Source organism: Neodiprion virginianus, chromosome 1 (genome assembly GCF_021901495.1).
Source record: "Neodiprion virginianus isolate iyNeoVirg1 chromosome 1, iyNeoVirg1.1, whole genome shotgun sequence".
Taxonomy (NCBI): Eukaryota; Metazoa; Arthropoda; class Insecta; order Hymenoptera; family Diprionidae; genus Neodiprion; species Neodiprion virginianus.
In genome coordinates, this window is record NC_060877.1 from 36,755,865 (window position 1) to 36,857,073 (window position 101,209).

Here is a 101,209-nt window from a genome sequence, read left to right on the forward strand (position 1 = left end):
TTATAAATAGAAATTTCCATCTCCTTGATTCGGGTATAATAATACCCACCTACGACAAATTCGCGGACACAAAGACGGCTTTCACACGCTTCCGATATTGATCGAGAACCAAAAATTTTACAAATGAAAGCAAATCGGCGACTCCCAATCTTCTCAGGACGCTAACGACGTCTCTCTTCCCGAAGTTGTATAACACCTATAAATGTCTTCAAATTTAATTTTTTCCCTAAAGATCGGCAAATGTATTACATAACATATGTTATTACCACAAGCAATACAAAATTCAAAATAATTCATGTAAACTTTCGATCGGATTTTGCATGTATGTAGTATGCATGTATACGATTATATTATATATACCGTTGAATTTTATACTGCGGTATATGCAAGTATCTGAAAATTTTTATTCGGGCCAGTCTGCAGCCTCCGTAAGGGGGGTAAAACGTAAAACGTCCGAGTTGCGTGGGTAGAACAATTCATCAGATTCTGCGGGGGATGAACCATATACGAGAGTAGAATATATTTCGTGACGAGTTATACGCGAAGGGTACTAGAGGTTTGAAAATAGTGGATTTTGTTCGTGTTTTACTATTTTTTGTCTTTTTTTTTTTATACTTTTTATCTTTTTACTTTTTACAATTCATTTTTAACTTCCCGTTTCTCTGGTTTCAGAGAAAAAAGGAAGTTATTGTAATCACCCTGAAAATGAAAAGTTGAATTTTCACTAGATGTCCACGTTTTGAAGTTCAGAAAATCATTTCCAATCGTTTTTACAATTAGATACGTGTGTATGTATTTGATCAATTTTTATTTGTCGGATGATGTCTCGAGAACAAGTTACCGGATTTCAATGATTTTCGTCTCAATTGTCGCGGTTTTTCAGACTTAGAACTGATTAGAGTTTGGATTTAGTCGATTCAGTATTTTTCGATTTATTTTAATAATACGATCTTAAAAAATCAAATAAAAATCATGGTATCTTGGGATCGGATCAATGGATTTTGATAAACCTTGATACCCCGAAGTTTTTCCAATTGCTGATGACGAATGCGAGGTTAGATTACGGATATTCCAAAATGGCGAATCCAATACGGTTGACCAAAATCCAAAGTAAATCGATTTGGCCGAAACTCGGTATTTCGAAGTTTTCGGGATCACTGATCACGAATATGATATTGAATCTTCAAAATTTAAGATGGTAGATCCAACATGGCGGTCAAAAAACCAAAAACATGCTCTTTGGGTTTGAAATTTTATGCCACTAAAGAATTTTCAGGGTGTTGATCAAGAATCCGATACCCAGTTTTGTCGTTCCGTGAACTTGGAACCTGCGGTGTGAAAACGTGAAGTTCGAAGGCTGATGGCTCACGGTCAGCCCAAAGCCGCTTGTTGTACTTTCGAGCGAACTTGCAGGGCAACATGCCGTAATAACCCTGCCGAATATTGCACGGCGAGCAACAGTCCGTGGAAAATTGCTAACTCACACACGGAGAGGGCGAAAACGCGGCGCGAGTGACGCTGAGGACGCTTGCGCCCCGGCCGCAGGGGGTGTCGAAGACGTCGAGCCCCTATATAAGGGCGCGAAACCCGCGAAACCGCTACTCGCAACGGACACCGCGTTCCAGTTTAAAGCCCTATAAGTCTCGAACGAGTCGGGAGGAGTTCTTCCAGTTATTAACAAAGAAAACATCGGCGAGCCGCTCCAGGGAAACCAGGACGCCATGGCATCCTCCGCCAGGAGCTATCTCATCACTCTGCTTCTCTACGTCTCGGTCGTAAACGAGATCAGCCTGCCTCTGGTGAGTTCGATATCATATTTTGTCCCCCGATAATCGCCCCTTTTAATAATTTGATCGAGAGTTTTTTTTTTGATCTTTTCTTTCTTTCCTTAAATTTATCTTGCCAACTTTTTGTACGGTATTGATGCACGAGAAAAGTAAATATAACAATTGTTGGTACGTACCTTGGGGAAAAGAAATTAACGGCGAATTTATTTTGGTTCCGGAATTGGCGATACATAAATTGGCCGCGGGAAAAAAACAAGGAAAAGGTCTTTTTCCGTTCCTCCAGTGTAATTAAAACCGTAATTTTGTCGCAGTACACCATTTATAATGCCTAATTTGGAGTTTTGTAATAACGGTTTTTTTTTTTTATTGATATAACTTTATACGTTGTAAATTTAACGCGCGGTAAAAAAAAAAAACTTCCCTGCAGGACTCAATTATTATTTTTTACCACAACTGCGATCGGGTGTATCGTGATTTATGTCTAAAATAATATCCGTCTCATTAATTTTTGTTTTTGCAATATCACTTTTTTTTCCGCGAAGAAATGTTCTACTACGGCGGATTCGCGTGAAAACTTAAGACTACATCAACGTTACGGAAAAACAATAAGAACTTGGACCGGTAAGTCCTGACGTCGCACTCAATTTTTCACTATAAACCCTTGCGTTTTGATCCCTCGTATTCGCGGAATAATAACCTGGCCATGCACGGATCAGCGTGTGGAATAAATCGCAAGCTCAGCCGTTTGCAGCAGTGAAGCTGGGATCTCGATTCAAAATCCCTGAAACCGAATCTATAACCGCGCGCATTTTTACTCCGCGAAAGCTTTGCAGGAAATATTCGCGAAAGTTGCGTTATAATTCAACGTCTTGACCTGCGGATAATAATTGACCAACAAATGACGCGAAATTGCAAAAATAAAAGTCACTCGCTTATTAAAATGATGGCAGGCGGTTCGCGCTGCGGCCAAGTGCAGTCAATGGCAAACAACCATTGAAAACTGCGTCGCGAAATTCAGATCCGCTCTATTCGCCCCCGCAAATGTCGGACTCACGTGCTGTCGTAAATTACACCTACATATGTGTGAAATTCCGCTCCGAATAATTAATTACACACTGTTATGATTGTCGTTGTAGCTACGAAGACCGCTCCACCTAATGTTCGTCGCATTATTATACAATCAGCGTAAAACTGTGATATTTCATGTAATTTCGTCAACCAAGCCATATAAGAGTCTAACTTTGAGTTGCGCGATTTTTTCGCATGTGTAATTATAAAACGCTTTTTTCCTGGCTCGTCAGGAGCAGAAAACATAGTTCCTGGAATGCGAAATGCAAGAAAAAATAAATCAAAATTACAATGAAATTCGAGGCGAACGAAAAAACTAACGTACAACTGTTTTCTTTTTTTTGTTTTTAATTTTAATATTCTCGGTAACGAAAATTTGTGCACACTTTCTCAAGCTAATATGACATAAACTAGAAAATAAAGGAAGCAATAATATTTTCAGATTCTGATGGTAATACACTGAGAGAAATTTTTAGTTCCGGTTACCGCTCAGTTCTTAACTATTTTCATTTTTTATGACAATCGAAAAATATAGTTCTAGGTAGAAAATGAAAATGACTTTTCTATCCGTTACTGTTCTTTCTCATTACGATCGCTGTTGCTATATTTTCTTGCAACTGTTGCGAAATTTTAATGCTTGTGCAACAATAAATTGACGTTAAATCCTTGTTTAGCTAAAAAAGTAGAGTAAACCTTACAAACTGATTTTGCGTTGCAATAACCAAAAAAGAATCGACAATAACGCAAAATGTTTACGCGTACCTCGTTTTTCGTAATTCCAACAATGTTCAGTTTTTTCAACGATACCTGTTTCACTGAATCTTTCTAGTTACTGTAAGAAATGAAATTTTTCTCAGAGTATAAAATTGAATAAGTTCACCCTGATCAACAAGTATTTCGAGAATTTAATTATTATATGATTAATAATAACAACAACACAGTGACGGATGAAAATAGAAAGATTTTGCGAAAATATGTTGAAGAATAAAATGAGATGGAAAAATTTGAAGAATATTGCGTCTTATACAGTTATTATTTGTTCACTCGACGAAGGACCGTCGGCTAAGTCCTGCTGATTGGCAGGTCGGTGAAAGCTTTACGCGTACTTTGATTTTGGTTTAGTGGAGTCCAATTAGAGGAGACTTTTCGGGGGGAATTCTAAAAGTAGACACAGAAATAGGTATGCATACATAGGTCAGCGTGAAAATATCAATCACCCGAAACGTGAAACGTGGGATCGTTTATACAACTTTCCGCAAACTTTTACCCTTAACAAGATGATCAATTAAAATCCTGTCGTTACCCGTTCGAACGGTTTCGGGATTTGCCATTCGGATTATACGTCAAACCGATAAGAACCTGTAGCTTTGAATAAATGGGAAAAATCTGCCAACGAATGCCGAGCGAATAAACGAGGGGAGAAACGAGTGATAAAAAAAAACATTGAAGGGGTGAATAAAAGTCAGCTAAACGTTTGCAGATTATACACAAAAATCCGGAACCTTTGCGGTAAAAACGTGCAGGATTTAATATTGCTTGTATTCAATTTATCCGACAGAAGTTTTGATTGATGATCGTAAAATATAACGTTCGCTCCGCTGCGGAGGACTTTTTATCTTTCAAATTGAATCGATCTGTCTTTCAGAATAATTGTTAGTAACTGTGTAATTTTGCAAGTTTGTTAAATAAGTACAGAAAAAGGTTTAAATCGATATTGATCGATTTCTTTATTTCCTTCCCTGCAACGGACGCTTTTCTTCAACTTGTAAAATTTTCGATCGTACACAGTCGTCAGAAATGGGATGCCGATAAAATGAGGAAAATGCTGAGAATCCAGCGAAATTTAAGCCCGCAAATTGGCTGCAATCGCAACGATGCTTAGACCTACTTACGGTTCTGCGTATACCGTATAACAAATACACGCTTCACTCTGATCCCGGTTAATTACGGGCATTAAGGATTACAGCGAAAAGCTCTGCGAGGCCAAGGCTCGAGCTTTGACATTCTAACGGGGAAATAAAGGCGCGTAATTGTCCCGGACTGTATAAACAGTTGATCGTTTGATTCCCTTCCAATTTGCCTGTTTATGCACAGTGTGTTTGGATAATTGCGCAAATAGAGCGAATTGCTTCTATCGTAGTTTTCCATGGCAAAGCGATTTCCATTCGGACCATAAAATCCAAACTCACATATTGCGGACGAATTAGGCAAAGAAAATTTTCCGCAATATCAAATCGATATTAATTGCAAAATGAATATACACAGGCACTTAATGTGTTTTTTTTTTGTATATCCGAGATTCCTTCTTTCCTATGAGTTTGCTATTATTAAAAACTGTTGAAATTGTGTATCGATATTTTAACCAGACTCTCTGATTTTCTTTCAACCGATCAATTATCAGAAAGTCGGCTACGAATTTTCAAAAATTTTCTTCACCTTACGTTAAAAAGAAAACTTTCAATTTCGCTAATTTTGTCTAGTTTTTTTTTTCGGTATTTAATTCAATAAATAACAACCCTCGGAGAAAAAATTCGAACGTTTATTTTTAATTTAGCGCCGGCTGTACTTTAATGAAGAGAAATTTTGTCGCGACATTCCTTTCGCTCAGCGAGCGTGCAGAAAAATTATGCGAAAATTTCTTTGGAGCGGTTTTGGAAAGAGGAATTTTAGCAAAAAATTTCAACCCTCCGAAATCTGACCATCTCTAAATTACGCGTTATTTCTTTACGCAACACGTCTGTTTCGCATCTCGCGTCGTTGGATCTTTGCAACGGTTTGCAAATATTCGAGACGAGCAGCTTTTGCCTGCAGCCGCCTACCGCAAAGAAGAATTCCAGTGTCGGGTTTAACATTCTCTGGACGGAATATCCTCCGTGGCTTCTTTGACACGGGATCGCCTTACCCAAGACTCAAGTTTGGACTTTAATTATCGCAGGTTTTTTTCAACGGTTTATTTATTTATTTATTATTTTTTTTTCTCGCCGCGGTGTTTTGCAAAAAACGAAACTGCGGACAGAAGCACAAGAAATATGAGAAAATGTTGAAATTAAAACGAAAAAGACTGAACGACTCGAAATGTTTTGTCTCAGTTGAGAAATTTAAATTTAAAGATTGAAAAATTCATTTCAAACTGGCATTCAAACATCTCACGAGATTTGAATCAAACGCTGGAGGAAAAGAATATATTGCACCCAGACACAAACCAAAAAAAAAAAAAAAGAAGTATTTACCAAACATCAAATAGAAAAAAAATAAATAAATAAATGTGATTTCATTCACGATCAGTATCTCGATTAAATTATTGTTTCGGTTGTTCTCTGTTAAATCAAATGATATTTATTATATTCGAAAAATCGATTTTAAATATCCACAGCTGATATTATATTACGCTCCTGCCGATTCCGTCTGCGTCGAGTTTTTATTCCATTCGTGTTTCCGACGTTTCACATACAATTTGATTTACCTGGAGATAAAAATGAACGACTAAGAATTTCAGTGGTATATGTAACACACGTGTGGTACAAAATATGAGGATACATTCGGTCACTGTTTTCTCGATTCCCATTTTTGAAAATTGGGTAAAACAAAAACAACTAATAAAATGAATTAACCGTCAATTTTAAGATCCGGTCTAGACTGTAGTTACACGTATGTTTTTTTCAGAGTAATTCCTCTTATTAAAATCCCGTGTTTCACGGTCCTCGCCGATGAATTTGTTCGTTTATTAGTTTCCACGCGGCAGGAGTGCAGCTGAGAGAAGTGAAAAGTTTGAATTTCCAAGGAGCGTGAGGAGAGCGACGATAACGTTAATCAGCAGCCTGCACAGAATTTCTAGTCTCTCTCTCTCTCTCTCTAACTCTCAGGTGATGGATTAAGTCTATCGATTCGCGAACACAGACGAGCATGCAGAGGTCCCGTATCGTATATGTCGGGTCATCAAGCGAGAGAGAGAAAGAGCGGAGTTAATTAGTTTGATAAGTATATTTTCAACTCGCCATAGACTTGCCGCAATATCAAACACGGAGGTGTGTACACACCGGGATAAGCCTAAATCCGAAGCGATTATCCTCGGCAACGAAATTATGCTAACCGCGAGGTCAAAGTTAATAAAGCTGCGGAGGGGCGGCAAAAAGCTCGGGACGTAAGAGCCCCGAGAGGCAAGATTCGAACTGGAAAAACGTGCCCCACCCCTGATAAATCGGTAGAAATTTTAAACTTGAGACATTCCGACGCGTGTTTTTCCCCGTCCCGAGGACTTTCGCTGCTTCGCTTTATGTCGAAAGCTTTTTAGCTTTTTCCCTGTCTTCGATAAAAGCCTGTGCACGATGTACCCTCAGGGCTATAATCGATTTTAACGAGCCACGGTGCGGAGTTTATACCTACGGTATTCTTTATCAGCGTTTTCACTTTCCGACCTCGAGTGCTTGTCGATTTATTTTTACACTTTTCCCCCTGCGCCTTACACGCGGTATTTCCGAACAATAAACATGAGCCTGAAATCCTGAAGATCGTGACAATTTTTTGAATCTCCATGTCTTTGAATCATTTCACGTATTAGGTATGGAAGCGAAAAACGAAATTCTTTTTTTATAACTCTCACGCCGTGTTATAAAATTATACTTTTCAATGGGAAACGATGTCGCGCTGAGAAAAATTTCATTTGTTACAGTAACTGGAAAAATTCAGTAAAACTGGTATCGTTGAACAAACTGTTTGAATATCGTTGGAATTAGGAAAAACGAGGTACGCCTAACCATTTTGCGCTATCGTCGATCCTTTTTTGGTTATTGCAACGCAAAATCAGTTTCATAGGTTTACTCTACTTTTTTAGTTAAACAAGGCTTTAACGTCAATTTATTTTTGCACAAGCATTAAATTTTCGCAACAGTTGCAAGAAAATATAGCAACAGCGATTGTAATGAGAAAGAACAGTAACGGATACCAGACTTTCCGGTAACAGTTAGAAAACTAATTTTCATTTTCTACCCAGAACTATAACAGAAAATAGTCAAAGACTGAGCGGTAACTGGAACTAAAAATTTCTCTCAGTGCGATACATATTTTATTACTCTGCTATCCCTGCCCATTGAAACACAATCGTACAGAATTCTATAAACAAAAATACAATTGACAACATAGTGAACAAAAAAGAAAATTCATTCCAACGAGTTTGCAAAGAACAGTCTTTGGAATATGTAAAATGCATCATCTTACAGTAAAATCCCAAGAACCTGTTGAATATTCAATCATTTCAAAGCGATATAAAATGAAAATCCGATACCGATAACTTTTTTTCGTAATTGTATTTATTTTTTTCCCTCTCATAATGTAAAAAAAATTCAAATTACCGAAAAGTATTCATAAATTTCGATCCACCAATCTAATCTTAAAGTATTAATCGATATTAAATGTATGTCTATATACGTTTTCACGAATATACAAACACCTCTCTCTCTCTCTCTCTCTCTCTCTCTCTCTCTCTCGCTCTCTCTCGCTCCGAATTCAACTTTGCAATCAGGTAAATAATCTCGTTCCCGAAATTATCGAGAGCGAGAAAGGAGAGAAGAAGTTCTCTGTCATCCTCGTCCCCCTTTTTTCCACTTCATGTTTCTCTTCGTTCTTGATGTCATATGATTATATTTAGTCGGTCGGGTTTCATCTCGCATCCTTACATATACATATATATATATATTATTATATATATGTACACACACACACACACACACACACACACACACACACACACACACACACACACACACACACACACACACACACACACACACACACACACACACACACACACACACACACACACACACACACACACACACACACACACACACACACACACACACACACACACACACACACACACACACACACACACACACACACACACACACACACACACACACACACACACACACACACACACACACACACACCCACACGCACACGCACACACACCCACACGCACACGCACACACACACACACACACACACACACACACACACCCACACACACACACACAATAAAAGGGTTGCGCGTCAAAGAGAATCAAACTTTAAACTCATAGAAATTCGAAGAATTTTCTCCGGCGTTGAACGAAGAAGTTTTAATTGCACAAGATCTTCGGTTTCCGGGATCCTGCGAAAACCGATTACGCGAGAAGTTGAAATCAGTGTAGTAAAAATTTCTCTCAGATTCGTCGATCGATTATAATTAGCAAAATTGTCAACGATAATTCTACAGGTGTGAAAAATTGTCACGGAAATTTATTTCGCTGACGATGAGTACGGATTATTTTACAGCGAGTGGGAAACTTGAACGAACGCTGTAAAATCTGAAGTGAATTATGTGTAATTTAACCCGTTTTGAAAGTCGAAATTACGCGGCGTACTTTCCGTGACAAAATCGCCCTTCTGCTGACTTCAGATGCGATTTTCCTGCCCAACTTGCGGAATTTAATAACAATATTTATTTAAATTTTGCGTTTATCATTGCGTGGAATTTTGATCAAGGATTCATTTTTTCGGTTGTATTATATAATTTACACAACTCGGTCTCTCTTTTATACGGTCTTCTTATAATTTTGCGAGTGCCGAAGACGGCGAGGCGTCACTTACAATTAATTTACCCAAATCGTCGTCGGGCTTCCTGCTAAAAAGCGACAGTATTTTAAGGGCTTTTCTACTTCGTGCAGCGTTTAATCAACTTACGACCCTTTCTTACGGCATTTTAATTGAAAAGATCGTTTTCTGTGCCAGAAGCGAATTCCGCGATGTGAAAGTCGTTGGTGAAATTCTTCGTTCAACGGTGCACCAAATTTAGGTATAATTTTTTGAAATTCTCGTAATACAAACTCTTGCGTGAAAAAGTTTTCTCTCGTCGTCGAGCTTTTTCCGCGTTATAAACTCTGCACGTATTTTATTTTCAAACAAAATTGATGCGTTCTATTTACAGAGCGAACTTTAACGTTTGCCGGGTGAGCTTTTTTTTTCTTTCGAAATAGAACTTTTCCGTGACATGGTCATTTTTCGTTCAGTTGTCGTTTTAGAAAAAATTAATTTCCGTCGGAGAGAATTCTGTTTTTGAGAAAATATTCGCAATGTTTGTTTAACGATCGTTAAAATCAATTTGTTCAATCCTTTCGGTACTTGAAAGAATATTAATAATCGATCGAGAATTCAGTGATTCGTTGGTCGTTTTACTTGACTACAAATTGTGGAAAGCGAAAGCCAGAATCAAGTTTCCAAGAACGAAAGTCATCCACAGATGATTTAACATTCCACAATTTTTAGCTGCCACCAAAGCTTAACGGAAGCTCAGAGTTATATTGTAGGCATGTAAATGTTTCAAGCGCAAACAAAATTCAGCAAAAATCCGTTGTTTCCATGATTCTGCAAGCGTGTAAGCGCTTCTACGTTACACAAAAGCAGCTGGGTTCGTGCAGTTGCATATAAATTAGAGCTTTTTTTTTTAAGAATTCTGGTTGTCCTGCAGGATGCAAAGCCGTCCAGCAATATTTAAAACTTTCTTCTTTTACAAACCATTAATATCTTTCAACGTTATATATAATACAAGCATACATGTATATGGGGCATTCCATGCCAAATAAAAAACACATCTTACTTCTTTCGATCATTTATCGATTTTCTTTAAATTTTTTCAGTTAGTCAGTCAAATTTCGATACCCGACGAAGGATTTTTTTGATCTATTCCAAATTTTTAAATTGTGTTCATCAATATGTTCGTTATTAAAAATTTTAGATAGCTCGAATCGATTCGCAATATCTTGAAGAAAACATTGAAAAATATTTAATGCCGTTCGAGAGTCAAAACAATCGTGTAAAAAATCGTTAGCCAAATCAGAGAGTTGGCACGGAATGCCCTATACGTATACGCTATGCGTGGCGACAAGCGAGGAGAATACAAATTTCTCCTCTCATCTATCTTGCAATTCCGTGTTTCCGCGGTTTCATCCCTTTTATTTTTGCGATATATTGTAAATTATTATTGTTAGAAATAAATTGATTGAAAAAAATCGTGAAAATTAAAGGATTAATTCATTTCCGAAAAAGTTACCAATCCACACATATGCTTTTTTTACATAACTTATAATTGTTTGGGGTCGCTGATTACGAATCTGAACTCAGATTTCAAAAATTTCGAGATAACGGATCCAATATGGCGGATAAAAATGCCAAATACGATCGAATTCTTAGAAAAAACTCCGTCCAGAGGTTATTGGAGTCGCTGATCACGAATCTGAAATTAGATTTTAAAAATTCAGTTTGGCGAGTTCAATCAGCGAGCCCGAAAGTCTCTGCACAGAGTTTTTTGACCGGATTCGATCAAATTTGAGATTTTCGTTCGCCATATCGGTTCCGCCACATCGGATGCGCCATCTTGAACTTTTGAAATTCGATTACAGATTCATCAGAAAATCTTGTTAGAAAAATCGACTCGGCGCAATAACGTGTCACTGAGTGAAAGGGTTGCCACCGTTCGCCGAGCTTTTGTGATGCGAACATGACGCGTGCCAGGCAGCTTCCGGTATCGGGTAGCGCACGCAGCTTTTGTTCGCGTTTCTCACCAGAGCAGAGTGCATACACCTCTATGCATGCACGTAGACTCGATCAATTTAAGGACAATGGGACGCAGGAACAAGGTGCATTATACCTTACATGTGACCCCCGTTATACCCATGCAATGGGAAACCGATTTGCAAGCAGTTTGAACCCGATGCGATACTCTCTGAACAATTGTTCGGCCATGGATCAATATCGGATCTGAATTGCCCCCGTTTCGTTACCTCAATTGGTACGCGTGCGGAATTAAGGCGAAATAGGAGAAAATTAACACAGTTGAAAACGGATTTATTTCTTAATCAAAATTCGTTTCACGTTCGGGAAATAATTGGAATAAAAAATTGTGTCGCAAGGATTTTCTCACACCGATAAACCCGATTCATATTTTCGATGCCTTGTATCCTATACTGTAAACCATTTCTTAACTTACGAAGATGGAGAATTGGAAAGCAAAATATTTTAACCAAGTCATTTTTCACAAGTTAAGGAATTTTCGTTGATGAAAATTTGGTCAATTTGTTATGACTAATGACGTGATTTTTTATTTTTGAAATTATACGTTCAAACTATGAGGAATGGTTCATTAAAGGATATCAGACATCGAAAGGATGAATTGGACATCCGTGTGGGAAAATCCTTGTAACGAAATTATTTTTTTCCAAACATTATTTTGATGTGAAATAAATTTTGGTCGAGTAATAAGGCGATTTTTTTACTGTGTTAATTTTTTTTTGAAAGAAGTTCTGCCGGTTCTCTCAATAAGAGAAACTCACCCTTATACCCTGCGGGCGAAATAATTTGATTAAAAAAACCGTTGAAAAGTTCCAAAAAGTTTTTGCTATTTCATAATTCAAATAATGACCAACAATTTCTGGAGATCGTTGAAATGAAAAAAAAAAAAAACAAATAACAATTCTACAGGATTGCAGTAGAGTTTCACGAAAGCAAAGTTAAATATTACAAAATTACAGCAGGAATGAAAGAAAACTACAATACTGAGAATTTCTTGAGACTAGAAATATTTCACATTAGGTATAAATTCGTAAAAGTTTTTACTATAGAATTTACGAAAGGATGTGTCTGTCAATTATTTCACCTACGATTGTCACAAAAAATCTCAGTGTTTGGTTTGTTTTTAATGCCAAACCATAGTTTTAATATTTTATGTCGATATCGGATTGACAGTTGCTCGCAGCAGCTGATTTTCCAAGAGATTCGCTAATTCCTTAGAAAATTTATTCCGTCAACGGTATGTCCTATGTTTTTTTTTTTTTTTCGTGATGAAATTTAACGAGATCATTAAGCGATTGCACGGTATAATAACCTAACCAAAGAAAAAAAAAATATCCTGACCGAAAACTTAATTCTATGTAAATTATCCTTGGAACAATATCCATCCTTAGACTAGCTTAAGGGCACGAAATATAATTTGTTGAAACATTCGTAGGGATGAAATTTGTATAAGAACTGAATTGGAGGTCGGTTGTTGGGACTTAATCTTGACGATGAGATCAAGTCCTTGATAATATGATGGAGCGAGGATTTCTCCAGTCTACTCAACCACGAGGCTTCTCGCTCTCTCTCTCTCTTCTTATTTCTCTGTCTTGTATCTCCGATCAGTAATTTCCTACTCCCGGTAGAGCCGCGTCTGTGTAAGGAACATACCGAGAAATTTTATCTCGAGGATTGGCAGCTGGGGCTTTTTGTGAAAAGCTGCACAGCGGGCTGGGTGAAAACACCTCGAGCTATTCGAAGAACGGAACCGAACAGAACGGAACGTTAATGTATATCTAATCGGGCTTGTAAGAGAGTCGGAGGAAGTGAAGAAGGAATTAAGCACATCTGTAAAAACAGAAAAACATTATCATTCTATGTAAAAATAATTCTGACCTTCTCTCAAACGTCTTTCAAACAATTGTTCTACATTTTTTTTTATTTTGTTCAATATCTCGGCGACATTTTCCGATTATCTACATTTTTATAATTATTGGAGGCTTAGAGATAAGTTTCACAGAAATCGCCGAGTTATTATCGACAGGGCGATTTTTCGTGAAGATAATTACCCAGTTACTGAATAAATCCGCGCGTCCCGAATTTGTCAATACTTTATACAAGCGCTTTTCAGGTTCCCTCGGAACTTTCCGCTAATGGAATTCTTCGCGAGCTTGGAAATACTTTTCTCCTTTTTTATTCTCGAAGTGAACATGCAGCCTCAGTCGAAGGATCGGGCCTGTCAAGCGGAGAACGGACAACGGCGGGTGATAATCCGGAGTTTAGAGAAAGTTTCTGTCAAGGATCGGGACTCGGGTATTTCTCGAAATAAAAATTCTTCCCCCGTCTCCGACTCGACGTATTATGTCAACCCCTGGGTGGATTTGCCTGCTGTTCCAAATTAATTCGAGCCCATGTAATCAGATCAGAAATGCAATCGCGGTTGAATAAGGAGATTCAAAGGACTCGGTATCCACGCGCCAAGTTCTCGCGTATTGTTAATTACGATCCTGTGCTGAGCGATAAGCCGTGTATTTTGGAAAGAAATTTTTCATCCAGATTTAGTCTGCGGCGATGGAGCGTCCGGGTTGAGTAGTCCAGTCAAAGTAGTAAAAACGTTCAGGATGTGGCTGCATTTTTGTGCAGACGAGTTTTTGACAATCAGGAATTCAAATCTGACGTCATTTTTTGGCTGCGTAGCCGGCGTTTTGAGAAAACAGCAAAAATATGACGTTTTTTACGTTTTCCTTAAAAACCGCCATCGATAGATGAAAAATGACTCGTCCATCGTGTGGAGCGGAAAATTCTACATGGAATTGTATCCTCGTATGTCGGAAACGGAGTCGGATTAACGAATTATGAAAAAAGAAATTGCATCACCAAAATTCCCCAGATGCCGTCGATAAGTAGAATTCCTCTTTTCTAAATTTGTTAATACGACTCCGTTTCCGACATATGAGGTTATAATTCGATGTAGAATTTTCCGCACTACACGATGGTCAAGTCATTTTTCATCTATCGATAGCGGTTTTTAAGAAAAACGCAAAAAACGTCAAGTTTTTGCTGTTTTCTCGCAACGCCGGCTACACAGCTCAAAAATTACTTCAGACTTGAGTTCCTCAGGGTCGAAAATTCCTCTGCACAAATATGCAGCCGTATCCCGAATATTTTTAATTCAGAAATATTTCAACTGGATTAAAAGTAAAAGAGAATGAATCGAGTTAAAACAGAGTCATTTCAATATGTCTGCCAGTCCAAAAAACTCACTCAGAAAAATCATTTTATGGTACGAAAATCAATTAAAATTATTCATTCCATTGCTTTATATGTGTGTTTAAGAAAATTCAAGTACTTTCCACTTTGTTATGTTTGAATTGCAAGGCTATTTATTAGTTTCTGTGTTCATTTCCATTCGATTCTTCTGTACAAATTTGAATTTATCTCGAACGAAGTTCAATGCGTCGTAAAAATTAGCGACTTCATTGTTTTTCAGCGGGCTCCTTTATTTCTAAATCTAGTTTAATCCGTGACGAAAACTTCCGAATATTTTCACATCATGCAATACAGATTGACAGACACAAAAAATGTATCTTTACGTTTCCTTTCGATAAACTTTTTCCCCGCTACGTCAAAGAAGCGCAGATTCAACGAAATCTCAAATACCCAGCGATTTTTTCGAGCGGTTATAAGGCGCTTGGTGTATCACAGAATCAGATTTTTGTATACTGTGCATACAATGAATAACATTGTGATAGGCTGAAATTTAAGCACGGATATTCGGATCCGGACGTCTTATATTTGCAACAAACTCCGGAGATTTTGCGTGACTTGTTGTCAGAGGAAAAAAAATTCACACTCGGACGAAAGAGAGAAAGGAGAAAGTGAAAATCTGTCCGCTTATCTGACGCGAAAAAAACCTGACTCTTGCTGCTCGAATTCGAATCGCAATTTCGTACAAGTCGAAGCAACGTGTGTTACAAAAGAAAGTCTTCTTCCTTACTCCAGATAATTTTTTTCCATATGAAATAAAATTAACCTTCATTTTATCGTGTTATTCAATTTTAAGTTTGACCGTAAGTAAGTCATAATTTTATGAAATATGTACGTAAGGTTTAAATTAGCTAGATTAGTAATATTAATTATTCTTACTCAACTCGTAGTTTCTACTAATTTCGACCGGTTCGAGTAGGTACAATTTTCACAGACTCGAAACGAGACGTTAAGATTGCACTCGAATATATTATATACATATATTTTGTTCATCTCTCGTTTGCGAGAAACCGATTCAACAAAATCTCTTTTACAATGAATATGTTCGTGAGGTTTTCTCTGATTATTCGCTGATGCGCTCAACCGATCAGATGGAACGGTATTGAACATCTATTCATCAGATGCTGGGATAAGGCGAGGAGAATATCCCGATTATTCCGGCTTTCCAGTTTCAATGAACCCCTCACGTGGATTCTATACGCTGTGATTATTCTCAGAAACAGAATTGTTGTCTGCCGAATAAGTTGAAACTTGAATGAGTAAAATAATTAGGAGCAATTTGAAACTTTGTAAATTTAATCCCGCGGAGAAATCTTGCAGTGTTAATACCACGTGTATTGTACACCATGAGAAACATGTTTGAGGGGTAAATTTGCGGATATATTGTCTCTAGTTTCGAACCCTTGAAACCGAAGGAATATCACACTCAAATAACACCCGTTGGATCTATTTAGTTCGAGGATTTTCAAAGGGAAAAGTTTTCATTTGTTTTTTCTCTTCACGTATTTTTACCGTTCCTTTTCGATTGAATTTCTGGCACCTTTATCACTGTTTTTTTTTTCTTGATTCGATCGAACAACTTCTCAGCCCTCAGGACTGATTCGAATTTCCCGATTTCCAAAGCCGCGAGGGATGAAATTCCTCGCGAAAAGTAATAATCAAGTTCAATAATTTCGTGGAAATATTTCAGATATTCGACGAGACTTAATTTTTTCGAGAGAAAAACAATATTACAAACCCAATTTTCCGAGACTATAATTCCACGATGAATTCCTTCGGCTGCATCCAAACGTCGAAGGTCATTCGAACCTCCGTCTATGCGAGGTAAATTTAATTATGATCGCGCAGCCCCGATTAATTGTAAAGTTCATTACAACACTGAGTGGTTTCCGATCATGTTAATAGAAACAAACCAAAACCTTGTTATAACGTCAGATATTCGTGCGATGCTCGCAGAAATAAACTAATTTGAACCAATTAAAATTTTAGGTACGAAAAATAGCTCCGGTGTTTTACTCGATTTGTAAATATTTACGATTTAAACTTCGGGTTCAATCCTCAAAATCCAATTTTTCAATTGTCCGCTTTCCCAATTTTTGCGAAACGGTGAAATTGACTTTGCAAAAATTAAATTGTTTCGGTAGAATTGAATGAATTCTGTTAAAAAAAAAAATAAAATAAAACTCAACCGTATCGAAATTTCTGCGATTGAAAGTTCGAATGGAAATCCTAGGAGCTTATTCAAACTTGAGACTTCATAGACTCCGAGAATTTCCGCACATCTTCAAAATTTTATCCTTTCCGTAACTATGATTCTTAAATAGAAATAAACCGCTAAGCTTTGTTTCCTGCTTCGTTAAAACGTATAACTTTAACGTTTCGTGTGAATCAATATTCCGTAATTGAATTTCGAATATCATCGCCGTAGACAATCTTAAAAATACTCTTGTTGCGACACAAATTGGCTTCCCATTTTCAAACTGCAGTTATTCCATAAAATTAAATCACTCACGCGATCGATTCGAGGAAACTCTCCTGCATTTTCCGATATTATTTCAGGCTGTATCTCTTTTTCAACAGTATTGCAAACTCTAGTCATTGTCTGTACGTGACGGGTTGTCCAGTTTTTCGCGTGACGATTAATTCAACCATCACTCAAATCCACATCAGGAAAAATTTTTCAATTACCAACAAGTACCCACATCTGAATTTTATCCACGTTCTGCAGGGTAGTGGAAATATAATCAGTCGGGGGCTGAAGCTCGTCGTATTTATACGCGAACACCCGTACACCGGGAAATCTGATTTATTACCCGGATCTACTTTAAAGACCTCAGAAAATTCCTACTGCGGTTCGAATCCCGCGAAATCCATTCGCGTAGATTTTCTACACGCATGTGTATAACGCGTGTTTGCTCAGGCACGTCGCATTGGGGGAAAATTTATTCGTCTCACCGACCACGTGATTTCGTAATGCTGACGGGTTTCGATCGAAGAGCTTGCGAGTTTAAGCGCTTGTAACACGTGTCATTCGTTTCTTGATCTGCCCGGTAAATAGAAAACAAATAAAAACAAAAGGACGCGGAGGAAGAAACGCAAGTAATCCTGTCGTCAGGGTGTGGATATCAGATTTTTCCTACCTGTATGAAATCGCGTATTTGGCCGGAAAATCCGGAAGCTTTGTCGCGTGATCTTACATCCCGGTCCCGTGAGACGCGTGGGATTGAAAACATGTTCCCAAGTTTCTTTCGTTTTCCGTCACGCGGAAAATCGATGGACGGGAAATTTGGCATGTATCGGAGTGTGTATTTATACACGTACCTTGGAGGAGAAACTACAGTGCGAAGAGAGGATTTCGCGGCTTTTGTTATAGGCAGCGACACGAAAAGGGAGAGTCTCATCCTCCCACGCAAACCGCGAACAACAAGTTCTCCGGATGTCTTTCTTCGTCCGATGCTTTCCCGCTTTTCATTCACGCCTCGTTTCCGAAACCCGCTATTTCGATAATTGACCCAGAGTTCCGGAAACCAGAGTTACCCTCGAACTTAACCGGGAGAATCGGTTTTCGGAAATTAGTAATTCGAAGGTTGTGATAGGGGTGAAGGTGAAGAGACTAGAATTTACTTTAGACTTTTCCGGAAATTCGATCGTATCGTTGTACAGTTATCGTAGCAAATTACCTTTGCGTAAAAAATCCGTCGTCGTAATTTGGGATGCGGTTGAAATTTGAAATTTAAAAAGCTCTGACAGCGCCCAATTCGGAATTATTTTGGTGGCAAATCCTAAAGTCAAGAAATCAAACTGTGACGAAACATCAAAGTTTCGAAAGGTTCGAAATCCGACGTTCAAAGTTCCGAAAGTGAATTTGATGAAATTTCACCACCTTGATGTTTCTTTGTTTTGGATTTTCGATAGTTTTACGTTCGGAATTCTGGTAATCCTGATTTTCGATTTTATCTGATTTTCCACAGCCACTCGTTCAGTAAACTGTGCTCTGTGAGTAAATTTTAATTTTCGTAATTTTACTCCATCGAAACCTTATTTTTCAGAACTTTGCTCTATCGTGACCTGAATTTTGGAACTTTGAGCCGTCTGGTTTCCAAGCATTCGAAACTTTGTCGCATCGTAAAATTTTGATTTCTTAACTTGAACCCCGCCCCCATAATTGACATAAAAAATTGTCTTCAGCGACTAAAAATAAAAGTATTCACACCGTCTAGAACATCGAATAAAAATTCACAACTCTTGTAAAATGCGGAGCTCGTTAAAGTTCACGAAACAGAGACGAAGTAGAAATAATTTTCACGTTGCACTCGCGAAGTAGATCAATAATTGCCATCCATGGGTGAAAGAGCCCGGTAATTTTCTCCCAGAGAATCGAGAGCCGAGCGATATGACAATGGGAATTTGATTTTCTGCGGAGCGGGTAAAATGATCATTTTTATCAATAGACTAAGCGAGCTTTGTGCAATGCTGGCAGGACCAGCTTTTGCGATCACCGTTCGAGGGGTGGAGATCGGGTGAAATCGGAAGTAAAAATATTGGTAAGTAGCTTCCGCCTTTATTCCCCGCCCTCATTCTGCTTCGGCGTTTTGTCGGAACGAGCTCTTTTACATTATATAACCATACCTATTATAGACGTGACGCGAATCGAGTAATAATACCATGATCGTCGTTGCCTCTGCACGGAGCTTTTGTACAACCGTCTAAATTCGTTCGTCGTGCTTTCAACTCTTCGCCGCACAGACAAAAGCTCTCATCTTTCTCTCTACGTTTGTATTTTCGTTCTCATTGTCCGGAGGTCGGTTCTCCGGCTAGGTATATTCTCAGATATCACAAACACGAGCTCTTTGTGCCCCGCAAATGTGAAGCTATAACATCAACGCTCCTCTCACGCCTTCGATTTTCTCAGCTCTTGTCGTCTTATTCTTCTACTCCGATTCCCGTTTATTGACCGTTACTTAATCATTTTGGTCGAAACCAAAAATCGAAACTCTCTGTTATTTCTTAATCACTAGATTATAGTCGTACGTTGTATTTAGATATCTGAATTATTGTATTCGTAGATCGCAAAAACAAAAAAAAAAAACATCGAAATTATAATTCGTACCGGATAATTTGTAGAAAATGGTCCTCCGAGTAAAACAAACCCTTGTAGACTAAAAGCGTACAAATCCATCATACTTTTAACCATTTCGATGTGATTTGAAATTAAAAACATCGATTTCTAAGCTTTCTTTAGTAATTAGAATATTTCGAACAGCTCATGGACTGTACAAAATGTACGATTCTCTCAGTATAAAATTAATAAAAAGTATGTTTTTTCACGCTGATAAAAAGTTTTGTTTTTCGCAACAATTGAGCCAAAAAATGTATTACTGCAATTGAATTACAATTTATTGCGGGAATACTGAATATTCTGATTTTATTCTCGCAACGTAAGAAATAATTTGTCTGAAATATTTGTTCGGCATTGAATGTAGAACGTCACTATATTCGGAATATTTCTTTTTCGTCAGCGATGCTTAAGCGTGGCTAATCGTAAAAATGAGCGAAATTTTACTCGGTCGGTAACGAGGAACTATAGCATCCTCTTAAGGACCTGCGGTTGGCGTTTGGGACACGAACATGGAAGCGGTGGAGTACAGCAGCTGTTGCCCGGGAAACATGGGCCCTTCTCCCTTCGCAAAGCGGCGTCAATCGGCGATTTAATTAGCCCCCATCCTCTGATTGTGACTGAGTTCAGAATTTTAGGGAGGGAGATTTTCGGACCGTATTGTATCGTCGATGTGCTTAAGCTGACTTTTAAACGAAACGTCACGTTTCGTCAGGCTGATTCTCATCTCGTTGATCGTTTCCCTGCATCATCGGGATTATATAACCAAACATCAATCAGGTTAAGCTTTTGCGCCGCTTCGGTATTATTATTATTATTTTTTTTTAATTTTTATTGCTGTGCTATTTAATGTAACTACTTAATCGTTATTCAATTTCCTCGTTTCTACCGCCATATCCGGTGAATTGTTCACTTTCCAAGTTTAGTCTCTAGATAAAAAATATTACCAACCGAGTATTACGTCACTATCGGACTTGGAATGAGATACAACTTTTTTAGCGAGAGGGGAAAGCTTGGTTTCGTTAGACGCGTTGCGATTATTTTCTTCGGAATGGGATTTTTCGTATTATATATTCCGTGAATGATGAAGAGGAATCGGTGAATCGGAATGGGCGCAATTCGAAGTTACTATTTTCTGAATAACTATTTTCATTTTTTATGACAATCGAAAAATATAGTTCTAGGTAGAAAATGAGAATTAGTTTTCTAGCTGTTACTGGAAAGTCTAGTATCCGTTACTGTTCTTTCTCATTACGATCACTGTTGCTATATTTTCTTGCAATTGTTGCGAATATTTAACGCTTGTGCAGCGATAAATTGACGTTAAATCCTTGTTTAACTAAAAAAGTAGAGTAAACCTCAGAAACTGATTTTGCGTTGCCATTGCCAAAAAAGGATCGACGACAGCGCAAAATGGTTAGGCGTACCTCGTTTTTCGTAATTCCAACGATATTTAAACAGTTTTTTCAACGATACCTGTTTCACTGAATTTTTCTAGCTACTGTAACAAATGAAATTTTTCTCAGTGCTTGAACAAACAATGGGCAATCTCGATCTATACAAACACTGCGAACGCGAATAGCATTTGGCAAACTGCAGACGTTGGACAAACGCGTGCGAAAAGTAAATCTAAGGGTCTTTCAGAGCATGTGGGCTACTTTTGTTCTTTTGCGGGGATCACTCTTTTCGCTGTTTGATCAGTGGCTCGGTTTGGTTCCCCGACCATGTCTGCAAATAACTCATGTCGAGGGTTTGCTGACCCGAGAGTGCACTGATAGAGAAATTAATTTTTTTACAAACAAATCTATTCACTTGTGTTCTCTGATTTGCAACATTCGATGAGTAATTTGTGTGGTTCGAATGAAACGCACTTAAATTCGCCAAAATTTCTCAGGATCAAGGTGTTTACTGTTTAATTAAATTTTTTTTTTCTCCTAACAGCAACAAGTAAATATCGACTGAGAACTATTCAAATCGATTAAGGCTCTTCGAATCACCTGGAAACTGTTCGCTTGATTCGAGGAACGTTTAATCAAGTGATGTAAAATATATCCAGATGGAGAAAATATAAGTCGAATTAGGCAAAGTTGAGTATCCTCGCGGACGAAGGTGAATCAAAACGCTGTCTTTCAGAATGTCCTTTAGCGCAGGGTTAACTGGTCACAGTAGATTTGTCGGAGACCGTTTCGAGGTATGCTGGGAACCAGTTGCTCGACGGAAAATTGAACCCGTGTATGTTGGCGTCAAATCGTGCAGAATCCCGAATGGAATCTGAACCCGACAGAAAGTGGAGCCTGAAAGACAGCGGAGGGAGAGAGAGAGAGAGAGAGAGAGAGAGAGAGAAGAAATGGGAAAGTGGAGGCCTCGGGTTAAACTGACAGTTGCACTCTTCACCTGAATCACGATTTATTCACGCTACTTTGACTCCTTGATCCACAGTTTATATCTCAACGAACGGAACGTTTGACGGTGTAGGAAAAATAGAAACCATGAGCCGTGATCGAGGAAATCTGCGAGTAAAATATCGAGGGTCAAAAATTTCGAGCAAATCACGTAATGTGAGAAATTTACGTCAGACGATGATTAAATTGACCTTAAATTCAGGCGATTTGACTGATTTCAATTTCTGGATCGAGGAGATATAGTTTTTAGTTTAACGATTTTCATCGCCATCTTGAACTTTGTTATATAAGGTGGGATCGAAACTCGTAAATAATACGCGACGCTCGTATAATGTATAAACGTAATGCGAACTTTGCTAACGTTTAGTTTTAAAGCCCGACGCTATTTACAACTTTCCAGATTTACGAGGCTTATTTCCGCGGAACAAACGCTTTATCGGCTTTAACAACTCGCAACTCGCGTCTCTGTTTTGGTTGAGAATTCCGCAGTCGATCTCACGTTTTGGTAATGGCTCACTGGCTCAAGCGGTAAACACCGTCAATTTCCGGGTGTAGGAATTTAATGCACATGACACTTCGTACTCAGACTGCAACGAAATTATATAATCTAACTGTTCAACAAATTTGATCGTAAAATATTACGGGATTTTCATCTATAGCAGATTCAAATTCAATGCAGCAACTGTTTTATCGTTGTTTTTAAACTAAAACGCCAATTAAGCTTCCAATTATTTTTACAAAAAACTTGCCTTCTTAAAATGAAAAACATTGTGACGTACAAAGTAAAAAAAGCTTACAAAATGCACAGTTACGTATAGTTAGGCGACGATACAATTTGTGAAAGGCCATATTGTCTATCTATGTTGGTCTAACTCTATTTTAATAAAAATATATTTTTGAATCCTGGAAGAAAAATTAGAATTAAATTCACCGATCTCGAAATTTTCTTCTCAAAGGTTCTCGAACTTGGCGAACAACTTCGATGAACAATTTCTGATATGCGGCACTGTCTAACTGTATCAGTGTAACTCTATTTCAATAAAAATTCATTTTCGAATCCTTGAAAATCAGAATCGAATCGGTCGATCTTGAAATTCTTTTTCATTCCAAAAATTCGAACAAGGCAAAAATTTTTTTATTTCAATGCTTAAAAGAATATTTACGAATGGTGAATTCGATTTCGAAGAGTATTTTTTTTTTTTTTAAATAGATTTTGAATCTTTTGTCAAATACAATATCCTTCGAAACACGTCAGTGGCATTTTGGGGCAATTTGAGGATTTCGAGGAAAGCTGCGATAAGGCATAGGGGAGGGGGGTTGGGGCGGATGGACGGATGGTCTGGCAAACAGATATTCGGTAAACGAGGCACGTCACGTCCGTTATACTTGACTGAATCACCGACGCGGAGCAACACTGTATGGGTGGCATGGGACATCCCAGCAAATGAAATTCCCCCTGAATGTGTGCGTGTGTGGATGGGTTTGCTGTATGAGACGTGAGCGAAACGCAAGGACGAGAAAGGACCTTCAAATTAATTCCGGTCTAGGTGAAACCGAGTATTCGTGCATGTCGAACAAACTTTTAGACCCATTCGCCGTGTGAAAAATTTCCGAATTGAAACGGCCGGTGTAAAATTGAGTTTTATCTTTTTGTTTCGAGGCAACTTTTCGATTTTTTTTTCTCACCCCGTGGTCGTGAAATAGATATTGAAATTCGTAACGTACTGCAAAAACTGAGCAGCGCTATCGAGAGCGAAAATATTTCAGCTCGAGTAATGAATTAATAACGCAATGACCGAGAGGGTGGAAAAAAAAAAAAAAAATGAAAAGACTTCGCCGACAAGATAACCGAGTAGATAATTTATTCGACGTGGTTTACCGACATTAATTTACGATTCACGTCATGACCGTTAGACGATTTTTCTTTCTTGTTTCTCGGTTCTCAAAGCTTTCGTTTCTTGTATACTTTTTGCTGTCCTTCGCTTTTACTCCTAGTTTTTTCGACCCGCCAGCGTAAATTGTTCAAACTTTTTCTCCAAGGTGTGCAAAATGAGCCGCGATCATAAAGACGGACGAGAACAAGAGCTCAGTTTCTTTGTTAGATCGTGCGATGAAAAAGTTGACACCAAAAATCGATGGATTAATTCAGCTCTGAAGATGTTTGAAAATTTTTTTTTCAAAACATCAAATTACTAAGAAAACGCAGAAAATTCTCTTGCACTATATTTAATTGAATATTTACAATATCTGCGTTATTTACCGTTTGAAATTTTTGTTTCTCACGGAAACGTGATAAAATTTTTGTCACGTATCGCGATTCAACGAAACGCAAATTCGCTACAGATATTGAATGTTAGGAGAAATGGGCTGCAGGGTAAAACTTGCGTTACTAGAGTGTCGTCGCATTATCATCTCGTCAAACGTTGTTTTATCTTCTTTTTGTCGCTCTTCTTGCGCGGCGATTGTGGACAATTGTTTCTGTGTTTTTCTTTCTTCCTGTTAAAGTACCGTACAAGTTGCAAAGCAAGGTTGGCAGTGGCTGCTGCAGTTTGAAATTTCATTGCGACGCAGTCCCGTTTATACATATATACCTATACATATATATACCTTGGTAGCATACATGCATATTAGAATAACTTCTCTTGCGGAAATTTCAGGGCCACTGTAATGTTCACCTTATCCAGAAGTTTCCACCCATTTGAAGTTAATGAACTGCAGGGGTAGTAAAACGGGGAATTCGCGACTCTACACTGGGCTTCGTTTATGATCGTCGAAGGTTTTCGGAAAATATTCAACGAAAGTGTCGAAGAATGTAGCGAGTTTCGCGTGCGGTTCTCTAATTTAGTTTGGTCAAATTGACGGATGACGCGGCCTCGCTTGTCCTGCAGAAATTATCCCGCCTATCTGCATGTAACTAAATTTGGCGAACGCGAAATCGCGTTTCTCGTGATATAACGCGTTCGCGTAATTTGCGTTCGAGTCAATTCGCCCCGTCAGACGTTGTAGCGCGTGTGGCTTTCAGGGTTTTCACAGTAATTGAGACGGAGCTTCGCGGCGGCAAATTCGGGGGGAATTATGGCGAATAATACGAAGAGTTGATAATAAATTGGGAAAAATACCCTGGGAAGAATTTTTACCTCGAAATCAAGCGTCGTCGCTTCTCCTATTATGTAAAAAATATACACTTTCCGCCTTCTTTTTCCAACAGCTTTCAATTTACTCTCCGACGTTTCAGTTCTTTTTAATCTCTCTCGCTACTTCGCTTACGACTTTTCGCTCTTTGACTTCGTCGAGAATTTCAAAGGATTCCTTTTTCCTGAAGAAGAAGAGATAGAACGTCGAACGCCCAGCTTCTTAGGTATACCTAGGGGAATTACCATAAGATGGGTATTACGTTTACATGGGTAAACGTATTCGCGTTATACATCCTTGGTTAGGTATTAAAATACTCAAACAAACTCACAGCCTCTAGAAATTGCCGGGATTTCTCGAGAGACGGTAATGTCAGTTGATTAAAACCATTCAACAGGTCTGCTGCTTTAATACACGTTATTTTTTCTGCACGGTCGGTTATTGCCAAAGATCGTTTTTCACTAACCGGAAAAAATTACACGCTGCTCATGTTCAAACTGGTGAAATGTCCGTTTATTTAATTCTTCTCCAATTCATACACGCCTAAACACTTTGCATTTCATATCTTTCTGGCTCGCGCCATGTGTACTTTACGCAAACATACCAAATATCTGAATAATTATCAACATATGGGGCGTTCCATGGTCGCAATTGATCGGTCACCGATAATGTGATAGTATCAAATTTGAGAGAAAAGATATTTTCGACGTTGATTCACATTGGTGGTTTGAAAATTTCAAACTCTACTTACTTCGTAAAGATTCAATTGTAGGTGAAGATATTGAGAAAATGAAGTTTTCAATTTTACGTATTATTATTCTGCGAGAAGACATGTTAGACAAAATATTTTATACACCCTGATAAAAATGTGTTAGGAATTTTGTTGATGAAACTTGAAAGTCATCAAAAATTAGGTATACACTTTTTGAACAAGAATAGATATAATTTTGCAGAAATTCCATTATGTTATCTAGGGAAACATTTATTGAACCAAGATCTGTTTCTCTTTTGACGAAAGATTACTTGCTTCATTTTTCTTAAAAATAGAAATCCTGGAATAGCCTATACATAGAGAGAACCGCATATGGGAATAATGTGCGCGTGTTCTGGCCCGCAAAAGTATCTATATATCTAATTCAGGTGGTCCTGATCGAGCGTTAACGCAACTCCGATGACATTTCAAAACGTGTTTCCACATTACTTTTCAAGTTACAACGTCCTGCATTTTGGACCTTACAATAAAATGAGTTGTAAAATTTTCGCGATATGACAATACATGAATCGTTTGAATTTTTTATTTGCGGATCAGTTTGCCGTTGTTTCGTTTATTTGTTCAGTAGTCGAACATTCAATGTCCATGTAATGAGCCCCTTACGATAGGCAATCCATCTGGGTGCGATCGATTCAATTTCATAAACGTAATTTTCCAGTTTTAGAAACTGACGAACGGTGGATTTGCTCTTACAATATTCTTGCCATTACTTAACTTCGCGTGAAACAACGTTTGATGCCTGCTGAATGCCACGACTAATCTAACAGCCGAAAGAAAATGGCAAGTGATTCAGCGAAGGTGGCCATATTGAATTTGTTTGTTAGATATCGAAGAAATCCGTCCTTCGTATAAACTTCATCAAATCTAGTGGCTGTTCCGTAGGTACGTTCTTCTAGATAAGACATTTCGATATATGAAGAATCATTTCTGTCCTATCGGGACCAAACTTTATTTCACGTAACGAATTGAATATAATTTATAATCTAAAACATCGACGTCACGTGGAATTGATTTCATACGCTAGGCGGCAGAAAGAGGGTTGAAATTTTTTGAATTCGCATATCTGTATCCGACGTATCCTGTCATGAGAAAGTTTCGTCATACAAAAATCGATGTTCCTGGACGTTCCATCAGTTCGATGACGCGTCGATGCCACGTGGGCACGTGAGGTGCACACTCCTCGAGCTCCGTTAATTCCCCACAATATAATAACCCGGCCGTCACGCGGTATAACCGAACCGCGAAATCGGTAGCACGCATGACACCGTGTACGGTTATCCTCGTCTAAATTGCACCTGTCGTTTACCGGACGTTCGTCAAAACCGGGCGTAAATTTCATGCGACGGAACGTCCAATTTAACGCCGAGTAGGTAGGTAAATGCGATGCAGGATCAGAAGCATATCGCTGCCGATACCGGTACCGATGATTCGCTGATTCGCTTCCTCCTGAATAATTCCGCTGCTAGAAAAATATTAATTTTCTTTCGCTTTCAGGTGACGTGCCAGGACGACGAGGGCGAGCAATGCCTACCCCGGAAGACATTCTTCGCCCTGCTACGCCTGCCGGAAGTCAGTTCAAACCTTGCGGCGTACTCGCGAACGGCGCGGATAATCCTCGACGCCAAGAACCGAAACGAGCTCGTTAACCTTAAGACTACGTCAACGGACGACGCGGAGGACGGTGAGGTCTGCCTTCCGGTCGGCGTCTACCTCGAGCTCTTCAGCTACCCAGCTACGAGGGGTCGTCTGGCAGCCATGACCAGTGCTCAGCGGCTCTTCGAGGAGCCGGCAGCATCGAGAATGGACGAGGCCGATGAGGGGGAAGAGGAGGACGAAGTCGACTCGGAGAAACGAAGCATCGCGACCCTCGCGAAGAACGGTGATCTGCCGATATCCATCCAGGACAAGGCGGACGAGGAGGAGGAGGATCAAGAGAAACGGAGCCCCGCGGCCATGTTGAACAGGGATGAGCTCGAGGCGCTCTACCGATACTCGGAGCTCGGGAAGCGCAACGTTGCCGCGCTGGCTCGAGACTTCGCGCTGCCGTCGGGAAAACGGAACGTAGCTGCGCTGGCTCGTGACTTCGCGCTGCCGCCGTCTAGCTCGGGAAAACGGAACGTCGCCGCGCTGGCTCGCGACTTCGCGCTGCCGTCGGGAAAGCGGAACGTCGCTGCTTTGGCGCGTGACTTCGCGCTGCCCTCGGGTAAGCGCAACATCGCCGCGCTGGCTCGGGACTACAGTCTGCCATACGGGAAGCGGTACTTGGACATTTTCTCACGCGGCAGCGCCCCGCGCTTCCAGCCCAGCTACGGCGAGAAACGGAACCTCGCGGCTCTCGTTAGGAACGGCGATATGCCCGTTGGACTTAAGCGCAATATCGCGGCTCTGGCCAGGGGATGGACTCTGCCGACTCAGAACAGGTTCGGACGCTCGTTGGACAACATCGAGGGGAGGGCGAAGGGCCGGATGAAGGATGCTCCGAGAGCTGAAGAGCAGCGCAAGAAGGAGGAGGACGCCAATGAGAGGAAATTGGAAGCTTTGGCTAGCTCCGCGGCGGTGGCCGCCAAGATTTCCGGGGAAAACGAGAAGCTCAAGCTCGATACCGATATCAATGGCAAGAATAAATCAGCGAAGAACGCCAAGCATGCTGGCGAGAAAAGGCCGAAGCGGCAGATCGAATTCTCTGACGAGTATCCTCTGCCCGTTATGCAGAACAACAACGTTCTGGATTATGAGGAATTTATCGAGGCACTTACAGGCGATTATCCCAACGCGGAGAAACGATTCATGGGTATGTAATTATTTCATGGACGTTGACGCGTATCGATTGACGGGTTAGGATTATCATGATATAGGGACGAAGAAATAACAAATAATTCTTGGTTTTGATTAACGGTTCAATATATTTATCCTCCCATTTTGATCAGAAAAAATTAAACGGGTCTCATAAAAATTTGACCGGTTGATAATTTAAAAATTTTTTTTCTAGTTTATTGTACGGATATACTTAATAAATTTCGATAAGATTGAAACGCAGAGGGCATTAGAAAAATTGTTTTATTCAGTAGCGTATAATACTGAAAATATTCGTTGTCATTTCTACTCAAATCTTCTTTTCCAATTACGGTCTTTGACACTTGTTTCTTCGATTGTTCAACCATCTGAATAAAAATATAGGTGAAGAAAAAAAAAACCGTTCAAAAAATCTCCAGCAATAATGTAATTATTTCAGCCAATCGACAACGGTCCGGTAAATTCATCCCTAATTCACAAAAACTCGTTTAAAACACGATGAAAACGGTTTCCCTATGCTTAAATTGCAACAAAAAAGTGATAATTAACATACATATATATATATATATATATATATATGTATATATGTATATGCATACAATGTTATACAGCGTTAAGAATACCGTTATACTGTATATAAACACGTTTAAACCGTGAGCTTTTTCATGCATTACATAACAAACTGAAAACAAGGCGCAGGACCGTAACTGATTGTGAGACGAAAGTCTGTTGGCTGATAGAACGGGCAACCGTTACTTGTCATTTAACGAAACACAAATAATAGAGCAAAGAAAAAGAAAGAAAAAAAGAAAAACAAATCTTGGGTATGAATCTGCACATGTAGCAACGGACCCCAGGGAGATGCAGGAAGGCGAAGAAGCCAGCTTCTACATGTCGCAACCCTCGAAGAAGCACATCGGGGCGCTGGCTCGCCTTGGGTGGCTCCCCTCGTTCAGATCCGCAAGGTTTTCCCGCTCCCCACGGTACCTGGTGAACAGGTCAGCCCAGTAGGATACGCTCCTCCGCGTCCTCTCTCAACTCTTCGTATGTGCTGTCGATGTGTCTCTGTCCCGTAGAAGTCACCCTCAATACCACCACCACCACTATGTCTATTTGTCTAACGTCAACCGCATACCCACCGCACAATATTGCGGTCACCGCACCTTTAACGGACGACCGCTTTCACGGTAGTTCGATAGCCGTTTGTTCGATGTACTGTATTCACATATTCCTCGATGTTTTTTCCAAATGTTCGTTATAGATATTACACACACGTATAGTTCGCACATAGTGTTAGATTACATATGGTTGTACAGTACAGATCATAGATCAAGTAGTGAGATGGATGTTAATGTGTTGCGGACATAGTCCGCTTTGCAGTAGCCCTCGTTACGTTCACCTCGCAATCAACGCAGTACTCGGTATATTTCGTAACGGATAAGGGAAGAGCCAGAGTTTCTATAACCGTGCAGCTGATTCGCTGAAACTTATGGTAAGCACCAAAAGATGCTGATCCGAAGCCACGGGCAAGCCTCCAATTCAATCTCGGTGTGAAGTTCATACGTTTCAGCGGAGCTTCCGATTTTCCGGTTCAATTTATCGAAGAGATTCCATAGGATCCGGTATGGAAGACGCTTACAGTGATAATCATGTGTATAAAATGATTCATGTGGTTTGAATCGATTCGTTTTCTTTACTGTTTACTATACTGTACTTGTTCTGTGTCGGAATAGAAGCTCGAAAGAGAAAACAGAAAATGCACGAGCTTAAAGCCCAACTATCATCGAGGATAAACGCGGTTTTCTGGCAAAAGTGACATTTATGTTTGTGTAAAATCAGCCACGTCATGATTCAGACTTCGACGTGAGGTATTTTTGGTTGTTCGACAATTTCTAGCCGTTTTCGAATCGAGTTGTGAAGTTTCATGGACATTGACTTTGAGTTTGAATCACCGATTGGCCTGCTTTTGGCTCTTTGTCGCCTCTTTTTCGCTTCTATTCGTCAATATTCCGCATTATTTTGTTAGATGCAGTCGATGGTCGTATCGGAAAATACGGCAAATTGTGAACGGTGGGATTTTGTTTTTCAGGGCGAATTCCGCAGATGGGACCTCGGCCGACTACCCCGCCGACTCGGCGTCTAGGACGTTAGGATTCGGCGGCGCGACCCGTTACTCCAGATCCCAGAACTTCGGAGATTGTCGTCACGGTTTCAAGAGATTTCTCCTCTTGCCAGCAGTCGACAAACTTCTACTGCAGAAGCTTTACACGACCCCAAGAACCGTATAGATTATAACATATTCACCCCTTTCCCCAATATACCAGCGTTGATTATACCGCGCAAACAGTAATCAATTAACCCCCATCACCCACTGTCATTATTGGTATACCTATATTAACGTGTTACGATAAGCATGCGATCCGCGAGGGATTGTCAACACTCGAGAAGCAGAAGAAGAAGAAGAAGAAGAAGAAGAAGAAGCATTTATCCTTCGTCAGAACCGATGGAGTATAGTAGTTGCAATATTGGCTTGCTTTTTGGCAAAAGTTGTTGAAGATGAATTTTAGTACTGGCTAATATAACTTATTCGGATTCAAATTTATAGCCGTCTATATTATGGGATTCCAGCAGAAAAAGTAATTATCTGTGTACCTATGCAATGTTTCGCCGACGTTATAGACTCACGTCCGATCTTCGAAATCCCAGATATTTTAATTCGTCCCCGTGCTTTGATGTATCATATTTGAATCTATAATAAAGATACTCGTCAAACTTCTTCCAGCAAGTCAGCATGAAAAGGAAACACGAAGAAAGAAAATAAAATGAGGAACAAATGGATACAAAATTTGCGGAACGTTGGATTTGTAATTTATGCTGATTGCGACGTAGATCGTAGAATTTAAATCCCTAGTTGTTAGTCTGTTCCATGAAATCCTATATTCATCATTTATTCATGCTAAATAACAGAGTGCAGCGGTTTTGTTCTTAATTCCGATCGCGGTGATATACATATGAGAAGGGTAAAAGAAGAAAATAATAAAAGAGTAGAAAGAATAATTAATATCATAACTCTGTATCAAAATATATAGCTATAAGGTGGCTGGAACGGCGGTTTTCTATTGGAGAATTTTTCTCAAATTTCCTATGAGATACCGCCGGCTGAAATTGCTGTGGATGACATATAATTGAAGAAAAAAAAAAAAATCAAAGAAAAACAAGAATTAAAATCATGACAATACTATGTAATTATATTAATATAATAATAATTATAATATAAAAAATATAATATATATATATATACATATATATTATATATACGTATATACTATATACGATATGTGTTTAACTAGACAATAATACTATACGAGTAATATAATGACAATAAAATGATATTAAATATATTGAATTGGAAATTAAAATTATTATTCTTAATGTTTAGCTCAATATCGCGCGTTTAGATCCTTGATTTTACACACGCATGCAGGCGCATAATCATTCCTATATTCATGCATGTACAACGTATAATAATGCGTGATTGTACCTGTGAAACACGTTTATTTCTATTAAATCTAACTTGAACGCAGTATTATTAATTGTCTTCTTATTCAAACTCGAATGTACGAAAGCAGTTTGAAAAGTCACCACAGGAAACAGAGTTTTGACCATGTGGATTTTTTGCAAACCGATGCAACAGTCGATGCCTTAAATCGACTTTTGCGTCCCGAAATTTTAGGCCTATCACCTAAGTGATTATCTTGAAACATTTTTTTATTCACCGAATCTCATCTATAATTTCCGAATCAGACAGATGGCGCTATCTAGGCTACACATTTCAATGAGTGCGATCAATCAGTTTCACAGTATTCCACACGGCCAGTGATGCGAAGTATATCTACGAGTAAGCGTGTAGTGCGCAGCTTATATTTAACCGGAAGATGACTGGCAGAGGGTAACTTCAGAAGTTTGACCTGATCCATCGATCGCTGCACACCGGCAGCTTTGCCAACGTACGGTGAGTGAAAAGTTTCGTTATCTTTACAGCTAGTGTTATTCGTAGTGAGTAATTTTTTAACCAGAAAGAATGATTGAATATTAAGGCGTTTGATGGTAAAAATTATTTATCGGCCAACCGGATGCAAAACACAATATATAACATATCTCAAAAGCGACGTTTCTGAAATACTTCTGAAGTATTTCGTGCCGTATGACTAATATTCATTAATGAGTTCCCAGTGGCTCACTATTTTTCTGAAATTAAAACTGGAACAAGTTTCTTTTTGAAGCAAATTTTATGTGCCAATGACTAGCGACGCGAGTGACAGGATATACAAACGATACGCTAATCAGAGACACATGAAATGTCCATAGATCCATTGAAAAAAAAAGTGAGCCACTGAAAATCCATTAATGAACATTACATATGTTCGCTTCGGTTTGGTGACTCCTTGATCAAGAATCAAGGCATTTTGATACATCACGGTATATTATAACGATTGTACCTGAGATGTGTGAACACCATTTTGTAAATAATTCTGAACTGCAGAATAAAAGATGTATGTAAGCAAGATTTAAAATTGTCATTGATGTATCTGATTCTGAGCATGAAGCATATAGTACCGATGAATGTATCCTGGAACATTTTCATTGACGATCAAAAGTAAATTTTCTTTTTATTAGAACAATATTAGTGTGCGTGCACATAAGTTTTAGGGTTATCGTATGGTTGCGAGACAGAAATTCATTATACATTTTAGAAACGTTCGATTGGTTATCGAATTAGATATATCTGCATGACGTTATTTTCATTGTGCTGTTAGTATCAACATCCAAGAGGTGAATTGGAATTCAGGCACAACGGTCACCGACGGTTCTGACATATTCTCGGGCTTAGGAAAATCTGCATTTGACAGACGATTTTCAGTATGAACGAACGTTCCCATAAGTGCGCTATATTAAATTAGTACGTGGTATACGATTGTGGTTAATCCTTTCAAGTGAAGTCGTGTTTTTCCTTTTCAACTGCTAATTATCATAAGGAGTAGGTATATGTATTTTTTTAAATCCGTTTCATTGTACCGAGTTACGCAGAATATTATACTGCATCTGTGTAATTCCAATCTTGCTTGATCATATGCGCAGCTCGCTCTCCAATCATGACGCAAGATGATCCAGTATTAGCTGTAGTCGCCTGTAAGCAAAGTTATCCCATTGTCATTCATCGGCCAGTCAACGGTCTTTATAAATGATCAGCAGGGCTCACAGGCAAGGTATATATTTCATCTTGAAATCAACGAATGAATCGAAGTACGTCATCTCGATACTTACCTGCGGCATAATAGAAGCGTCCGCCACGCGTAGTCCCTGTATTCCGTAGACTCGGAGCCGAGGGTCGACAACTGCCAGTGGGTCCGATGATGGGCCCATTTTGCAGGAGCCTGCGAAGTGGGATTCCCCAGTAACATTGTAATGAGCTGCACACTCCCAATATTTTCTGCTAGCAAAAGTGTAGGTTGAGCAGGGCTCGAAAGGTGTCGTGGCCAAGGTCATGTTATAGGCTTTGAAGGCGGGTGCATCAGCCAATTGCAAAGTATACTCGACGGCTTTTACAACCCCAGCGACGTCATCAGGATGGCAGAGATAGTTTACCGTGATTGAAGGATATTCCAAAGGATCCGATGAAGCCAGACTAATTTTTCCTGGAACAGAAAATATCTGCAGTTGGTTTGCGCGCTTGTAGTTCTCCATTCCTCAATTATGGGTGGTAGAATTTTGTTGCGAGAATTCAGGAAGTCAGAAGTACCTCTGCATTTCGGATGCTCGTAACCGGCCGAAAACTCGATTTCGCGTTTACCGTCGCTGCTAAGTAAGCCGATTCCACCGGGTGCGCAACCAGCAGAGTAACCCATGCCGACTATATGATTGTCCGGAAGGTTAGGCGTCGTTATTCCAGATGGTAGGGCGCCAGCCACTTGACCGAGTCCGGTGTTAGACAAGGGTCCGGTCTGGAAGGCGATATACTCAGCAAGAGCAGCCCAGTTGTTGAGGTAGGTGTCAGGCTCATTGATGGTGAACGAGATCGGGAATACGGCATGATCATGGAAATTGCTGCCGACGCCAGGTAAATTTTCGATCACTTCGATTCCGTAGGATTTCAAATCTTCTTCCGGCCCAACTCCAGAGAGGAGTAGAAGATGAGGAGACCGAACGGCACCTGCGGAGAGGATGACTTCCCTGGATGCGCGTACCGTGTACAACTTGCCGTTCTGATTGTAATTATTGCAAATTCGTTCACTCCTCGTTAACGATATTTCAAACTATAGGCTGGTGGTATGAACGAGTAAACGACCAAGTGAGTGAGATAATTACGGGTGAGGAAGATAGCGAACGAGAAACGGCAAAGTCGGGGAAAATGTGTTAGATATCAGTCGAGATGTGTTGTGTTGATTCGATGCCTAAGACAAGTGCCCTGTGGCGTTACAATTGTGACCGAGGTAAAATGAATGAATGAATGAGTCATGCAGTTTATCTATGCCCAAGTAAAACTGTAGTAAAGAGAAAATGAGATGTCATACAATCTCTTAAAATTAAGTTTAAACAGCACGCAGGGAGAACGAATCAAGTTGCGGATGGTGAGAGCAACAAAAGATGAAGTTGAGAAGATAAACATAAAGTTTCGAAGAAAAAAGTTATTAACACTGAGCATGGAGAAGCAGAAGAAACAGGAAACATTTTTCTCGATAGTTGAGATTAAGAATTAAGTAAATTAAAATGAAACTGAATTGAATTGAGAGAAGCAAAAACAAAAGAACGAACGTTAAGTAACATACTTAAGAATGAAATTAGAATTATAATTGAGGCCACAGTCTAAAACATAAGATTTAGTTAGTAAGAAATGGAGTTCGATCCCACCGAGGAAGGCAGGGCAGACGGACCAATGAGGATGACCAGCACTACGGAAAAGTAGTTAGGATTAAGAAAAAAAGAGGTACACGAAGCATAGATAGCATAAGCATTACAGCTAAACCAGGATTATGGATACATTGGATAAGAACGGTAAGAACTTCATTCACACCAGAAAACAGACCAGGCACGCGCAGAGGAAATACGAGATAGCTGCTAGAGGATGCGAAGAGAATTCAAGTTGGCGATGCTCCCGGGAGAAAACTGGGTTGACATTGCGACTGACCCGCTTCAAGGTCTGGGAAAACAGCCAACACTTCCGCCTTGAGAGGTGTATGAACGCAGCAGGCCACGATTAAGAAGCCTGACAGATGGGCATCGTCGTCTGATACGTTATAATAGAGCCAAGTCACAGAAATGAAAATGATATGAAAAAAATTTGCAGAAAAATGAAGTCTAATGAGATGATTGAGAGACAAAGTGAAGTACCATTGATTTGGCCACAAGCAGGTTTGAGGAATCGAAACCTGAAGTAGGCCAAACTTTGGCGGCAAGGACTGAAAAATGATGATGATGGTGGTTTATTATGCCGTGGCAAGCCCTGGGAAAGCAGAATTACAGAGTAGAGTTACATGTAGGAAAATGACGAGTGCCAAGCGAAAGCAGCATAAGGAGAGAGAAAGAAAACCAATTGGTTGGACTAAGTACAGGAGATAGAGAGCATAACTCCATACAAGTGCAGGACGAAGAACGTATAGTTGTACTTTTTACTCTCTAGAGACCAATAGCTGAGTTCTATTCCCTAGGAAGTAAAAGGTGCGACCTCGTAGACGTGTAATGAAATCCAAATGACATACGGGTGGTGGAGATACTTCCACAAGGTCTTTTTGACTTTTTGTGTTTGCATTACTCGTCTCCAGCCCGTAATGTACTGTAAACTCCACACGCGAGCAAGAAAGGCCCACTTCTTGTTCTTCGTGAATAACATACTAATTCAATCAATTCAAGTTGTAGATGTGGCGTAATCGAATCTGAATCATCATCCCTACCAGTGTCCCAAAATGAAAAGACTACAAAACAATGAAATTACGGACAGACTAAATAAGTGATTCAAATTCTGTAGCTCCACGTATCATTATCACCTTGTAATATTCGATGCCAACGGCCCTTCGGTTCTCGATTATAACTCGCGTGCAGGTGGAGTTCAGAGTTATTTGGAGGTTCTTGCGGTGTCTGATTGGCCGCAGATATGCCGCAGCGCTACTGCGTCTCGCACCGCGATGACTCGTTGTTTGGAGTATAGTGAACCCGATAGGATCATCTCCGTTGAGATCATTGCTGAGGCCGAGACCTGCCTCTTTGGCTGCTTCGAGTATTACATTTGCAAAAGGTGGTTTGGACGGAAACCTTTCGACAAAAAGCGGCCCATTCGTGCCGTGATACTTTCGGCCAACACTATCGATATCGCCGTTATTTTCGGACTTCTTGAAAAATGGCAAGACTTCTTCCCACGACCATCCCTCGTTACCCATTGCAGCCCATTGATCGAATATATACGGGCTGCCGCGTAGGTATATCATTGCATTGTGCGACAAGCTTCCACCAAGAGTTTTGGCTTGCGTAATCGAACAGCTACCATTTGAACCTTGACAGGCGTAGGTTTCGTTGGTCGAATGGTATCCCCACTCGTTAGATGATCCTATCACAAATAAGATTTACAGCTTTTTTCAACTACTTAACAAAACAGGATTTTTGGATATGCTGGTACACTTACCGGGTACAACATAAGTGAAACCAGGGACGGATGCGGCTACTAGTTCGTCCGGGCCTGCCTCAACAAGCAGAACTTTCCAGGACGGATTTTCACTCAGTCTTGCAGCGACGACAGAACCGGCTGCTCCACCTAAAAACGAAGAAAGCACAAGAGATTGCACTCACGTTCTCTTTACCTTGTCCAATTCGCGTAGCATCGATGCGTTTTGAAATCTGTCTGGTGAGTGAAAATTGTTTATTTCAAAAAACAACTCACCCCCCACTACGATAAAGTCATACTCGGCATCTGGGATATGGATAGGTGTGATGCGTTCGCAGGTTTGAGCGATTCGTTGTTTTCTTCTTACAAATGTCTCTAGAATCGACAGAAAGAAATAATACGAGGTGACATTACATATGCTGGCTACACTCTGCCCCAGGTAGTCCGCATTGCAGGTTTCCGGCAAGGTGTAGTTGTACTCCATTCCTGTAACAGATGAGTCGAGTTAAAAGCGGACGAGATTTCCGAGAATAACAATAATTGATTTAAACAATATATAATAATCAGACCGCACAACAATATAAATCTGATTGCAGTACACCGACTATTTTCAGACAAATTATTTTCCATCGAACAACAAACTGTCACGGATCACGTTTTTTTTTTTTTACGAACTCCAACTTCTAACATACTCAGTTTTCCCTGGGTCACAAAGATGACCTTCTTGTCGGTGGAAACTAAATCTCCTCACAACGTAAAAGACGCCCGTTTTAACACGAAATTTAATTGAGCTTGTTCCTGTATCCGCAAGGTATTTTATTTGTTATCACCATAACGTATATCGGTATTTGTTTACTTCCAAAATCATACTATGGGCCTGAATTAATGTGATCCAGATTTTGGAACCGATCACCGTAATTCTGGACAACTGATTTTCCAGACTGGGCAAGTGTACGACAATAACTGCTCGCAATTACACGTCGTGTTAAATTTCGAAAAATACTGACTGTTCTTGCAATCTGTGCCACTGTGTGACACTGCTACGGTGCACTAATCTGTATTTGGCGTGCTGAAGATTTGATTTTTGCTCATCGGAAACTACCCACGTTATACGTTCCTCGGATAGTAGTCGAGAAATTTATACTCGATTTGATGGAGGGCGTATCACCCAAAAATATTTGCCTTTCATATTTTCCGCCTACGTAATGATACATCAACATGCACAGGAGATCAGCAGAGCACTACATTCCTGTTCAAATAGAGGATGGGGCCTTGCAACAACATGTGTCTTACAACATATTTTTTCAGCTCGCGTACGGTAGCTTGAGATGTTTTAAAGTATATGCGCATAGTTTTCACCTCCATGAAGCTGCTTTATATCGTAATATCGTAAGCCGCCAGACTTTTGGCATAACAAGTTCATATTGAGACAGTCTCAGGCTTTGCGAGTTGTGTGTTCTTGAACACATTTGGACGATTGGCGTACAGATTAGATAATGCGAAAAGTTCTCAAGGCTTTGCGGGTCTCAGATTTATCGATTCGATCGACATAACGATTCCAGTCGGTATATCGCACTGTAAGTTCGACGATCTGTTACAGCATTTGTTAACCGAATATCGTTTACAAATTCCGAATCAGTCAGATGGCGCTACCTAGGCTAAACGTTTCAACGGGTGCGATCGATCAGTTTCACAGTATTCCACACGCCAGTAATGCGACGTGTATCTACGAGTAAGCGTGTGGTGCGCAGCTCATATTTAACCGGAAGATGACTGGCAGAGGGTAACTTCAGAAGTTTGACCTGATCCATTGATCGCTGCACACCGGCAGCGTTGCCAACGTACGGTGAGTAAAAAGTTTCGTTATCTTTACAGCTAGTGTTATTCGTAGCGAATAATTTTTTAATCAGAGGGAATGATTGAATATTAGGGCGTTTGATGGTAAAAATTATTTATCGGCCAACCGGATGCGAAACACAATATATAACATATCTCAAAAGCGACGTTTCTGAAATACTTCTGAAGTATTTCGTGCCGTATGACTAATATTCATTAATGAGTTCCCAGTGGCTCACTATTTTTTCGAAATTAAAACTGGAACAAGCTTCTTTTTAAAGCTAATTTTATGTGCCAATGACTAGCGACGCGAGTGACAGGATATACAAACGATACGCTGATCAGAGACACATGAAATTTCCATAGATCCATTGAAAAAAAAAGTGAGCCACTGAAAATTCATTAATGAACATTACATATGTTCGCTTCGGTTTGGTGACTCCTTGATCAAGAATCAAGGCATTTTGATGCATCACGGTATATTATAACGATTGTACCTGAGATGTGTGTACACCATTTTGCAAATAATTCTGAACTGCAGAATAAAAGATGTATGTAAGCAAGATTTAAAATTGTCATTGATGTATCTGATTCTGAGCATGAAGCATATACTACCGATGAATGTACTCTGGAATATTTTCTTTGACGAGTGAAAGTAAATTTTTTTTTAATAGAACAACCTTTGTGTGTGAGCATACAGGTTTTCCAGTTATCGTACGATACCGAGACAGAAATTAATACACTTCGGAAATGTTCGACTAGTTATAGAATTAGACATATCTACATGACTTTAGTCTCATTGCGCTGTTAGCGTCAATAACTAAGACGTGACTTGGAATTCAGGCACAACGGTCGTCGGCCATTCTGAGATATTCCTGAGTTTAGGACAATCTGCACTTGACAGCCGATTTTCAGCACGAACCTTCTCATAAGTGCGCTTTATTAAATTGGTACATGGAATATGATGATGGTTGGTCTTTTCAAATGTAGTTGTTTTTCCCCCTCCAACAGCCAATTGTCGTGAACGGGTAGGTATATATATTTTTTTAAATGCGTCTTTACTGAGGACAGGTTTCATCCTGACGAATTATGAAAAATATTATATCGCATCCGTATAATTCCAATCTTGCTTGATCATGTGCGCAGCTCGTTCTCCAATCATGACGCAAGATGCTGCAGTATTGGCTATAGTCACCTGTAAGTAAAGTTATACCACGGTCACTCATCGGCCAGTCAACGGTCTCTATGAATGATTGGCAGTGCTCATAGGTGAGACATCTACTTCTTTTCAAAATCAACGAATGGATCGAAGTACGTCATCTCGATACTTACCTGCGGCATAATAGAAGCGTCCGCCACGCGTAGTCCCTGTATTCCGTAGACTCGGAGCCGAGGGTCGACAACAGCAAGTGGGTCCGATGACGGACCCATTTTGCAGGAGCCTGAAATGTGGTATTCCCCAATAGCATTGTGATGAACTGCGCACTCCCAGTATTTCGTGCTAGCAAAAGTGTAATTTGAGCATGCCTCGAGAGGTGTTTCGGCCAAGGTCAGGTTGTAGGCCTTTATGGCCGGTGTATTGACCAATTCCAGTGAATACTCGATGGCTCTCACAACCCCAGCAACGTCGTCAGGGTCGCAGAGATAGTTGACCCAGATCGAAGGATACTCAAAAGGATCCGGTGAAGCCACACTGATTTTTCCTGGAACAGAAAATATCTGCAATCGGTTTGCGGGCTTGTAGTTCTCCATTCCTCAATTATGGGTAGTAGAATTTTGTTGCAAGAGTTCAGGGAGTCACAAGTACCTCTGCATTTCGGATGCTCGTAACCTGCCGAAAACACGATTTCGCGTTTACCGTCACTGCCAAGTGCGCCCATTCCACATAGTTCGAAACTCTTACAAAAACCTTCAATGACTATATGAATGTCCGGAAGGTCGGGTGTAGTAATCCCGGATGATAGGGCGCCAGCCACTTGAGTGAGTCCGCTGTTAGACAAGGGCCCAGTCTGAAAGCCGATGTACTCAGCAAGAGCAGCCCACTTGCTGTCGTAGACGTCAGGCTCATTAACGGTGAACGCAACCTGGTATATCATATGATCATGGAAATTGCAGCCGACTCCAGGTAAATCTTCGACCAGGTCGATTCCCTTGGATTTCAAATCTTCTTCCGGCCCAACTCCAGAAAGCAGTAGAAGATGGGGAGACCCAATCGCACCTGCGGAAACGATGACTTCCTTGGATGCGCGTACCGTGTAGAAATTGCCAACCTGGGGAAAATTTATCGAGATCAGCCACTTGCCATTGTTGACGTTTGAAATAAACAAATCAAATGTGGAAAAATTCATTAATTTCAATTTCCCAGCTCACTTTGTAATATTCAACTCCAACTGCTTGACCATTCTCGATTATGACCCTCGTGCAAGTGGAGTTCAGAGTGATGTGGAGATTAGTGCGATGTCTGATTGGCCGCAGAAACGCTGCGGCGCTGCTGCGTCTCGCACCGTGGTGGCTCGTTGTTTGAACTATTGCGAAGCCAATATTATCATTTCCGTTGAGGTCATTGCTGACGCCGAAACCCGCTTCTTCGGCTGCCTCGAGTATTACATTTGCAAGGAGTGGCTTGGACGGAAATCTTTCGACAAAAAGCGGTCCATCCGTGCCGTGATACTCTCGACCAACACTATCGATATCACCGTTATTTTCGGACTTTTTAAAAAACGGTAGGACGTCTTCCCACGACCATCCCTCGTTACCCATTGCAGCCCATTGATCGAATATGAACGGGCCGCCGCGTAGGTATATCATTGCATTCTTTGCCATGCCTCCACCGAGAGCTTTGGCTGCAGGGATCGGACAGCTACCATTCGAACTGAGACAGGCGTAGTTCTCGTTTATCGACTGGTATCCCCACTCGATAGATGATCCTATCAAAATAAGATTCACAGATTTTTTGAACTTCTCAGCGAAACAGGATTTCTGGATTTGTTGGTACACCTACGAGATATAGCAGAACCAAGACCAGGGATGGATAGACCTGCTGGTTCGTCCGGGCCTGCCTCAATAAGCAGAACTTTCCAGAACGGATTCTCACTCAGTCTTGCAGCGATGACAGATCCGGCTGCTCCGCCTGTGAACGATAGAAGCATATAGTTCATGTTGCTATTGCACTGGTGTTCTCCCTACTTTATTCAACTCTCGTAGCATCGATGCGTATTGAAATCCTTTCTGTAAGTGAAAACTGTTTATTTTATAAATCAATTCACCTCCCACTACGATGAAGTTATACTCGGCATCCGGGGTACGGATAGGTGTGATGCGTTCGCAGGTTTGAGCGATTGCTTGTTTTCTTCTCACAAATGTCTCTAGAATCGACAGAAAGAAATAGTACGAGGTGACATTACACAAATTGACCAGACTCGGCCCCAGAAGGCCCGCATTGCAGGTTTCCGGCGAGCCGTAGTTGTACTCCATTTCTGTAACAGATAAGTCGAGTTTAAAATTTTTTCCTGTTAGCCTTACTACTACATACGGTAACTAATGACAAAATTTTTAATGTACTTGGCAAAAGGCTTTTGCAACAGAGGTGCTTTTTGAAGGGATGATGATATACCGGCCGAATATGAATTCCGATTCCTGCCAAAATCGATAGGGGGCTAGAGTTTGATGCCAAATACCTGTGCTTCAAACTTGAACCGCATTCAATCGCAATCGTGTCCACAAGGTGCTCCGGCGTGAAGAAGAAGAAGAAGAGAAAAAATGTCTTTTTCATCATTTTTGACAGTTAACAAATACGGACGACTTGACTCATTTCAATCAGGTTTTAAGACTGAAGTCATATGGGCCAAGAACACCAGCCATATAATTCTCATTCCAAAATATTCACGCGATCTTGAGATATAAAACCAAGCTTGTACACGGTAAGATAGGGAAGTAGTTGGACTAGGAAAATGATTCTCGGCTAGCTTTCGGCTTTAAGGTAACTTGGTAGTGATTCGTTGCCGCGAATCTTGATGTAATTCCACTTGTTCAGGACTTTAAGTTCGGCAGCAAATACCAGTATCGCGGTCAGTATCAGATTCATTTCGAACACCGCCGCCATTCTCAATTTGCACCGTAATTTCTACAGTTTAGTTACGAGGTTGATGAGAACGTACGATGTTAAACAGGTCTGTTCGTCGATGAAAGCCTAGTTTTATTGCTTGTTGAAGTTCGGCACACATGCATGTGATGTAATAATAATAATAATAATAATAATAATAACCCATGACACAGGGTCCACAATAATTATATTCAACTCCCATAGAAAGGTCTTTGGATGTAATACAATGTGAAAGGTGATTTCATACTTACGTAGAATTGCAATCAAAAATCTATGGAGACGGTTTGGTGTGCCGTTCGTTCTGGTTCCGTCCAGAAATGAATATGCTGCCTCGATGTCACTCGTAGTTATACGGCAGCACGATGTGCTCCCTTGACTTTCGCATATGTTTGGCGTATTTGACATGTCCAACATCTTTGTATTTTCAGGTGAGGATTATTAATTTTAAGTTGTATAATGGTCACTGATATTACATTTTCACGGTATGGCTGAGCGATTGGAAGCTTTGATGTTTATACAATATGAGTTGGGTATGATATAAGTATATCCTGAAAGATTCTCTTTTTATTATCAGGTACAGTAAATTATGGAGACTTTGACTATTCTCTTATGATGTTGAAGACATAGTAACTATCGACGAAACTTTTCATGACAGATCCTTTCCAAGGCTTAGAAGGTTGCGTAGTAGAGAAACTTAACCCAAAAGTAATATTTGTGTGCTGGCTTAGAATTTCTGTTAAAGAATTTTTTCCTGGCTCAATTGAAATCCTTTACAAAAGTATACGATTTGAATTAGCATTTGAGATGATCTGGAATACATGTTGAAAATATTAAATAACCATATCGTCTTCATTGATTTTGATTTTCCTTTACTCCAACCTTAGATTCAGTAACGATCCTGTAGAAGACCAAATGTCCATTTTTACCCTGTCTTTACCGTGCAATGTCGTTCGGATTACCGCACATATTTAATCTCAGGTACCTTTCTGACGCTGGGGGTGAAATATTTCTGGAATTGCGTAAGCGATCAGATACTTCGATATAATGATACGTGGTCTTCCTCTACGATCAATTGCATGCATAAGAATATTCTCTACAGTTTAATTTTACATGCACGAAAATAACCACATTATAATGCTTCAGATGTCTTGAGATGTAAATTGACAGATAAGTTTAATAATTACAATAAAACGTTGGGTTTTCATTTAACCATGATTTTTCTTTTAAAGTTTTCATTGTGCGGGACCAACAACTTCACGTGAGCTAATATAGGGCCACAGTCCATGCGAACATAAAAATTACACTGTTTACCGGATGAAATTTCGACAAATTTTATTTATTTGTTTATTGGTTTTAATAGGGAAATAGGGCTTGCGTCATTCTTCACATGAACAAGTGACAAAACAATTTTTCAAATACTCCTATAATATTTTCAACCAGTGAATCTATTAAATTCTTGGCCATTTGTTATGCATTTTTGGGATGTGACACATAAAAAAGTGCAGCAAAAGTCGTGGCCATGGGCGAAATCACCTGTAAGCATTTTTTTTTAAGTTCAACAAGGTGGAAACTGCTACCTGTCGATATTTCATGATGTTTCATGCACGGGGCAGATGTATCAAGTTCGAATATTTTATCCGGTGATGCACACTTGAACAAATTTATAATTCTCTAAATTTGACAGCGTGTTCTGAAATGTCTCAAGTATACCAGAGGTGCTAATCTTTGTCGCATTTATCGAGTCTTGGAATTGCACAATAACCTTGACAGTGTGAATTTGAGTTACGGGAATGGAGTATAGCAGTTCGTATCTACGGAACCAATGATGAAGCTTATTCAAGAGACAGAAAACGTAATAGGATCAGTTAATAAGCATGAAAGGTAGTGCTGTTTAGATATGAATGCGGAAGCACTCAAGCCGCTTAATTCGGAACTTAATCACTTTATCAAAAAATATATCCAACAAAAGGTGTCGGGGATAAAAAAAATGCGTAAAGAAGTATCACATGTTTATTCTCGTATTTTCGAAAATAAGGGAGAAAATAGCGAAAAACCATTTAAACGAGGGGTGAAAACCTCAATGTTTCAAATTGTTATACCCAACCTCACGGAGTATTAACTGATATTTCTGTCTAACGATATCTGGAGAACGAATTATCGGATTTCAATGATTTTGGTCTCAATCGACGCGGCTTTTCCCAACTTTGCTCTTAACTATTTTGACCATGACATTTCAGACTATTGTAGAAACATGGATACTTTTTGCCAGAGAAAAAAATTAATCTTGAATAGCCTATATAATTAGAAACGGTAACGAAAATGACGCGCATATTTATCAATTATTTTAGCTGCACTTTTCGACTAGAAAACATACCGAAATGAAGGTGTTTGGTGCACTCAAGGTCGTTTGGATATCGCACCATCGTAGTTTCTCGAGATCGCCGTGATCTCGGCTCGTGGCAGCACTGATGCCTGATTTCTCGCCGACGAGTGAGCAGGCGCGCGTGCGAATTTGGAATCAGTCGTCGGAACGACGCACTTCGGAAAACACGCTCACGATAAGGCCTAAGGTCGATACACATCCAACCTAACGAGGTTGACGAAAATAGTTCGTGTCATAGAGATCGAGAGAACGGCAACGGCTCAAGATCCCCCCGGTACAGATACACGATAATAATGCGAAAAACAACGTATCATATACGCGAGGTTGCGATGATGTGAGTCAAGCGGGCGACGTACGTTTACATTAGGCCTACTTGATATCACATAATGATAGGATTTACACGCAACGATAATATATGTGAAATAAGATCGCTATAACGTCATGGGTTTTTATGCCTCAGGCTTTTCCCATATGAGTAATAAATGATAATTACGATTCGACAGCTCAATCATTGTGAGTTCTCATTTCTAAAATTCATAATAGTCCTAGAACTCACATCCTAGATCATTGAAGCAAATACGAAAATCCGAAGTAACTTCGAATTGAAGAAGCTTCGACCAAACAAAAGGGATAGTTTAAAAAAAATTTCTCCATAGGTATTGGAATTGTCGACGAAACCCATACCTTAAAAAACAGTCGGTTGAGTGAAACTTTTCCTCTGAGTCGCTTACCTTTTATTATGAACGCAACGAACGCAACAGTTTCTCTCGATGCTCGTGTTGACGAAAGGGGCCCACTTGAGACCAACGTCTCGCTTTCGGCGACGATCACCCGAGCTGTTTATCTGAGGCGATAAGTGGCTAGGACAAAGGGCTAGTGAGCCCCACGAATTGCTAAGGGATCGACGCTTCGACCAGCGAGGTGACGATCACTTCTGGATAGAGTTCCAAACGAACAACATCGTCATCTTGAGCTCATTATTACTCGTTGCTCACGACTCTACGTAATTTTGTACTGATTATCAAACATAACTTACTTACGCTGATAAATATTTCGGCATTTCTTTAAGTTTTCTTACAATTATCCGTTTTAATCACAGCAATGCTTTCTATGCACGCTGTATATTATTTCCGTGATGGCAAAAGTCGTATGGTCATTATCGTCAAGATGAAGAAAGTCGAAGAATTTAAATGCTGCTCGAGAACTACAGATTCCATGAATTTCCGGATACTTGAATACTGTGATACAACAATCGGATCTCGGTATGCACATCTCACGTATCCAGTAAAGAAACCAACACAAACAAAAAAACCAAAAAGCCACGATGTCGATCATAACGATTCCAGTCGGTATATCGCACTGTAAGTTCGACGATCTGCTATAGCATTTGTTAACCGAATATTGTTTACAAATTCCGAATCAGTCAGATGGCTACACGTTTCAACGGGTGCGATCGATCAGTTTCACAGTATTCCACACGCCAGTAATGCGACGTGCATCTACAAGTAAGCGTGCGGTGCGCAGCTCATATTTAACCGGTAGATGAGTGGCAGATGGTAACTTCAGAAGTTTGACCTGATCCATCGATCGCTGCACACCGACAGCGTTGCCAACGTACGGTGAGTGAAAAGTTTAGTTATCTTTACAGCTAGTATTATTCGTAGTGAATAATTTTTCAACCAGAAGGAATGATTGAATATTAAGGCGTTTGATGGTAAAAATTATTTATCGGCCAACCGGATGCAAAACACAATATATAACATATCTCAAAAGCGACGTTTCTGAAATACTTCTGAAGTATTTCGTGCCGTATGGCTAATATTCATTAATGAGTTCCCAGTGGCTCACTATTCTTCTGAAATTAAAACTGGAACAAGCTTCTTTTCAAAGCTAATTTTATGTGCCAATGACTAGCGACGCGAGTGACAGGATATACAAACGATACGCTGATCAGAGACACATGAAATGTCCATAGATCCATTGAAAAAAAAAGTGAGCCACCGAAAATCCATTAATGAACATTACATATGTTCGCTTCGGTTTGGTGACTCCTTGATCAAGAATCAAGGCATTTTGATGCATCACGGTATATTATAACGATTGTACCTGAGATGTGTGTACACCATTCTGTAAATAATTCTGAACTGCAGAATAAAAGATGTATGTAAGCAAGATTTAAAATTGTCATTGATGTATCTGATTCTGAGCATGAAGCATATAGTACCGATGAATGTACTCTGGAATATTTTCTTTGACGAGCGAAAGTAAATTTTCTTTTTAATAGAACAATCTTTGTGTGTGAGCATACAGGTTTTACAGTTATCGTACGATACCGAGACAGAAATTAATACATTTCGGAAATGTTCGACTAGTTATAGAATTAGACATATCTACATGACTTTAGTCTCATTGCGCTGTTAGCGTCAATAACCAAGACGTGACTTGGAATTCAGGCCCAACGGTCGTCGGCCATTCTGAGATATTCCCGAGTTTAGGAAAATCTGCACTTGATAGCCGATTTTCAGCACGAACGTTCTCATAAGTGCGCTTTATTAAATTGGTACGTGGAATATGATGATGGTTGATCCTTTCAAATGTAGTTGTTTTTCCCCCTCCAACAGTCAATTATCATGAACAGGTAGGTATATATATTTTTTTAAATGCGTCTTTACTGAGGACAGGTTTCATCGTGACGAATTATGAAAAATATTATATCGCATCCGTATAATTCCAATCTTGCTTGATCATGTGCGCAGCTCGTTCTCCAATCATGACGCAAGATGCTGCAGTATTGGCGATAGTCACCTGTAAGTAAAGTTATGCCACGGTCACTCATCGGCCAGTCAACGGTCTCTATGAATGATTGGCAGTGCTCATAGGTGAGGCATCTACTTCTTTTCAAAATCAACGAATGGATCGAAGTACGTCATCTCGATACTTACCTGCGGCATAATAGAAGCGTCCGCCACGCGTAGTCCCTGTATTCCGTAGACTCGGAGCCGAGGGTCGACAACGGCAAGTGGGTCCGATGACGGACCCATTTTGCAGGAGCCTGAAATGTGGTATTCCCCAATAGCATTGTGATGAACTGCGCACTCCCAGTATTTCGTGCTAGCAAAAGTGTAATTTGAGCATGCCTCGAGAGGTGTTTCGGCCAAGGTCATGTTGTAGGCCTTTATGGCCGGTGTATTGACCAATTCCAGTGAATACTCGATGGCTCTCACAACCCCTGCAACGTCGTCAGGGTCGCAGAGATAATTGACCCAGATCGAAGGATACTCAAAAGGATCCGATAAAGCCAGACTGATTTTTCCTGGAACAGAAAATATCTGCAGTTGGTTTGCGGGCTTGTAGTTCTCCATTCCTCAATTATGGGTAGTAGAATTTTGTTGCAAGAGTTCAGGGAGTCACAAGTACCTCTGCATTTCGGATGCTCGTAACCTGCCGAAAACACGATTTCGCGTTTACCGTCACTGCTGAGTGCGCCCATTCCACATAGTTCGAAACTGTTACAAAAACCGTCAATGACTATATGAATGTCCGGAAGGTCGGGTGTAGTAATCCCGGATGATAGGGCGCCAGCCACTTGATTGAGTCCGCTGTTAGACAAGGGCCCAGTCTGAAAGCCGATGTACTCAGCAAGAGCAGCCCACTTGCTATCGTAGACGTCAGGCTCATTAACGGTGAACGCAACCTGGTATATCATATGATCATGGAAATTGCAACCGACGCCAGGTAAATCTTCGACCACGTCGATTCCCTTGGATTTCAAATCTTCTTCCGGCCCAACTCCAGAAAGCAGTAGAAGATGGGGAGACCCAATCGCACCTGCGGAAACGATGACTTCCTTGGATGCGCGTACCGTGTAGAAATTGCCAACCTAAGGAAAATTTATCGAGATCAGCCACTTGCCATTGTTGACGTTTGAAATAAACAAATCAAATGTTGATAAATTCATTAATTTCAATTTCCCAGCTCACTTTGTAATATTCAACTCCAACTGCTTGTCCATTCTCGATTATGACCCTCGTGCAAGTGGAGTTCAGAGTGATGTGGAGATTAGTGCGATGTCTGATTGGCCGCAGAAACGCTGCGGCGCTGCTGCGTCTCGCACCGTGGTGGCTCGTTGTTTGAACTATTGCGAAGCCAATATTATCATTTCCGTTGAGGTCATTGCTGACGCCGAAACCCGCTTCTTCGGCTGCCTCGAGTATTACATTTGCAAGGAGTGGCTTGGACGGAAATCTTTCGACAAAAAGCGGTCCATCCGTGCCGTGATACTCTCGACCAACACTATCGACATCACCGTTATTTTCGGACTTTTTAAAAAACGGTAGGACGTCTTCCCACGACCATCCCTCGTTACCCATTGCAGCCCATTGATCGAATATGAACGGGCCGCCGCGTAGGTATATCATTGCATTCTCCGCCATGCCTCCACCGAGAGCTTTGGCTGCAGGGATCGGACAGCTACCATTCGAACTGAGACAGGCGTAGTTCTCGTTTATCGACTGGTATCCCCACTCGATAGATGATCCTATCAAAATAAGATTCACAGATTTTTTGAACTTCTAAGCGAAACAGGATATCTGGATTTGTTGGTACACCTACGAGATATAATAGAACCAAGACCAGGGATGGATAGACCTACTGGTTCGTCCGGGCCTGCCTCAATAAGCAGAACTTTCCAGAACGGATTCTCACTCAGTCTTGCAGCGATGACAGATCCGGCTGCTCCGCCTGTGAACGATAGAAGCATATAGTTCATGTTGCTATTGCACTGGTGTTCTCCCTACTTTATTCAACTCTCGTAGCATCGATGCGTATTGAAATCCTTTCTGTAAGTGAAAACTGTTTATTTTATAAATCAATTCACCTCCCACTACGATGAAGTCATACTCGGCATCCGGGGTATGGATAGGTGTGATGCGTTCGCAGGTTTGAGCGATTGCTTGTTTTCTTCTCACAAATGTCTCTAGAATCGACAGAAAGAAATAGTAGGAGGTGACATTATACAAATTGACCAGACTCGGCCCCAGAAGGCCCGCATTGCAGGTTTCCGGCGAGCCGTAGTTGTACTCCATTTCTGTAACAGATAAGTCGAGTTTAAAATTTTTTCCTGTTAGCCTTACCACCACATACGGTAACTAATGACAACATTTTTAATGTACTTGGCAAAAGGCTTTTGCAACAGAGGTGCTTTTTGAAGGGATGATGATATGCCGGCCGAATATGAATTTCGATTCCTGCCAAAATCGATAGGGGGCTAGAGTTTGATGCCAAATACCTGTGCTTCAAACTTGAACCGCATTCAATCGCAATCGTGTCCCAAGGTACTCCGGCGTGAAGAAGAAGCAGAAGAGAAAAAATGTCTTTTTCATCATTTTTGACAGTCAACAAATACGGACGACTTGACTCATTTCAATCAGGCTTTAAGACTGAAGTCGTATGGGCCAAGAACACCAGCCATATAATTCTCATTCCAAAATATTCTCGCGATCTTGAGATATAAAACCAAGCTTGTACACGGTAAGATAGGGAAGTAGTTGGACTAGGAAAATGATTCTCGGCTAGCTCTCGGCTTTAAGGTAACTTGGCAGTGATTCGTTGCCGCGAATCTTGATGTAATTCCACTTGTTCAGGACTCTAAGTTCGGCAGCAAATACCAGTATCGCGGTCAGTATCAGATTCATTTCGAACACCGCCGCCATTCTCAATTAAACCGTAATTTCTACAGTTTAGTTACGAGGTTGATGAGAACGTACGATGTTAAACAGGTCTGTTCGTCGATGAAAGCCTAGTTTTATTGCTTGTTGAAGTTCGGCACACATGCATGTGATGTAATAATAATAATAATAATAATAATAATAACCCATGACACAGGGTCCACAATAATTATATTCAACTCCCATAGAAAGGTCTTTGGATGTAATACAATGTGAAAGGTGATTTCATACTTACGTAGAATTGCAATCAAAAATCTATGGAGACGGTTTGGTGTGCCGTTCGTTCTGGTTCCGTCCAGAAATGAATATGCTGCCTCGATGTCACTCGTAGTTATACGGCAGCACGATGTGCTCCCTTGACTTTCGCATATGTTTGGCGTATTTGACATGTCCAACATCTTTGTATTTTCAGGTGAGGATTATTAATTTTAAGTTGTATAATGGTCACTGATATTACATTTTCACGATATGGCTGAGCGATTGGAAGCTTTGATGTTTATACAATATGAGTTGGGTATGATATAAGTATATCCTGAAAGATTGTCTTTTTATTATCAGGTACAGTAAATTATGGAGACATTGACTATCCTCTTATGATGTTAAAGACTAAAATATGGAACCCTGAAGAGTCCGAAGAGGTATGCAAACTGTGCGAAGTCATAGAATATTTAGTGCGCATTGCGGGTTTCGCGGCAGAAGGATCGATTTGAGACAGAGAATTAGATACTTTCTATAGTGCAGCAAAAGTCGTGGCCACGGGCGAAATCACCTGTAAGCATTTTTTTTCAAGTTTGACAAGGTGGAAACTGCCACCTGTCGATATTTCATGATGTTTCATGTACGAGGCAGATGTATCAAGTTCGAATATTTTATCCGGTGATGCACACTTGAACAAATTTATAATTCTCTAAATTTGACAGCGTGTTCTGAAATGTCTCAAGTACACCAGAGGTGCTAATATTTGTCGCATTTATCGAGTCTTGGAATTGCACAATAACCTTCACAGTGTGAATTTGAGTTACGGGAATGGAGTATAGCAGTTCGTATCTACAGAACCAATGATGAAGCTTATTCAAGAGACAGAAAACGTAATAGGACCAGTTAATAAGCATGAAAGGTAGTGCTTTTTAGATATGAATCCGGAAGCACTCAAGCCGCTTCATTCGGAACTTAATCACTTTATCAAAAAATATATCCAACAAAAGGTGTCGGGGATAAAAAAATGCGTAAAGAAGTATCACATGTTTATTCTCGTATTTTCGAAATTAAGGGAGAAAATAGCGAAAACCATTTAAACGAGGGGTGAAAACCTCAATGTTTCAAATTGTTATACCCAACCTCACGGAGTATTAACAGATATTTCTGTCTAACGATATCTGGAGAACGAATTATCGGATTTCAATGATTTTGATCTCAATCGACGCGGCTTTTCCCAACTTTGCTCTTAACTATTTTGACCATGACATTTCAGACTATTGTAGAAACATGGATACTTTTTGCCAGAGAAAAAAATTAATCTTGAATAGCCTATATAATTAGAAACGGTAACGAAAATGACGCGCATATTTATCAATTATTTTAGCTGCACTTTTCGACTAGAAAACATACCGAAATGAAGGTGTTTGGTGCACTCAAGGTCGTTTGGATATCGCACCATCGTAGTTTCTCGAGATCGCCGTGATCTCGGCTCGTGGCAGCACTGATGCCTGATTTCTCGCCGACGAGTGAGCAGGCGCGCGTGCGAATTTGGAATCAGTCGTCGGAACGACGCACTTCGGAAAACACGCTCACGATAAGGCCTAAGGTCGATACACATCCAACCTAACGAGGTTGACGAAAATAGTTCGTGTCATAGAGATCGAGAGAACGGCAACGGCTCAAGATCCCCCCGGTACAGATACACGATAATAATGCGAAAAACAACGTATCATATACGCGAGGTTGCGATGATGTGAGTCAAGCGGGCGACGTACGTTTACATTAGGCCTACTTGATATCACATAATGATAGGATTTACACGCAACGATAATATATGTGAAATAAGATCGCTATAACGTCATGGGTTTTTATGCCTCAGGCTTTTCCCATATGAGTAAGAAATGATAATTACGATTCGACAGCTCAATCATTGTGAGTTCTCATTTCTAAAATTCATAATAGACGTAGGACTCCCATCCTAGATCATTGAAGCAAATACGAAAATCCGAAGCAACTTCGAATTGAAGAAGTTTCGACCAAACAAAAGGGATAGTTTAAAAAAAATTTCTTCATAGGTATTGGAATTGTCGACGAAACCCATACCTTAAAAAACAGTCGGTTGAGTGAAACTTTTCCTCCGAGTCGCTTACCTTTTATTATCCGTTTTAATCACAGCAATCCTTTCTATGCACGCTGTATATTATTTTCGTGATGGCAAAAGTCGTATGGTCATTATCATCAAGATGAAGGAAGTCGAAGAATTTAAATGCCGCTCGAGAATTACAGATTCCATGAATTTCCGGATACTTGAATACTGTGATACAACAATCGGATCTCGGTATGCACATCACACGTATCCAGTAAAGAAACCAACACAAACAAAAAAACCAAAAAGCCACGATGACGATCATAACGATTCCAGTCGGTATATCGCACTGTGAGTTCGACGATCTGCTATAGCACTTGTTAACCGAATGTTGTTTACAAATTCCGAATCAGTCAGATGGCGCTACCTAGGCTACACGTTTCAACGGGTGCGATCGATCAGTTTCACAGTATTCCACACGCCAGTAATGCGACGTGCATCTACGAGTAAGCGTGCGGTGCGCAGCTCATATTTAACCGGTAGATGACTGGCAGATGGTAACTTCAGAAGTTTGACCTGATCCATCGATCGCTGCACACCGACAGCGTTGCCAACGTACGGTGAGTAAAAGTTTCGTTATCTTTACAGCTAGTATTATTCGTAGTGAGTAATTTGCCAACCGGTAGGATCGATTCAGCGTTACTTCTAATGTACAACAATAATTACGTCACAGGATAAGCATCTCTATTGTTTTCTTTATCGTCTCATTGTAAACAATTTTTTTTTTTATTTTCTCTTGGTTTCTACATTGCGCTCAGGAGGATGATTTTATTCTGAATCTACATCTACGATCTTAATATTAAAAGAAACAATACATTCATGCGCCTCGTTTTATGAAATCATAATTCTTGTGTGTCGTGAAGCGATTGAAGCCTGAGTTAAGGAATGACTCCCGTCTTCTTTGATCCTAAGACTCCGAATCTTCATCCACAATCTCCCCCGTTGGTAACAAGTTTGAAGAATCGCTTTCCGGTGGGTTCCGGTCAGAGATCTTATCTCTCAACCATTCCGCCAGTTTGTGGATCGATTCTAACATACCGGAAGCTTGCTCTTCGGTAATTGATCCTTGGTCTTGATCATCGTTGAATTCTGTAGTCTCTTGATGATGGTTCTCGGAGCCAATATTTCCGGTGTTTGTATTAGCGGAGTTGTTGTTTCCATTAACCAGGTTTCCATTGGAGCTGTCGTCACCGTTCGCAACGTTATTGTCCGCATTATTGTTCCCGGAATTATTGATGCGAGAAATCATTCTGTGCTGATTGCCAGATCCAGTATTCCCGGAATTATGACTGTTCCCGTTGTTGTTTCCGTTGACGAGGTTTCCGCCCACGCTGTCGTTGCCGTTCGCCACCTTGTTGTCCTTGTTGTTGTCCCCCGCGTTATTTATTATCCTCGAAGCAAATCTTCTCTGGTTTCCAGACCCAATGTTTCCGGAATTTCCGTTCTCCGAGTTCCCGTTTCCGTTCACGAGATTTCCGTTGTTGCTGTCATTCCCGTTGGCAACACTGTTGTTCGCGTTGTCGTTTCCGGAATTATTGATGCGAGCGGCGGGTTCATGCTGATTACCGGATCCAGTATTCCCCGAATAATGACTGTTCCCATTGTTGTTGCCGTTGATGAGGTTGCCCACGACGACATCGTCGCCGTTTGTGATATCATTTTTGCTGTTCCTGTCTCCCGAGTTATTAATTATCCTCGAAACCAATTTTCCATGGTTTCCAGTCTCGACGTTCCCATTATTATGATTTCCCGAGTTGCCGTTTCCGTTCACCAGATTTCCGTTAGAACTATCGTTTCCATTCGCAATGCTGTTGTTCGCGTTGGTGTTCCCCGAATTATTGATCCGAGAAGACGGACCATTTTGATTACTAGAACTGATATTTCCGTCGTTACTATTCCCCGAGTTGTCGTTACCATTTATGAGGTTACCGTTGCTTTCGTCGTTTCCGTTGACAATGTTGTTGACGCTGTTCTCGTTACCGGAATTATTAATACGGACCAGTACCGATCGGCGGTCACGATTTCCGGTACCAACATTCCCCGAGTTGTTGTTATTCCCATTGTTATTTCCATTCGCGAGATTTCCGGTCACCCTACCATTTCCATTCTCAACCTGATTGTGCCAGTTGTTGCTTCCTGAGTTGCTGATGATTCGAGGTTCAGCCTTGTGCTGATTTCCGGATCCAACGTTTCCGGAGTCCTCACTGTTCCCATTGTTATTACCATTGACGAGGTTTCCTATCACTTTATCGTCACCGTTCTCAACATTGTTCTTAACATTGTTGCTCCCCGAATTGTTAATAATTCGAGATGCCATTCTATTCTGATTTCCAGTTCCGACGTTTCCCGAACTTTCTTTATTTCCGTTATTGTTACCGTTCACGAGGTTTCCTGCCACTTTATCGTCACCGTTCTCGACATTGTTCTTAACATTGTTGCTCCCCGAGTTGTTAATAATTCGAGATGCCATTCTATTCTGATTTCCAGTTCCGACGTTTCCCGAACTTTCCTTATTTCCGTTGTTGTTACCGTTCACGAGGTTTCCTGCCACTTTATCGTCACCGTTCTCGACATTGTTCTTAACATTGTTGCTCCCCGAGTTGTTGATGATTCGAGATGCTATCCTATTCTGGTTTCCGGATCCTACATTCTCCGAGTTTACTGAATTTCCGTTGTTGTTACCATTCACGAGGTTTCCGCCGACTCTATCGTCACCATTTTCAATACTGTTGTCCGTGTTATTACTCCCCGAGTTGTTGATGATACGAGAAGCAATAACAGACCGACCGGCTGATCCAACGTTTCCGGAATTCGTATTATTCCCGTTACCGTTACCATTGATTAAATTACCGTTCGTGCTGTCATCTCCGTTCGAAACGTTGTTATTACTGTTCGAATTGCCAGAACTGTTGATGCGGAAAGAGAGTAACCGCGAACCACCAGCCTCAGCATCGACCTCGTCATCCTCATCCTTTTCGCCGTCCTCATTACCAGCATTACTTTCCTCGCTACCGGATGAAGCAGAGCAAGAAACGCTCGGGCTACACACTTTCTTACCAGTATCGAAGCCTTGGCCAGGTGGACAAGGGAACCTTACGGGTTCCAACTGCCCAATTCCAACCTCAGCACACCTGATGTAGCTACCGCACTCGCCCTCGATCGGCTGGTTCTCAACAGCCCTGCAGATCCTGGAGCATTTCCTGAGGGCGATGTCGTACCGTTCGTACTCCTTGCATCGACCCATGATGTAAGCTTTGCCAGCGGCGCAAGTCGCCCAGATGCGATCATCCTCGGGATACAAAATGTCCTCGCCCTCTCTGTGGACGCAGTTGAATTCCACGCAGTCAGACAGCCGTCGGCGAAGCTTGCAGGTCCCTTGACTGTGGTCATAGACGTTCCTCTTCGGACAGACTATCGTCGTATCCTTGCCACCAACGCAGTAGTGGAACCGCCCGCAGTCCTCCGGGTCCGGATAGGTGCCATCCTGGGGCGGACATGGGAACGGTCTCTGTTTCTCCGCGCAGCTCGAGGGCTCCTCAGAGGTGCAAAGACCGTTCTCCGGGTCGCAGAATGGCGTCGAAGGGCTCCAGACGGAGCAATTCACCGTCCCAATCGGCTCGCCATTCGGCAAACACACCTTCGCTTCGGAACAACTTATGCATTCTCGGATCTTCGTGCACTTGTCTTCGTACGCCGGGAAGTCGGTTCTTGAAACGCCATCCTCGCCTCGTACCAAAGCTCGCAGAAAGCTCAGATTCGGATGACCAGCTTCGCAAATTACCTAAGGAATCAACGTGCGAGATGGTTCAAAATTTTGACAAGCTTCTGTGCTTTTTCGAAGCTGCTATATCCGCGGCTTGATCGTCATCAAGAATTTCCGACGGGACCAACTATAACTTACCAAGAAGGCAGCGACACAGATTAAGGTCTTCATGGCGCCAGTCGACAGTGAAGCGTCGTTTCTCCGTATTTGACTTCCGCGATTCGAGTTGTTGTATATATAACATCAGTATCGCTGGATTTTTATACTCTCATTGATTATGACCCCGTTTTACCACTCGAACAACAAATCACGGGTAAATATTTGTATCGCATTTGACAATCTGCACCGTATACGACAGATAATTCACTACCGGTTGTAAATTAATCTGATAACGTTTTCCAACTGAATTGACATCATCGTTATGCACTACTGCAAGCTTTCAGCTGTTTTAAGGAAAAGATTCGTGACGTTTATACAACAGTTTATACCCCACTTTCACACTTGACGAATTGATAATACCGGCACGGTGTTCCGTCACGTAAATTGTTATACCCAAAATTGTAATTGTGATGGATTTATCTGTTGCGACAATTGTTGTAACGGAAATGACAAAGGTCTTCTTGTTGGTCAGACTGTTTTTATTTCATTGAGAAAAAAAAAAGAAGAAAAACATTCAGCAAGCGAATGAGTTACTAGTTTCATACGACAAGTGTCACAGCCTTTTATCTAAACAATTATCAACACTCAGTCCAGCTTTTTTTCATTAGATTAGAGCTCCCACTTGTTCCGAGAACTGAACAAATAGATAACATGCAGTAATAGCAAACATGTTTTTCTAGTTTCGTCCTCTATCATTATCTATCTATTTGACGCGGAGGTATAAGGTGTATTGCTAAAAAGTCAAGAAGACGTATGCCGTATTGCGCAAAACCATTAGTCGCAGTTAAACTAGCTCAGTAATATGAAAGTCATTCGTTGGTTCATTTTAAGGAATTCAAGGGTTTGAGGAAGGACATAAATCACGGAGTGAAGAATAGTGTTTTCTTTGTTTATATAATAATAAGTATTATTATTATATACACCTATAATGTTTCATATAATTCTGTCTATCTATCTATGTATGCATATATATATGCCATTTACAATATATATAGTATCTGCGATTTCGAACGCGTATACGTCTTATGTACAATGAATTTATTTCTTCGCTAAAATATCCCGCCGACGCTACGATGATAGTTGATTTGGGCCTGAGCCTGGGCCTGAGAATACTCGTATCCCTGATCATAGCCAACCCACTCGCTTGCGACGGAGGCTTGAACGCCGTGAGTCACGTGTCCAGGATGGGCAGGTTGGGTGGAGTGATGTCCTCCAGGATGTGCGGAGTACTCGCTGTTTTGAAACTGGTTGAACTGACCCCATCCCAGCTGGGCCCGAGACCAGTCGGAGTTTCCTGATAAACAGAAAACGTAAAGCGGGGCGTAAAGTCGATGCTAAGGGTGAAAGTCGGGGAACTTTTCGGTTTTCCCGTAACTCACCTGGATTATGACTGACGGAAGAAGGCGCCGCGTGGGCAGCCGGAGGCTGCAGAGGTGACGAGGACTGGCTCATCTGCATGGAATTGACGTGTCCAGGAAGCGATCCGAGGTGCCCGCTGAGCGATGCCGAGTGTCCCAAAGCCGGGCCCATACTCGTTGGTACCTGGGGAACCCCGCCGGGGACCTGATGAAGACTAGTCGATGCTTGATGGAGCGAGGTTGGGACCTGGGGAATACCGACCGGCATTTGCGGAACCTGTGGGATCTGCGAGAGCTCGTGTGACCCCGTGTACTGGCACGGTGTCAAAGGCAGACTCGCCACCGAGTGAGCTATGCTTCCAGCGTGCTTCCGGAGACGAGCTCGACGGTTGCTGAACCAGACCTGTGAAGAGGAATCGATGACGTTTATTGAATGGTGAGAAGTTAGTGTGCTTCACATTTTGAATTGCGGTTTCGAACGACGCGGACGTTTCGAAGATCCGTGCAAAATTTATCACTGGAAGACCTGCCTGGATTCGAGCTTCCGTCAGGCCCGTTCTTTGGGCCAGTTCTTCCCTCGCGTAGACGTCTGGATATTGGGCTCTGAGGAAGGCGGCTTCGAGCTGCTCCAACTGATCACCGGTAAAGGTTGTTCTGCTTCTTCGCTGCTTGCGTTTCAAGGGGATACCGGGTTCGCTTTCGGTGTCCGAATCGTCGCCACAACGACCTGGAACAAATTATTATTATGAAACTCTCAAGTGGCCGATTTTTCCCAAAGAGCAGACAATGAGGAAACAGGAATCCAATATTATGTTGGTCCCGGACCCCGGAGTTGCGGTTTGGATTTGAAATCTGTACACCGTTCGGTCAACATCTTGCGGAGCTACTCTAAGGAGGCTCTCAAATAACGGTAATTAATAATCAATAAATCGTTGAGAGTTGCCCGATCATCCGAAGACTCGACGGCCGGTCTGCAGTTGCCGGCGGTGAATGAAGTATTGATGAGCGGACCCATAAGTCACCCATTACCAAAGTTCGAGCGGGTCCTGGGTGGCCTTTGTGTACCCTGATCAAGACCATTTATCACTCGGTTATACGATCGATGACGGTCAATAATACATACTCGATTGTTTCTTCAAACGGCTCCGCGCGATCTTATCTCGATCGGACCTGCTCCACTAACGACGCGAGAATTGAGTCATTACCAAATTAGATCAACGGTACAGTAGTAGATGCAGTTACGCAGACTTGAAGCAAAAGCTCCGGATGACGAGTCGAAATTTCCTATGTTATTGTACGACTTCTACTGCAAGTTCCGACGATTTCTCAGCCGTACAAAAATCCCTAATTATGAAATTGTGAATTTTCAGACGGGTGAGGAATCCTTGGAACGATTCTTCGAGCTTCTGGATCACTTCTCTACGAAACTACCAGGAACTGTGATGCCCCAATTTCCAGTCTGGAATACACTTAAGGTGAGTTACATTTTTTTTTTTCACTAGTATAACGCGGAACCGGAATTCCGATTTATTTTTTACGTATGTGGCTAAAAATTAGGGAGGGTATGGAGTCTTGAGGCGAGGTGGATTGTGTGAGCTCCATGGAATGGATCGTGGATCATAAAGGACGTTGGAACGTTTGCGGGCCGCGCTCCAAGGCATTTTATCGCTCTCCTAATAACTCCGCATGCGTTCACACGAAATGAAATCCGTATGTGCTCGGTACCTGCATGGCCATTAAGTTATCCATAAAGCCATCGTAAACCCGATCACCATCTTGCGCACTGCGTGAGCCGCGCTTTCTGTCCGCCATTTTGCAGGCATAAAATTATTCCAGATACGTCGATGGTGGTTCATCGCCGTTTGGTAGTTGGCTGGTACATGAACATACCTCGGAACGATTCGTGATGGGCTACGTATAATCTAATGTACTGTTTGCAAGATTTGAAAATTGCCTGAATCTCGTTCGAAATTAAACGGCAATGACGTGCAGACCTTAAAAAATGGAGAACTTTTTTGCCAGAATAGAATCGTCCATGCGTTTTTATGTTAGCGCGTGCAATTGAGCGTGAATACCTATTGTGATTCATGAGATTCCGTGAGAAGGTTTTTCTACACTGCGTTGGAATTGAAGCGAGTATACGCGGAAAGGCACGCGTCTGGAGGATTTGAAAATGTGTCCTATCAAAAGTACAGTATGGTCAAAATGTTGTTTAACAATTCGAGGTTGAAGGATGCAACTTGAGTCAGTGTAGATGTGTCGTAGAAAAAGGGACCGACTACTAAGAAATTTTTAAGAAATTACGCTATTCTACAATTTTTTCGACGAAGGAAATGAATTCTGTGCAATGAATGTATTTTGAACATTAAGCCTTTGCCGTATAGAAAAATCCATGAATATTTCATAATGACATTATTATAGCAATTGGCGTGGAAAATATTCAGGAGGAAAATGAGCTCCAATTTATAAAATCACGTTCCTTTGACATTGCGAAATATATTGCAATATTTGTGGCTTCCAAAGTTTAAGTAAGTAGGTTTTTGCGTGTAATTTTAGTCCAATTAAACCTGCCGAGCTTCGATTTCAGTCTGTCTAATCTTCAGTTTCTAATTCGTTAGTTCCAATATTTTCCTTTAGCTAGACTGTACGTCTATGGAATATACTTGAAGAGGGCTGATCATCCCCGCGTAAGCCATGTCGATACAAATGTCTCGTTCAATGGAGGTTCGAGGGTTGTTCTTTTCCAGTCGTGGTTACAAGGATTGAGTAGAAATCGAGTGTTTCGAACGCTATTATGTTAGGCGGAGGCCGACGTTAGTGGCCGTTTAATGCCGTTCCCCTTTGTGCCATTTAAATTCGCAGAGAATGTGTCTGTATCCATTGCGGACGTAGGACGCTTACACGGGCGATTGAGCTTGCGCTGAGCTTACGAGGGCCCGAAAACAGCGAAACGAGATTGGACTACCAATCTCTCCGATATTCCCCGTCCAGCAAATATTTGAGCTAAGTCGACTCCCGGCATTGTGACCGTTTGTCCCTTTATTCCGATGCTCAGTTACACCGAAGCATCCCGTAGCTATTGTCCAGCCATTGTCGAAGACGCGGACTTGCCTACGGAATTAACCTAAGACAGCTATTGATGCTCGTCGTGCTGTTGCTTCAACCTCTGTTTGGTACACGTTTGATTTCTCACAAAGTGGAATTTGAGGCCATGCTCAATTGCCCCGGTCACAATACGCGCCTCGCAGATTATTGACGTATTCGCAAACATCGCTCAGGCATTGGTAGATAATAGATAATGCACTTCCAAGGATGAATACCGCGCTTATCTTGCCAGTTCGTGTAACAGCTGCTTGAACTCACTGTGCTTGAATACAGGCACGAATTAATGAGATTTCGACATCGGATTGTATACTGAGAAAAATTTCATTTGTCATAGTAACTAGAAAAATTGAGTAAAACAGGTATCGTTAAAAAAAACTGTTTGAATATTGTCAGAATTACGAAAAACTAGGTACGCCTAACCATTTTGCGCTATTGTCGATCGTTTTTTGGTATTTGCAACGCAAAATCAGATTGTTCGGTTTATTTTACTTTTTTAGTTAAATAAGGCTTCAAAAGTCAATTTATTCTTGCACAAGCATTAAATTTTCGCAACAGTTGCAAGAAAATATAGCAACAGTGATCTTAATGAGAAAGAATAGTAACGGATACTAGATTTTCCGGTAACAGCTAGAAAACTGATTTTCATTTTCTATCTAGAACTATATTTTCCAATTGTTATAAAAAATGAATACATTCAAGGACTGAGCGGTAACCGGAACTAAAAATTTCTCTTAGCGTACACTTGTAACGTGTACGATTTCTCGAAGTAATCGGTCACCGAATAGTAAGAAAACTGGAAAACTGATGAGACTTGAATGAGTTGAGGATACATGGGTGTTTTTTCATGTTCTTCTCCTTCAATTCCATGTAAGTAAGCAAAAATGTTTAACGCGACAACGAACAGCTGGAAAACGTCGTTGTAAGTGTATAAAATTGGAACTGCGTCAAATGAACGGAAAAATTTCCGCAGCGTGTATTGTTCGGTGAAGGTATAATAGATCGCACGGAGATTACTCGAGGGTATAAATTACGCTGCAAGCACGAGGAGAGGGAGGCCGCACGTCTTGTGATGCAACTGTCGATAGGTGCAGGCTAATGAAAGTCGCCAAACCCGGGCGTGCACCTTTGATCGATGCATAATTCCAGATAAGAGGCCTGAATCGCCCGGGGGTCAAACCGCGGCCATTTTTTCTTCCGCAGCGTTCATCCGCAGGAGTGGCATACCTCTATACGCGATCGATTCTTGCGCGGCGGTTTTCTCAAAGGAGTGCCGAAAGAATTTTCTAAAATCTACGGCGCTCCTAAGGCTCCTGTTTACTCCGTCTCACAGTACTACCTGTTCCGCAGTTGTACAGAATTGACAATGGCCCAGGAGACGGGGGGCCGAAGTTGGGCGCGGGGTTTCCCAGCGGTGAACCTCTTTGAGGTGAAACTTGCTTCTTAAACGACTACACATTTGTCAAAAGTCACGCGGAACTTTGGACCCGCTGAAACGAGCCGCCGCCGCCGCGTTATTATATTGGAATGGAATAAGCCTCGAGTCAGATGAGTTATCCATGTGAAAATAGCCCGAAACTTGCCCATATTGTACGTAACATGCGGTACGGTATAGGTATGTACGTAACGATCGTATATTAGACTTTGCAAAATACACTGGTCAACAAAATTTTGTAACAAGGAAGGTGCTTGATAATTTTTAAATACCCATAATCTATCCTCATTATAAAACCATATTTATTTTGATTCGCTCAGGTCCAGGTTTTGTGTCACAAATACCGGCAGTAAAATTGAATGTTTATCGTTTTAACTTACCTTCTTTGATTCAAGGTGTTTTGTTATTTAGAACAAATACCAGTTGTTTACAATAAATAACAAAAAACCTTGAATCAAAAATGGTAAGTCAAAACGATAAACGTTCAATTTTACTGGTAGTAGCTGTAACGCAAAAATTAGACCTGATCGAATCAAAATAGGTAAATATGATTTCATAATGAGGACAGATAGGTATTTCAAAATTAGTAATCAGCTGCCTTGTTACAATATTTCATTCACCAGTCTAATGTAACACTATATATAACCTGATTTTTGTTCATAAGAACTGCATATTTGCAAAGAATAAAAAAAAAAATAAACAAAAAATCATATTACATTAAAACTATTCGTATCTAAAATATTTCAATATCAATTCTATCGTACTAAACCCTGTTCCTAACATAATCGTTCAAAAGTTTTCACGTTACGTAGAAAAGGTGAATATTTGTTGTCCAGTGTTGTAAATAGCCAGATGTGAAGTAGCTTTCGCGATTTGTAACAAGCGGAGTTCGAGCCCAACGAAATTTGCGAAGAATTTTTGCGTCTGCTTGGTAGGTACGTCATGCGGTACGTTCGAATGTCCGCGGTAGTGTGAAAAAGGAGAATAATGAGAACAAGAACAGGACTGTTGAATAGGTCGGTTACATTGTCGTCGTCGAAACGTGAAAATTAAGGTGAATATAGATAAGAGTAAGAATTGCGCAACTACGCGGTCCGCGATATCAATATGCGGAAACGGACAGGTGTGTCCCGGGTTAGTTCTCTCGGCATCGAACGAAAAACGGCCGGGGCATTGTGAGAGTTGCATAGTACCTCGGTAGGTGAAATATTGCCAAACATCTTTCGGCGTCCTTTGGACTTCACGAGCGAGGAAGTCAAAGTGACAAGAATTTAAAGAGGCCGTCACCTTTATTGAAGACACAACTTGTCTCCCACAACTATTCTTCCATTCTCTCGATTGTCATCCTACAGATGTTGATGCCGCCAAAGATGTGCCGCCCGCCTCCCGCCCGCCGTTATTATTATGGACGAGGAGCCCAAATCTTAACCCTCCGTTTCTACTCCTCTTCTTCTTCGACACACGGCTTCGATCCTACGCACGTCTCTCTGTGTGTTTCCAATGCGTTAAATGTATGCACATACTTCTGCAGCTTTACATTGTGCACGCGCACGTAGATAAGAGGAAACTTTGCCGCGGCTTAGGCAACTCCCGTTTTTCCTTTTTTTTTGTTTTTTTTTTGTTTCTACAATTTTTTTTTTTTTTATTTCATTTTTCTTTTTTCTTCCAATCGTCTCCACCTACCTGTACGACTGTGTGTGTGTGTGTGTGTGTGTGTGTGCGTATTGCTATGCCGACTTGTGCGTGGTTAATGTATTCACGCTGTTCACGCCCTAAAACGGGGGAAACGATGAGCGGGGGAAAAGAGAAGCGGGAATCGGTGTAGCTTCACCGCATCGTATTTGTACGATTTGGATTTTACGCGTGTGTGTGTAACGAAGACTCGTCGAATCTCACATTATAGGTATATGTACGCGTATAGACACGTGGGTTATGGGTATTATTTCGATGGAGTTCAGGAATTCGAAGCTCATTATATTTCGGATCCACCGAACTTTGAATTCTGATTAGTCGATCGTCAATCCTCCTCGAAAGCTACTCTACGCTAGGAATTGTCACCGGGGCTTTATAGGCGGCCGGTGTCGATTTGATAAATGGAGAGAAACGGTCGAATCCAGTCACGGTCTCGCAATCGTTTTCTATCATCGGGAACTGATGATACACGATAATGTATCGAAGTGAACAAATGATCTTTTAGAAGAAACTTAGTCGGTTTTCACCCTGTGGCGATAGCCAAGTAAAGTATTTTAAATTCAGAATTGACGTCAGATTAAAGATAGAATTTGAACAAACCCCGTTTTTATGAAAAGTGGTACATGATTTGTTAATTTCTCTCTTGCAATTACGTTATTCAATCAGCTTTCATCCTGAATTTTCATTTGGAATTTTGTCAAGTACGTTTGTTACACTACCAACTACAAATAATTGCGTTGCAATTTTTCTTCGTCGTTAAAAGTAAGATTTCATTGAGAAAAATTTGTAGTTCCGGTTACCATTCAGTCCTCAACTATTTTCATTTTTTACAACAATCGAAAACTATGGTTCTAGGTAGAAAATGAAAATTAGTTTTCTAGCTGTTACCGGAAAGTCTAGTATCCGTTACTATTCTTTCTCATTACGATCACTGTTACTATATTTTCCTGTAACGGTTGGGAAAATTTAATGCTTGTGCAACAATAAATTGACGTTAAAGTCTTATTTAACTAAAAAAGTAGATTAAACCTCACAAACTGATTTTGCGTTGCAATAACCAAAAAAGGATCGACGATAGCGCAAAATGGTTAAACGTACCTCGTTTTTCGTAATTCCAACAATATTCAAACAGTTTTTTCAACGATACCTGTTTTACTGAATTTTCCTAGTTACTGTAACAAATGAAATTTTTCTTATTGTTGAAGATCTTATAAGCAGCTAAACTTCACTATTTTTGCTACATATATATATATATATATATATATATATATATATGGATATACCTTAGGACGGATGACGTAATAACTCTGATAATTTCAATCCATCGGATGAGCTATAAATCAATTGTGCAATTGAAATTAGAAAAAATACGACCTGATGAAAAAGAAAGATAGTATTTGGCCCCATTACCGGTGCTTCTTAAAGTTCCAGAAATCACTGAGCTTTTTCTTCAAACATTTCTACGTATTTCTGATCAAGGTAATTGAATAAGCGAGCAAGAACGTTGTATATTTTTCGCGATGAGTTTGAGCCGGCGGTATCGTTATTACATATACTATCGGTGTAAATTAAAATAGGTGCCCGGAGGTCGGAGCCTAATAAAAGAATACAGAGATAGATATAGAACCCTTTCTCATCTTGAGGGACAAGGCCCCCTGATCCGTGGGCCAGGTGCGTTCCTCCTCGACGTAGTTTCGTGGCAGAGCGTTAGAGAGCAGCGGGGTCCTCAACACCTTCGGCATTCCTTCGCGCGCCCTCTGACACCGGCGGTCCTCTCTGAGTTGGGCCCGCTTCTTCTCCGAGTTGCGTTGCGTTTCCATCGCGCTCCTCCTCCTCTCCCCGAGTCCCGAATCCCGAGTCCCGAGTCCCGACGCCGGGCCGCGATGGGACCCTTGGATCGTTTAGGAGCCCATATGTTGGACTTGTAATGAGAGAACTCTCGGGGGGCGGCACTCGACGAAATGCTTTATAGATTATAATTTCCCCGAGTCCCCCGTTCCCTCATCCCGCCGCCATCGCCGCTCCGAGTCGTTTTGCGCCGGGTGTTATTAGCTTGTTAACGCTTTTCGAGGGTGTCAATTAGTCGCGCCTCGCTGCGAGCATCGAGCAGTCCTTGTTTCGTTACTCGCGGGATATTCGCAAGCTCATTCGAGTCTCGGTAACGATCGGCGGTTGGAAAATCCTGGAACACGCATCGGAGAATGCGAGCGCGGGAATTGATACCTGATGCGGCATATAACACAATCAATAAACCCTCGTCGATGGACGGATGAACGGAGCCTGATTGGCTGAATGGGATCGCGTGAAAAGATGCGTGTAATCAATTTGTGGTGGCCTGCGGAGAGCAGAGCAAATATCTCTTTCGGAGCATCGTCATCCCGGAATATGCTCGTCAGCATCCCTGCTGGGAAAACGCTCTTCCCTCTTCGACCGATACTCGAGGCTGAAAATTTTTTCGAAAGAACGAAATCGGGGTTAAGGAAGACTAAGGAAGCTTCGTCGCAGTTATAACTAGCGGTGCGTAAAGTACAAAAAAAGCTAAGGTAGAGTCATTTTAGCAAAATACTTGAGTTGAAAAGTAGAATTTCCTCAATCATCTTCACTGAACACATGATTTTCACGTCTAAAGTCATCCAAATTGGTTAGTTGGTTCACCCGGAAGTTAGGATACAAGCAAACATCATTCCAATGTAAAAAAAAAATACTTTCCATGTTCTAATTAGAAGTGATAAATATTCAAAGAAATCCGATGAATCATTTCCATCAATTACTTGAGTTACTATCAAAAGTCCACCCGAATTGATCGAGTCGTGCTTCAAGTATTTAGGATATTTACGAATATGAATAATCATTCAATGGTTTTATAATCGAAAATAATAGCCGTTTGCAAGTTTTCTTTAATCGTCTTCGTCGAAAACTTCACTCTTCCTTCAACTTCGATCAAATCAGTCTCGGTGATTTTCTGGGTAAACTTTTGAGGATAAGTGCCAGAAAATGGATTTGTGAATCATAAAACGAGCTTTGAATTTTGTGTACCCTATTTTTTAACGGACAAAAAAAATGGACACTCCGCTTTGCGATGTTACACTAGAAAATTGGGGAATTAGGGAAAGACGAAAGAAGAGGTTGTCGATATTTAGGCGTCAATTTTTGGCTACCAGTTGAACAGAAACTTTGAAACCCGATGAACAAACGAGGAATTAGGATCAGCGAGATTTTCAGATCCGGTTCGGAAACATGGTTTTAAATAAATAGCCGCATCGAGGTACGCGGTGACGTTTCTCGGCTATGAGTTGGAGCGTTGGGTTTCTCGCGTGTCCAATCGGCGTATGAATGGGGGATAGAAAGAAGCCTAGGAGAGTAAAAGTTATAAATCTAGCTCGAGCGTCGGCTCGGCCCTATCTTAGTGGGGGGTTTCCCTTGCCGTGTGAGGTCCTAAATGGTAACAAATGTCTCGAAAGGCGAACAATGCTCACCGGCGTGGTTGACACCGAACCAGGGTGCACAGTGTCCTTCTGTCAACGCCCCGAAGCGACGGATGATGCAGCGAACCATGGACCAGGACATCGACCACTGTCTGCACTCGCATTTCCCGAGAAGCTGGAGTAGCCGCGGCAAAGTGAATCGGCCACCACTTTCCGAACCCCTAAGAACCCAGCGTCCTGCTACCGGACGAATGGTGGGAAGTACTTTCGAGGTCAGGGGTCTTTAACCAACGCTCACTGTCACCCACGTCGAACTCCAACCGCAACGCTAATGTCCTTTTCACACCGAGTATGCCTGCCGCTGACCATCCGACGGCGCTGGTGGTCTCGTCCTGCGCTTTTCACCATTAATGCATCAGGTGTACCGACGTCTTTCGCAAACTCATTCGCATAATCAGCTTCGTTTCATACCTGAAACACCTTCGGCTTCGAACTCGGAGAAACTGCAATGACGAGTGTTTCCGCATCGATGCTGAGGTTAATTAACATCCGTAAAGGATCGCTAGAGTTCTACAGTGATCGTCGATATGACATTGACTTTCAGGATCTTTCGATCGTGCGGCAAATTACAGGGATTGACGATTCTTTATCTTCTAACGATATTAGGTAGGCACTGTCCTCTTAGATCACGATCTGTCGAATCCTTTCATCCACATTAATGCATCGATAGAGCCAAGAGTTCGACCTTGCTGGTTTCTACGAATGTTGATTATGAAAGATGTGTTCGTCAAATGAACTGTGTTGAACCTTCTGCCACAACCCTAAAGTCTTGCAAAACTGTCCAAGAGCGATTGAAGTTCACAAGTTTCCTAGTCAATCGAAAAGCTACATCCTGTACTCATCGAGTCGATGATCTGTCTGTATTCGAAATCCGAAGACTTCGAATTCCAGTTAAGCGATACCGACTAGTTTGATGTCAAGATTCTGGTCATCGGTAGGATCCCAAGTGAAATTGCTCAACCGTAGACAGACCTGCGGGTACACGAATAACTAAGTTTGGTACATGATGTCGTGGCTACTTGTACCAGGTTTCAAAGTGAAATTGTGAAAAACCAACGAACGCCGGCGCTTCGGGAATAATTTGCGAATGGTGTCCGACGACGTTGGAGGAGGCATCGATGCCCGAAGATCCCAAGACCTGGTGATTTCGATAGCAGTGCTTTCGTTTTTACTCTTCGTCAAGTTTTTTTTTTTCTCCACCAGGTTTTGCCGCGTGGTTCTAGTTCGGTTGGTCGATTCGATCGAAGATCACATTTCCACGACGAAGATTGCAGCGTTGGGTGTCGCGCATGGTTGACGGATGGACGCCGGTCGGTGTATAAGGAATTTAAGCGGTACGCGATGTTGTACGAGATAACCGTTCAAGCCGGGATTACCGCGTTCACGTGACAAGGATAACGTTCGGGTAACTGACCGCCTCCTCTCAAGTCGGTCCCGACAACATCCTGCAGGCAAGGCGACTCGCTCGCGTCGAGATACAAGCTGAGATTAGGGACACACCCTCTGGATATCGGGGGAGCGTGAGGGATAAACCGAGGCAAAGAGAACAACAATTTGGACGATGAAAATACGAGAAACACAACCGCCGTTGCTCGGTTGGATCCGTCGAGAAGTGCTCTGTACAAATCGATTCCCTTCATCTCTGGTAAAAATTTCACCTCACAAACACGTTATGCCATAAATCGGTCAGTTTTTTTTTCTCAACTCGTAACGCATCAACATTTGGTCGGATCGTGATTCGATCAGCTGATCACTGTGACAGCCGACTATGAATAGCGGATAATTATTTCCCAAGCATCCCGATTTAATTGAATCTCGACTATTCTACCAGCCGAGTGAAAGTGTGTACTAGATTGTTGCAAATGCACTCATCCATCAGGCGGCTTCGAATCGCGATGAGCCGACGGACATCGAAGTTGGTAGAAGGCAAGTGACGTACCGTATCCACGTGTGTTCGTCTGCACTATCGGCTGCAGAGATCCGCGTGCATGTGTGTACCTCGAGTCTTCGGATATCTAGGCGAGTGTGTAGTACCAAAGGTTATTATTTACAAGCGAAGTTGACAAGCGAACAATCGTTTAAGTGAAGACGAAGCCGGTGACCGTTGAGTGATTAGCATTGAAACCGAGCGTCAAATCGACTCGATCGCACGTGAATAATGTAATACACGACGTATGCGATGCAACGATCATCATCGAACCCGATCCCATACGAACGTTTCACCGTCGCTGATTAATTAACGGGTGTTTAATTACCGTGGGAGTCGATTGCACACGCGTTACAATGCCCCTCACATGCAGCACCTCCGGCAAAGATCGACGCCACGTTAACAATTGTGCGGACACAATGCGGTGATCCTTCGTAGCCGAGTCTGTGCACCTGTTCCTCCTCTTGGGGCATCCGATGAGTTCGAGTGTTTCCGACGTGCCAGCAGTCGCCCATCATCGATACAATCAATAAACCCGATTGTGAATCACTTAGTGTGTCCCTCTGTTCCACAGTCCGTCGAACCGGGCGCTACAGCATCGTTTTTTGGCTGGTTTCACAGACTGGTCCCGCGGTCCTTACTCACACCTAGACACACGTACCTAATGCATGTCTCGGAACCGAGTTGCGTGCTCCTGAGGTGAACGAGTATGTGGAAAGTCGTGGGCGCTCGGCTCTGGAGGAGCGGGGAGAGGGAGCCATTAGGCTAATCCCTCGTCGGCGGTCGATGCCGACCAAAGGAAGAGAATGAAAGGAGAGGAGGAGAGACTGAGGGACAGAGTGAGAGAGAGCCGAGAGAGAGAGAGAGAGAGAGAGAGAGAGAGAGAGGGCCAGCGGCTACGTGTCATTCCTTTAGCCTGCCCGCCAACACCTATAACCGACACCGTCGAACTCTCGCCCTTCACAGAGGTGCTTCGAGGGAAGTCGGGGCAAACCAGCCTTTAGTTCTTCTTTGCCCCGAGACCAGACCCGATTGACTCCGGATGTCATTTACTCGTTTAGCGTCCGATCCCCTTTTCCCTCCCGCCCCTTCCCACCCTTCCTCCTCAATGATACGATAAAATTGATCCTCCGGTCTCTAAATACCTCTCAATTTAACCGCTGTGTTATTTATGGTCTTTAACAGCTGTACGCGAACCAGATATCTTGCATTTATTATACAAGCTTTGTGGTATATTTTTTCAATCGGGGATGTTTCTTTGGTAATCGGGTCGACTGGTTCGATCTCCGGATAATTTTTCGGTCAGACCTTGATCTTGCGGTTTTTTTTTTATTCAAGACAATGTTTATTCAGGACATGTTTTTAGATTTTAACTGGCATCGATTTTTTTTTTTTTTTTTACTTCAACTCCGGATGTAGATGGATATTAATTATTTAAAGTGGCCTACAGAGATCGCGTGAATTTTAAAATTATTCGGTATATAACGGAAATGATTCTATTCTTTGGGGAAAATTGAATACGCTGTTGCGAAAATTAATTACCTCCTTTTTTTTGAAGACTGAAGCGACTGAAGCGCTGAAGGTGGTTCTTGTGCGTGTGGCTAATTGCTGTGTTGAAGTTATTGTCTGAATGAATTAACTTACAGTTTGCATTTTTATTTGACTGTGAACCATGAAAGGTCATATTGAATGATGAAAAGTCTATTTTTCTTATCAAATTTTTCATCACGGTCCCTCTTTTATTACATTTTACCTCAACCAACAGTTGAACTAAAATTCTTCAGACAGAAAATTCTGAGGATGCAGCGAACGAATTTTATCTTACAGTTCAAATGTCGCAAAGATTTAAAAAAAGCTCGCGTACCGTTCCCCACGAATTTTCACCCCACTTCACAGATGTATAACCACGCATATATTTCCATTTGAAAACGTACAGCGGTCACAAATGATAATAAACCTGATTAAAAGAATTTTTAAAAAATTCCGCATCACGTATCTGGACTTAAAAATAGCGATAATCGGTTAAGCTTAACCCCTGAGCGTGATGAATGGGATGAATTATGTTACGCAAGGCGTCTCCGAAACGGCGCGCATGAATTTCCTTTCAACATCTCAGAGTTTTGCGCGGCGATTTGAAAAGTCGCGGCGGAGAAATCGGTTGGTTTTAAATCGTTGATGCGCAGGGTGAGAATCGCCGGGGCTGAGCGTCACTGCTGACGTGTGGCAGGCGGCGCTTTTGATCTCCGCGGGGCCTCGTGAGGCCCAGTGAGGTCCGATGAGGCCCTGGTAGAGGCCCTCACGCCCAGCCCAACGCCACTCTCGACACCGCCAGAGCTCGAGTTGATCGGAGCTGACTTTTCGGCCGGTGAACACCACACACCTGTACACCAAAGGAAGGATTCCTGACGCGTGTAAATCGCCGGGCGTTTGACGCCCGGTCCGATTAATTGTCCGGGACCCCTCTATACACAGCCACGAAACTCCAAACGAATTAATTTCAAACCACCTATCTACCTGCCTACCTTACACGCCTCCGCTTTACTTGCGAGCTTATTTTCATTCACGAAGCTTTCCTTCTTGATAATCATTTAATCGGGGAAAGTTTCGATTTAACTTACGAGGATAATTATATCGCCCATCTAAAATACCGAACGATCGATCGATGGAAGTGCTTCGATGATCGTGGGGAGAATTGTACGGATATCAAAATCTTTGAAATTGTAAGGGATACACCTTTTCAAAATAGATTAAGAATTTTTTTTTAAATCCCACTTCTATCGTTATTTCTTATGAGTTCTGATTTCAATATTTTTATGTACTACCAGAAACGAATTTTGAATAATCTGTTTTGTAAGATTTTTGACGCCGATTCTAAAAATGAAACCTCCGTTTTTTATGGTTTTTGAAACGGTTGGTTGGCCAGAAATCGAAGCTCTTCATTAATTTTATCAATAGATGGTCGTTCGTTTTTTGAGTATTTATCAAATCGCTGTACGAATGTCTTTCCATAATTACAAAAAAGAAAATAAGGGAACCAAAAACGAAGGCATTGATATCGAATCGCTTCAAAATGGTTAAAAATCTGATCGATGCGTCCGATTTTACTAAACAATGGTTGAATTTTATTCAGGAGACTGTTTTCCACAAATTTACTATAACGCTTTTTTCATCATGATCACACGATGAAATTGATAAAAAGTATCGATTCAAGTTTATTTTTGTCAAGTACAACGATGCTTCAATCCATCTAATCACCTAAATTTAGAAGAAGGCCATGTTTCAGTCTATGCATCGCTCTGGAATTATGTATTGCAAAATTGAAAAGCGGGAATCTCTTGATCCCGGAGTTAAATCCTACTGCAACAGTCCGCGTTTACTGGCTTCATTTCCGTAACGAATTATACAGAATTCTTTTCACCGTTCGCGTCACGATCAGGGATAATGCGTGCCCTCTGAGATATTGACACTCCCGTAATCCGTTTGTCGGTCTCCCTCGCGTGGCTTTGCCTCACCGGATACTGGGTGTTCAAATTTTATCCGAGCAGCTGTCATTTGGTTTCAAAGAATCCGGAACCCCGCGTATTAAAAAATTTATGCATTCGAGTTTAAAGGAGGAAGAATATTTTTTTGGAATATCAATAAAACTGCTCTTAAGTTTTGCGATATCGAAGATTTGACATTTGCTCTTCCCATCTTTTGATATCTCACAATCTTCTCAACGGTTCTAGTCAAGTCGCATATATCTCAAAGGATTCTCGGCATCGACGAAAATTATTTTTAACTTTTTTACCTGAATTTTTTATTTACCTACATTATATTTGGTATATATAATGTGATATTACGGAAAGCCTGTTTGATTTTTATTTTCTTTGATATCTTAAACAATTGACACATGCATGATTGGGGCTGTGAGTAAGTAGACGTGATATATCTTGTGAACTCACCACCGCCGAGGATCCCGTCGATCGTGTAATCCTTCTTCCCGTCTTCGCCAGGACGTCCGCCTCGTAGAAGTCGGCTGATTGAGCTGACGCTCGGAGGGTCCGAAAATCCCTCCTGGAAAAATGGAATTTAATGCAGATGAGCTAACCTACAACATAATGTATAATTTAACACTATCAGTGTTTCATATTGCAGAGAAGCTGCCTACGTAAGCGACTAATTCCTGCAACACATAAGTTCCGGAGGTTATAAAAACCGTGCGATAGTAAATTAATCGATTAATTAATTTCTATAATAAATTTTATTGTTCTTCATATTGGATAAAATTTTTTTTTCTTTTTTTCTCTTCTATTTCTTTTTTTCGTTCGGACTCGGTATTATTCTTTTGATCTTGATTAAACCGGCCGCGATTGGATCACAAGTATCGTAACTTCACAAGCCGTTCGGGTTCAATTAATTATCCATCTCGCATTAGGACGATGGATCAATCGTTTTTTGCGCCTGGAACAGTTCGACTTTGTTCCTGCAGATGCAAGCGAGCGTTGATTGTTCTTCTTCGGCTGTCAGGCCGCTGCAGCTCTACAATTTCACGTCATTAAACTCGCTGCAGGAAATGTGACGCCTAGACCAGTGATCACAGTAATGCCGTTATCCGACCATGCGCGTCATACGCAAACTGAAAATTATACCCTGGGATAAATTGCGCGATCCAGAATCAAGAAACGAGACATAAGACGACTAAACAGGGTTGAAGTTGAAACGAAACTTTTTCTTTTTTTTTTTTTTGGCTTGATGAAATTTTTAGTTCCGGTTACCGCTCAGTCCTTAAATATTTTCATTTTTTACGACAATCTAAAAATATAGTTCTAGGTCGAAAATGAAAATTAGTTTTCTATCCATTACTGTTCTTTCTCATTACGATCACTGTTGCTATATTTTCTTGCAACTGTTGCAAATATTTAATGCTCGTGCAACGATAAATTGACGTTAAAGCCTTGTTTAACTAAAAAAGTAGAGTAAACCTCAGAAACTGATTTAGCGTTGCAATAACCAAAAAAGGATCGACGATAGCGCAAAATGGTTAGGCGTGCCTCGTTTTTCGTAATTCCAACGATATTCAAACAGTTGTTTCAACGATACCTGTTTTACTGAATTTTCCTAGTTACTATAACAAATGAAATTTTTCTCAGTGTTGAAAACAAATGAAGTTTTTCTCAGCGCTGAGATTGAAAAATAGCCCGGAGGGAATAAACGGAGGGAATATTCTCTCCGAGGTTGGTATTCGGGCTCTCGGAACTCGAGATCGCATCGATCGCTATCTATGAGGTGAATCTTCGATCGCGGATCTCAGAAACAATAACGACCTGGCCGAGCGATGACAGGGAGGCCAGAGAAAGAGCCTCGGGCTCGAGGCACGCCTTCCGCCAGCATTAAATGCCGCATTAATGCCGACCGCGGACCGATGCAACGGCGTAACAAATTTCGATTTTCACTTCGAGTAATTTTTTTTTTATCTTTAAATTTGTATCTTTATTTTCATCCATCGTTTACTGTTTCACTCTTTTGTACTGGCGCTTTTCCGATCCTTAATTTTACGTGCAGTCTTTGATTGTCACGAGTGAAGTTGAATTGTTAGAATTTTTCCTGGTAGTTTGAATTTCTTTCACTTTCTCAAATCCACGCCGCAAGGAAATTAACGCGCATATATCATGGAATGAGAAAAAATTTTTAGTATCGTTGAACCTTCTTTCAATTTCTGACGGTATGAGTGTGTCACAGTGATAATTTTACCGTCTTTTCTTTTTTATTTCAGATTAAGACGATGAAATGAGGAGGTTGTGAAGTATTCTGTAAAAACGAACGCTGTTTTTATTTATTCATTCATTTTTTCTTGTAGCGTCTTGAAATTTTACTGAAATACAATCGATATTTTGAATTTTTCGGTTTTACCTAAAAACTTTTTACGCCGAACTTGAAGCTGAACTAAAATATCCGGTCGGTGAAAAATACTTGAAAGTTCTGATTCGTCAAATGGTCGAGAAGCTCAAATGCCTGTTCATATTTTTCAAACAGAGTCTCAAAGCGATCGCGATGGCCGAGAGGATGATTTATTATTTTATTCTTCGGATTTCTAAAATTTCTCTTCTCTCACGGATTATTTCTATAACCTGTCTTTTGTGGCCACAAATTCGACGCCCTTAGTCTTTCATTTTTTCCTCAATCTCCGTTCCTTCTGCAAGCGAAAGTCACAAGTTAATTTCGACCAGTGTGTCCAAACGACCCCCATCCCCCCCTCCCCCCCCCCCCCCTACACAAAAAAAGAAAAAAAAATATACAACTACATCCCCTTACGCGTGTAATCTTTCAGCGATTATATCTTAAATCTTGGCGTGGAAAAAAAATGAAAGAACGAATAAATCGTTGAAAGTCAATAAAAAAAAAAAAATCTGCGAAACGGGGGGTGTAACGGAAATCTCTGCCCCCGCATGATGAAAACCACGGATATTTCACACTCCGCGCCAATGTGGCGTGGGTGAAGCGGCGGCCAGGATCGTATTAGAGGACACGCGAGTCGCCCGAGGGGCTCTTAGGTCCTCCTTGGCAAGGACTGGAACGACGATTGCAGGAGGTCCGAGTTCCGTGGAGAGCCTCCTTTTGCCCTCTTCCATTCAGCCCGTGTCTTTTACGTATAATATGTATATATATATATATAGGTACCGAAGCTACGGGTGGCTCTCAAGCGCCTCTATTATTCTCCTAGGATACCGTAAACTATACGTTCGTATACGTCCTCACTGCACGGTAGGCGCGTGAAAAATTGATCAGGCCCAAAATGTGCAGATCTTTGATACCGTGTTCGAAAATTCACTAGGATTTCTCCGAAATCGAATATTTTCGGACCTCGTTGATCGAAACGGCTGCAAAATTATCGAGAATTAAATTTAACTTAAAATTCGGTTTCATTTGTGGATAATCACCGTTTGAGGGTTGCATTTTTTTTTTTTTTATTTTTTTTTTTTTTATTCTCTTTATTCAGATATATTTATCAGTCGAGCTTAATTTAGACACTCGTTTCACAGTTCTTATTTCTCCTTTTTTCCCCCTGAATATACTGCTCAATTATAAACGGTTATGTGAGAGATTGATTGTTTCGGACGACAAACACTGCCAACGACGAAAATTACAAAAGGAAAACATTCAATATCAAGTTCAGACTTCGTTTTGTTGCTGACCAATTACGCAACTTTGTAAAGAACTACGACACGCGTGGAGAATTATTATTGTTTTGGTGTTTTTTTTTTTTTTTTTTACCGACCAGAATTTATCCTCAAATTCAATGGAACCTGTTCAATTATCTTATAGAAGATTCAATTTTAACAGTAGACGTTTTTAAAATAATGAAACAAATCATATACCTATCTACATTTTACAAATATGTGAATATTTTTCGCCCGAATTGAACTGATATATTTTTTCGCCCAATTTCGATATTGGTTTTGACATTTTTAGAGATCCATACCTTGAAAAGAAAAAACGGAACACCTTACAGGATCACTTTGTTTGATCCGTTTGTCAAGACCTGTTTTCTCAGTACCGGGTGGAGGTATCAAGTTGAAATTGATATCAAATACTAAAGTCTACGGTCCCTTGGAGGTGTAAAAAATTCAAGCTTTCAAGTCAACGAAATCAAAAGATGCGGTAATTTTTTTTATAGCGGATACAGCGTCGCTTACCTTCATAAGCTTGTCCCTTATTTCCCAGGAAAAAATTCCCGGATTCTCCCTCTTCAAGTCTTCGATCCTCGCCTCGACCTCAGGAGTCGCGACTCGCGGTTTGCTGCCGCCAATGACACCCGGCCTTATGGACCCCGTTTCTTGGTAGCGATTCAGGATCTTCGAAACGCATCCGTGAGATACGCGGAGTTGCCGGGAAATGACGCATGGCCTAACACCGGCCGCTGCCATCTCGACAATTTTCAAACGGATGTGATTCGGCAATGGACGACCGTTTATGAAGACCCCACCGAGCTGGTTCATTCGACCCTGGCCTGAAAGTCAGAAAATCAACTTCTTTCAGAAATCCTAAAAGCTTATAGCGTGAATCGTGTTGAGAATGATGGAAGATGCTTTGGAATTTTTGGTCAACGTTCATCCCCGTTATTCATCCCCGTAAACTCGACTTCAGTTTATGACGTATTCTCAAAAACTGCGACTCGAAACGGAGAACCTTAAGACGGATTGGACAACCGGTAAGTCCGCAGAGCATACATTAGTCTCTGGAAGGTGGTTAGTTATACTGATTTGCTTGAAATTAGTAAGCGAGATTCTCTTTTCGCGTTGTAAAAAACTAGACGCGACGGACCGGTTTCGGATGGGCTGCGTGCAGGCGCAAGTAGTTGAAAATTCATGTTAAAACCGCAGTGGAAACGTTTAAGGCGGTGAAATTAGGCCGGAAAAAATTTCGGAGCGAGAAAAAAAATTTGTAAAAAGTAGTAAAGTAAGACGAATAACGCGTCTGGGGGCGTTAAGTTTTAGCTGCAGCGAAAGTTATACTACTAACCAAGAGTTTGGTTATAGGCGTTCCCATAACTAACGAGGGGACAGACAGTAGCAACCAGTCGTTAACGGAATTACCCTCCGCATCCATTTCGTGCTCCAACTCTGCATTCTGGATAACGGATGCAGAGAAATTATTTCCGTGTTTGGTGCATTTTTATTCGTGGATTTTGAGAAATTGATCATTGCAAGACTCGATGAAGGGGATCAGAAAATTTTTCACACAATGCAGGGAAAACTGCAGTCACGAAGAAAGGATTTGTGGAAGATGGGAATGTTTTTTTTTTCTTTTTTTTTATTTATCAATAAAAATATCATTGGTGCAAAAAAAAAAAAAATCTCGCGTGTGAGGTGAAATCACGTTCAAGTATTTGAATCAACGAAACATATCATTCGGTGTTGTATACTTTTTAATTTAACACAATGTTGTTTTTTTTTTAATTTTTTTTGTGTGCGGTAAATTTAGAATTTCGTCAGTATTAAATTTTGCTGGAAAAATGAGAAAATATGCGATGCAGAAAAAGACATTTCGAATTGTAATTCTGCGGAGACTGGAGTAGTCAGACAGATTATTCATTTATACGAGTAGATTGGAGAAAAAAGTTTACAAAGGAATTTCTGTCGAGAGTGAAAGTTTCGTTTGGATTATATCGGAAAATTACTTTCGGAAAAGTTATCTTTTGTCAAATAAAATCGCTCCGTCTTCAGTCTTGTTTTTGTAACGTATAACCAGCTGTTGATCAGAGAGCGAAAAGCTCCAGTTGTACATGTCGTAATCTTAGCGGATTTCATCAAGTTTTTAATTATCAATCTTCCAAGTGTAGGTACCTGAGGTATAACGTTACGGAAGGAAATAGAATCTACTAGGTACTAATTGTAACTCGGTGAAATGATTTCACGGCTGTTAGGTATATTCACTTTGACGAATCGTATAAATCCGCCCACGATTATAACGGGCTTACTTCTGAGTTATTAATACAGCCATAAATTAATCATACCTTATATTCTGTAACTGCAATCATAGTTATCCTTTCGGAGAAAAGAAAAAATGATTACGGTTGTAGACGCATCATTCTGTCATTTTCAACCGAAAAAATTTTGTTTGCACAAAACCAGTTGGATCACTTCGCTTTTTTAGTTTTGGTAGATTGGAAAAAATGCTTCAACAGTTTTCAGCTACTCTGCGTGGAAACGATGCTATATTTATTAATACAGACTTCACGTGCAGTTCATTCATCTCTGCATGTATTATCGTAGCTTAATAAATAAAAATTACGTCAATGATCCGGCGCTCCAGGATAATTAACATTCAATCGGTGAGTCGTGAATCATTATAATAAACTTCCGGAGGTTTGAGTTAAAACCGGTATACGTAACTACTGCTGGAAGCCAATAAGATGACCGTTGCTTTGGAATTGGGTATCAGTTTTTTGTAATTTCAGCTTCTGTCAATACATATCTGCACAGTTTCATAATCTCTAAAGAATTATTGATACTAATCGATAAACACCCATCACAGTCAATGATTGCCATTGCGAAAAAGAGACAGAATCCACTTTGACGTCGATTTAGAACCAACGCTGAGATGCTGCTGCCAGGAAACTGCAGGTTGCATGCTTGCGGCATGATCCAAATACCAGATGCACACTCAAAACCCAAGATTAATCCACAAGACGTCCACTGCACGTACCTTGGAAAGGATATCCGCCAAAAATGGGCCTCATTCCACCAGCAACGTCCATGTTCCGCCGGGCGAAGGGTGTAAGTGTAAATATCCAGAATGGTCACTAACTGGTGATCATCGGCACTGCGCGTGTGAGACAAAAGAATTTCGCCTTTCGGTGGGCGAACGAGGGTGAAAAAACGGCAAAACAAACCAAAACGCCAACGAAAAAGGGCCCGCGGTGAATCCGTTCGCGATATTTCGGCCTGCAGGGCGAGGCTAGGCGAGGCCTGGCGGCTCGACGGATTGACAACAAGAAAAGCAAATAACGCGCTGCTTTCGTTCCAAGGTATTGGAGAGGAGTTGCCTCCGGATCGTCGGCGAAGAACACGCGGCCGTCGTCGCTGTGCTGGATGGGCGATGGTGGTGGTGGTGGTGGTGGTCACGGGGTCATCCGTTGGGCCCACGGTTGGTCCCGCCCGTTCGTTCCGATTGGGTTCCAGACGCTTCGGAACGCCCCGCATTCTCGCGCATGCGCGTATCGGATTCGGAAGAATCGGAACTCCCGGCTTTCGAGACCCTCTGACACGCTATATTTCCGAACATAAAGCCCCTTTAAACCGTCCGTAAAACCGAACCGCTTACGTAAATGCAAAATACTCACCCATCGCAGCGATTCTGATTACGCCAAGCCAACATGGCGCCCGGTACGATCCCTCAACCCTAACTACGCGTCCTTTTAAACCATTCAAGGACTTTTGTAACTCCCGTCACAGTTCGTACCTGGATGAACAGTGTGCTTTGCAAGCTCTTTTTTCATCTGTTTGTTATTCGTTTCTGTGATGTGTTTTCGTTCCGATTAGGTACCGCAGTCATTCTGACCATCGACTTGTTATACTCGTTACCTTAGATTTAATTTTTTCCTTTACGTCAGGATGTCAAACTCTTTGATCGTTTACGTCAAGCTACATAAGCCAACGTTCACTTCAATATATCGAAATCTACAGCATCACTCAATTTCTTAACACTCCAAGACTGTGAAGCAATTTAAGCTAGTCCAGTGGCTGGGATTCATTACCGCAGTCGGATTGTCGTCACATGTATTTGAACTCTGTTATTTCACATTTCCGCAATTTTGAGCTTACCGATGAGCCAGCCGAAGAGGAATTCCCGTGAGCTGAACGATGACGAAGGTTCACTACACGAGGGTTGTCAGTTGCACCATATTTTCCTCTACTTACAAGTTTTAATCGTACATCGTGGAGTTCAAATATTCTTAGAACATTGCTGACACATGGTATGGGGTTTATAAATTTTTGAAACTAAAGGTTCGACTCGTTTGAACCCGACGTAAATCAACCTTTCCGTTGAACTTTCAATCGAACCTATAAACTTGTGTTTCAAGATGGTTCGACAATGATTCGATAAGGTCAACTGGTAGTTAAAAATACCGCATACTACTCATCGAGTGTTCTTAACAGACGAGCTTTGTCCATCCTGCGCTCAGTTTCCTAGATCCGAAAACCTGATCCTACCTCCAACCAATGATACGAGTGCTAGTTCACATGAAAAAGCTCAAACACTGGGAAATAAGAATGAAGATAGGCGTGACGGTCGTCAATTTACGGCAATTCCTGTATATTTTCACTGAATGGATAGCTAGGACGATAGACAAAGGTTATATTTTAGTGTCCTTGACAATGTCTACTAAGCTTTGGAAATATTTACCAACAAATACAATAATATCCCGACGAGAACGAGGTGTGAAGGATTGTGAAAGAGCGAAGCATCAGGCTCTGCCTCTCGTCAACCCTCGAAATGACTTTAACGTGCAGAACAGGCGACCCCCTGCAGGAGGAACGAGAAGACGAGGAGCACGCTGAAACGTCTCGAATTGCATGAAAGGCCCATGGGGCTAGTCAGTGAGCGGAGTTCGTCGAAGAATATTTACAGCGCTACTGTCCGTGAGTAAAATCATAATGAATGTATGATGGGGGTACATAAAGTTTACGGGGCCCTATAAACCGGCGGGGTCTGAGCGAGCTGTAAATCTTTCCGGTACGCACGGTAGCGCAAGACGTGGCCAGACTTCGGGCCGCGTTTCCCGGGGCCCGGAACGACTCTGGGGGGTCCTCGTGGTCCTCGACCAGTCCGACAGAAGGATCTCTCAGTGACGACAGCCGATATCGCGGAGCGTCTAGCTTCTGGCTGCGCGTCGTGACGAGAGCATAAAGGAACCGTTGGAGACTGCTGCAAATATTGTACCGAGCTTTCTGCGGGCGGCCTGCAGGTCGCTTTCTAGACTGAATGCCTCAAGATTTAGGGTCCAGGGTACAGAGGCAGATACTCCGGCTACGGCCGAGAAGAATGGATCCGTCGTCAGGATTTCAGCTTGAAAAGCCTCCGGGAGATAATTATCTACTATATTACGTATAGTACCAGGCGTCAGTAGCTTCCAATGGCTAGTCTTCTCGACGTTCTTGGACTGATAACGCGGTGTGAAGGTCGCCTCTCGATCCCCGCGGCGTGTAGGGTTATACCGTGACGGTGTGAACCGCCTTACCCAAAATTTGCTACCGGCATTCCCAAGGACGGTAACATTTATACCTAGGTGTATTACTTAGAAGAGAAGAAACGTCAAATCCCGAGTCTGCAATAGTGGAACAATTGTCCTCCAACGTTAGTACATTCATCATCGGAAGAATGAGTTGCGTTCCAAACCTTGCTTGCACCATTCAATCGATATCTGCTGAACGTAGGAAGGCGACTGAAATGAACAACTTGCATCTGGAATCTTGCGTAGGCACATCGGCATTATGTGGCGTTCTCAGAGTTCTGTGGTTGCTAAACGGACGAATAAAACGAAGTTAGTCGTGGCTCTCAACCGCTGTACCCTTTCAGCCATGGATGTGAAATCACCGGGCGATGGTGACCACATTGACCACGATGTCACGATCAGTGCAAATGTGCAAAAGATATGTAAAACTTGAGGTAACCTCAACTCCAACTTTCAATCTTTATCTTCTGTATTTTCTTACAATGTTCCCATTGACCTGCTCAGGCAACAAGTACCGCGACAATTTCGGTTAGAAGAGGATCGACGAGGATCGTCTCGGTCTAACATTACCGTCACTAACATTTTTCGACGCGGATATTGGCACGCGTGATCTGTGACATTGGCGTTCCTGTGCAAGGTACTACGCTTCGAATCTTACGATTCATTGGTAACCGGTCAAAATCTCGTATTGACGAATCTCCTCGATAAAATCTCAGGACAAAATTCCCCCAAGACATCTGTTTCTTCCAATCTTCTTGCAAAAAATCACCCCTGACAAGAATGAAATAGAAAAATATAGATAAAATTAAATAAAATCAAATAAAAACGTGTGATATTGACGATTCGATGAAAATCTGGGTGAAAATATAAAATTCTGCGGAGGGGAATTTTTTTAATGGGAGATTTTTGCAGGGGAGATTTTTAAAACGGATATTGTGGGTCGTTTGAAGCTGTAGGAAAGTCTCGCGACTCGTGAGACAAAATGGCGGCGGTGTTCGAGGATGGAGAAAATTCTTCTCTGGTAATATTTCGGTGGCGGCGGCGGTAATTAGGAGCTCCGTACGCGGGACCATCGTGCTCGCTTGCCGGCAGCGATGGGCATTAAAGTCTCTCTCTCTCTTTCTCTCTCTTTCTCTCTCTTTCGCTCTCTATTTTTCGTCCTCGACGACTAAACGCCCGCATTAAAAATTCTAATGGACCGCAACCCTAGTTCTCACCTAGTTTAACATAACAACGACACGCCGCCCATTACTCAAAACACGGACCGCTCTCAAAAATCTTTGCTGCGGGGCCTCGAGTGGTGTGGGGTCCGTTGGGCCTGCCGCCGTGAGCCTTTGACAACGACTGATGCGATCGTATCACTCACAAAGATTTATTGGGACTTGGACTAATTGCTACTTTTAATAGAAAAATTTTCAGGGGGTGCTCATTTGGCCTATGCGCGCGATGTTGTACAAGTAACGTACTCGTAACGCGTGCGAGATTAGGATTGACAAGCAGGAGGAAAATTTTAATCCCTTAAAAAATGGAAAGCCGCGGTTTCAATTGCAGACCTTTCGTCGAGTGGAAAAAGTTTCCCGCATGCGACTCGCCGTAAAAACGATCGTCACATCTCGGCTTACTTGCTACATTATTATTGTTATTTATTTGTTTTTTGTCCATTTATCGTCATATCGAGTGAGCACCACCCATCGGAAAGCTCATTACCGCAGGGCGCCGTGAATGCGAAAGAACTATGAATTTCACCCTCAAGTCTTGCGCGTCTTCTTCATTATACTACCAAATGCTCCAAATATCTTTCTGATTGCCTTATTGAGCGGAAGAATGCATCCTTTGCATAACTTTGGGGCCCCACAACTGGGCCACCCACTGAAAGGAAGGGAACAAGAGCAGGTTGGGTTAGTACGGGCCGGGTGGAGGACGCTTCTCGAGCGAATGCCGCGGGACGCTCGCCCGGAATGTTTGAAATTATGCAAAAATTCCTATTTACAGAGTGTGACATTTAACCTTTGGTTTCCGAGGGCTTCTAAGCCGTTTACCAAACCGCAGCGCGGTGTAAAAAGCGGCTTATTCGATCCTTCGCCTCGACTTTTCATCGTATTTCGAGTAATTTTCTATACTCTTTCAGATTGTCAAAATGAACGACAATCGAAATTACGAGAACCGGTGACGGTAAACAGTGTTCGACGGTAATTTCACCTCCGTCCCTTCTCTACCATTTGTTCATTTTACGTTCGCTCACAAATTGTTCCTCTAACGACTGCCGCAGATCCGACCTTTTGGTACCAAGGTGAAGCGCCGCTTTGTCGCTGACGCTTCAGACGACAATTGCTGGGTATTGTGTCGATGCGGAGCGGGACACCGATTAGTCTTATTTGTGGTAACACAGAGGTGCTGTTTGTGCGCCTATTCTAACTATCGAGTGACGTTGCTTCGCGTCTCGTGGTATCGGACGAATAACGAATAACGAGTATAACTCGACAGATCTTATCTCGGAATTTGACGGTAGTCGCGTCGTCGCGTCTGCGATCCAGGCCGAAATTTATCCCATTATGAACACAAGCCAGGGTCACTTTATCCTGCATCAAATTATCCAAATTGTGCCCAATTTTCAATTGTTGAAAACCATCGGCCGACGTCCGCGGCATTCATTCCTCTTTTGGGACTGATCTTTGTGCAGTCTGTGTCAGCAATAAGACGGTTCGATTTATCAGTCGGGGCGCGTGTTTCCGTCCCGACATTCTTCGCCTCTTCGTCGACGTCCAGAGGCGTAAAATAATTTTCTATCCAAATTCTGCAGCAATATTTATAAGTCTCGGTCCCGCGGTACCTTTGAACGAATTAGTCTTATTGGGCACAAAATTGGAACAGAGGGCCCTCTGACCCTGCCCTAAAACTGCACCCATTCCCACTCCTGTGCTGCATCGGCATGCGGAGAGCAACGTTGTGACTTATGCGTTTTTACCTAACGCCTTGCCGAATACCATGCCTGGCTGCAGGAAGGCCACAAATAGTTCAGCTGAGTCTCCTTTTTGCTCTTGTCCATTTCTGTCCGCTCCTTTTCTTTCTTTTTTTTAACACTTATATTCCGTTTTCTCAAAGGAACCGGGGTTGATTGGACATGCAGCCCGATACGCAATTACCGTTGTTACGCGTACTTGGAGCGCAATTTTTGTTCCTTTTTTGTTTTACTTGATCCGAACCTGTCGAATAAGTAAAACATCAACACCGACGACATCGTGAGAAATGAATTACAATACTGAGGGAAATTTTTAGTTCCGGTTACCGCTCAGTCCTGAACTATTTTCATTTTTTACAACAATCGCAAAATATAGTTCTAGGTAGAAAATGAAAATTACTTTTCTAGCTGTTACCGGAAAGTCTAGTATCTGTTACTATTTCTTCTCATTACGATCACTGTTGCTATATTTTTTTGTAACTGTTGCAAAAATTTAATGCTTGTGCAACGATAAATTGACGTTAAAGCCTTGTTTAACTAAAAAAGTATGGTTAAAATGGTTAGGTGTACCTCGTTTTTCCTAATTCCAACAATATTTCAACAGTTTTTTTAACGATACGCGTTTTACTGAATTTTTGAATTTACTATGACGAATGAAATTTTTCTCATCGTCAGTGAACCTTCGATGCTGGGATTTCGCTGTTTCTTCTCTGCCTCAGTGACTTCATTTCCACAGGTACACTCCGCTCTTCTTTTCCATTCCTCTAGACAGTCCGTTTTTTCTTCGAGTCTAAACCTAGGCGGAACGATTGCTATCAGTGCCAGATGAAAATTGGCAACGAAGCGAGAAGCTCGTTTTGCATGAGGTCAGTCTGGCGCAGTTCCGAAGACGTTCGGTAGCCGGCCAGATGAGCATAACATTGCAGTAAATGTTACACCTTCTCTCGGTGATGCGAACAGGATATATGTGGCGTCTTTTGACCCCATCCTAACAGTGGATATGCAATCCTGCCGCGATATTACCGAGTGGTTTACGTATCTTTAGTGCAGTGCATCCGGTGCGTTAAATGGGTTTTCAGAGAACGTGCACATAACGTGATTCACAATTGCTTTTTCAAATTTAAAACCGAGAGGCCGGGATCCTCTTTTATCTGTGTATTTTTATTTTTTTTTTTACGCTTCTCGATGAGAGGTGGGATAGACGTACTTCACTTTGAGAATCGGACGATCCTCCTAATTAACGAAGCATGTTTTGTAGAAATTAACCTCGGGCCCAAACGTCCCAAGTGAAAACTAAACAATATCGTGTCATTTTTCCATGTCACCTGCTCGCTATAGGAGGCTGGGCCAATAACTCACGCTGTGCCATGCCCACGGGAGGTCTTCTTTTCTTTGTGGATTGTTTGGTAACGCGTTTCCTCCGTGCAGTCGGACCTGGCCACCATCCCTTGGATGGTGAAAAAAGGAACGGACTACACGAGAACGGTAAAAATAAAAAAAAAAAAAAACGTGACAGATTGTCGTTTAATTGTTCACCGTCAGTCCGGAATTGCTTATAGTTTACTTAGGAAAGATCATCAATTTTGCTGCTGAAACAAAGAGGGCTTCGCAAATCTGTTGCAAAAACTTGTTTAAAACAATCTCGGGACTGCGATAACTCGCGGTAGCACGAAATTCAGATCGTGTCACAATGAGGAGGGGGAAAAAAACGACGGATTTAAATTATCAAGCGCTGGTTCATAACGATATTCAGAACGGACGTGAAATATTTTTGGCATCCATTGAGAGCATATGAAAATGTATGTAGGATGTACGTGTATCATGTATATGTGCGCGTGTAGGCACGAGTGTATAAAATAGTAAGTCAGCATATCGGCACACGAAGCTATAAAGGTACTTGGCTAATGGGCTCGACAGGCCGACAAAGGGTTTATTTAAATAGCAAGCTGCACCGTCAAGCCATTCTGAAATCCAAAGACGTGCGCGCGATATTGGTCCGCACTGTACGGTGTGCAAGCTGCATACCTCAGCATGTTCACTAAGGCATTTTTAAATCATTTACGGCACCTCGACGTCACCTAAACTCACTTCAAACCACGCGAAGTTGTTTGAAATCAAGGACTATTTGAAATATTGTTATCAAGGACAAGGTGTTTGGCCGCATATCCATTTGATGTCATTTAAAGTGACTTGATATCGTCTGAGGTTACTTAAAAGTTGATGCTATCGAAGGATTAAAGTTAAAGCTATCCCCCTTGAACTGTTCTGGAAAGTGCGCAGAAAAACAGATCAACCGAAGTCTTATGACATCGCCGATTTAAGATAAATCGCAACGACACTGCATTAATTCTTAACGTCCGATAATTAAACTACGGCGAGTTCTCGATTCCGTCTAGAATTCGAAATCCGTTTCGGAGTTTTGAGTTCGATGATTGATACATGCACAGGATATACCTTCGCACGCACACGCGCATAGACACGGAAAGAAGAACTCATTAGAGGAGTTACATATAGTAGCAGTCCTTAACTGGCGGAAGAGATGTATATGCATACATACACATAGGTATATACATGCATACATACACTAAATAGTTATTAAAGATGGAGGAGCGGGTTATGCCGATGACAAACGTTGCTGGGGGATCGGTTAGGAAGATCGAATGGGAGGCGTTATATTATAGTTCGGCCTAACAGCGCGACCGGCCCACGTAGTAATTAACTTTGTCGTATAATCTCTCACTGCTCCAACGATGCGCTTCGCCGGCTGCACACACCGCCTGTGCTGCAGTCTGTTTCTCTTAGCGTATGTGGGCGGTTCTGTCTCATTTGTACTCAATTTTATTCTATATCTCTTTTTTTCCCCGACCCTCGGTTACGGATACGTTTGTACTATACCATCCACTTCAAACACCTTCGAACCACTGGGAAGTCCTTAATCGCATCGTTGGCTATGTTAAGCAAGAACATCTTCCAACGTGATCGAGTTGAATTCGAACGCAGATAAAGCCATGTTATTTTTTCCAGATGATTCTTCGTTCCAGCTTGTTCTAAAGATGTGGTCCCAGACACTGTTGCGTCATTTTTCTTCCTAGTTGTATTCCGGCATAGCTACATCGTATTTCGTCGGTTTTTTTTTTTTTTTTCTTACGACAAATAGTATATAGTGGATGGCAAAACGGATGATTGACACAAAAAATTTTTTGTCACAACCGGTGGTAACGAAAATCGACCCCTAAACCCACGTCGATTATCAAAGCTCTCCATTTTGCGGTGGCATTAATGACGCACACCAAGAGTATAATTAAAAAACGACGCTGTCGTTCCGGCTGCTGCGAAGGGTTCGACGAGCAAAGGGAACGACGAAGTGTGACCGTGCAACGGCACGCTCAATACCAACGTCGCTGTATTGCAAACTCGAGGCTCGTATTTTCTCCCAGCCACACCGTCGAAACGGTTATGCATCGTTTCCAAATACCGTCTTTTATTTTTTATTTTTACTCTTTCTTGTGACTCAGTCAAATTTCTATCCGGGGGCTATTCACTTACGGAAATTAAACGAATGATTTCACGTACCATTTATTAAATACTCCTTTCGAGCGATTTTTATTCATTGAAATGGAAATCAGAAATCAGAAATACCGGAAAAGACGAGGAACGCTGGAAAATCGTTGGAAATTACTTTCGTAAGCTGTAAATTATTGAAAGCGCATGATAAAAAAGATACAGTAAAATTTTAATAAATGAAAATCACTTGACGTTTACCGTAAGACTTGAAACGATTTGCATCTTTTCAGTACTATCATGTGATTGCAAGTGATTCCAAGTGAGTTCCAATAATTTTAGTCATCTTCATTGACTCATCAGTATCTCAAAAACTACTTCAATCATCCAAGATTTTTTGAGTTTCAATTTCACTTCGAGTTTTTGAATTTACTACTTCGTTTGATAAATTATCTCTAGTTTTGATCAAATGAATTTCATAACGACTATCATGGATTATTTTTTCAGAACACGGCTAACGTAACAAATTGACGATGCAGACACTGGTTTTACTTTTGCTTTTCATTATGTATATAGCATCGAACTTTCTACTTAATTGTTATTACTTTTATCGTCATGTTCATTAACATCATTATTATATAAATAAAAGGTTGCAGAAGTAGATGGGACTGCTCTACTATCGAAAGTTGGTGTGTCAGAATGGAGAATAATTAATGTTACGAATAACTCTGGCGAACCTTATATCAATCAGTACGTACTACGTTCATTAATTCTGACGAAACATTTAACTGCCCGCATTTGTGCAAGCAAATACAACGAAAGACTTCATCGTATAAGAGGTATCGAGCCCAATCCGAGCGTGAAGCAAATTGAATTAAAAGCAACAGTCTAAAACCTGCAACACGTCGATGATACAGAAAAAAAAAACAAATGCAGTGCTCGATTCAATTACAATTTGCCAAATTATTGCGTCAAGTATCATTTATCAAATTCACCCGACAAATGCTTGATCCATGGAATTTTTTTGACCAACTGTAAATATATTTTGAAATTTGTGCTCGCGCAACGATCTTGAATCATATGCGCTATTGTATTTTTCTTTAGAGAAGAAAGAAACTTATAATTGTAATCACCAGAGCTCCTTAACTATTTTCATATTTTATCGTAACCAAAAGAAAAAGAAAAAAAAACACACACACACACAGTTTTGAGTACAGAATGATAATGAGTTTTCTAGACTTAACCAGAAAGTTAGGTATACGTTACTATTCTTTTTGATCATTGTTACCTGAACCACATTTACTCGCGTCTCTAATAATATGAAAATTGTTACAACGATATCCGTTTCAAATTTTTCTCAGCGATGGGTGAAAACACGATCAGCGTTAGCAGCAGCTTGATCGGACCAAGGTTATTAATAACGATTGATAACTTCGAATCGGGGTGAGAACAGGTCGAATTCCGTGTGTCGGTCTTCGGGCGGTCGAAGGTGAGGTCTAATCCAAGGCACGCGTATAGTCTCTGACGGGTTGGGCGTGAGAATAAAATAATTAACCCGGAGCCTCACAGCCTGGGAGAAAATGAGGAATCGAGAGAGAGAGAGAGAGAGAGAGAGAGAGAGTGAGTGATACGGAGCCCGAGAGGCGGCGGCGCGGCGGACCGAAGGTGCGAAAGAAAGATGGCGCGGGCGGCCAGGTGCGTCGTAAACTCCTAGAATGATGCTCTAATAAATCGCGGTGAAAAATTGCGAGCTATACGAGCAACGCTGCTGCTGCTGCTGCTGCTGCTGCTGCTGCCGCCGAGATATCTTCAGCGTTATTTTCAAAGCCCGCACTCTGCGGCGTGGCAGCCGAGGCGCAAGGTACTAGAAATAAATTGTGCGCCGGTACCGTGCAGAGGCCGCTTCTCCGATCGAATATCCAGCTTCGGAACGGCCGTAAGCCTACGTCGTAAACGGGCAAGCCAAGGCTTTAACCCCGCCGGGGTCTTGGGTCAGGTGTTAACATATTGTAGGTCGAATCACTCCCGCTGGTATACCCTTCTCCCCGTCTTTCCTCGCCTGCGAGAATCCGGAGGCGCCGTCGCCATCTATCGGCGGTTTTCCGAGACCGCCGATTTTCGACACCGTGACGTTAGATTCGCGTCTAAAGGATGCGGGCTTGGCATTCGTCATAATTCTGCCGATTACAATGATGAGAGAAGTGTTTCTTCGGGTGTAAGAAATTCGATGTTTTTTAAAATTCAGGGGTGTTTCGGACGAATTGGACTAATATTGTGTCAAAGATGCCTTTGTATCATGGGAGTCGGTGACTGCAGAGGAGGAAGTGCGCCGGGAATAGAGAAGAGAAACTGTGAGGGGCTTCGAAGGGTTATACAACAAACTGGCGGTGCAGCCTCTCTAAATGCTAATAAGCGAATCATCGGATGAACTTGAAACTTCAAAGTCCAGACTCGTCTTCCAGCCCGACAAACTGCGGCTTCTTTCTCCTTTTCTCTCCTCTTCTCTTTTCTCTACCTCCACTTCTCGAGCTCTCATGCCGAAGTTTATGCATGTGTATAAGGTACGCCTGCTGCAGTGTATTATAATACACTACCGCGTTCCACGCACGAGTTAATTAATGTTGTGATAAATTCTTCTTAGTTGCCCTTAAATTTATAAACTGACTCTTAAACAACATTTTAAAGCACGGTTTCCCTTCTTACCTCTCCCAGGCATTATACATCTATACATGCATACTACACATGCTATTCGTATATAACAACAATAATATCAGCTGGTATTAGATGTAGTAATATACGCATGATCGCAGGTATATACATATTTATAATTACGTTTTCGGTTAAGTACTTTCGTCTCTTGGTTACAATTTATTCAATCGATATTGTTATGTGTTACAGGATTAAAGAATGAAGCATTCAAAGGTCCCTAATAACCTTTCTAATCCTCTTCCAAAAATCTGATAAAAATTTTTCGAACGCGAAGTAATCCTCGTCCAGTTTTTTTTTTTTTCTTTTTTTACTGGGAATTGTATTGACGGAACAACGAAATCCGCAACCAAATATGGGTGAGCAAAAAATTGTCCATTTTCACGCCCCGTGAGCGGAAGAAAAATCGACGGCTAGGTACTTCTCGTACATAGCTGGATGCAGCGGGTGAAATTTATGAGCTCTTTTTCATCCTTTATGCACACGAGCCATCGTCGCCATTGTCGAGGTATCCGAGTCTAAACAAGCGAAAGTGCCACGGATCTTTGCGGCCAGGGTAGCGGAGGATTTCGTCACAGTACCGCGGTCTCCTCGGACTTCTAAGGCCCATCGGAGGGCCTCTATGGGGCCCCATTGGTCGCGGCCCGGTGCCGAAGCTTCTCGTCGCGATTCCGTCTTCTGACCGAGATGGAGTCTCTCTTCAAAAACTCGCGGCGTGTCCTCCGGCCATAGAGCGGCAGGATTCGGTCATCCAGCTTTTGGCTGCGTCAGGGGGCCGATATTCCGGCGATCTGGTAATTTCACTATTTTGTCAGAGATCGGCTCTGTCGCACCTGGCCAAAGCCGTTGCGAATCTATTCACCGATGTTCGATTCGTTGCGACCGTCGCGAGGACGCGTCGTCGTCTGAACTAAAAAGAGTCCTCTGAGATTTCCTACCAAATCGGGGAATTTTTCGCCCGCGTTTTTTCCTCGGGGAATAACTTTACTCTTCCGAAGGCTCTTCGTTTTTTGAGTCTCTCTGCGTCCGGGGAATTACTTATGCGTGGATAACGTTGCAACTTTTTTTTTCTCTCGATATTCTCGAATGGATACGAGTGCCGTAAAAATCTTTGACAACTTTTCCAGTCTTCCGATCACGGCCTCGAGTGCAGGCTGGATTGTGCAAACTGTCCGTCATTTTCATTCTATAGATCTTATGCACTCGAGTTGTTGAATGCTTTTGATCGTTTGGTTGTACATGAAAAGGTGAGCAACAGCTTCAGACGCTTTACACTGATCAAATGCATCTGGAGGAACAGGCCAATGAACAACCGAACATTTCGAAGACAGGTTATTTGACCTAAATAAATGACCAAATCTTCTGTTTTTATGCCAGAACTCGAATCATGCTGTCAACGAAACGATCTCTTTTGATTGTTTCAGTCTAAATCGGAATGAGCAATGTTCTAGAAACACAGTTTTAAGTTCCTCCGATGCGAAATGCTGACTGAGTTACACTGGCATCGATAAGGAGACATACAAAAGTGAATCACGCCTCCTGCAGGTAAAGTGAAAGCTTAATTCCAGGTTGCTTCAGCGGCAGTGTATCATGGATTTGTGTACCTGCAAGCCTAAAGCAACATAGAATGATGTGTTATTAAACGCGTACCTGGAGGAGGTTCGTAGAAAAAAACATTCATAGAGCCGGTTAAACATACTAATCCAAACCAATTTCTACAGTAGATACATCAATTCCTGACAGAAATGAGTTTTTCTAAGTTGGCTTAGGGATCGAGCTCACGCGGCGAACGCGGCACGTGAGCAAACCTAAATAATCAAACATTTGCCCACGCACTTGTTTGAGGAAATATTATTTTTTCCCTTCCTTCTATCAGAGCTATTGTTATAGTCTGGTATCTTAACTTTTCCACTACAGCCACACCACATGGAGTTGAGATTATCTCGCGCCTTGGGAATTGTATCGAAGGGATGAGACCGACAGTTTCCGCAGTTGCAGCCAACCTTGCTGGTCCAAGTGCGACGAGATTATCTCGAGCTAATCTCACTTGCTGCTCACCACCCGTCGCCTCTTAGGTCCACCAGCTAACCTCGAATAAGCGACAGGCTTGACACTAACCCCGTTAATCGTTAATCCTCCGGGCACATAGCGCCATGACTTTTTAAACCATTGTTTGTTTACCATCTAAGCTGCTTCTGATCTCGACTTCGGGGATGGAGTCTCTTCGGGAACCGGTTGAAAGGTGACAAGATTGAAGAAAGGTTGACCTCCGACACCTTGAAAACTGTTTTCATTTCGCTTGCTGGTTTTACGTGCAGGTCGAAAAGTGTCGTACATTCGGATCATCGCCAACTTGATTGACCAATCAAGGATCCATCCGTGCGACGGGGAAAGTACCGGGACGAAACGGGGCATGATCAGTGTGTCCATGTCGAAATCGGCTCAAGGACGAATCGAAACTAATTCATGACCGTCTTAACTAGCTTAACTAAAGCAACAAACAAGGAGTGGTTGGTTCGCTTCAGCCCCTCGTCCGCTGGCTGGTCTCGCTTTCGATAGGGCTCATTAGGGGATGCACGCTTCCTGACCTGTTTCCTATGCTTTCACGGATCACCCGCCACTCGCTTCTCAAATCAAACTTTCTCCTTGCTCTCAGGTTCACCCTTCACTGCTTGCATCTTCATCTCTCCAAAGGGTGAATTTCATCTTTTTCTTTCGCAGTTCTTAATTCAGCAGTGCAACTCTTACAAGTGGGTGTCGTAATTTCGGTGAACCGTTTCTTCCTACTTGCGACCCACCAGAAAAGACAGATAATCAATGAACAACCCTATCGCATCGATCGGATTCAGTATCATCCACCTCGACGTTAGGTTAAAAAATGAACATGGATGACGGACGACCGGGCGTCGTTGCGAGGTGGAAACAGTGGATTCAAGAAGGACGTTTTCCGCTCTGATGACTCTGTCGACTAGCTCGTGTCCGACTTGTGAAGAGGTTTGAGCTGTGTCCCAAACACTCTGAAGCGGACATCCTAATTTGAGGTTCGACCAGTAGTAGCGAGAAAATTCCTGAAAGTGTATGTGCATGCCAATTCATAGAGAATATTCGCACCGAGTAAATTTTCAAGGAAATTATCTCCATTCTGTCCCTAAGACCCAGTGACCCTTTTCCCCCTGGGAATGCTGCGCGCAGAAAAAAATAACCAGGGGATCCCCACTGGGTAGAACAAAATTATTTTCAAATCAGGCGGCTCAGTGTCACCACAATGGGTAACAATTTTGACACGAATCGTGGATAATCTCCGGGCTTAACTCTAGTTTGCAATCCTTTTCTCGGGCCCCCGAGTGCGCCGCCCACTCGATGTTTTCACCCCATCGCGTCACCCGGAGCAAAGGCTTAAACTTGGGGCTTTGGGGCTCGCTCCACACGCTGCTCACAATATTTTATGGATTTTTCTGCCTCGCAGAGCTAGATCTTCTTCCAAGCAGATCAGCAACTGGCTTCATCTTTGTTTCATGCCACCCGGGAAGCTGCGCGTTCTTGCCGGATTAGCCTCAGATTTTTAAGTCACTTCGTTCAAAGGCGATTTCAAAGTCAGCAGATTCAGTGAGAGGAAGCTGGAGATGGCTTGTGAAGTTGACGAGGGATCTTTGGGGTGAAAATTTTGTCTGCACTATTTGTATAAAAACTGGTTTCTCTGATATTTAGCTTTTACCGGATAAAAAATTGTGAAGCAGGTAACTGAAATTGCATGCACATTATTGACTTCCTAGTCTATTTAAAAGTCAACATTACAACCCCCATATCACCTGACCATGCTCTGCTAATTCTCGATTGAGCCACCAATCGGCGTTCCGCCGATTCACGTTGAAGGGCCGACAGTACAGCAAAGAAATTCAACGCAGCAAGTCTAGCAGCGAAAAATTGGATTTTGCGCCGACATTACGGGGCTTATTATCTCCGTAGTGCTATTGTTATTATTCGGCTTACCCCAGTGCGTTAGGGAGAAACGCTGATGGCGCTGGGAACCCGACTAACTGGTTGGCCGTGGGGCACCAGGGGACTTGGGGTTCCTCGACGCTGCAAGCTCTGCAAGAGTGATGGTGCAGGGTGTATAACCTACTGGTAGCAGAAGGGAGACGCAGGGTGTGCCGCGCGAGACGGTCGGGCTTTCGGCTTTTCGGGCCTCGAGCGTTTCGCAACGCGTCACGCGTCTTTCGCCCGTACATCTGTAAATAAGCAAGCAAACACCCGTCCGTGGAGCTTCACGCATTTTGCAGCAGGTATAGGGTGCCGCAAACGTTTTGCTCATGAGCCTGCCGTCTGCCTTCGGCCAGTTCCAAACGACGTGCCACTCCTCGGTGGAGAATTTGATTAGGACAATTACCCGCGGTTACGTGATCGACCCCGTCCCTGCGTCTAATCCAATTCGCCACGTCACTTAGCACACGAATTACACTTTCATTCCAGCTTCTTTTCGGGTTGTTGAAATTCTACTCGATATTTTTACCTCCGTCAATGTATTCTTATACCCCTTACGAATTAACGCTTTGATTATAATTGTATTGCCAGAGTTTCGAGCACTGGACTTCAACTCCATTGACACACTTCCACACACTGAAGTATTCGACCATTGTAAGAGTGCTGGTCTTGAATTACGGTACCACTGTACCTACTAGACACCAAACAATATTTTCCGTAAAGTAATTTCAATGTTGTGGAAGTATTTGAGGTGCTTGTTGGAACGAAGAGAATAGAAAAGAAAGTAGATCTAATAAATTGACTCTAGAAATGATAAGCTTCATGCATACTCTGAAATCGAGGACTCTTCACATCGACTTCCTAATCATTTCTCGGGAGTGAAATAGTATATTGTGGCAGAAGTAGGTAACAATAACGATCCTGATTGAGTGCGGATATCAAACGCACACATATTTTACCCAATCAAAATGTAAAATTAGGAGATTTTGGCTGTCTGCTGAAAATGAAGAAAAGACAGTATTTCTCAACGAATGAGTACTAGTTGGGAAATGGCGAATTATTTCGCCACTAGTGGGAAAGAACCGTTTTTGAACTGAATATTTGAAAGTGGCTAATCTACAACTGGTACAAATCAAAGTCAGTTTCAGTCAAAACAGTTTTTGCCCACTAGTGGAGAATGGTTCACCATTTCCCAACTAGCGCTCATTCACCGAGGAATAGCGTACTTTGTTCATTTTCAGCAAGCGGCCAAAATCCCCTATTTTTACGTTCGAGTTGCGAAAAATTAGTACCTATGGGTTAGTGACTTTGCTTTGTACCAGTTGCAGATTAGCCGCTTTCAAATCTTCAATTCGTAACCTAAATCCGAGTCTTCAAAGTGTTCTTTCTGCTTCTTCACGGCTGAAATACCTGCATTCAACACAAGCCAGACGAAGGCCATAGTTTCCAAAGCAGTTCAACAAGCGTGAACATCACCGTGCGGTATCAACAAGGCTTGGCGAGTTTCAGATTTGGCAAAACTGCACCCTCGCGACGGTGGCCTTGACTCAATGATGACCGTGCTCTTGTTTGGCGTGGCGCGGGGGATCCACGCTACCCTCTCGGTACAATCAAATTTTAACGGACATTTATGACGCGGGGTGAGTCCAGGGTGGTCTAACTCTCGGCGTATAACCAGGGCCGTGATGAATGAACCGGGCCCCTGCTTGAGGCCGCCTCGACTCACCGCTTCCAGGTTTTGGGCCCGACAGCTGGCCCGGCGGGTACCCGCGCGCGTTTTCGCCGATTGGTCGCGCATCACGCCGCGTTTTCGGTTCCTTGCAAACCCGCTGCACCGCTGCTCACGCACACCTCGTGCATCGCACGTTATTATGCCTCGCTCAGCCGTACGAATCACGGGGTGGGGTGCGGGCCATGTGCCCCATGGAATCCAGGCACCAACCCCTAGCTCCCCGCCATTGGGCTCAGGTTCTCCTCTCCGCATGCGTTGGAGAACCCGAACACGCATGTCTGCACGGTGGGTAAATGTTTGACTAGTTGTTTTCTACTAGAAACCATTTCCGTCGGGACCGATGACAATGGGGATTCACCGTGACGATGATTAGCAGCTGTTTCGAATCTGTGAAATACCACTGTGTTTAGTTTTTTCTTAATTCATTTGATTCCCTATCATTTTACTTCCAGTTATATTGCGCACTCGGGAGTACATCAATTCTCGATCGTAAGTGCCATGGGAAAATGGAATTAATCAATCGTTGAGGACGTATCTTCGATATTCATCAACGCTAGGTAATAATTTATTGGTTTATTGCAATTTATTCAACTGCCAACAGTGGAGAATGTTTCTTACTTTCGCTTTTCAATCACGTATTATATTAGTGTATTTTATGATAACTACGAAGAATCCTTACAAAGCTCAACTCTCAAGTACCGAATTTCTCCAATTCGAGAGATTAAATAAAAAAAGACGCTCGTTCCCTCTTGCAAGATTCAACCCGAGATCGTAATTCAGATCAGTCGTCAAATTCGCAACAGTCAACGGCGTCGAGCTTCGGAAGGGCGCACGCGTCGCGACGCCTTTCCCATCGATGCCCCTTTGATAGAACATGCAGAACTGCATGTGTCGGTCGGAAACGAACATGGGAACCTCTGCGGGGATTTGCACGGTTTTCATTGGTTCAGTTAAACTTTGATTAATCTGTCCTGCGAAGCGGGTATTATTGTCCGAGGAATCCCCTCGGCGGCACTTCTCATTGGCTGCACCCTTCATGGGTCGAAGCGATTCGGAAAGAGGGAGCATCGCGTCCTCCACTGTGTGAACTGGATTCGTCTGTTTGTCGTCGTCGGCTTAGCCTGGCCATTTTGCGACGAATGTTTAACCGGCGATGATTTGTAAGCCCTTTCGTTTCATGCCCTGCATGCAGGCTACGAAATGCGACTCGGGAGTAAATCACACCGAGTGTCACAGAAGCAGAATCTTATTTTGTACCGGATGTTTATAAAAAAATTTAAATCATGATGGAAAACTTTCTTCGTGCAAATCAAAAAATACGAAAAATCATTCTCTGGATCGATTACAGGTATTCCAAATTTTCATAAGGTCGAGAAGTAAGCGCGATATGGTCGAAAAACCGAACACGTAACGTTGCTCACGATGTTCAGCAGGGGAAAGCTTGCTCGTTGTGCTTTTGTCTCGTTTTGGTGGGCTGGCTTTTGCCATTTTAATTACAATAAATTAACTCAAGAGTCCTAACCGGTCCCGGTCACGGCTCGTAATACTGGTGGTCCAGGCACTGTGTGCTTGCAGATCGTGTGCATCGGTATCGCGGAGCAGAGATGGAGAGAGAAAAAGAGAGAGAGTAGGAGAGAAGGAGAATTTTTTTCCACTGTACGTTCTTCATTTGTTACCTCGAGGCGGCGTGAAATACGAGCTGGGGGCCCAAGCCAAACAAACGCCATTTTGCGACTCTTCTTTCACTTTTTTCGCACCAGCCTGTCGCTCACCTTTTTATCCTAACAACCTAATCGGCTTCGGCTTGTTCCATTACACACGTCTAGGCCGCCATTGCACTCCATGATCCAGTTTCTGAGTATAAAGGCTGCACCCTTCCATCTCCGGTTGCTCCAATACTCGAATCGATCAGCTTTCGTTGGGTAAACTCAAATCGCATGATCGAGAGGATTCTTGCTGTTTCATGGAGAAATTTTGATCGTTTTTGGACCTGCAGACTACATCGCTGAATTCACTAAACGTCTTAGTAAGTTCAAGTTACCAAACGTTGATGCTACGATTGATCAGATAGTACCGTACAAAAAAGTTGCAGTCAACTTGAACCACAAAAATGTGCTCTTTGCAAAAGCAGTAAATGCACGACAGGAATATTCTCGTCCGTATACAATCTTGAAGCCCTTTACACCGTTGTTTGAACTCGTTTTTATAGTTCTTGGTACCAGTTTGAGCCAACCAACTAATTTCAAAAAGCGTAGAGTTCAAGTTATACGATCTACTCCCGATCTTCCCCGAAATTGGCCTGTACTTTACGAGGTTTGCGGAGGAATTTTCACGCCTGAGAAAAATATCTGGACCATTTACTACTGCAAGTAGAACGATTCTAGTCCGAATGCTTATCAAGATTGTGCGGGAGGTGGTGAGCTCTTTCGTCTGTTTCTTTATCCCAATTTTCCGCAAAGAAACGCCGCCGGATCGGAAACCAGGGGCATTTCAGGGCCACCCGGTCGGCAGGCAGCAGTGGATGCTGGTACATCAGTGGCCCTTCGAAAACAGGGGATCATGGGTTTCTGGGCGCGGTCGGCGTTTGGGAGGTCGACACGCTTATCACGGTTAGGCCTGCCTTGCCAACGCACACATCTGCCTGCGGAACGGTGAATAGGTGGTACATATCCGTCTAACGAAACTGGCACAATAAACCTTCGCCGTTGCTTCCGAGGTTCT

At 41.8% G+C, this 101,209-nt stretch overlaps 6 protein-coding genes across 13 annotated transcripts; 1 reads left to right on the plus strand and 5 right to left on the minus strand.

Moving 5' to 3' along the window:
- Positions 1 to 1,577: 1,577 nt before the first annotated feature.
- Positions 1,578 to 32,332, plus strand: LOC124310412 (neuropeptide-like 1). Of its 3 annotated transcripts, none has more exons than XR_006909659.1 (4): positions 1,578 to 1,799; positions 27,628 to 28,924; positions 29,771 to 30,113; positions 31,016 to 31,130. XR_006909659.1 is itself a non-coding variant. In XM_046774323.1 (4 exons), the coding sequence occupies exons 1-4, from the start codon at positions 1,722 to 1,724 to the stop codon at positions 31,212 to 31,214; spliced, it is 1,728 nt and encodes a 575-aa protein (XP_046630279.1). In that variant the 5' UTR covers positions 1,579 to 1,721; the 3' UTR covers positions 31,215 to 32,332. The 3 variants fall into 3 exon arrangements, 2 of the variants coding, with proteins under 2 accessions (XP_046630279.1, XP_046630281.1); XM_046774323.1 differs by having other exon boundaries at positions 1,579 to 1,799; positions 29,771 to 29,924; positions 31,016 to 32,332; XM_046774325.1 differs by lacking the exon at positions 29,771 to 30,113 and having other exon boundaries at positions 1,579 to 1,799; positions 31,016 to 31,223.
- Positions 32,333 to 33,579: 1,247 nt separating this feature from the next.
- On the minus strand, positions 33,580 to 38,704 carry LOC124310410 (glucose dehydrogenase [FAD, quinone]-like). 3 transcript variants are annotated; one of them, XM_046774320.1, is made up of 7 exons: positions 38,587 to 38,704; positions 37,856 to 38,065; positions 37,601 to 37,729; positions 36,969 to 37,525; positions 34,727 to 35,189; positions 34,252 to 34,622; positions 33,580 to 34,114 (listed from the first exon to the last, which is right to left on the minus strand). In XM_046774320.1, the coding sequence occupies exons 2-7, from the start codon at positions 38,061 to 38,063 to the stop codon at positions 34,019 to 34,021; spliced, it is 1,824 nt and encodes a 607-aa protein (XP_046630276.1). In that variant the 5' UTR covers positions 38,064 to 38,065; positions 38,587 to 38,704; the 3' UTR covers positions 33,580 to 34,018. The 3 variants fall into 3 exon arrangements, with proteins under 3 accessions (XP_046630276.1, XP_046630278.1, XP_046630277.1); XM_046774322.1 differs by having other exon boundaries at positions 36,969 to 37,521; positions 37,600 to 37,729; XM_046774321.1 differs by lacking the exon at positions 38,587 to 38,704 and adding an exon at positions 38,272 to 38,558.
- A 1,366-nt stretch (positions 38,705 to 40,070) lies between these two features.
- LOC124310301 (glucose dehydrogenase [FAD, quinone]-like) lies at positions 40,071 to 44,352 on the minus strand. The gene is made up of 8 exons (XM_046774113.1): positions 44,302 to 44,352; positions 43,769 to 43,931; positions 42,682 to 42,891; positions 42,417 to 42,545; positions 41,786 to 42,342; positions 41,223 to 41,685; positions 40,748 to 41,118; positions 40,071 to 40,610 (listed from the first exon to the last, which is right to left on the minus strand). Exons 1-8 carry the CDS (start codon positions 44,335 to 44,337, stop codon positions 40,515 to 40,517), a joined length of 2,025 nt encoding a protein of 674 aa, XP_046630069.1. The 5' UTR covers positions 44,338 to 44,352; the 3' UTR covers positions 40,071 to 40,514.
- Positions 44,353 to 47,817: 3,465 nt separating this feature from the next.
- Positions 47,818 to 69,218, minus strand: LOC124300217 (glucose dehydrogenase [FAD, quinone]-like). Of its 4 annotated transcripts, none has more exons than XM_046754046.1 (8): positions 53,235 to 53,280; positions 51,862 to 52,024; positions 50,777 to 50,986; positions 50,512 to 50,640; positions 49,881 to 50,437; positions 49,318 to 49,780; positions 48,843 to 49,213; positions 47,818 to 48,705 (listed from the first exon to the last, which is right to left on the minus strand). In XM_046754046.1, exons 2-8 carry the CDS (start codon positions 52,022 to 52,024, stop codon positions 48,610 to 48,612), a joined length of 1,989 nt encoding a protein of 662 aa, XP_046610002.1. In that variant the 5' UTR covers positions 53,235 to 53,280; the 3' UTR covers positions 47,818 to 48,609. The 4 variants fall into 4 exon arrangements, with proteins under 4 accessions (XP_046610002.1, XP_046610010.1, XP_046609994.1 ...); XM_046754038.1 differs by lacking the exon at positions 53,235 to 53,280 and adding an exon at positions 53,975 to 54,255 and having other exon boundaries at positions 47,819 to 48,705; XM_046754054.1 differs by lacking the exon at positions 53,235 to 53,280 and having other exon boundaries at positions 50,777 to 50,875; positions 51,862 to 52,242.
- LOC124300209 (putative uncharacterized protein DDB_G0286901) lies at positions 54,828 to 58,016 on the minus strand. The gene is made up of 2 exons (XM_046754025.1): positions 57,872 to 58,016; positions 54,828 to 57,751 (listed from the first exon to the last, which is right to left on the minus strand). Exons 1-2 carry the CDS (start codon positions 57,902 to 57,904, stop codon positions 54,878 to 54,880), a joined length of 2,907 nt encoding a protein of 968 aa, XP_046609981.1. The 5' UTR covers positions 57,905 to 58,016; the 3' UTR covers positions 54,828 to 54,877.
- LOC124300234 (protein gooseberry-neuro) lies at positions 58,835 to 81,396 on the minus strand. Its single transcript, XM_046754077.1, has 6 exons — positions 81,080 to 81,396; positions 78,568 to 78,881; positions 74,836 to 74,947; positions 59,781 to 59,977; positions 59,272 to 59,653; positions 58,835 to 59,186 (listed from the first exon to the last, which is right to left on the minus strand). The coding sequence occupies exons 1-6, from the start codon at positions 81,129 to 81,131 to the stop codon at positions 58,942 to 58,944; spliced, it is 1,302 nt and encodes a 433-aa protein (XP_046610033.1). The 5' UTR covers positions 81,132 to 81,396; the 3' UTR covers positions 58,835 to 58,941.
- Positions 81,397 to 101,209: the final 19,813 nt, after the last annotated feature.

Coding starts and splice junctions, on each gene's coding strand:
- LOC124310412 (XM_046774323.1), top strand. CDS start 1,722: ATGGCATCCTCCGCCAGGAGCTATCTCATCACTCTGCTTCTCTACGTC. Junction 1,800..27,627: donor ACGAGATCAGCCTGCCTCTG/GTGAGTTCGATA, acceptor TTTCGCTTTCAG/GTGACGTGCCAGGACGACGA. Junction 29,925..31,015: donor CCACGGTACCTGGTGAACAG/GTCAGCCCAGTA, acceptor TTTGTTTTTCAG/GGCGAATTCCGCAGATGGGA.
- LOC124310410 (XM_046774320.1), bottom strand. CDS start 38,063: ATGGAGTACAACTACACCTTGCCGGAAACCTGCAATGCGGACTACCTG. Junction 37,526..37,600: donor TTTCACTTATGTTGTACCCG/GTAAGTGTACCA, acceptor TATTTGTGATAG/GATCATCTAACGAGTGGGGA. Junction 35,190..36,968: donor TTGGCATCGAATATTACAAG/GTGATAATGATA, acceptor AATTACAATCAG/AACGGCAAGTTGTACACGGT.
- LOC124310301 (XM_046774113.1), bottom strand. CDS start 44,337: ATGTATTCCAGATCATCTCAAATGCTAATTCAAATC. Junction 42,892..43,768: donor ATTTTTGATTGCAATTCTAC/GTAAGTATGAAA, acceptor TATCTGTTACAG/AAATGGAGTACAACTACGGC. Junction 41,686..41,785: donor TTGGAGTTGAATATTACAAA/GTGAGCTGGGAA, acceptor AATTTTCCCCAG/GTTGGCAATTTCTACACGGT.
- LOC124300217 (XM_046754046.1), bottom strand. CDS start 52,024: ATGTTGGACATGTCAAATACGCCAAACATATGCGAAAGTCAAGGGAGC. Junction 50,987..51,861: donor ATTTTTGATTGCAATTCTAC/GTAAGTATGAAA, acceptor TATCTGTTACAG/AAATGGAGTACAACTACGGC. Junction 50,641..50,776: donor TGACTTCATCGTAGTGGGAG/GTGAATTGATTT, acceptor TATCGTTCACAG/GCGGAGCAGCCGGATCTGTC.
- LOC124300209 (XM_046754025.1), bottom strand. CDS start 57,904: ATGAAGACCTTAATCTGTGTCGCTGCCTTCTTG. Junction 57,752..57,871: donor TCTGTGTCGCTGCCTTCTTG/GTAAGTTATAGT, acceptor TTGATTCCTTAG/GTAATTTGCGAAGCTGGTCA.
- LOC124300234 (XM_046754077.1), bottom strand. CDS start 81,131: ATGGACGTTGCTGGTGGAATGAGGCCCATTTTTGGCGGATATCCTTTC. Junction 74,948..78,567: donor TAAGGGACAAGCTTATGAAG/GTAAGCGACGCT, acceptor CCATTTTTCCAG/GAGGGATTTTCGGACCCTCC. Junction 59,978..74,835: donor CGACGGGATCCTCGGCGGTG/GTGAGTTCACAA, acceptor AATTTGTTCCAG/GTCGTTGTGGCGACGATTCG.